This window comes from Solanum dulcamara, chromosome 4 (assembly GCF_947179165.1).
Source record: "Solanum dulcamara chromosome 4, daSolDulc1.2, whole genome shotgun sequence".
Lineage (NCBI taxonomy): Eukaryota > Viridiplantae > Streptophyta > Magnoliopsida > Solanales > Solanaceae > Solanum > Solanum dulcamara.
Genome location: NC_077240.1, coordinates 75,380,815 through 75,524,993, shown reverse-complemented (window position 1 = coordinate 75,524,993; position 144,179 = coordinate 75,380,815). Strand labels below are relative to the sequence as shown.

The following is a 144,179-nucleotide window of genomic DNA, read 5'->3' as shown; positions in this document are numbered from 1 at the left end:
TCACAGAAAAATACATAAATCATCATGTCCTCTCATGGGACCATCCATACACACATACTTGGTCCTCTCAGGAGAATCAATCTAGTCATATTTGTGTTGGAATGTGACACCCAATCCAAGACTGTGTCGGAACATGACACCCTATTCAAATACATATCGAAATGTGACACCCAATTCAAATATACCTTGTTGGAATGTGACACCCGATCCAAATATACCACATTCATAATTACATTCATCACTCACAGCATTTATACCACCAAGAACAGATTCATTGCAAAAATTGGCCGGCAATTTCTCATTTATATAGGAACTAACATGTTACCCTTATCCTTACACATTTAGGCATATTATAAGTAACTCAATTACACATTTAAGATAATTCCGGAAACAATCAACGTCCCCACTACCAAACCTTACAGGTCTAACCTCAAAGTCTACTGGTTTTACTTTTCGTACGAGATTCTATGATCGATATAAATTAACAAGTTGCACACAAACATCACAATCAATAACTTCTCATTTCACTGCAGCACATTTCTACCCAGGTCACATTCTATTTTGATCCTATCATAACTGGATCTCTGCCCGTAACCCATGAACCGCAGCTTAGTATATGAATTCTCATTAATTTTCCTTCTATATTACACAGTAGGTAGAGGTTTACTACTCAGAAAAGAGAAGCCTAGCCTATCTGGGCGCCAAGCATTAGCGAAAAGATGACACTGTCGAAATCATTGGTTCCAGATGTTCCATGGGCAAGACCAGATTGAATTCCACGGGTTGAAGCCTTCCAAAAATTGAGATTCCCTCCTCTCCTCTTCTTCATTCACGACCAGCCTTTTTGGAGGGTTTTGTAGAAACCCTCGCCTCTAACCTCCACTTGGGAGAAGTGAAGCAAATAAGAAAATTCACGACTTAAATTTTGTCCCACGATTTTCTGCTCTGGCAGCCTCATTCCCTATCTGGCAGCGCCGCCCCGGCGGAACCCTCCCGCTCTGGAGGGGTGGTGGGACCCAGTCAAGTCCAATTCTTGTGATTTATTTTTAATCGAAATTAACGACGGTTCGGATCGTTACATTATTGCTTGGCAAAGGAAGCAGGTATATATAAATCCATGGCCAGTACATTCCATTGCATTGCATTGCATCGCATCCCATCTTCATTACATTTCATATTGATTGGGTCGTGAAGTGTTGAGATGGTTGTGATATTGATTTGAGTTGACACAATTAAGCATATTGTGATATCGTCAGTTGTGTAACTGATTCTGTATAATAAAATTTATGCCTACCAAGATGCATCATATCACTTAATAATTATTTCAACCTCAGCATGCTTTAACAAACATAAAAGTCAGATCCTTACAATCTTTTACAGTATAGCTCGATATATTATTGATATCGTCGATGATATCATTTGTATCGATTCACAATATATGCTACATGACTTACTAAGATCTCATCATTTCATATTTTCAGATACCTAAACCTCTCATAGGGTATCATGAAATATTATGGCGTAGGCTCTTTAACGCTCCGTTACCTTTTCAACAATTATTGCATTTAGAACTGATTAATTTTCCATGGTTCATGTATACCTTAGATTCTATCCTTTAGAAACATTTTAAAAAGTTGTGGGAATAATAAATAGACATGCACGATTATTCAATATATTCGTAACAAAAAACTTATATTATCACATAGATTGATAAAGAGATGGCACACTTTAATATCATTCAATATATGAGAATAATGATTAATTTAGCCGCAGAAGCAGCATCCTACGTCTAGAAAAGGGAATATTGGCCCTTTTACCTCTTTTGTATCGGATTTATTTGAATTCAACGGTGGTGTATAATTTTATATATAAATATCTTCGTTCAGATTATAATAGATAGTCGATATGAATTCATAATTTTAAAAATATAATAAATTTAATATTAAGAATCTTAAATGTTAAATTAATAAAATTAATCCGATCAAAAAATGACATGGGGTTATCAGGAATATTTGAAAAGTTTTACTTTCATGAAAATATACTAGTATACGTACCCACGCAATATTAAACTAATATTTTTGACCATTTCATATTGAAATATCTCTTTTGAGTATGTTAAAATCATATAACCTTGAAGAAAGTTCAACTATTATCGTATTTCTCAATAAAATACAGAAAAAAATGTCTACACCCCACCCCTCAATTTTTTTTATTCTACTCTCCCCACATCTCCACCCCCATGACCCCTCCACCACCCCATGACTCTAATACCTTGACCTCTAATTCAATTTATACGAAAAAAATATTCATGCAATCATAAAAAGAAAAGACTTTTATTCTTCATATTTTTAAATTAAATTATTTAAAATCTAAAGATATTAGATCATTATCTCCCCCCCCCCTTCCTCCTCCTCCCTACCTCTAATCAAGATAAATATTTAAAAATAATGAAATAATAATTGTTATTTTTTAAATAATTATTATTATAATTATTATATTACTACTACTCATATCAATTAAAGTATTTAGATACTATTTTCTATTATATTTTTCTCTTTTAATATATCTAATGGACTTATCTATACTAACAGAAAAATAAATTTTATTTATTAAATAAATATGAGATAAATAATTTCCAAACACACATAACATCAGAAAGATAAAACAATTGAGCACAATAATATTTTAGTTGAAAAAATAAAATATTAATACCCACATTATAAACTACTCTCCTTTATTATCATTTATTATTATTATATATAAATATATGTTTCTCTTTTATTTAATATTTAAATTAAATGATTGAATAAATATAAATTTACAAAAGATAATAATAATTTAGAAATTATTTAAATTAAGGCAAAAGGAAAAGAATGAAAAGGAGTCTACACAAATGTCCTTAGATTATGATATATTGTTCTAAGTATTTTAGAGTGTGATATATTGTTCGAACATATTAAATTATATTACCTTACAAAAGTTCAACTATCCTATTGTTTCTCAATGAAATGTATTCTCCTTCCTCCTCTCCACCCCATAACCAATTTTATATGAATAGAGACAAAAATCATGTGATTATCAAATAACTTTTACGTTTTATATTTTTTTTATTATATTATTCACTATTTAAAATTATTAAATTGTTATTATTGATTTTATTAGCTTATCGTTTGGCTTAATATACCTATCAAATGCTCTTTTTATCAATGTAAAACAAATATATCATACCAGTAGACTCTATTTCAATTTAAATTTCATTTAAATTTGAATTCAAATATTATATCAATTTACTTAAAAGAAGTTTATTACTCTTCCTTATCATTTATTTTTTAAATACAATGATATTTTTTTTATAAGTTATCTATTTGAATGAAAAAAAATATTCGGAATCAATAAGATATTTGATTTTTACCCCTACGTTCTTTCTTTTTTCTCATTTATCTTCATTTTTTTTTCTTTCTTTCTTTTTTTTGTTTGTTTGTTTTTTTATTATTATTATTCAGTTCAAAATTTCTATTATAATATTTATTAAATTTGTCCTAAAATTACAAACGACTTTTTTTTTGTATGCGCATCAGTTTCACATTCTTACTATCTTGTTGCCCTTATAATTATTATTACCTTTTCGGATGAATAGATACATATCTCATCACCAAGCATAACTTATTTTCACTAGAACTATATATCTTGCATCTGCATGTCACAAAGTTTATTATAAAAACCATGTCTGACAATAAAACTTACAATGAATTTGATATTTAAAAGGTTGAGGCAGTACAAAATTTATCACCTGCTTTATTATTGTAAATGATTACACAAAAAAACTAATTATAATAAACTCATAAAAGTTCATGTTCCCTATCTTTAAAACTGTCTCATTAGATAGAAAAATATTATACATGCATGTAAAACTAATTTCAAAAGAAGTATATAATCGGTAACCTTTCATTATACATGAAAATTCATATACATACAAGTAAAAAATTAATTTTAATTGTACTATGGTTTCACCAAAAAATAAGAATCAAAACGTCTTAATGCTGTTTGCTGCCACTGATTTCTCCTTCCGTAAGATTCCCTATTCTCTCAACAAGGACACCTGACACATTTATTACTTCTCAATTTAAATTTGTATGATTTTTTTTTTTAATAATACATCAATGAATATTCAAATTTAATTTTAGCTAGCAAGTAAATACTCAATTTTGATAAAGTATATTTAGATATTTCAATTCATCGTTATTATGTTGATTGAATACTCGAAGTTACAAAATGATTAACTAGACATCTTAATGTGAAGTCCATGAATTTTAATATTTTAATTTTGATGACTTACTTATGAACCAGGTTCTCGCCGCAGGCAATTAAGTTCAACCTCTTGATATTATTACGGGTTAGGTTATATTAAGTATACCTAATAATTCATTAAAAAGAATCTAAATGCAAGAGGAATCCTAGTCTACAAAAAGACCTTTGCTAATTATGGGAAGTAGTTTATTTTGATAGGTTAATTTTTCACCTTTAATCAAATCTCGATTTTGGACTTGGACGCAATCAGAATTATAATATCATGTTCGGTCGAATTTTGGGGAGGTAAAAAATAATATCTTTTTCAAAAAGGACTTATTTTGAAAAGAAAAAAAAACACTAAATTGTTAGAAAAAAATAATTGCTTCTAGGAGTAGCAAAAAACTAATATCATAAGATTAAAAAAAATATTTTTTTCTCAAAACACACATTTTGTAAAGCATTTTAGAAAAAAATACACTTAAAAATAATTTTTAATTTTTTTGTCAAACTGTATTGTTACTTGTAAAAAGTTTGGTCAAAATTGAAGTTGAATTCAGAAATCTTTAGAAATTTGACAAATATCAAAAAGTTGTTTTCATTTTTTTCACTTTATATTAGTCACAAAAATTGAAAAATAATTTTAATTTGTATTTATGGTCAAACACAACTAATTTTCAAATTTCATTTTTTACTTTGAAAATGAAAATTATTTTTTTAATTTTCACAATGAAATATAATCAAATGGCTATTAATTTATTGGTCAAACACAAATTATTTTTGACTAAAAACATTTTTCTGAAAAATACTTTTTAAAATAAACAAATTTCAAAAACTTGACCAAACAAACTAAATTGGTCCAATAAATTTTAAATTTCAAATGGCTACCGAATTAACAAAACAAAAGTGATGTCAAATCATGCATTCTAATTAAACAGTTACAAAACTTTGTTTCATGCTTCATTAGAGCAGGCAAAGTATAATTAAAGTATAATAGCTAGCAAATGTGGCCAAGAATTTATATAAAAAAATGTCTTGTCATTGCTAAATTCAACAAGAGGTAACATAAAACTTGTACTTTTTTTTGCTTCCATTATAAGATTAATTCTCCATTTCTCATTTCTACTCGACACAATTAAAAACCTCAAAATTCAAAAAGCTGAATTCCCATTTGTCTAAAATATTGTTTTTATATTCAAAAAGTGTATTCCTCATTCTAATAAGTTAATGGAAGGGCATCAAAAGTTTTATGCCTGCATATAAGGTTATAAATAATTCAGTATAAGATATGAAAGAACTTAGATTCCAAAAATTCCGAATTATTAATGTCAAAGCAGTAAGTTTAATAAAAATCAGAAAAATATGATATTTATTTTTATTAAAATTAAGAGATATGAATCATAAACATGACACACACCAAGGCAAGCTAGTTGGATGGTGAGAAAAATCATGGAGGCTAAGTAGCTAACTGACCAATTGCAACAAACAAGGGGTAAAAGGGGTAGCATGATAAGGCAAACATACCTGCACATACTAGGGGAGCAACCAAGAATGCAGTGGAAATGTCTTTTGTTCAGGAATGCAGCTAGACCTAAAGCTTATTTTATCATGTGGCTCATGCTTCACAAGAGATTAACGACTATAGATAGATTAACTAAATGGAAAATGGAGGTGTCAAAGAAGTGTGTGATGTGACAAATGATAGATGAAATCATAGAGCATCTGTTTGTGCAATGTCAATTCTCCATCTGTCTATGGAACAGATTACTTGCATGGAGCCATAACCATGATCTTGGTCCTACTAATTGGGATCAATTTTTATAATGGTGTATTCAGCATGGGAAAGGGAAAGCTATAGCAACTCAAATCTTCAAAATTATTCTGGCAGAATATGTGTATGTGATATGGATTGAGAGAAACAATAGAGTTTTTCAGATGAAAACTAGCTCTGTAGAGTATATAGAAAAAGAGATAGCCTACATTAGAGTTGTACAGGGCAAACCGATAAACCACATCAAACCGACAAATCGAACCAAATCGGAAAAAAAAACCGACTAGTGGTTTGGTTTGACTTGGTTTGGTGTTTGGAAAAAAAACCCGACCATTATAGGATTGGTTTGGTTTTAACTAAAAAATGTCAAATCGAACCCAAACCGACCTCATTATAGATATACTACTTTTAAATTATGTTATACATAAAAAAAATTATTCAAATGTAATTTACAAATATTTTTTAAAAAAATTTCATAATTTTTGTTTTCTTTCTTACATTTAGATTTGGACTTGAGAAGCTCATCTAAATAATATACAAAAAAAATCCATCTTATAAAGTTAAATTATAAAGTTAAAACTTCAAACAGTATTCTGTCTCCATCTTATATGTTGACATTTTGTACTAGAACTCTTTTTAAGAAGCACTGCTTTGTGCTTTTTATTAGATATTATGAAAAATCCGAGAAACCCGAAAAAACCCAAAAAATCTCGAAAAATCTGAGAAAAATTGATATCGAAAAACTCGAGTTTTATTGGTTTGGTTTGGTTTATAGATTTAATAACCCGACACAAATGGTTTGGTTTGATTTGTAAAAAATTCGAATCAATCTGGTTCATGTACACCCCTAGCCTACATCACTATAGTTAGAACTAAGTCCACCTTAAGAAATGTATTGAATAGCTTCACTTTTTGAGCAATAGGATATTAGAGCTCTTGTATGCTAAGTCTCAAGTCTAAGAACAAAAGCATGCTGTGATAGCTGTTTGGTTGTACTGTTTGCTCTTGATAATTAAATACTACAATTAGTTATAAAAAAAATAATCATAAATATGACTTGAATAAGCATATTCATTTTTATTGTAGCATGATCACCATAATGAATTCACCACCATAAAACTCTTGAGATCTCAATCCATTAAATGTGTACTTTTCTATTACTACTATTTTATCCGTTTCTTTTTACTTATCCATTTTAGCAAATTGAGAGAATTTAATCAGATTTTGACCATTACTTTCATATTCGTAAATAGGACTGTACAGGGCAAATCGATAAACCGCACCAAACCGACAAATCGAAAAAAAAATCCGACTAGTGGTTTGGTTTAATTTGGTTTGGTGTTTGGAAAAAAAAACTGACCATTATAGGGTTGGTTTGGTTTTAACTAAAAAAAGTCAAACCGAACTCAAACCGACCCGATTATAGATATATTACTTTTAAATTATGTTATACATAAAAATATTTATTAAAATGTAATTTATAAATATTTTCTTAAATTTTTCATAATTTTTGTTTTCTTTCTTACATTTAGATTTGGACTTGAGAAGTCCATCTAAATAATATACAAAAAAGCCCAGAAGGAAATGAACACCGGAAGCCCAAAACATGTTATGTAATGAGAAAACCCTATTCGGCTACAAATGGTTTGGTTTGGTTTGTAAAAAATCCGAACCAACCCGAAAACCCCGAGAAACATTGATATCGAAAAACCCAATTTTATTTGATTTGGTTTGGTTTATAGATTTAATAACCCGACACAAATGATTTGGTTTGGTTTATAAAAAATTCAAACCAACCCGGTTCATGTACACCCCTATCCGTAATAAGCCCGGTTTCAAGTTGCTCAAGAATAATGGCGTTGAGTTTCTCAATGTATCCTTTAATTTAGGATTAGTCAGTTCCATTTCTCGATGACTGGCAAGGAATATAACTCAGCGGTAGAGTGTCACCTTGACATAGTGAAAGTCATCAGTTCGAGCCTGATTATCCCTAAGCACAATGTGAATTTTTCTAATTGGATTTGTTCTCCTGACATCTCTTTCATATATTATCCTTAGTATAAAATAACTACATAAAATAGTACTAGCTATAGTAATTAATAAAATTTAAATTTCAAAACCTCCTGTCCTCTACCACTGCCAACAATCACCTCAAAAGCTCACACTATAATGAGACATTTAGCGACAATTAAGTTAGTATTATTATAGCCAAATTCACTAAAATTTTTAGTGACATTTATTAAAATATTGATTCATATTTATTATTTATTATATTATTCTCGCTAAATACTTTGAAAGGCTACTGCCTCGATTGTTAACGTCACTAGTTTTTTTAGTATGCTTCATCAAACAAAGTAACTTTTATAACATCATAAATAATCTTAATAATTTCTTGCTTAAATTTAAACACAACATGTCAATAATCAAATGCTATATGTTTAGATTAACTCTCTACCGTCTCTAGTGATTTGTCTTTCCGTCATGAATGGAAACTTCTTTCTTATTTAGGAACGTTCGTGTTTTTCCATATGTAGACAACCTTTTAATTTGTGAGACTTTAAATTGTTCCCACACGAATCTTTAAAGTTACTATCCTCCGCCCTTCTCTCATGGTGGATTTAGAATTGTAATTTATTGACTTTAGTTTTTAATGTTCTTATTAATGAATTCATTAAAAACTTTCGATTGAGTATCTGAATTCTCAAATACATGTTAAAGTGTTCTTATTAGATACTTTAGATTAAAATTTTGAAAAAGCTAGGAGGACCCAAAGCCCCTTCCTGAATAGGTAGGCACATAGTATCAAAAAATCTCCAGTGCGTATTCTCAAGTGTGCATTGTGCAGATATATAAATTAATCACTTAAAATGTGTCACTTCCTCTAACTATGTGCATTAGCCTAATAAACCATAAAATCTTAGGTTTGTTCCAATTGAGTCTCATGTGTATAATTTAAAGGAGGTGACATATTTTAGTTAGTTAACCAACTAATAGATACTCTCAAAAGTTTTTTTTTCAAAATTTAAATTAAAAATATCTAATAAGAATAATTTAGCATGTGTTTAGATACTCAATTGTCACAGACGTAATTCAACCATCTAAATGACATTCATTGACAAATCTAAAGGATTATCAATTTATTAAGCCATTTATATTCCACATTAAAAAATGCTGAATTTAGATGAAACAGTCTCCTTGTAGCCACCCCCACTTAGGTATCCTATAAATAAAGTTCTCCGTGCAAGTAACATTCTCCAAACCAGCTAACATATTATCTCTCTATTGCATAGCTTAAACTAAAAAGCACACAGTAATTAGTTAGTCACCAAAAAAAAGAAGGATCAATATGTCTTGTAGGGATATTGAACCACTTGTTGTTGCAAGAGTGATAGGAGAAGTAGTAGATAGTTTCAACCCAAGTGTGAAAATGAATGTGATATATTGCTACAATAATGGAAGCAAGCAAGTGTTTAATAGTCATGAGTTCATGCCTCCTGTCATTGCTGCTAAGCCTCGCGTGGACATTGGTGGAGAAGACATGAGATCTGCTTATACGCTCGTATGTTTCAATTTGTTTGTCATACTTATTTTTTTCATCAGTTTCAAAACGAAAAAGTCTTTTTTCTTATTTTGACAATTACTTAATTTTAACTTTCCATGTGATATGTTTAAGGTAAAACCACAAGATTAAAAGACATTTTGGTACATTCTATACCTAATTATCTACGTATCTATTACTCAATTTCAATTAACGTGGCACTTTTCACTTTTCAAAATTCAAATTAAACTACTCCCTTTATTCCAATTTAAGTGTCTTAATTTAACTAGGCACGGAGTTTAAGAAATAAGATGAATTTTTTGAATCTTGTAATGTTTTTAAAGATGTGCTATGTAGTTCTTTAAATATATATTGTGGTCTTAATTAAACTTGCCATGTAGAATGTTTGAATTAAAAAAACAAACTAAATATAGAAAGAAACACTCTTTTTGGAATAGATTAAAACGAAAAATAAGACAATTAAATGGGACAATGGGAGTATATAAATTTTGATTAGTAATTTAAAACATATTTTCCATTATCCATTTATTTTTTCATTCTCTAAATTGTAAATTTCTAACTATGTTTGTTGCCTCTATTTTTTTGGAAAAGATTATGACCGACCCAGATGTTCCAGGTCCTAGTGATCCTTACTTGAGGGAACATCTCCACTGGTAATAATTATACTAATTGAAAGGCATAACAAGATAAAATTATCTTGTTGTACTTACATGGGGTTTAAATTTGGTTTTGGTTTTCCAGGATTGTGACTGATATTCCTGGTTCTACTGATGCCTCTTTTGGTAAGCAAATTAAAATTGACTCTTTCGTTATCATTTTATTTACTTAATTTTGTCTTCAACAAATGATCTGATATGTATTAATCATACAGGAAAAGAGATAATGAGCTACGAGAGTCCAAAGCCAATAATCGGGATTCATCGATACGTATTCTTATTGTATAATCAAAATAGAGGAAGGCAAACAGTGAAACCACCAGCAACAAGGGATCATTTCAACACTCGAAAGTTTGCGGCAGAAAATGGATTGGGTTCCCCTGTTGCTGCTGTTTACTTCAATGCCCAAAGAGAAACTGCTGCCAGAAGAAGATGAATAAAAGTAAAATTATGCAAAATAAATAAGGTCTGCATTATGAAAAGCAACACATACGCAGAATTTTTCATAAGCAATGTCATAATTTTGACTCTCCTTTGGTCCTACTTATAATGTAGAGGGTCGCCTAGTTTGTTGTATTAATTTGAAAATAATACGTGTATGATTTTCAATTCCCGTATGCCGTATTAATAGTTTTTGAATTACTACCTCAATTCACGAATTATTTTACATAAAATTTAACGAGGAACTCGTACAATTATGGGGAGTTTTTACTCGTGAATTCAAGCAAGTCTCTTTCAATAACTGAGTTTAATTTATATACATCATATAACTTAAACTTCTTTATAGTGACAGCGTGTCTAGACTTTCCAGTATTATTGAGGCGCTAAATTAACAAAATTAATTAGTCAGTCAGAAATCCATCGTACTTAATATTTGACCTTGAGATTAAGAGAAAATTAACCGAGTCACATAATTTGTTTATTGATAATCATATATATATGATACTACAAACTCTTTTGCTGAAGAGACAACATAAATTTATTGTTACGATATTATTTCATTTGCACATGTAGCAGATGTAAACTGGCTGGCACTGACCTCAAACTCAATTTGCTGCAACAAAAATAAAAGTGAGTGAGTGAATCGTTGTATGATCTCATTGGATTCATCTGTGTTAATAAAATTAGTGGTCTAAAGCCAAAATTTAATAAGAGGCCTTAATAAATTAGTTACTGACCGGCACAAGAGAGGGGAGGGAGGTTGCACTGAGATGGAATTTGAGCTGCAATGCGCATAGTGTTGCACATACAGTCATGATTAACTGACTGTAGTGCCATGCAACACTCTGTGCTTGCAGTGGGTGAGCCTGGCACTAAAAATGGTGCACACACGTTCAGGTTCGTAAGTGATGCGGTGCATGTCTGCTGGGGCTGACATTCGATCACCCGGGTTTGCAGCACAATCACCAACAAGCACAACAATAATAGTGAAACAATTGATGATGACTTCACAGCTGCCATCGTCGATGTCGAATACATATGTTCTTATATAACTTTCAAATGATTGTTAAAAGAAAATGAAAGTAGATGACTTGCTTTTAGTTGTGCCAAAAGGAAGAAGTATTTATAGTTGCTGAGCAATAAAACTAAGCAGAAAAGGTATTTGTAGGATGAGGCTCTTTGTGTGAATGACCTAATTGAAGATATTGACAGACAGCTTTCTTGCATTTTTTTCCCCACACTTTGTAATTGAACCATTATACCATTTGTTTCAACTTACTTCGCACTATTATCTAACGGGGAGTTAAATATATTTTTTTCTTCTTTAACGGGATTTCATTTTGTGTTTCACGTAAGTTTCTGAGATATATTAATATTTTTTTTGTTTTTCATCTGGTATTTGGTGTCTGTATTTGAGTTCCGACTAAATTAGGATCGCATACGGTAAAACTCATTCTGAGGGTGGCGCTCCGAACAAATTGTTTTCTATATTTAAGGCTCGAATCTGAAACCTCTAAATAAAAGTGGAGTAGTACCATTACGTCACCACAATCCATATTGGTTTGAGACATATTGCTTGATACATAAGACTTATTGCTAAACAAAGAAATTAATTATATTTTACATTCAATCATGAGTGGGCAATTTGAGTTATCAAAGTTATGTCCTTTTCCGCTGCTAACAATGAGTACGTCCTAGAATTTGAGGCATATGTCAAGGGCATTAAATTTGATTTTGGTTACTTTAGAAGTTTTTTACTATAGGTCATAGTTTTTTGTTATTGGTGTAAAAATATTTTTACTTGCTATCATGTTGTATTTTTCCCTAAAGTATATTAATAAAGAAAACAATTCTTATAGAAAATGACACTATCATAAATAAGTTTTTTATATGATTATGTCTGAAATTGATAAGATAGAGATTATATAGTAACATATTCGTCATACGGCTTTACTCATCTTTTTATTCTTTTCCTTCTTAGAAATATATAAACAATAATCTGTGTAAATATTAGTTGAAGATGTGTAAGGGTAGTAAATGTGAAAGTGGATGATGAAGTAAATGATGATTTCAGTTTATTGTTTATCTAGTTTTGACTTGATACGGGTTTTAAAAAGTAAAAAGATGTTTGAATTTTGTGGTCATAAATTAAAGATATGTAGAATGTACCAAAATTTTTTTTGATCTTGTGGTCTAAAATATGTTATGTGAAAAGTTATAATTAAAAAGTTGTTAAAAATAAAAGAAAATGAAAGAGATATTTTTTAAAAAAAAACATACTAAAAATAGTAAGATCAAAAAATTGAAATGGAGGGAGTATAAAATAAATAACATAAATAATGGCTCATTGAACATCCCATACAACCCATGTTTTCTCAATATCTTCTATGAGCTACTTTGGTCTGAATCTACATTCAAAATTATTTGATATTTTTATGGTTGACGAATATTGTACAAGTGACAATTTATATACCAAAAATGAATAAAGAAATATAAAAATCAGGTCCTTAGTGGATCTCCAAAAGAAATTGGTAAAGTGATAACACTATAGAGAAATTGCCGAGAGAAGCTATTTCTTCCAACATTATTGAAGATTGGTTGGTCACCGCAATAAAAAGCTATTTCAAATAACATACAAAAGGAAACTTTGAAAATTTGTAATTAACCTTAATTCAATTCTACAAGGAACTAGAATTCAAGACATGAAAAATAATCATAATTGAAGACAAAGAATTAGCTTGGAATTAGGATCGGAAAAGTTTGGCCGAGTCCAAACAAAATTAAACAATGATTGGATTCTTGAAAAGTTTGAATAAAAATATTTTATTATTCATAAAAGACCTCTGAACACTCAGCCTAATGATATAAAGTGAAATGTCCAGTTTTCAGCCAAATTTTGTAATATTCCAAATTGAAGTTATTATAATGACATGCACAATCTTTCCTTTTCTTAGAATTTGATTAATCAACGTAGAATTTTTTTTTTCTTTTTCTTTTTCCTTCCTCTTAACTCTTTTTTATCTTTTAAATGCTTTTTTAATTTCATCTTCTCCTGATCTTCTTTTGTTTTTTCTATTTTTTTTTAATTTCTACATATCTAGCAAAGTGAGTTGCTTGCTTGAAAGAAAAAAAATGGAAAAAAGCAGACAAAAGAAAAGTAAATAAAATGATGATTCAATAGGCACTTTCAAGCTAAACATGAAGTCTATTAGTTCATGTTTACCAAAAAATAAAATTAAATCCATTAGTCATATATATCAAGACAAATAGAATTTGTTTAGAAACTTTTCAAAAAGCTTTGACAAACTACTATACAAAATTTAGTCAAGAGTAAAATGCCAACTTCAAAATTCCTTCAATTTTGCACTTTACTCCAAAAACAAAAAACAAAAAACAAAAAAAAGATAGAAAAAAAAAAGAAGATGAACAAGACCCTTAGTTTAGGAAAATTTAAACAAGAAAACAAAATTGTTAATTTCATAAAATTAGATCCTTTACAGATTAGACCCACTTTATTCGCCAAGCGAATGATCTTCGCTTCGCGGGAACAACAAAAACACTGAATATATTATTGTCGTTGTCGTTACAAAATTAGATCCTTGGGCTTGTGGTGGTGTCTGCTGGAGCAGTCCAATATGACTTCACTGCAAATAGAAGTTTTTCTCTTTCCATTGGGCCATCTTCATGATCCACAATTAGACTCTCCCAATTTAGCCCATCTACGATCCTCTTTACTTCAACCAATATATCTACGTCTTCACGTATTATTATACTTCCTTCTGGCCTTAATATTCTATCCATTTCTAGTAATATGTCTTCCATGTCACATCTACATGTTAAAATTGACAAGTATATGAAAAAAAAGGTCACTCACATATAGTAAAATCAAGATTTTTAACAATGAGATTCAATATATTAGAAAAAATTACGTGAAAATATGCATGTTGCGTAGTCTAATAAAAAATAATATACAACATTATACTCGGTTTGGCCCATATTTGTGTATAGGGGTGTACATGGACCGGGTTGGTTCGGATTTTTTACAAACCAAACCAAACCATTTGTGTCGGGTTATTAAATCTATAAACCAAACCAAACCAATAAAATTCGGGTATTTCGATATCAATTTTTCTCGGGTTTTTTGGATTTTTTTTGGATTTTTCATAGTATCTAATAAAAAGCACAGAGTAGTACTTCTTAAAAAGAGTTCTAGTACAAAATATCAACATATAAGATGGACGCAGAACACTGTTTGAAGTTTTAACTTTATAATATAACTTTATAAGATGGGTTTTTTTTTGTATATTATTTAGATGAGCTTCTCAAATCCAAATCTAAATGTAAGAAAGAAAACAAAAATTATGAAAAAAAATTAAAAAATATTTATAAATTACATTTCAATAAATATTTTTATGTATAACATAATTTAAAAGTAGTATATAATCGGGTCGGTTTGGGTTCGGTTTGACTCTTTTTAGTTAAAACTAAACCAACCCTATAATGGTCGGGTTTTTTTTCCAAACACCAAACCAAATCAAACCAAACCACTAGTCGGGTTTTTTTTCTGGTTTGGTTTGGTTTGTCGGTTTGGTGCGGTTTATCGGTTTGCCCTGTACAGCCCTATTTGTGTATAAGAACATTTTATATACGAATATACATTTTTATACAGAGTTGTCACATTATGTGTATAATGCTTTCCCCTAGATATAATATTGTATAATATTGTATATTGGGCTAAGTGGTGTAATATTTTATGTTGACTTGTATATTTTTTGAGAATTTCCCAAAAAATATGTGAAGGGAAATAAAAGTAAAAGAACAAAGCCGTCATGGGAAGTAAGATACTCCCTATATTCTCATTTTTGTGAAGGGGTTCAAAGTACGATGGTCAAAAGACTTAATTTTTATTATGAACTTTTGTCTAAACTTTTCAAATATCTTTTAAGAAAATTTTATAGGTTTTTAAATATTTGAAAAGTACTATAGGTCAACATAGATTCAAAATATTTAAGAAAATTTGAAAAAATTATAGTCAAAGAAAAAATCTATTTGACTCTCAAAATAGTACATATTCACATAAATAGGAACGGAGAGAGTAAAATGATGCTAGAATTTACCTTTCTTTGTACATAGTAAATATTGAATCAGCATGAAGAAGATCGTATGTTCTTGGGTAAGTTGACATAGCTTCACACCTGCAACAAAATTCATGGTGATTGTCATGACCATGGAATATTTTCATCTAAAAATTTACAATTGTCATATCACTAAATAGGTACCAAAATCATATTTTTGAAAATAATGACTACAGAAGCTAACTTGTCAAAGTTGAGTGATTATTGATGGTCAATTACCCAAAAAAGTTGAGTGACCACCCAAGCTTCTAACTCTCTCTTATTACGTGACTATCTTATTTAAAAGTTTAAATGATAGTAAAGCTAGTCACTTGGAACATAGGGTATTCAATCCCCCAGCTTCTAGACCTTGAAAAGGGAAACAACAAGACCTAACAAGGTTAATGTGTGACCTAGAAAACGGAAAAAACAAGCCCTAGGGTCACATTGAATGAGAAGTTCTAAGATGAATACCAGGTTCACCACGAAATCATAAAGGTTTGACGACCCATGAGAGATTGCAAGGAGGGGCGGGAGGGAGAGGAGTTATTAAAGAACCTAGGAAATTTACCAGCTTTGATATGTTCCAACCAATCCTCTTTCATAAATGACACCAAGTGTATTGACCTCTGCTTCAGCAGGAACAATATTCATTACCCAAACAGGATCATCAACCCAACTAGCAGCAAAACCACCAAGGTAAGCATTCATGTCCAAGAGATTTCTATATCTCCCTGGTTGGTTAAGTTTGTTGTCAATGCTCTTGTAATAAGACACTCTTTTCTGCCACAGCTGTGAATCTTTTTCGAATGATCCAGCCGTGACCCCTTTGACAGTTCCACTGATGATCCTTGGTGGTATCGCGTTTAATCTTTTAGGCCATTTTTCCAATTGTCCACCAGCCACATCTTCGTCACTTGATACTTCAGGTAAGGGAGTTATACACGTTTCAAGCTCCGTGTACCTAAAAATAACGAATACAACACAAAACAAGATCAATAATGTTCACAAGATGTAAGGGTACTTTTATTATCCGCCAAAAGTCTTTTTTTTCTTAAACATCATATGTTCCAGTCAAACATCGTCATGTAAAATGAAACGGAGGGACTAGTAGATAAGATATTAAAAATATGAGTAGTTGGAAAAGCACAAACCAGGCTCTATCATAATCTTGGGCAGGACATATTAACTTCTTCTTTTGTTCTTTGCACTGGAAATGATTGTATGGCTTTTGCCATATTGCAATGTCATCTTTTTCGACGAACTTTTTCCAGCAGAGTTTCTTAGCTACCTCTTCAATTCTGGTTTGCTCACCATTAAGGTCATCCCTGGTTCTTTCCCAGCCTTTGAAATATTTCCTCCAGCGAATTGGTGGACCGGAGAGTATCCAATATCCCCCGGGCCTCAAGACTCTATCAACTTCCATTAAGTACGCACCATCTGATCCACCACACACACCAATGCAATGTAAAACAAAATTTGGATTTAAGAGAACACGTTTTAATTTACTTAATTATGCGTACCATATAGGTCCCAGGGAATAAGGCAACGAGAGCAATGGGCCATGTCGAAAGCTCTAGATGGATAGGGAAGCCTCTTGGACGCGAGTACTCCAATCAATGCAGGAACGCCTCGCTCAAGAGCAAATTGAACTTGTGCTTCGTGTGTATCCCTTGGTGCAAATGACATTGCTAGGATATCTCGCGATAGAAGATAAGCTCCCCAACTTGCCACCTGCATAGATTATTATCGCGATTTCTTTAGAACAAACTTCTAAAATGTGATCCTACAATTAAGAAAAATGGTAAATTTACCCCACAGCCCGTGTCAATGGCAGTCCTAATGGAACCATCTTTGAGATTGATCAACTTGTCAATGTCATCAACGTAGGCATCGGCACCATTTGGGAACATAGTCCCTCCACCGGGGAACCTAAACTTATCTCCTTCTTTTCGTATCCAATTCTGAACGGCCTTCTCCACGGCCAATTCCTTGTGAGGTACATTGGCGTACCACGCCAAATCCCTACTCTTAGGCCATTTAAATGGCTTCTTATAACCAGAAGGCGCGGGTACACGACATTTCAATAACTGACTCCTGTCAGGACAATGCCTCTCCCTATAAATCAATTTATCCCTCTTGAATTTCAACGATCGTTGAGGGTCTTCACAAGGCGTATACTCGCTATATTTAATGTCACATGGCGGGTAAACTTTGACACCATCATCAGGAATCGCGTCATCTTCACCTTGGGTGGCGGTTAAGTCTAGTTGACCGGTTGTTGAAGACGAAGAATTTTTAGAAACTGCAGAGGTAGCTGAAGTGATTTTCAAGGGAATGCAGGGGATGGAAGCAGCAACATTTGATACAGGGGAGGTGGAAATGGATCCTCTGCCTATTAAATACGCGATAGAACAGAGGACTGTAAACGTGATAGCCAATGTATAAAGATTGATTCGTATAGAATGAGGTGAAGATGCATAGTTTGCTCCATTCTTCTTGTACGTTGGACTATAGTACGGAGGCGTCTTAGGACCTGCCATTGCAAAAAATATATACTATTTCCTACTTACTCAATCGATGATTCGAAATTGCATTGTAGGGATTTACTAATGATACAAATTTGCAATGTACAATAGAGTATCCGTAAGAGTTGCAGAGGATATAACAAATACACCAAGAGAAAATTGAGTGTTTGTTGTGGAGTTCTAAAAAATAGGAAAAAATTTAGTTAAGAAATTGGATTATGTATAACTGATTTGTCAGTTGCCATTCCTTTTGGTATAGTTTGGACTAGGAAATAATCTTAGCCAAGGAAATTGGAATGGAGGAAGATATTTCCCATCATAATTTGTTACAAATATTGGTTTGGGTTAACAGTGGTGACATGTTTGACTAGGCACGGAATTTTAAAAAAAGCATAATACATAAATGCATCATTTTAACTTGATTTTAGCTAATATTTATACTCATCAATTTTGGGTATGACATTTTAACTTGTTTAAAGTTGAACAAGGATACACACGTGCCCTACGTGACATAATACATGTAGGACGCATGTGTTTACTTGTTCAATTTTGTACAAGTTTAAGTGTCTACTTGTGTACATCAAAAGTTGGAGGGAATAAACGACAACTGAGACCAAGTTAAAGAACACTATTATGTATTATATATGAGAAGATTTGAGTTAATATCTCAAAAGATCGCTCAACTTTGAGAATTTATATAACAAAGTCATTGAATTTTATTTTGTATCAATAAAATTACTCAACTTAGGTATTTTGTATTAATTAAATCACTCAACTCAAAACTTTGACAAAAAAATATTTTTTTTTCAAAATCGAAAGGGATGATCATCTTATATTTACTATGTTATTTTTCTTTTATTTTTTTTCTTAATTTGATTGTTCCTATGTTTCAAAGGTAGTGGATTTTCAGTATTCCCTTCGTACTTTTTGCTTTGACTGGAATAAGGAATTACGAAGAAGTAGTCAAAGAACAATTATTTAGTAGAGAAAAATAAGGCAGGGAGAGAGAAGGAGAATGAGAATTGGAAGGAATGAATTTAGGAGCTCGTAGACAGCAAAAATACTAGGGCTTTTTTCTTGATTTTCTATCCGGTGTTCAATATCCGCATTGAAACTTGACTAATTTAAATTCCGCAGTGTAAGGCCCCATTCGGAGAGAATCACTCCATATCATGAATTTTTTTATATTCAGAGCTTGAACCGAGACCCTAATTAAGAGAGAATCGGATGCATCCACTACACCACATCATTTAATGATAAAAACACGAGGGCTATAGCAAAATAGGTCGGAGGAAGATGAAGAAGTGTTGGGTTTTTAATTGGAGTCGGGGTTTTGGTTAAGAAAAACTTACCTAAATATATCATATATAAAAAAATATTTATATATCATTTATAGTTATATAATTTTAATAAATTTATATTGCATGTATAATTAACTTTTAATACATAATGCAGATTTTTTACCAAAACAAGTCTAATACATTTAAGACACTTATAATACATTTATATTGCATGCAAAATTACTTTTATACATACTTAATACATGTATATTACATGCATAATTCATTTTTAATACATAATGTAATTTTTTAACTAAAACAAGTATAATACATTATAATACATATATAATTCACTTTTAATACATAGTACAGTTTCTATAAATGGTAAATATTTTCTAAATATAGTATATCTAGATAATACATAAAAAATATGTTTAAAAACATTAAATAATTTATAAAAGGACTCAAAAAGATAATTATCCCTTTAGAAAAGGGCATAAAATACTCTTAAACTATTGAATTTGGTACCAAAATATCATTCGTTAACCTTTCGGCTCTTAAATGCCTTTTGCGTCAACTTATTGGCCCTGAAATTCCCTTATTTTTTATAGCCACATTTAACAATAGAATTAAATTTCTCATTTATTACGTGGCACGATTTTATTGGTGTATTTTACAATTAACCTAAATTAATTAAATATCAACCAAACCCGGATCCACCTAATAACCCTATACCCGCCCCGCCTAAAAATTCCATTAAACTAAAGGGAAAAAAAACTTGATTCTCATAAATTTGGGTGTTCTTCAAGCTTTTTCAAATTCTCTAATGGTGATTTTAATTTTTCTTTATATATATCCCAAAATTAATAAGTAAATTTAAAAGTAAGTAAAATAAATGATTTTCAAAACGATTTTAATAATAGGTAGGTAATCTACAAACTTCAGTTCTCCAATTTTGAAAACGAAATGCGAAATTCTTCGGCTTCATAAATGGAGTTTCAATAATTTCCTTCTACTTTTTTTTTCTCATCTTATTCACTAAATTTATTTTAGTAAGTGTATGATTTTAAGCTTGAATCTGATTGGTACTGTATGTGAACGTAGTTGAATATTATTAAAGAAGAAAACTTGGTTTAAAGTATGTTGAACACCATTGAAGGTTGGATGAACCTCTAATGGAGATATCATATTTTTGATAAATATGTTCTCGGCGTCATTGTGAAGTTGTATTTTAATTTTGGAGGATTTCGAAGATGGATTACGGTGACTTGGATGGATTTTATAGTTGGGTTCTATGAAGAAGATAAACAATAATTTGAAGAACAAATAAATTTAGAATAAATAATAAAATGATGGGTGGGGCGGGTATCGGGTTATTAAATGGATCTGGGTTTGAATTGGAATTTAATTAGTTTAGGTTAATTATAAAATACATCAATGAAATCGTGCCATGTAATAAATGAGATTTTTAATTATATTTTTATTCTGGCCGTCAAAAAATAAGGGTATCTCAGGGTCAATAGGTTGACGTCAAAGGCATTTTAGAGCTGAAAGGTTAACAAATGGTATTTTTGTACCAAATTCAATAGTTTAAGGATATTTTAGGTCTTTTTCCTTTATCCCTTTGGTTAAGGAATTTTTACATAAATGAACTTTTTTAGATTAATAATTATCCTTATTTAGGATACTTTTTTTTATTGCGGTCTATAGTATATTTATCTTAATTAATATCTAAAATCACCCCATTACCCCCCTCTCTCTCTCTCTATATATATATATATATCTATCTATCTATCTATCTATCTCTCCCTCTCCCACTCCCCCTTTTCCCCCCGCCTCCCTTCCCCCCTTTTGCGTGCTTCTTCTTCTCTTTTTTCTATCTATTTTTTCTCTTTCTCTTTCTCCCTTTTTTTTAAATAATAATTAATTATCCTAATTTAAATAGTACCGAAATATTTGAAATTCACATATAATACTTATAATATATTTGTCTTTAAAATATTTTAATTATATATTCACCACATTTATTGAAAGATACCTATAATATGTATCATAAATTGATTTCAAAATGTATTATAATTATTCTTTATTTTTTCTCTTATTAATGGTGCTAAAATATATTATTGTATTATAAATATTTTAGTTATATATTAACCACGTGTATTGAAACATGTTTATAATATATTGAATTCAAAATCTATTATAATTATTTTTTACTTTTTTCTCTTATTAAGGGAATATATTATTGTATTAAAAGTATTTTAGGTATATATTTACCACGTTCATTGAAACATGCCTATAATATATTGAATTCAAAATCTATTATATTTATTTTTTATTTTTTTCTCCTATTAACAGAATATATATTGTATTAAAAATATTTTAGTCATATATTCACTGCGTGCATTGAAACATCTCTATAATATGTATAATATATTGAATTCAAAATGCATTAAAATTAGAATTCATTATTATATATTGTTATGAATTCAATTGTTGTTATTTCAACAAATATAATACATTTCTAACAGCGTAAATTAATTTGAATAGTACTAGAATGTTTGAAACATCTCTATAATATGTATAATATATTGAATTCAAAATGCATTATAATTAGAATTCATTATTATATATTGTTATGAATTCAATTGTTGTTATTTCAACAAATATAATATATTTCTAACAGCGTAAATTAATTTGAATAGTACTAGAATGTTTGAAATTCACACATAATACTTATAATATATTTGTATTAAAAATATTTTAGTTATATATTCACTATATGCATTAAAACATGCCTATAATATATTGAATTCAAAATGTATTACACTTATTGTTTATATTTATTTCTTTTATTATGTTAGAAATGCATTATATTTGTATTTTTATAAAAAAATTATTTAATTTAAAAAATAGTAAAAGCATCATTTCTATAATATTCAATTTAAAATTAAGTTTTAAATTAGAATAACAAATTATTATTTTTAAAAAAGAGAAGGAGAAAGAGAATAAAAGGATAGAAAAAAAAGGAGGAAAAAAAGAGAAGAAGGAGAGAGAGAGAGAGAGGAAAGAGAGGGGAAGAAGTAGAGAGAAAGAAAATGACTGAAAAAAGGAAAGAGAGAAATAAAAGAAAAAAGTATATTTATTATCTTTTGTTATTTTAGGTAGCAAATATAATGTTATTTTTGGTATCTGTATATCTTATACTATAATTCGTAATTAATGTAATATAATATATTATTTATGTAAATAAATTTGGGTCTAGTTGTTTGCGGATCAATAAAAATAATGTCAATTAATTAATGATAAATTTAGTTGAGTGATTTTATTGATACAAATATCTAAATTGAGTGATTTTACTAATATAAAACAAAGTTCAATTATTTTATTAGATAAATTTTTAAAGTTGAATGACCTTTTGAGATATTAACTGAAAAGATTTCATAATTATTTGAAAATTCCTATCCGTTTATTTATTTCTAGATTTTGATTTGATACGAATGTTAAGAAAGTAAAGAATCTTTTTGAATTTTGAGGTATTAAACTAAAAGTATATAAAATATCAAACTGCTCTTTAATCCCATAGGCTTAACATGTCATGTGAATTATTTTTTCTTTTGACAAATTTATCAATGGACAGAGTGCCTAGAGGCATTTTATTAAAAATAAAAATTCTCAGTAAATAAATACAAACAAAGGAGACTAGATCTAAAAAAATAATTTAAACATAGACAACCAAAATAAAACCCAAGAAATATTCAGAAACACTACGATTGGAATCTGGTTGGGGGGGGAGTTCACCATGTGGATGACAGTAGTCTATAGTAATACTAATACTAGTAGCCTACCAACATGGGTTGGAGTGCAGGCATGTGAGACTATTCCACCCTTAATTAGAGGTCTTGAGTTTGAACTCTGAGTATGAAGACAATTCTGTTGGGAGCGTCACCTTCAAATGGGTCATTTAGTGTGCGATCTGAATTTAGTCGAGACTCCAATATGAACTCTGTACATTAGGTGGAAAACAAAAAAAATACTAATAGCCTCATCTTATGTATCCCAGTTAACTGGCTATGAGTTTAAAAATTGAGAGAAAATTTTTAATTTTTGTGATTTAAATAAAAGATAAATATAATATATTGAAAATATTTTAAGTTTTTTTTATGATACATAAACATGTGTAACGACCTAGCTAGTCGTTATCTAAAAATATCTGCGGTAAAGATATACGAATCTCATTCATCATAAGGTTAGATCAATAACTTGATATGTGAGTGCATTAATTGTGAATTAAGGTCGTGCTCTGCTCCTATCTAAAAGTTGAGATGAAAGTGTCTTTCCAATTTAGTTTTGAACTTGAGTTCAAACTAAGGTTTACTTCAAACGGCCATATCTCTCACCATATAATGAATTTGGTGGCTCATGACCTATCAAATTAAAGGTTTATGAGTTTTCTTTCTAACGCCACTAAATTTGCCTCAATTGGAGTTCGAAGTAAAACGTTATGCCCTTTTTTACTAAGCATTGTCTGTGCTGAAGCCGCTGTGGCAAAAATTAGGGCGTTGTGGAGGGACCGCCAGAGAGGGATTTAAAGTCGAAAAAAAACTCAAAATGGTTTATTTCATTCTCACTTTGTTCTTAAAAGACCAGAAGAGACCTAGGGAGATTTTCTACTAGTTTCCACTCTAATTTGTGCTAAAGGTAAGTAAATTACTTTCTAAACTTGTAATTCGATTCCTAGAACCCGCAATTATTGGTGGGTGATCATTGAGGGGGGGTTTGGCTTGAAACTAATACTAGGAAAATCCTAGTTTGGGTAGGAAAATTATGGGACTGGCTTGAAATTTGGGATTTGCATATAATTAATCTGGAAGTATAAGGCCATTTGTAATTGATTTTGTATTATGCTATTATTGTAAACCAAGAACAAGCTAAAATTTCACTAAAAGGAGCCAAGGTTCGCGATCAAACTTCTGCAGCAGTTGCTTGGTGCCTAGGTAGGCTAGGTTTCTCAATTGAGTAGTTATAAATTTATTCTCATTGCATAATGTATCATAGATTGATGGGAGATTTCATGTTTAGGCCTTCGACCACAGAGTCTGAATAGTTGAATGTGTTGTTATTGTTATTTATGGTGGGAATATACTATGTGGGTTATGATTATACTGTGACTAGTGATGATAGTCTAGTTCTTGATTGTTAACCTTAATACTTCTTGTGGATATGGTTGATGGTCCTTGTAAAGTTAATGTATAAGGAAATTACTGGGTTAGAGTGAGATCCTAAGACTTGTGATAATCAAGGGGGATCTAGTATGGGACTATTAATCCATATAAATATAGGGGATATATATGTGTGTGTGTGTGTGTGTTCATAGTGACAGTTACATGTGAAATGTTCGAGTAATGCACATTCATGCAATAAAGTGAAATAAAACTAATGAAATGATTATTTGTGAACAATTATATGCAATGAGCCTAATTACTTGATTGTGCAAGTATGTAAACTATTCGTTGTGGACTGTGATTATGATATTGGATCGAGCGTTCTGACACATATATTGAATTGGGTGTCACCTTCCGACACATATATTGAATCGGGTGTCACGTTTCGACACTTACTAAATATTGAATCGGGTATCACACCAACATACTAATAGTTTGGGTATGGATTCCATGAGAAAACCATTGTGTGGCTATCATCTGTAAATTGATCTTGACTATATGTGTGATGATAGAGAAACTAACTTGATTATAATTGAGCATGTCCATTCTTTTTAATAATTGTTATGAATGGACCAAAGGTCCAAGTGTTACCGTATTAACAGTTGTAATTGAGATTTATACGGTGGAACTATATATTGCTCAAGCAGAGAGCAGTTGATGTGTGGTTTAATAAGATTAGTGACTTAGAGTCAGATACTGATAGTGTCATGTTGGTATATGTGGAAAAAAAGGATTGGGGGAGAAGTCAGAGTTACTATCTCCTGGCCAGGCCGCTCTGGCGGGAGGAATCCCGCTGTGGCGAGGCCGTCAAAGAGATAGGTCCCGCCACAGCGGGCTAATACGGTTATAAGGTAAGTCTTAGTTCACTTAATGTTTACCTCTTCCAAGTGAGATGTGAATCCTTCTAGGGCCAGGTATTAGTGTGAAAGCTAAAGATAATAGACTTGCTAGTTAGAGTTAGTAGTGGCCCGTAGTTTAAAAACTTCTCTATGTGATAGAATGGTTAGGCCTTAATTTATATTAGAGTTGGTAGCGGACCAACTAGAAGGGATGAGAGTTAGGCTTGAACGAATTTAATTAGGTTATTGAAAATAGTAAGAGTTGCACATAAAGGTTTGGCGGTGTATTTCTTAAGAGCATGTTTTCTTCTCGTTGACTTCTTTATATTATGCGGTGGATATCGGATTGACCGATGATGCCTACTAGTACATGTTGTTTGCACTGATACTACTTTTGCTATGTCATTTGGCATAGTATGGTTGCAGGGTCAGTGATGTTTCTTAGGTGAAGACGAAGATGATTCTCCAACAGCTTTTACTCTTCCTTCCTTATGGTGGGAGTTGTGTCATTACTTTATTTATACTCTGTATCTTTAGAAGCTCTTGTACCTGTTTAGACTAGTATCCTTGGGGGTGTTAGTATGTTTCTAGTAATAAAACTTAGAGTTTTAAAATTTTCAATTATGGTGTATTCCTGATTTTTAGGCTGGTATTTGGTAATTGTTAAACTTTCGCATGTTATTTTTGTAAGGGTTCTCCTATCTAGGTGTTAGAGTAGGTACCTGCACGGTCCGGTGGGTTGGCATGTCATGTCAATATAATAATAACAAATCTAGTGTAATTTTATAACTTGAAGGATGATGTGTATGCAGATTTTATTCATATCTTGTGAATAGTGGTGAAATTAGAAATTTTATTAAGGATGTTCAAGATTTAATATACATGTATGAAAAAGAATTTTTTACTAATATATTTTGTACAATTTTCTATATACATGATATAATTTTTCAACGAAAAGTATCCAATTGGCCACCCTGGGCTATGTGTGGCTACGCCACTGCGTGTGAAGATAGAGAGGTTGTCAGAGCAAGTAAGGCATATTAGAGCAGGTTTGGAAGGAAATATTGTAATGAAGAAGTCACAAAAAATAAAAAATGAATCGTATCGATAACAAATAATATGTTAGTTGAAGTAAAAAAAACAAAATGATAAAATGAAAGAATAAAATAATAGGAAAGTAATAATTATAATATCGATAAACAAACTAAATAACATTTAATTACCTACTAATCTTCGACTTTCAAATTCCCTTATCTAAGGTCATGTTATTCTTGTAAGAAAATGTTATTAGGGATAAAAAAAAATATTGAAACAAAACCGTACTAAATATATAAAATTTGCAAATAGTTTTTTTTTTAAAAAAAGAGAAGTATAACACAATTTGAAATGCAGGATATACTAAAACAATAATATATTCAGTGAAATCCACAAATGGAGTTTGGGACAGAAAATACAAAATTGTAAATTTGGGAACAATAAGAAAATAAGACCGCTAGCTTATGGGTTTCCAAATGAGAAGTAGAAAAAGACAAAGGGAAAAAGACTGCAAAAAAATGAAATTCACAGAGGATATAACAATATGGATTTTATAAGTGAAGTCAGAAAAAGATGATTTACGTGATTTTTTTTTATCTTATAAAGTAAATAGGTTATTTTTGAAAGATCTTCGACTTAAAAAAATATATTGGAGTCAGTGGCGAATTTATAACCAAAAATATGAGACACGTAAATTCGTGATCAATTCCCACTAAATATATTTTTTTATTATTTTTTTTAATATTCTGAAAATTCTAAATTCACTTCTGATTGAAATGATAAGTTGCCTTTTTAAAATGGCCTCCCTTCTAATCTCATTTTAATAGAAAGATATATTTGATAACACTTTGTCAAGGAAGCTTAGCAAATGGTTGGAATACGATCTCATAGGCAATTGTATGAAAATATTTAGGGATAATTTCAAATACCTCTCTTTACATTTCATTTTATAACACTTATCTCTTACGTGGTTTACGATATTATGTCTATTTTCTTTATTTTGATTTTTCTATAACCATTCTTTAAATCTATTAAAAATATATTAAATTAATTATGATTTGATAAGTTTACCCTTTTTTATATTAATTTCTTCATATGAAAATATATTATAAAAAATAATTTATTTAATAAATATTTTAAAAATACATCAATATAAACAAATATTATTCTCATCCTTAAGAATCGAAAGTCCTCTTCTATCCAAACTACCACGTTCCTATTCAATTTCACTTCATTTTTCTGGGTGAAAATGGTGGGTTACCGTGAATGAAATCACAAGTGAATTAGTTCACTTTACTTTCCAAAGACCTTTAATTTTTTGTTTGGTAATTAAAAGAACACGTGCATCTATGTATAATATATTAAAGTACTAATTTATTTGTGTTGATTAAGTACTAATTATTTGTGTTGATTATTTTTAAAGTATTTATCAAATAAGTTAATCTTTTAATAATATACATAATATGAAGAAATTAATATAAATTAGGAAAAACTTGTCAAATCGTAATTAATTTATATTTATTTTATATAAATTTGAAGAATGGTTACAAAAGAATCGAAACAAGGAAGGTAAGTGTAATATTGTAAATCACAAGAGAGGTGAGTGTTATAGAGCAAAACCTGAAAAGAGTTCTCTAAAATTATCTCAAATATTTAATTTGGTACCGTGCGTATGATAATTATTCTGACTTTGTGTATTTCTCCTATTTATTAGCAAAACCAATTGAAGCAATGTTTGGAAAGGAAATTTAATAGAGAAAAACATATCCCTACCTATTTATCTAGTTAGAGGACTTGAGAAAAAACACTACTTAGCTTTAACTTTATTATGATTCCTTCAAAATTTATCTTGATTGAAATAGTTTGAGATTAAAGCATACACTTATTGTTGATCTGAACAGCCTTAAAACTATAAGAACTAAGCAATGAATCAATTTTCTCGAAGTTAGTCAAATACTACACGCTACGTAATACACGTATCATCCCCACTTATATAACTATACTAGGTATGTTATTGTTGTACATAATACGTAGCAATAATGTAATGGTGAAGAGCATTAATCTGGAAGCTAGACAAGAATGAAAAATGGCTGTGAAATGTTGTATTTCAGCATGTAGTTTACAAAAGTATAAAAACATGTATGCATTTAAGAAACTCCATTTGTGGCTCCAAAGTATTGTGTTACAACAATTCTATAGTTTATAAAAGTACAGAAACTTGTATAATTTCAGAAAACTCAACCACAAGTTCAGGTGAAAAGGCCCAAAGCCATCACAAACTTATTGCTCTCATGATTCGGATCCCAGAAAACTGAGCAAACATGTCAACAATGACAACTGCGAAAGAACAATAATGGAAGTCGGATAATCTTAGTTTGTAATTTCACAAATTTTCCAGCAAAAGATTATGGCAACGACTGAACGGAAGATGTTCATCCCATATGTAAAATCCCACCTATATACAACTTACAAGCAAAAGTGACATGAAAAACAAAACAATGAGTTGTCATAACAACCTTCTTAGAAATAATGTACTTTTTTCAGGCTGATCCTTGTTCAATTGGCTAAGAGGACTATTTAGAATCGTCTGTGCTTCCTTCTGCAATGTCAATGCCCTCAACAGCAGATGTCAATGACGATGATGTATTACACCTACCATCCCTTTTCTCAAGATCCTCAATCTCATCGTCGGACGCTCCTTCAAGAGAGGAGCCCTCTCTACGCAGTTCTTTGATTTTCCTATATTCGTCATAGTGTGCACGCCTGTGCTCCCTAAAGTTCTTGATCCTTTCTGAACCAGAATCTATTGATGTTGTAGAAAAACAAATTAAAGACCAGGGCATAGTTGGTCATACATACTATATAAATCATACGGCATACGAATTCACTGGATGCAACCCCAACCTAACCCAACCCCTCTTTAGATCCAAATAAACAAAAGGGCAAACTGGTGCACTAAGTTCCCGCTATGCATGGGGTACGGATCACAAGGGTCTACTATAGGCAGCCTTACCCTGTACTTTTGCAAGAGGTTGTTTCCACGGCTTGAACCCACGACCTCCTGATCACATGGCAACAACTTTGGCAGTTACGCCAAGTGCAGCCAATTGATAACCAAAAGCAACCAGGCAAGAAAAGCAGGTGATTTATAGCATAACCTTTCACCACTAAAGACAACTGCCAATGAGAAAGCACACAAAAAGCAAAATACTTTGACAAGTTTTTCTATATGACATACTATTGTTGCAGAGTAGTATCTTTTGAATAACAAGAATTAGAAATCTGAAGCACAATATTGAGACATATAACACAGATAAAGTTAAACCTTCATCATCTTGGTCCATGATATCAGCCTCATCATCAGAAGATGTCCAGCCAGACCGATGGGATTTATTTTCACTGGAAGAAGCCACATCATCCAATGCATTGGCCTCCTCAAAACTATCCCACGGAGATGGAGATCCTATCATATCATTGTAGTCAGCAAAAAATTGGAAAAGCAATATGAGCAAATTATAGTTTTCGTCCTTGTATACTAACATGATGTCAGAGTTAACCTTATCCTTTACACATTATAATATAATCCTATTCAACTCTGTCACCATCCATTTGCAAACCCAATATCAAATCCAACTGACATCAAAATACTAAGTTTCAAATGACCAATACAGAAAATGAGAGAAAAATTGAGAAAATAGCGAAAAACTTACAATAATTTATTTGTACGTGAAATACATTAGCATAGTTAACCCTTATGAGATCCTTTAAAAAGAAAATTTGCATTAGTAGAGAGGGGAAAATGCCAAATTCAGTTAATGACATGAAGAGAAAAGGAAGGCATTTTGTGGATTAGGCTTATGAGGACCACGTCTAGAGGGATGATTATGAAGCTTATGAAAAGGCACACATCTCAACACTTGCATAGTGGTTACGACCACTTATCCATATATATATATATATATATATATATATATATTATGTATGCATAGTATAAGGGCCAGGTTACTAAATTTCCTTCAATAAAGTCTCATCAACGCAATTTGACAATTCAAATGTAAAAAAATTACGTCAAGCACAGCTTGTTTTTCAACCATTCAAATTCCGTTTTTGAAACTTTGAAGATCTCAATTTACATAATATAGTTCTTGGACTGTTGTAACCAAATAATCTGATATAGCATACAACGTTTGCTGCCACATACTATAAACAAAATCCCAGAGATTCGTGAGTCGTTAAGCTCCAACATCCCACAATTTTGAAAAATCTAGAAGGTTAAGTATCAGATGAGAAGCTTCCAAGGCAATAGAAATATTGAGGAGAAGAACATAAATCAACTTTAGCATTTTGGAGTCAAAGAAATACTTATAAACACCATCTAATCAAACTATCAACAAAAATCAAATCCAACCTCAAGTCAAATTATAATTCATCAATATGACTAAGACTCATTCAAAAGGGATCAGACACCGAACAAAGAAGCTATTAGGTTGTCTATAGTATGACTTCCAACCATCCCTCAGTAGAAGCTCACCATTGAGGGCAAGAAAGAAGACCAGCTAGTGCCCTGAACCAGGATAGTAAGTACATTAATACATTTTTAAATTTAAGAAAAACGTATAGTCATGTAAAAAAATTGGAATTCGCAACACATCACCATCAAATTTTCTCGGTTAGTGCATAAAAAGAGAACTTCTATTCTTTTATTCATCTTTTTTTTATAATTGTTGTGTCCGGACAGACTTTCTCGCACCTCGACTAACTCCACGGATACCTACCACCTCCCACTATCAGCAGGTATCACGTGACTTTGTCTACCAAGGCTAGAAAGATGGGAAGAAATCACCTTTTGAACCTGCGACATTGTGGTTCTCAAACCACTTCGTTGACCACTAGACAACACCCTTCGGTGCAAGAGAACTAATGTTAGGAGTCTATGACGATAAGGCATGAGGAAACAAATAAAAATTGCATGAACATACCATCATCATCGTCGTTCATACGGTGAAATGGTGTCTTTGGTTCAGTTATTTTCTGCCTTACTGGCTTATTTGCCTCAATTTCTTCCAGATTTGCCTCATCCCATTTTACATGTGCCCCCCTGCACATCATGAAATATGTTGGAAGCAATTTCATAAAAAAAATATCAATAACAATACTAAACTAATTGCATAAGCCAATCCCAAATAGGTTCAGCTTCTTCCAAAAAATGTAGGTCAAACAACTTGACCCCATTTTCCTTGACTACTTTCTACAAGGACTCATATTTTTAATAGGGAGAATATAATCAGTTCTTCGATTTAGAGACAGAAAAGGTCACTCCTTTATGTATCCAAAATATAAAAGGTTGGAATTGGTGAAATTTGACACATTCCATAGGCTTTTTGAGTATGGGTAAATTTTGGTTTCTTCTGTTACACAGGTGGATAGGGGCAGGGGAAAGGGAACAATGAGAATTGAACTCACAATTATTATGTTGGGCAATCTTACCGGAACTACTAAGTTGTAAATCTTGGTGGTAGGCAAATAAATTTGAATTCAAATGTAGGCCTTAACAATACCTTTAGCAAAGAAATTGTGAATCGCCCGGCCAACAACATTTTCAGATGAAACTTCATAAGAAAGTATAATCAACCTCCTAGTAAAAAGATTGCAGCTTTTGGGTGCTGAACAGAATATTAAGTCAATAATTGGCTACTTATATTTATTTTTTTGATAACTGTGGTGCCGGTGCCACCCTGTGCGCACCCCAACTAATTCCAATGGATACCTGACACCTCCCGCCAACAACAAGTATCATGTAACTTTGTCCACCAAGTTTAGGACAAATGGGAAGTAATCACCTAGTGTATTGGTCGTCTCCCTAAGATTTGAACATGATACCTCATGGTTCTTTATTGACTACTACGTCACACAGTTAGGTGCAAAACAACATATTCCTACAGAATTTCCTTTCTTTATCATTGTCTATCAAACAAACAATAGCAACAGAAAGTGACTTTAAGTAAAGAGCAAGATCTGGCTAAAAATACAATTCATAGAGAATGAAGGCAATACATTTTCTCCAATATGATCAAATTTTGTTTAGTTGATGCAGTCTAAAGCGATTATCCTGAAAAAAAAACATGCAAATTCACTCATCAGATAACATTAGCAAAAAAAGAAAAACTGAAAGTTCTCTTGGTACATTTTTCTTCCTACCAAAAGTACCTAAATCAATTGAAAACTCTCAATATGACTATTTTTTCTTAATTGAGGGAGGACATAGGACCTTTCACCAACAAGGTGAAAGTTCCAATAACCAACCAACTGAGCTATTAGATAGTTTTACCCAAAAGATAGATTTATACACCAGAAATTTCCAGCTATTAGATCTAGTGCAATTCAAAACACATTAATATCAGCTAAAACAACTATTGAACTATTCTTATTTCTCTACTTACTGGGGAGAAAAGAAGAATGCATGATAAGCCAGAAAATTACAAAAAAAAAAAAAAATCAAGATATGAACCTCCAATCGGTAATTTTTTGCAGATGACAATGAGTTGGAAAGAGAGTTGGAGAGGAGCAAGTTAGGAGAAAGTAGAGTGGTCTTGTCCAATGCACTCCACCGACATATTGAAAGGGCCAAAACTTTAGACTAGAATATTTTGGGCTTTTACCAAATCTATAGACCAATGGGTGAATTGTTTTCTCTATCCGAAGGTGGCTGATGTTGAATTTTTGACCTTTCTTATTTTCGGCAAAATTTTAACTTTGTTAATACTTATGGTAGATTCATTTTTATCAAAATATCTCTAGGTTGAATCTCCTTAATTATATAGTCAAAGCACTTTACATTTAATGTGGATCTTCTTAATGTGTCGGATTTTAATAGGGAGCAGATGCTCAATTTTTGAAAAAGCAACTACAATGTCAATGAGTTTGCCTTTTGACATTGAAGGCTTACCATAGTACAAGAAGAGGTCAAAGTTCAACATCACCCATTTTCAAAATCATGCAACGTAATTTTTTTTAGACCACATGGTAAAGGATGATTTGCACAAAAAAGATATTATTTTACTGTTGTTTTGTATATTATCTCCAGATTTGACATGTTATGCAAAAATAACCTCTTTTCTTTTTCAAATAATAGTGTTTGAGCTATTTTATGCATATTTTAACTATTTGTTTTTTTAGTATGTGTTAGTTCTTTTTTAGCCTGGAAATAAGTAATTTAATTCATCAAAATCTTGGCAACTAAAATGAAATTACCTTATTTTTATTGAAATTTGAACATTAATCTCTGACGATCTTTGTCAAGATTTGTGAAAATAAAACATATTTTGTTGTTGTTATCGATACAAGGTAATTTACAACATCCTATTTTTCTATTCATTAAAGTAGTACGAGAGATGTTCACGTCATATATACTATATAGTATAGGGAAATAAATAAATTCATGTAAACCATGTCTTATTCTTCGTCCTCAAGAAAGATAAACCCTACAAAGTAACAACTACTATTACTTTAATATTTTTGTATGTATATATAATAAAATAAAAATAACAATCTTCTCTGTCTTGTTCATGTACACCATGTCTTATTTTTCTAAAGCACAATCTTCTATTATTTTAATTACAAAAAGTCATGTTTGGTGGAGTCGTATATTTCGTATAAATTTTGGTATGAAAAAGACTATCAAATTAAGAATTGATCAGACGTTTAAGCCTCTACTAAAAAGACTACCAAATTAAGAACATCACATAAGATTAATGTGTCTAATTATTTAATTTTATATAAGTTTAAATATCTATTTGTATACATTCAAATTTAGAAGATATACATGTTAGTTGAAACCAAGTTAAATGACATATTTATATATTATGTCAAATTTAAAACATAAAAAAAAAACTTGACTTATAAAAGGATAACAAAAAGTTGAAACAAAATTATAAAAGTTCATAACTGATACTATTAAAGTTGTTTGCTTCAATGCTTGTCAACATTCAATTTCAAAATTGCCAGAACAAGAAATATCAAAAAAATAAATAGAGGTAAGTGTCAAAAACACACCTGAACTATACTCATTTTTTGAGTTTCATACCTAAACTATCATTTATTAGTTTAAAAAAAATATTTCTCTCTTTTATTTCACTCTCATCATGATGTGTGTATTACACTCCACATGGACAAAACATTCCATTTTAACAAAAATTAAATAAATTATTAGAATTAGTTAAAATTAAGATTAAAGTATTACTATCTCCTACCCAAAAAAAATTATAAAATAAAATATAAAATATTTTTCTTACCTCACTCCACCACTTTCTCTCACCATACCCCTCCCCCAACCCAATTTTTTAGTTTTGTTTTTATAAAATTTCTTTTAAAAAAAGATTCAAAAAAAATTCTAACTTAATCTCCCCTCCCTTCAAATAATAATTTAGATACTTTTATTTCAAAAAACAATCTATCCCGCCCTACCTAACTGTCATGACCCGACTCTCCTCAGGTCATGATGACACATATTATAACCCACCAGTAGGTAAGTCAACTCGTAAGCCCGGAACGTCAAGTAATGGGTTTGAGGGCGAAAACTAAACAAGAGTGACGAATTATATAAGTAAGTAGAATGAATTAGCGGAAGTAAATCAAAACATGATATAAACAACTAAAGATCCCTCCCAGAACCTAAAAGTCACAAGTACAGAGCTGCTACAATATAAAAGAAGAGTACAAGTCCCGAAAGTGGACCGGAAGTATATACAACAACTGGCTAGTCTCAAAAGGCAAAAGACGGGTCATCCATACTGAAGGAGACTGAAATGATCCAAAAACGCCAAGTGCTCACCCTAGTCTCCGAAGCTGACTGTAATAGGCTCGATTTATCCACGGCGGTAGTGGTGCTCGGTCCTGCATCACGAAAGTAGATGTAGAGGGTAGTATGAGTACCAAGACAACAGGTACCCAGTAGGCATCATAGGCCAGCTGAGCAAAAGGTAGAAACAATATGAAAAAGAGGAATAAGCCTAAATAGAAATCAACATAAGCATCAAAAGGGAAAAGAGTACTATCTATGAGAACTACAGCTAACTATACCCAACTGGGCCCCCATAAGCCCAGCCAGGACACTCGTGCACAATTAAATAAAAATCCAAACGAACCCCCATAAGTTCGCCAAGTACACAGAATAGCTACAAGTACCAAGGCTGGGAACCTAAACTTTGTAATGTCAGGAACTAAAGAACTGTATCATTTCCAAAGCCCAAAATCTCCAAAAGTCAACGAACAAGGGGTGCCATAGGGGTCGAGGCCAGGACTCGGACCTAAATGCTCGCCCAAATGTTTAAAGTGGCCAAGGTTGGGACTGAGTATCCGAATGCTTTCCATAATATATCGGTATAGTCGAGGCCGGGACTAGGTACCCGGATGCTCATTAAAAAACATCGATATGATCGAGGCCAGGACTGGGTACCCGGATGCTCGTCATACTAGCAAGCCGGCATAGATCGGGGCTGGGTACCCGGATGCTCTCCGATAATTCAGAATGGAGGTCGGAACTGGGTACCCAGATGCTCACAGATAATTTACCCCATGATGCCAAATATTCTCCTTCTGAACTAGAATACAACAGTACCAAAAATCATTTCCCCAATGAGTCAACTGATATACCGCCAAAACTTGAACCGGAGCCAAAGTCAACGATCACGAAATTTATTGTTGCCAACGCATCATGAAAGTCACGATTATATCGAGTTATGGATGAGGGTATTTTTAAGAGCGACGCCTAGCTAAAGCCAAACTACAAGGCACTAGCCCGCTACACCATTCTACAAGGATCTAAGTCCATGGAGCGACGTCGGGGCATCTAAGGCAAGTTTACATCCTATACTAAGGTCAACATACTCCACAGTATCAACAACATGCTCATTCAAACCTCCTTATAATACTAACAAATAACGACAAGCTACACATGTTTCTAAATACCCAAAAAATCCGATAACAAGCCTAAAACATAAATTCTAACACCTGAGATATACAATTAAACTAACCAACCAAAATTCCAACATGCTTTCACACATTCCAGCTCAATATAAAAAAAAGTAAACCGTAACCTACTTACATGCGAGATTCAAATCACTGTGCTGGGGTTTTTCCCTTTCGAACGGCTTTGGAACGCTGCCACGCTGTCAAAAATAGAACCACGATGTCAATACGGTCGTTTAGACACTAATTTCATAATTTTTGATAACGGAACAATTTTGAGGTCTAAAATGGGAATTATTGGACCCAGATATGAAATTATGGATTTGACCCCTAAAATAGGTTTCAAATGTCACCCCAAGCTCACAATTCAGATTTATAATAAAATTTGAGTTGGAAAAATAAGGCAAGACGATCAAACAATCAATTCTCACATTTTCAAACTAAGAAAACAAACAAGGCAACCTCTTTACACGTCTATTTCTCAAAAAACAAATCTTCCAATCAAAACAAATTACACCATGATGTTACTTGCAAAAAATCCAATAATTTAGCCTCAAGAATCATTCAAAACGGAGTTATATTGACCAAGATACACTCTTTCAAAATTTAACAAAATTTCATTCCAAAAAAGACTATATCAGTAAATAAACATGCAGTTTTACGTCAAACGAAACTTCCTCTCATATTTCTGAGCTCACCATGAGATTCCTCACGAAATTCTCTTGAATTTAGATACTTGAATCACCAAAATCGAATTTATATAGGCCAAGAAATAACTTCTCAAAGTTCTTCAAAAAATCATTCCGAAAATGAACACTGCTGCAAATAAAATTAAGATTTTTACCTGAATCGAATGCTCCAAATCAGTTTTCAAGCTCTCCAATGCGTTCTTCACAAAAAAATCTCACAAGTTGAATCACCCAATTTGGAGCTCTATAGCCCAAGATAAAGGATTTTAAAGTTGAGACAAAAACTCAAAAAAAGGGTTGTTGTTTCTATGTTGCAACAGATTTTGGATTTTTCCAAAATCTCCGATGGAGTACTCGGGATTCGTTCGGATTCCGATAAAAATAAACCAGATATGCTACAACAACAACAACAATCCAGTGAAATCCCACATCGTGGGATCTGGGAGGGTAAAGTGTATGCAGACCTGACTCCTACCAATGTAGGACGACTGTTTCCGAAAGACCCTCGGCTCAATAGAAGCATAGAAAAAGGTCAGACAAGAATATTAAAAGTAGATAAGTAGATAACGAAATAATCAAAGCACAAAAATAGTAGGTATTATTAGATAATAACATAAATACCATAAATCAGAGTACAAGAAATTATAGTGCATTAATACGCCTAAGGATAAGGGGGAATAATGCCACTATGTACTAGCCTTCTACCCTAATGTGTGTCCTCCACACCCTCCTATCTAAGGTCATATCCTCGGTAAGTCGTAAATGCGCCATGTCCTGTCTGATCACCTCTCCCCAATATTTCTTCGGCCTACCCCTACCTCTTCTGAAACCATCCATGGCCAACCTCTCACATCTCCGCACTGGTGCATCTGGGACTCTCCTCTTCACATGCCCAAACCATCTCAGCCGCGTCTCTCGCATCTTGTCTTCCACTGAGGCCACTCCTACCTTGTCTCGAATAGCCTCATTTCTAATCTTGTCCCTCCTAGTATGCTCACATATCCATCTCAACATTCTCATCTCGGCAACTTTCATTTTTTACACGTGGGAGACCTTAACTGGCCAACACTCCGCCCCATATAACATAGCTGGTCTAACCACCACTTTGTAGAACTTGCCCTTAAGTTGTGATGGCACCTTCTTGTCACACAATACACCAGAGGCGAGCCTCTATTTCCTCCATCCTGCCCCAATACGATGTGTGACATCCTCATCGATCTCCCCGCTGCCTTGCATTATAGAACCAAGGTACTTAAAACTACTTTTCTTTTGGATGGCTTGGTCCCCGAGCCTAACTTCCGCGCCAACCTCCTGAGGTGTCTCACTGAACTGGCACTCTAGGTACTCTGTCTTGGTCCTACTCAGCTTAAACCCTTTAGACTCCAAGGTGCATCTCCAATCTTCCAGCTTAGCGTTAACTCCGCTATGAGTCTCATCGATGAGGACTATGTCGTCCGCAAAAAGCATACACCATGGCACCTCACCTTGAATTTGTCGCGTCAATACATCCATCACCAAGGCAAATAGAAACGGACTAAGAGTTGATCATTGATGCAACCCCATCACAACTGGAAAGTGTTCTAAGTCCCCTCCTACTGTCCTTACCCTAGTTTTGGCACCCTCGTACATGTCCTTGATCACCCTTATGTACGCTATCGGTACACCTTTAGCCTCCAAGCATCTCCATAGTATCTCTCGTGGGACTTTATCGTAAGCCTTTTCTAAGTTGATGAATACCATATGCAAGTCTCTCTTCCTCTCTCTATACTGCTCCATTAGTCTCCTCATAAGATAGATGACTTCCATAGTTGAGCGTCCCGGCATAAATCCGAACTGGTTCTCTGAAATAGACACGCCTCTCCTCACCCTCATCTCCACCACTCTTTCCCACACTTTCATAGTATGGCTTAGAAGCTTGATACCTCTATAGTTGTCTCAACTCTGGCTATCCACCTTGTTTTTGTATAGAGGGATCATGATGCTCGACCTCCATTCTATGGGTATCGTTGTAGTCATAAAGATGACATTAAATAACTTAGTCAGCCATTCCAAACCTACCGAGCCCATACTTTTCCAAAATTCTCCAGGGATCTTGTCTGGTCCGGTCGCTCTTCTCCAGCACATCCTACGAACAACACCTTTAACCTCATTGACCGTAATACTCCTACAACCCCTAATATCGTGACTCCTTCCTGTATATTCCAAATCTCCCAACACAATTTCTCTGTCCCCTCTGTCATTCAAAAGTTTATGGAAGTACGACTTCCATCTTTGTTTGATAAGGGTCTCCTCTACCAATACTTTTCCGTGCTCGTCTTTAATGCACTTCACTTGATCCACATCGCGTGCCCTTCTCTCCCAGGCCCTGGCTAGCCTGAATAATTTCCTGTCCCCAGCTTTCTCTTCTAGTTCAGCATAAAGGCCTTTAAAAGCCGACTTCGCCTCCTTCCTCGCTATCTTATACAGTTCCCTATTCATCCACTTCTCCACCTCATCCTTGCTCTCCATCAACTTAGCATACACCACCTTCTTTGCTTCCACTTTCCCTTGCACTTCTCCATTCCACCACCAGTCCCTTCGATGCCGTCTACGACTACCTGTCGAGACTCCTAACACTTCCCTTGCTACAGTCCTAATATAACTAGTTGTCCTATTCCACATACCGTTCACATCCCCACTACTATCCCAGGCCCCCATATCCTTCAATTTCTCTCCCATCTCTAGGGCACTAACCATTGTCAAACTCCCCCATCTGATCTTAGGTCGTTCTTCCCCGACCCTCCTCATCCTCGTCATCTTAATCCCTAAATCCATCACTAAGAGCTTATGTCGGGTTATAAGGTTGTCGATCGGGATGACCTTACAGTCTTTGCACAAACCTTTATCATTTTTCCTAAGGAGTAAAAAATCTATATGAGTTTTAGCCACTGAGCTACGGAAGGTTACCAAGTGGTCCTCCTTCTTTGGGAAACTCGAGTTGGCTATCACTAACCCAAAAGCTCTTGCGTAATCCAAAAGTGAGATTCCTTCTCCATTTCTATCCCCGAAGACAAAGCCCCCATGCACATCATCATACCCTCCTGAAATAGACCCGATGTGCCCATTGAAATCCCCTCTCACGAAAAGCTTCTCAGTAGGTGGTATGCCTACCACTAACTCATCCAAATCCTCCCAAAAACGCCTCTTATCCTCCCCGCGTAAGCCCGTTTGCGGCGCATAAGCACTAATAACGTTCAACGTGATCCCTTCAACGACCATTTTAATCAACATCATCCTATCATTGACTCTCCTAACCTCCACACCTGATCCCTTAAATCACTGTCTATTAAAATGCCTACCCCATTCCTATACTTCAATTTACCAGAAAACCAAAGCTTATACCCGTCTACCTCCTTAGCTTTAGAGCCTACCCATTGTCTCCTGGATAGACTTTTCTTCCTTCCTTCTCCACTGCTACCCACCCTGAGTCGACTATTGATCTGTCGCCCGAGCCCGTTTTCCTTTCGTAGAGCAGGGCACTCTTCGAATGTGGGTAGACTCCCTAGCAGTCAATAAGGTGACCTTTCGGAACTACTATTCCATTCTGCTTGTCGCCCACTCTTTTGATCCGCTAGCAAGGCTCTTTACTAAAGAAAATAGGATCTCCGATCAGAGTACTGGGAAGTCAGGATTGCAGAGAGGGATGAATCAAAGACGACTTCTCTCACGAGGTATGGTATGGAGCTTCTGACTTCCTTGTCATGCCCTTTGGCGCCAGCAACCTTTTGTAGGCTAATGAATCAGGTAGTCAGAGACTAGAAGGAGAATTTACTTATGGAAAGGGGGCAGGGCTAGAGGACGGTGTGGCTCAAGACGCAATGAATGGCTAAGGAAAGTCACAAGCTTAGGTGGAAAGTGCACTTCCCTATTGAATTGTGTTTGCGGGGCTTCTTGCCTCGCCATCTGTCTTGTCCGTCTGAATGATGGAACTCCCAATGGAATGGTTTGAAAACCTCTGCCTAAGGTCGAGTTACTATCTCTTCTTTAGCTTTAACTTGAACGCACGTGACTCACTCGACCGAAAGAGAGAAAAGACATTAGGAGCACTCATTCCTTGTACTCGGGGAACTGATTCATAAGGAAGGGGATCTACACCAGAAAAGGAGTTTACGGTCGGTTCCTATATAGACACTTTCACTCACATTGCTTTAGGAAGTACTTTTCTTACTAAAGAAGAAGACTTACTGAAAGAGGGAGCAAATCTAACTAGAAAAACTCACATTGGGCTTAGGGATAATCAGGCTCGAACTGATGACTTCCACCACGTCAAGGTGACACTCTACCGCTGAGTTATATCCCTTCCCCGCCCCATCAAGAGATAGAACTGACTAATCCTAAGTCAAAGGGTCAAGAAACTCAACGCCACTATTCTTGAACAACTTGGAGCCAGGCCTTCTTTTCGCACTATTACGAATATGAAAATAATGGTCAAAATCTGATTCAATTATCAACTGCCCCTATCGGAAATAGGATTGACTACCAATTCCAAAGGAACTAGAGTTACATCTCTTTTCCATTCAAGAGTTCTTATGCGTTTCCACGCCCCTTTGAGACCCCAAAAAAATGGAGAAATTCCTTTTCTTAGGAACACATACAAGATTCGTCACTACAAAAAGTATAATGGTAACCCTACCATTAACTACTTCATTTATGAATTTCATAGTAATAGAAATACATGTCCTAACGAGACAGAATTTGGAACTTGCTATCCTCTTGCCTAGCAGGCAAAGATTTACCTCCGTGGAAAGGATGATTCATTCAGATCGACATGAGAGACCAACTACAATGCCAGAATCCATGTTGTATAAACCAGATATGCTATTTCACTAAAATCGATGTTCCAGACTCAATGACGCATTCAGAATTTCCATATGAGATCATTTTAATAGAAAGTGGATCCCACATCCAAGTATTATTTTAAGTCACATTCCACAACGGGCCTCGAGATTAGATCGGAAGACTCGGAAAGCGAACAAAGGGTCATTTTAGACCAAAAGCGATATTCCAAAACTAACCATGCTGTCAGAATTTTTATCCGAGCGCATTTTCCAAGAATATTGACCAAAGTCAACAATAGGCTAACTTTCAAAGTCAAAAGTGTCAAATGGCCCCAAACTCGTATCGATTGCCTCGATAGTCATACCAAAAATACTAATAGCCTAATTTGCCCATTATGGAGCTGATGGAACCATCAGAATTCAAATTTGAGGTTTCCTTGATCCGAAACTCGAAAAGTCGCAACTAAACCAACTTAGGCCTTCAAAATACCAAAATGGGCTCGGAACCTCTAAAAATTCAGCTAATACTTCTTCTAGACCAAAAAACATCCCTCGAATCTAATGGAGTCATCAAAATTCTATTCCGAGCATCGAAACTCCAAAATTTGACCAAAGTCAAACCTTGGCTTAAAATCTCTCAAATCTTCGTTACAATTCCAAAACTGATTCCGTAAAGTCTCCTAAGCCAATTTTGATATTTTGGAGCTGCTAAAATCGACAGAATTCCGTTCCGAGACTTGTAGCTCTGATTGACCCCAATACCACTTTTTAATACTTAAAGATTATGAAAAACTCAAAATTTTCAAAGACTTAACTTTTCATAAGATTTCTAAAAATCAACATCCAGTACCAATCAGAAACGACTAGGGGCAATTATAGGAAAGGGGTAAAATAGTCATTTTACAAAAATTCCAAAAATGACCTTCTGGGTCATTACACTAACCCTCCGCTTTTAATTTTTTTCTCGTTTATTGTTATATATATATATATATCATATGATTTTAGAAAAGTAATTTTTACTTCTCGCAAGACTTTTCTTAAAATAAAATTTTTATTTCGGTTATATTCGATACGCAAGTAGGAAAAAATATTTCCTTAAAAATATATGTACATATCTAATAAAAATGAGAAAAAAATAAAAATAATATATATATATATATATAAATTAAGAGTGGAGGATTAGATAGGGTGGGTATAATTTTATTTTTTAAAAATATAAAAACAATAGCATTCTTTAGGTGGGAGTAGAGTAGGGGGTGAAATCTGAATTTTTTAAAAATATTTATAAAAGAATTTTTTTTAAAAATAAAAATAAAAGGACGGATATTGTGCTGGGGTTGGAGGGGAGGTGGTGGAGTGTGTAAACAAAATATTTTAATTTTTTTAAAAAAATAATAATTTCTTTTTAAAAAAAAAGTAAGTTCTTTTATAAAAAAAATAATTTCTTTCTTTGGGATGGAAATATTATAATCTTTAACTTCTAAATAATATTAATAATTTATCTATTTTTTGTCAAGGTGGAATATTTTATCCATGTGGCAAGTTTTTTTCAAAAAATAGAGAGAATAGAGAGAGTGTGTTACACACACCACTAATGTGTGTTTCTCAAACTAATAAGTGATAGTTTAGGTACGAAACTCACATTTCCAATAGTTTAGGTATGAAATTCAAGAAGATAATTTAAGTGTGTTTTTGACACTTATTTCAATAAAATAGTAGAATTTAATATTACACTGAAAAAGAAGTAGTATAAAAATAACAAAGGACATAAAAGCTAAAAAATAAATAAATTAGTGTTATAAAATAAATTAACTTAGCAAAATAAGAAGGAAAGGAAAATAAGAGAAAGAAGGAGGAGTAGAGGAGTGAAAACTTATATGCCTCATCTATCATTTAAGATGTGCTCTTTTATAGACAAAATAAAATACAAGTTGTGGACAACTTGTCTGCTACAACTTGTCTAGTGGGTCCAGTAAATGGACATCCACTATACCATCTTTCATAACACTCCCCCTTGGATGTCCACGTGTAAGGTGTCTCATTAAATTTTTTTTACAAGAAACAATATACATAATTATTCTGAACATCCATAGATGTTGTGCCTCGTTAAAACCTTACTAAAAAAAAATCCAATGGGAAAAAGCCTAGTAAAGGAAAAAGAGTACACACACCTGATACGCCTTGAGTGTTGCCTCATTAAAAATCTTTACCAGGAAAAACCCAGGGGGACAAAACCTTGATTAAGGAAAAAAGAGTACAACGCGTATTTAACTCCTCCCAATGAAAACTTCATTATTTTTTTCTACCAATTGGGGCTCTCCCTTCACCACCCCCATGGGGATGATCATATTTTGGAGATGACGCATTCCAATCTTATATCTTATCTTCTCAAAAGTTGATGTTGTAACACTTTTGTGAATAAATCTGAAAGATTATCACTTAAACGAATTTGTTATACATCAATATCACCATTCTTCTGGAGATCATGTGTGAAGAATAATTTTGGTGAAATATATTTCGTTCTGTCTCCTTTTATTAAGCCACCTTTCAATTGAGCTATTGTCACGACCCAATCCTAGGGCCTAGACGTGACATGGCGAATGAGAAACCCGAAAGTACCTCAAACAAGCCTCTTAGCATTCTTTTAGCCTTTCATAGGTAATGACGATAAATGAAGATGCGAAAATCATAATAGTAAATCTTCAACTTACATATGTCCAACAATACCTCTAACTATTAGATTTAACAGGGCTAAGACAAGTCCCTAGATCACCCTTAATCATAATAGAAGAAATACCATAGTAAAATATCTCAACATATCATAAGCTAGAAATATAAAGGAGTATTATTCCCGGAACATGGGAACTCACCAAAAATAGTCTTCAAACGAAATCTCAACTAGCCACGTGGAGGAGAATGAGGAGGAGCATCGATCCCTACATGGTGATATCATGTAGGCAAAAGGGTATGCGTTAGTACTTTGAATGTACTAAGTATGTAAGGATGCATGAACATTGAGGAAACATTATAACATTTATGTAATATGGAACATAATGTAATACATGTATAATAAATCATATGGATATCCTTTAAAATATTCATTTTGTGGGAAAATAACCATAACCGACATTTAAGACCATGCGAGCTATTACATGGAATTCAACATAACCCCCTACGTTGGCCGGGGAGACTACTTGCCGGGTAGAACTCCGTCAACTTTATTCATTTCTTTAACTTTAACTTTAAGGGCTATTTATGGATCCATTAGCCTAAGCCTACAAGGGCTCCTATGTTGGCACATAGTTAATGAGACAAGGGGTTGCTACTAGGATTCCCTTACCGAATCCCACCTCAATGTCTCATTCGGTGCTAAGTCAATCCCACGGAATAGTTTAATACTTCAAAATATTCATAACATATAACTTGAGAATTCAAATATCATATTCGGTAGAATAGCTCATTAAAACATTTGATAATTCAAATATGCAAGAATTGTCCTTATTGCATAAAGAATCCGTCATTCATATCATTTCATCATTCTTTCATTTCATAAGACTCCCTTTTTGATCATAGATATTGCTTTCATAAATATTTATTTGGAGTCAAAGCTTTCAAGTCAAACTTTATTAAAAACATAGTAAAACTAGGTGGGTTCAAATCACTTCAACTTACAAATATGTATGTAAATAAATATACATAAATACTTTGAAATCCATTAATTAAAAATCATGCTTTAAACAACCCACCATGAATTTCAAGAACCTTTAAATAGATAATTAGAGGGTTTACTTGTAAATCATCAATTCATACATATGAAATTATGTTGCATCAAAATAGAGCAATAATCATTAGTTTAACCATGATTCATACTATTAAGTAAAATAAGAATTAACAGAAGAAAATATTACTTGAAATCAAGATATTTAATTGAAAGAGTTTTTGGACTACATGGTGGAAGAACCCATGGATAAATACACACATAACTTAGAGTAAAGCTTAAAGAAAATAAATATAATTTAACATATAATCAAAATAATTTAGGCATGAGAGTGGAAGGAATACTCTCATTGAAGCCTTACATACCTGGAATCTGAAGCTTTAGTCGATACCGAAAGACTTAATGAACACTCTTGAGTCCTAACTTTTCTCCCCGTCGGAACGTTTTGTGTACTACCCGGAGTATATGAATCACCAGAATAGTATTTTTTCACTACTAAGAACTAAAACTATATTTGAGAATGTGTAAAGAAGTATATAGAGAGAAGACTTGTTTGAGAAAGCTTGATGAATAAAATGAGGAAATAAGGTGGGTATTTATAGGTGGGAAAGAGAGACCTAACAATAAATAAAATAATTATAAAGAAAAAATCTGAAAATTTAATGGAATATATTGATGTCATAGATGATGTTAAATGGAGGACAATTTATGTCATGAGTGATGTCAAATGTATCTAGATCTTTCCATGGTAGGTGAAATGAGTTATCTTTGACAGAATACTCCTTTTCGGAGCTGCGTTTGAACAGGATAAATTCCTTATTAGGATTTGGTGTCTTCATAAGAATTGTACATATAGAAGTATAGTTTTATGTCGTTCAAGAATTAACCAATTTGGATAATCCTACAGTAAGATATGATTCTTCTTCTATAAACACTCCTTTCCGTCACAACATTCTGTCTTACAACAATTAATTTATTTGACCTACTTAACCTCCGAAAATTAAAATATGATCTCACAAGAGTTGTAGATAATGATCTTGTGGTTACTCAGAAAGTTGAATCACCCAATTTGGACAAACCTATAAAAAGGTATGCCCAAAATACAGAGGTTGTATCATTTTTAGGCGAGAATTGAAACATCGTATACAATGTTTTTAAGGGATGTTACAGCTATGCATGCGACATTGTCTTCGAATATAACTCTGGATACTTTGACATTATTTTTCAGGCCGCATTTTTCTTTAATGAACTATATCATCGATCTCAACCACATACATTCTTTACTTGTTTCATGAATTGTTATTATTTTAGTATGATTTAAAAAAGTAGCAACTATAGACTGCTTTATAGATCGCCATGATATAATAGTTCCTCCGTGTGTAAATAGATAGACTGTATGAGATAGAGCTTTATGTGGGTCTGATAAATAATTTGCATCTGCATAACCAATAAGGTCTGCACAACCTTTGTTAGTATAAAACAAACTCATATCAATGATAACTTTTAGGTATCGCAAGATATGTTTGATACCGTTCAAATGCCTTTGCGTTGGGGATGAACTATACATTATCAGCAAATTAACAGAAAATGTTATATCAGGTCTAGTTGCGTTAGCAAGATATATAAGTGCACCAATTGCACTGAGATATGGTACTTCAGGACCAAGAAATTCTTCATCTTCTTCTGGAGGTCGAAATGGATCTTTTTCCACTTCAAGTGATCGAACAACCATTGGAGTACTTAATGGATGTTCTTTGTGTTATACCCCATTTTAACTCGAGGTCAAATGGTGTACAACGTATTGATGATTCCTAAATTTATTTTAATTTTAAGGAGTCGCCACCTAATTATTTTAAAGGTAAATTAGGATACCTAAATAATTAACTTATTTAATGCTAACAATGATCTCCGATTAGTGGTCTACGATTAAAATGTTATACCCCATTTTAACTCGAGGTCAAATGGTGTACAACATATTAATGATTCCTAAATTATTTAATTTTAAGGAGTCGCCACCTAATTATTTTAAAGGTAAATTAGGATACCTAAATAATTGACAAATTTAATGCTAAAAAATGATCTTCGATTAATGGTCTACTTAGCTTATGAGATTCTAGATAAGTGTTCTAGTTATCCTAAAGGGAAGGGGTTAGGCATCCTTCAAGATTCGTTAAAAAATGATTACCGGTCAACTTAGGTTAAATGATTAAAATTACAAAAAGGTTGCTCAAAAGTTTTGAAAACAAAGCTTAATAATTACATGCGAAAAAATTTGAACTTGAAATTATTAGGCGAATATTGTTTTGCACATGAAATAAGTGAGTGTTTAAATGCGATATATATTTAATAAAGGTTCACAAATCTAAATATCTACATAATGTTAGCTATTGCATTAGTGAGAACATATTCACATTATAAATGCAAATTTAACATGTAATGATAATAATAATAATAATAATAATAATAGTAATAATAATACTAATGATAGTAATAATAACAACAACAATCATAATAACAATAATGCAACAATAACAATAGCAATAACAATAATAATAGCCATAATAATAATAACAATGATAATAATAATAATAAAGTATAATAATAATAATAACGGTAGTAAAAAAAAATATAATAATAATAATACGATAAATAATAATAATAATAATACGATAAATAATAATAATATGATAAATAATAATAATAATAATGACCGTAAATAACAACAATAATAATAAATACGATAATGATGATAATAATAATAACGATAATAATAATAATAATAATAATAATAATTATAAAATAATATCATAATAATAATAACAACAATAATAATAATAGCCATAAAAGTAACAATGGTAAGAATAATAATAATAAAATATAATAATAACAATACTAATAGAAATAAAATATACTAATAATATTAATAATAAAAATAGTAAAATAAAAATATATATGCTACTACTACTACTAATAATAATAATAATAATAATGATGATAATAATAATAACGAAAATAATAATAATAATAATAATAATACTAACAGTAAAAAATAAAAAATACAATTATAACTACTAATAATATTAATAACGAAAATAACAATACTAATAATAACACAATAATAATAATAATAGTAATATTAATAATAATAGCAGTAAACAAAATGTACTAATAATAATGATAATAATAATTACGAAAATATTAATAATAGTAATAATAATAATAATAATGCTAACAGTAATTAAAATACTACTACTACTACTAATAATAATAAAAACGGTAATAATAAAAATATATACTACTACTAATAATAATAAATAATAATAACGAAAATAATAATAATAACAATAATAATAATAATAATAATAATAATAATATTAATAATATTAATAATAATAATAATAACAGAAAAATAAACATACTACTACTTCTATTAATAATATTGATAGCGAAAATAATAATAATAATAGTAATAACAGAAAATAAAATATACTACTAATAATAATAGCAATAATAATTAAAATAATAATAATAACGATAATAATAATAATAATAATAATAATAATAATAACAATAGTAAAAATAATAATAAGGATATCGGCTCCATGTGAGGAAATGAAGATTACATTGAAACTCCATTTTTGCTCCCGAAGTGTTCATGCAAACAAAAAGAGAGTGATAAAATTAGGGGGCTAGCATTTTTAGGATAATATTTAAGAATAATGACAACAAAAAAAAACGAAGGAACATGAAGTAAATATTACCTGTTGCAGGGCAGTGAACGGGGATGATTTGGTCATGAATCTACCCTCGTTTTTAAAGTAAATTCAAGTGCAAGTTCAGAAAGAAGATTCGAGAATTTTTGTAAGATATATTTGAATACGAGTGTAGGAGTTTTTGTCTATGCCAAAAATCTATCCCAATTTCTCCGCCCTGCTTCTCTCCGTTTTCTCTCCTCTCTAGTCCGTGTCCAGCCCCCCTTTCCTTCGGTCCAATCCCTCTATTTATAGGGAGATGAAAATTAAATAAAAATAAAAATAAAAACGGATGATTAAAATAATGCGGAGTGGACGAAAATATAAAATAATGAGGAATGGGCAAAAAAATAATAATTAATACGAAATGGGCGGAATATTTAAATAATGCGGAATGGGCGGATTATTAAAATAATACGGAACGACGGAAAAATAATAATTAATACGAAATGGGCGGAATATAGGTTTCTTTTATTATGATGACCCATTTTAATTTAAAGTTCACAAATCTAAATATCTATATAATGTTAGCTATTGCATTAGTGAGAACATATTCATATTATAAAAGCAAATTTAACATGTAATGATAATAATAATAATAATAATAATAGTAATAAAAATAATACTAATGATAGTAATAATAACAACAACAATCATAATAACAATAATGCAACAATAACAATAACAATAACAATAACAATAACAATAACAATAACAATACTAATAATAACAATGATAATAATAATAATAAAGTATAATAATAATAATAACGGTAGTAAAAAAAATATATAATAATAATACGATAAATAATAATAATAATAATATGATAAATAATAAATATAATATGATAAATAATAATAATAATAATAATAACAGTAAATAACAACAACAATAATAATAATGAATACAACAATGATAATAATAATAATAATAACGATAATAATAATAATAATAATATGATAAATAATAATAATAATGACAGTAAATAACAACAACAATAATAATAAATACGATAATGATGATAATAATAATAACGATAATAATAATAATAATAATAATAATAATGATTATAAAAATAATACCATAATAATAATAACAATAATAATAATAATAGCCATAAAAATAACAATGATAATAATAATAATAATAAAATATAATAATAACAATACTAATAGAAATAAAATATACTAATAATATTAATAATAAAAATAGTAAAATAAAAATATATATGCTACTACTACTACTAATAATAATAATAATAATAATGATGATAATAATAATAACGAAAATAATAATAATAATAATAATAATACTAACAGTAAAAAATAAAAAATACAATTATAACTACTAATAATATTAATAACGAAAATAACAATACTAATAATAACACAATAATAATAATAATAATAGTAATATTAATAATAATAGCAGTAAACAAAATGTACTAATAATAATGATAATAATAATTACAAAAATATTAATAATAGTAATAATAATAATAATAATAATGCTAACAGTAAATAAAATACTACTACTACTACTACTAATAATAAAAACGGTAATAATAAAAATATATACTACTACTAATAATAATAATAATAATAATAACAAAAATAATAATAACTATAACAATAATAATAACAATAATAATAATAATAATAATAATAACAGAAAAATAAACATACTACTGCTTCTATTAATAATATTAATAATGAAAATAATAATATTAATATGAATAACGAAAATAATAATAATAATAATAATAATATTAATAATAATAATAGTAATACTAACAGAAAAATAAACATACTACTACTTCTATTAATAATATTGATAGCGAAAATAATAATAATAATAGTAATTACAGAAAATAAAATATACTACTACTAATAATAGCAATAATAATTAAAATAATAATAATAACAACAATAATAATAATAATAATAACAATAGTAAAAATAATAATAAGGATATCGGCTCCATGTGAGGAAATGAAGATTACATTGAAACTCCATTTTTGCTCCCGAAGAGTTCATGCAAACAAAAAGAGAGTGACGAAATTAGGAGGCTAGCATTTTTAGGATAATATTTAAGAATAATGACAACAAAAAAAACGAAGGAACATGAAGTAAATATTACCTGTTGCAGGGCAGTGAACGGGGATGATTTGGTCATGAATCTACCCTCATTTTTTAAGTAAATTCAAGTGCAAGTTCAGAAAGGAGATTCGAGAATTTTTGTAAGATATATTTGAATACGAGTGTAGGAGTTTTTGTCTATGCCAAAAATCTATCCCAATTTCTCCGCCCTGCTTCTCTCCGTTTTCTCTCCTCTCTAGTCTATGTAAGCCCCTCTTTGTTCTGTGTAAGTCCTCTATTTATAGGGAGATGGAGATTGAATAAAAATAATAAAAAAAAAGGATGATTAAAATAATGCGGAGTGGAAAAATTAATAAAATAATGCGGAATGAGCGAAAATATAAAATAATGCAAAGCGGCGAAAAATATAAAATAATACGGAATGGGCGGAATAAAATAATACGGAATGGGGCGGATTATTAAAATAATACGGGATGAATATTATAAAAATCCGAAATGAATATATATACATATATTTTTTCGGAAAGAATATATATGGGGAAGGGGGTGCACGCTAGCATATTTTTTATTACATATATATATATATATATATTCGAAAGAATATATATGGGGACGCGTGGTATAAATTAATATTATTTATTTTTATTTCATTAATTATTTATTTTAAAAATAAAATCGGATGTGAATATATATATTTTGAAAAAGAGATATAATATTAATATGGGTATATGTGCAGGGGACAAGCGTGAAATAAAAAATGGTATAGAGATATGGGAAGGGGAAAAAGCATGTGTATATATATATTTTATTTATATTTTTTATTTTAAAAAAATCGGATGAATTATTATTATATATATATTTTTATTTTTATTTTTAAAAAAAAAATTCGGATGAAAGAATACATATTTTTTTATACATATTTTTTATTTTTTAAATAGGAATTCGGGTGAATATATATATATATATATATATATATATATATATATATATTTAAAATGGACAAAGAATGATGGGTTAATTAATATAATATTATTATATGGTATGGGGAGGGCACGCGTGGTATTAATATATTATATATGTATTTATTTATTATTATTTTAAAAAGAGGAGACAAAAAAGGTGTGCAGAATATTATTATACATATATATATATATATATATATATATATATATATATATATATATATATATATATATATATATATTTATTTATTATTTATCGGAAGAATAAAACTAATTATTTATTTATTAATTAGTATTATTATTTTTTTTCTTTTGAAAAAGAGGGGACAAAAAGAGTGCGGCGGGTTTATTTATTTATTTTTAATTATTTCTGTCGGATGAAATAAAATATTTATTTTTTATTTATTTTATTAATTTTTATATTTAAAAGGGGGATAAAAGGTATCAGAATATTATATTATTATATATTATTAATTTTCGGATGAAATACAATAACTTATTTATTATTTTTATTTTTATTTTTTTAAAATATAAAAGAGGGGACAAAACATGGTAGATAGTATATATACATATATATGGGGAAATGGGGGATAGTATTTATATATTATTCTGAAAATAAGGGGGAGGGGACATGCTTTTTGGAAAAACAAAAAGGGGGGACAAGCATGGGATTATAAAAGTGGTGAGAGTATTATATGGTATAAAGTTAGTAGTAGGGCTGTACAAGACAAACCGATAAATCGCACCAAACCGACAAACCGAACCAAACCGGAAAAAAAAACCCGACTAGTGGTTTGGTTTGACTTGGTTTGGTGTTTGAAAAAAAACCCCGACCATTATAGGGTTGGTTTGGTTTTAACTAAAAAAAGTCAAACCGAACCTAAACCGACCCGATTATAGATATACTACTTTTAAATTATGTTATACATAAAAATATTTATTAAAATATAATTTATAAATATTTTTTAAAATTTTTTCATAATTTTTGTTTTCTTTCTTACATTTAGATTTGGACTTGAGTTGCCCATCTAAATAATATACAAAAAAACTTATCTTATAAAGTTATATTATAAAGTTAAAACTTCAAACAGTGTTGTGCCTCCATCTTATATGTTGATATTTTGTACTAGAACTCTTTTTAAGAAGCACTGCTCTGTGCTTTTTATTAGATACTATGAGAAACCTAAAAAATCCGAAAAAACCCAAAAAACCCGAGAAACCCGAAAAACCCCGAAAAACCCGAGAAAAATTGATATAAAAAAACCCGACTTTTATTGGTTTGGTTTGGTTTATAGATTTAATAACCCGACACAAATGGTTTGGTTTGGTTTGTAAAAAATCCGAACCAACCCGGTCCATGTACACCCCTAGTTAGTAGTATACGTAGGAAATATAATAATATAAAGGTGGTTAGATGTATTTATAATGGTTATAAAAAATGACTAAAAGAATTAATTCTAACAAAAGTAAAATAATTAATCTAATCATAAACTACTTAATTTCGAAAATAAAATCTATTAATTTACGAAATAAAAAAAATCCCCTTTTTTAGATCAATTTTGATTATTGTTTTTTAAAAAGGTAATAATTATACAAACTATATACATTACCTTAAAAAATTAAGATAACAAATTTATTAAAGAATGCTAGAATTAAAATAAGATTAATAAACTTCTTAATTTCGAAAAAGTAAAATAATTAACTTAAGTTTAAATAAATTAACTTGAAATATGAGTCTATTAATTAAGTCAAACTAATTAATAAAAATATCTATTTTTCAAAAAAAAATCTTTTTGAGATAATTTTCGAATAAATGACAATATATATTATATTCAAAAATTATTTAATATATATATATATATATATATACTTGAAATTATTTTTAAAATAATGATAATATATATGCATATTTCGTTTTTTTTATTATTATTATTATTATAATTTTTTTTATTATTTTTTTTAAATTACGTTATGGATGGTCAAAATTGGGTGTCAACACTTTGTCTATGTAAAATCATTTTAAAATTTTTTTAGTGTAGGAAGATTAGTGTACAAAGACTCCATCTGCTAAATGTTCAATTTGCAGACCCAAACAAAGTTTTGTCTTTCCAAGATCTTTCATCTCAAATTCTTTTTTTAGATATTCAATCGCCTTTTGAACCTTTTTAGGGGTTCCAATGAGATTTATGTCGTCAACATAAACGCCGAGTATAACAAATTTTGATTTCGTTTTCTTAATAAAAACACATAGATAAATGACATAATTTATATAGCTTTTATTTGTTAAATACTCACTAAGGTGATTATACCAAATACGCACTGATTGTTTCTGACCATATAAAGATCTTTGCAATTTCATTGAGTATATCTCTCGAGACTTATTACATGCTTCAGGCAATTTTAATCCTTCTGGATTTTCATGTAAATTTCATTATCAAGTGAATCATAAAGGTAAGTTGTAACTACATCCATTAGATGTATTTCAAGATTTTTATGTACAACTAGACTGAAGAGATATCGAAATATTATTACATTCATAATAGGTGAATATGTTTCTTCATAGTTGACCCCGGGTCTCCATTTATATTCAACTGGTTTTACACTTTCGGGGGTTTGGACTACAGGTCCAAAAACCTCACGTCTAGCAAGTGATTCTAATTCTGATTGAATTGTCTTTTTCCATTCTGACCAATCACATCTACATTCTTCAACGGATTTAGGCTCAAGACTTTCACTATCTTGCATGAGGTTAAGTGCAATATTATATGCAAAAATATTATCCACTTTAATTTTTGATCGATCTAAATTTATCTCATCACCGATAGAATTTATTGAAAGTTCTTCATTCACTTTAGCCTCGGATTTACTGATCTCTTCAGGAATATCAGGATCACTCAAATCTTGACCTTCTTGAGGAAGTTCTTGTGTAGTATCATCTTTATTATTCCACACGCTTCTCTTTCTAGAATTTTTATTCTTTAAACCCAATGGTCTACCACACTTCAGGCGTGTTTGGAATTTAGAAGCTGATACTAGTATATGGTCCTCTTGGGACCTTAATTTGTATAGGCACATTCATTGCAGGGATATGTAATTTAGTTATCCATTTCAAATCAGTAAATACATCTGGCATTTGATTTTCTATTTTCTGTAAGTGGATGATCTGCTGTACCTACTGCTCACATGTGCGGTTACGTGGATTAAAATGAGATAGTGATAAAACTTTCCACGCAAATCTCTTGCAAGTTCATTTTTCTCTCCCCCTAATGACGGAAAAGTTATTTCATCAAACTGACAATCTGCAAATCGAGCAGTGAATAAGTCGCCAGTCAACGGTTCAAGGTATCGAATTATGAAAGGTGAGTCAAATCCAACATAGATGCCCAACCATCTTTGAGGAGCCATTTTTGTATGTTGTGGTGGTGCTACAGGCACATATACTACACAACCAAAAATTCGTAGATGGGTTATATTTGTCTTATGACCAAATACTAATTATGACGGAGAGTATTTATTATAATATGTCGGTCTGAGACGTACAAGTGTTGCTACATATAAAATAGCATGACCCCAAATAGTAATTGACAATTTTATTTTCATTAGTAAAGGTCTTGCTATCAACTGTAGGCACTTAATAAATGACTCTGCAAGGCCATTTTGAGTATGAATATGAGCAAAAGAATGTTCAATTTTTATCCCAATTGATAAGCAATAATCATCAAAAACTTGGAATGTAAATTCTTCAGCATTATCAAGGCAAATGGCCTTAATTGGATAATCTGGGAATTACGCTCTTAATTTTATTATTTGTTCTAAGTACTTCGCAAATGCTAAATTGCGAGATGATAAGAGGCACATATGAGACCATCTAAACGATGCATATTTTAAGACCATAAAATATCTAAATAATCCACTAGGTAGATGAATAGGTCCACATATATCTCCACGTATACGCTCTAAAAAGCTAAAAGATTCGATGCCAACCTTCAGGGTCGATGGTCTGACAATTAATTTGTCTTGATAATAAGAAGCACATGAAAATTCATCATTCATAAGAATCTTCTGGTTCTTTAACGGATGTCCAGTTAAAATTTTTAAGAATTTGTCTCATCATTATTGATCCATCATGATCTATTCGATCATGTCATAGTACAAATATATTTAGATCAGTAAACTGCTGGTTTACAATCAAATGTGCTTCAATTGCACTAATTTTTGCATAATATAAGCCAGACGACAAAGTTGGTAATTTTTCCAAAATATATTTCTGGCCTGAGACACTCTTGGTTATACCAAGATATTCAGTATTCATTTCATTTAGTATCTCAACATGATATCCATTTCTGCGGATATCTTTAAAACTTAACAAGTTTATTGGGGATTTAGAAGAGAATAGTGCATCTTCTATAATAATTTTTGTTCCCTTATGTAGAAATATAGTAGCTCTTCCAAAGCTTTTTATCATTTTTGAATTACCAAAAATTGTAGTAACATTTGCTTTTCTTCTAAGCAAGTTGGAAAAATATTTTTCGTCTTTAAAATTGCATGAGTTATTCCATTGTCAATTATACAAATATTTTCGTGATTGATTATTGATCCAAACAAAATTTAAGGCATATCCATATTTTTCTTCAAAAAAAAATAAAGTAAATATTATAATTAAAATATGGTCCATTATATAAATTTTATTTATTTACATGGATACGAAAAATACAAACATATCATTTAGTACAGATAAATAAAAAAAATTATTTAAATATTGTTAGGATTATCAATATTCATATTATTTTTGGAAAATTAAAGAAATCAGCTACATCCAGATGCATAGGCTCAATATTATCTTCAGAGATAAAGTTTGTCTCTGGATTATTTTTTATCATCTTCAAGGATGTCTGATATAGCTAAACCAAACGTTTTGATGACCGGCATGTCTGTGACCAGTGCCCCATACCTCCACATTTATGACATACAACAACAACAACTCAGTGAAATCCCACAACGTGGGGTCTGGGGAGGGTAGAGTGTACGCAGACCTTACTCTTACCAAGGTAAGACGACTATTTCTGAGAGACCCTCGGCTCAAAAAAGGCATAAAAAGGGTCAGATAAAGTTAAGAAATTCAAAGCGCTATAAGAAAATAAATAACGACAGCGTCACATATAAAATAGAGTAATCAAAAGTACAGAAAGTAATAAATAGTAACAGAAATAGCAGAAATGAGAGCACAAGGAATTGTAATGTGCTAATGCGCCTACAAATAGGGAAGAATAACGAGACTATGTACTATCCTTCTACCCTAATATGGGTCCTCCACACCCTCCTATCTAAGGTCATGTCCTCGGTAAGCTGTAACTGAGCCATGTCCTATCTAATCACCTCTGCCCAATACTTCTTCGGCCTACCCCTACCTCTTCTGTAACCATCCATGGCCAACCTCCCACACCTCCTCACTGGGTCATCTATGTCTCTCCTCTTCACATGCCCAAACCATCTCAGTCGCATTTCTCGCATCTTGTCTTCCACAGAGGCCACTCCTACCTTGTCCCGAATAGCCTCATTTCTAATCCTGTCGCTCCTGGTGTGACCACACATCTATCTCAACATTCTCATCTCGGCAACTTTCATCTTTTGAATGTGAGAGATCTTAACTGGTGAACACTCTGCCCCATACAAAATAGCCGGTCTAACCACCACTTTGTAGAACTTGCCCTTAAGTTGTGGTGGCACCTTCTTGTCGCATAGCACTCCAAAAGCGAGCCTCCATTTCATCCACCCTACCCCAATATGATTTGTGACATCATCGTCAATCTCTCCACTGCCTTGCATGATAGACCCAAGATACTTGAAGCTACTTTTCTTTTGAATGGCTTGGGCACCAAGCTTAACTTCCATGCCAACCTCCTGAGGTGTCTCACTGAACTTGCACTCTAAGTACTCTGTCTTGGTCCTACTCAGCTTAAACCCTTTAGACTCCAAGGTATGTCTCCAATCCTCCAAATTAGCATTAACTCCACTACGAGTCTCATCAATCAGGACTATGTCATCCGCAAAAAGCATACACCATGGTATCTCACCTTGAATTTGTTGCGTCAATGCATCCATCACCAAGGCAAATAAAAATAGACTAAGAGTTGATCCTTGATGCAACCTCATGCCAACTAGAAAATGCTTTGAGTCCCCTCTTACTGTCCTTACCCTAGTTTTGTCTCCCTCATACATGTCCTTGATCACCCTAATGTATGCCACAGGTACATCTTTAGCCTCCAAATATTTCCATAGTATCTCTCTTAGAACTTTATCGTAGGCCTTTTCTAAGTCAATGAATACCATATGCAAGTCCCTCTTCCTCTCCCTGTATTACTCCACCAGTCTCCTCATAAGATGAATGGCTTCTGTAGTTGAGCGTCCCGCATAAATCCGAAATGGTTCTCTGAAATAGACACGCCTTTCCTCACCCTCATCTCCACCACTCTTTCCCACACTTTCATAGTGTGGCTTAGTAACTTGATACCTCTATAGTTGTTGCAACTCTGGATATCCCCCTTATTTTTGTATAGAGGGATCATTACGCTCGACCTCCATTCTTCGGGCATCATTTCCATCTTAAAGATGACATTAAATAACCTAGTCAGCCACTCCAAACCTACCGAGCTCGAGCTCTTCCAAAATTCCACAGGAACCTCGTCAGGTCCGGTCGCTCTTATTCAGCGCATCCTACGAACAACACCCTTAACCTCTTCGACCTTAATACTCTTGCAATATTCAAAATTGCGACGCCTCTCTATATGTTCTAAATCTCCCAACACAAAGTCTCTATCCCTTACGTCATTCAAGAGTTTATGGAAGTATGACTGCCACCTCTGTTTAATGAGAGTCTCCTCTACCAATACTTTTCCATGATCGTCCTTAATACACTTTACTTGATCTACATCGCGTTCCCTTCTCTCCTGCGCCCTGGCTAGCTTGAATAATTTCCTATCTCTACCTTTTTCTTCTAGTTCAGCATAAAGGTGTTTAAAAGCTGCCATTTTTGCCATTGAAACAACCGACTTTGCCTTCTTCTTCGCTATCTTATAAAGTTCCTTATTCGTCCACTTCTCCACCTCATCCGTGCTTTCTATCAACTTCGCGTATGCCATTTTCTTTGTTTCCACCTTCCCTTGCACTTCTCTATTCCACCACCAGTCCCCTTGATATCGATTACCACTACCTATCGAGACTCCCAACACTTCCCTTGCTACAACCCTAATACAACTAGTCGTCCTATCCCACATATTGTTCGCATCCCCACTACTATCCCAGGCCCCCATATTCTTTAATTTCTCTCCTATGTCCAAAGCACTAGCCGTGGTCAAACTCCCCCATCTGATCCTAGGTCGATCATTCCCGACACTCTTCTTCCTCGTCATCTTGATCCCTAAATCCATTACCAAGAGCTTATGTCGGGTTGTAAGGTTGTCTATCGGAATGACCTTGCAGTCTTTCCACAGACCTTTATCATCCTTCCTAAGGAGTAAAAAGTCTATTTGAGTCTTAGCCACCGAACTATTGAAGGTTACAAGTGGTCCTCCTTTTTTGGGATATTCGAATTAGCTATCACCAACCCAAAAGCTCTTGCGAACTCCAAAAGTGAAACTCCTCCTCCATTTCAGTCCCCGAAGCCAAAGCCTTCATGCACATCGTCATACCCTCCCGAAATAGACTCGATGTGCCCATTGAAATCCCCTCCCATGAAAAGCTTCTCAGTAGGCGGTATGCTTCCCACTAACTCGTCCAAATCCTCCCAAAAATGCCTTTTTTCCTCCTCTGCTAAGCCCTCTTGCAGCGCCTAAGTACTAATAATGTTCAAAGTAGTCCCTTCAATGACCACCTTAATCGACATCATCCTATTAGTGATTCTCCTAACCTCCACCACCTGATCCCTTAAATCACTGTCTACTAAAATGCCTACCCTATTCCTATACTTCGATCTACCAGAGAACCAAAGCTTATACCCATCTACCTCCTTAGCTTTAGTACCTACCCATTTGTTCTCTTGGACACAAGCTATATTAATCTTCCTTTTCTTAAGAATCTTAACTAGCTCTATTGACTTTCCCGTTAATGTCCCAATGTTCCAAGAACCTACTCTTAGTCTAGACTCTCTTTTAACCCACTTACCCCTCCTTACCCTCGTCTCCGACCCTGAATGAGAACATAACCCTAATATACCATTACTATCCAAAGCCACGAAAATGCGTATGAACTACTAAAGTATTTAATGGTCTAAAATCAGCAAAATGTAACGACAAGTTTATGAACAAAAAATATTTAGAAACTGGAGGTACCAACTCCAGTTGAAAAGAACCTGGTTCACATCGGAAATACTGTTCACGCGCTGAAAATACTGTTCACCTCGAAACACTGTTCACATGCTGAAAACACTGTTCATGCGCTAGAAATACTGTTCATGCATCGGAAACACTGTTCACTAGCCAGAAATACTGTTCACCACTAGAAACTACCGAAATACCTGTGCAAAAACTGCCCGGAAATCTATTGGTGGGGGATTTCCGATCGCAATCAAAGAGGAAAAAAAGAAAAGAAAAAAAAATAGAAAGAAGAAGGAAAGAAGATATGAAGAGAGAGAATAGAGGGGAGAGAGATCTGGCTGGAAATAGTCTTCGTCGGTGGCCGCTTGGAGAGGTGGTGGCCTGGGTGTAGGTGGGATGGAGGTGGAGGGGAGGGGTCGGGAGGGTCGGGGTGGGGGGGAGTCACTTACCGTTGTGGAAGATAAGAGGAGAGAGGAATCTGTAAAATGTTACAAGTGGAATTACCGAAGAATCCTAGAAGCCTCGAATAAAAGTAAAATGCACCTACATCAGGAAAGGCTCCTAAAGCTGCCTTAGGCAGTGCACTCTTCTTTTTATACTTTCTAAATTTTTCTTTGGTAAAGCTTCTGGCTTTTCACTCTTCTTTTTATACTGATGATCATTTCTCCGTGCCAGCCGAGGATCATGATTATAATTTCTTCTTCGACCATAACTATGACCACGACCACTAATGGGAACATGACCTCTTTCTCGTTGGTTATAATTTGCCTGATTCACTTTAGGGGATGGCAAAGAACCAACGGGCCGACTATAATAATTTTTTATTAATAGTTCATTGTGACGTTCAACAATCAAAAGGTGAGAAAGTAATTTAGAATATTTCTTAAAATTCTTTTCGCGATATTGCTGATGCAAGATCATATTCGCGGGTAGAAATGTGGAGTATGCTTTTCAAGTTTATCTTGCTCAGTGATTTCTTTTCTGCATAAATTTAACTGAGCTATAATTCTAAACAAGACAGAGTTATATTCAGTTATATTTTTAAAATCCATTAATCTCAAATTTAGCCAATCATGACGTGCTTGTGGATGGATGACCAACTTCAGGTGGTCATATCTTTCTTTTAGATTCTTCCATAATTTAAGGGGGTCTTTTAATGTAAGGTACTATAATTTTAATCCCTTGTCAAGATGGTGACGGAGAAATATCATGACTTTGGCACGGTCTTGACTAGATGTCATATTGTCATCTTTGATGGTGTCTGCCAGACCCATTGATTGTAGATGTATTTCGACATCTAGTACCCATGATGAGTAGCCTTTTCCAGAAATATCAAGAGCAACAAATTCAAGTTTTGAGATATTAGACAGTCTAAGAAACTAAAATTCTTACCCTTTTTTGTTATCTTCCTAAAAATAGGTCAAAGTGATGGAGGCTCGTGTTGATAACGTGTTATAAAATAAACTAACTTAGCAAAATAAAAAGAAAATGAGAATAAGAGAAATAAGGAGGAGTAGAGGAGTGAAAACGTATGTGCCTCATCTTTCATTTAAGATGTGCTCTCTTATAGACAAAATAAAATACAAGCTGTGGACAACTTGTCTACTACAACTTGTCTAGTGTGTCCAATAAATGGACACCCACTATACCACCTTTCATAACAATTAGAACGTTTTTGTGTTAAATATGTTTTTGTTTGTGTAATCTCTAGAAGAAGACTACATTGCAATAATTTAAGTAACAATTACTATACCAATTAAATTTGATTACAATCTCAACACTTATGGATCATGAATTCTTGAAAATTCAAGTTTAGGAAGGATAAAAGGTATGATAAGGAATAATGGAGGTATTGAGTTATTATTTGTCTCACATTATTAGCAATTATGTTGAACTAAGTGCTCTAATGGAAGGATTGAATATTACTTAGGTATTAGACTCATACCTTTAGAAGTCTCCACAAATATCATAGGGAATAATGAAATCAATAAAAGACGCAATGTTTAGTATAAGTTTATTGTTGATGAATATAAGTTGTTGATCAAAAGCATTTTTCGCCCAAGCATAACAAAGCAGTAAACCTTTAAGCAAACAAGAAAGCGAAAGAGAAATATTTTAAAAAGTCAAAGATTTTGATATTTCCTTCTAGATTTGTCAATAAAGCTATTTAGACAAACATTTTAGAAACTATATTTAGAGCCCGTTTGGATTGGCTTTAAGTTGGTCAAAACCAACTTAAAGCCCTTTTTAGCTTTTGAACGTGTTTGCCTAATGCTGACTTTAAGCCATAAAGTTCTTAAAGTCAGTCAAAAATGAAAAGTCAGGATTCCTAACTTTTTTTTTCCAAAGTGCTTAAAGTCATTTGCTTTGACCATGGAAATTACTTTTATATCTTTTGTATTTTAAATTAAAATACAAAAGATATAAAAGTAATTTCCATGGTCAAAACAAATGACTTTAAGCACTTTGAAAAAAAAACTGAGGAGAGGTGATCAGACAGGACATGGCGCATTCACATGGTTTGGGCATGTGAAGAGGAGAGTCTCAGATGCACCAATGCGGAGATGTGAGAGGTTGGCCATGGATGGTTTCAGAAGAGGTAGGGGTAGGCCGAAGAAATACTGGGGAGAGGTGATCAGACAGGACATGGCGCATTTACGACTTACCGAGGACATGACCTTAGATAGGAGGGTGTGGAGGTCACACATTAGGGTAGAAGGCTAGCACATAGTGGCATTTCTCCCCCTGAGCCGTAGGCGTATTAATGCACTATGATTCCTTGTACTTTGATTTATGGTATTTATGTTACTATCTAATAATACCTACTGCTTTTTGTGCTTTGATTATTTCGTTATCTATTTATCTACTTTTAATACTCTTGTCTGACTTTTTTTTATGCTGCTAATGAGCCGAGGGTCTTTCGGAAACAGCCGTCCTACATTGGTAGGAGTCAGGTCTGCGTACACTTTACCCTCCCCAGACCCTACGATGTGGGATTGCACTGGGTGGTTGTTGTTGTTGTTGTTGTTGTTGTTGTATTTTAACTAAATTCCCAAACTACCTTTTTTTTATTCTTTTAACCCTAAAATTCACATCATAAGCACTTTTATCCAAACACTCAACTACTTATTTATAAAAATAACTTTCAGCACTTCAAAGTTCTAAAGAACTTCATACATAAAAGTTACTTTTTTAAGCCAATCCAAACGGGTTCTTAATGGACTTATTCTAGCATGTTATATTAATTAATTATACCTCGTCGGTTATCAATAAAAAATTTAAGGGAACTCATTCCCCCTAATATATGTAAAGAGAGAAAGCGCAGATCCGTGAAAGCTCTACTTCATTGAAGGACAATGATGAATAATTTTAGAAGCTTCACAGAGGTCAATGAAGAGTTTGATGACAAGATTAATGAGCGTCAATCTCAAATTCAAATTGTGTCTTGTTGGAGTTGAAAGGCCCAAGTTCGAGGGAGATGATATTAGGGTAGAAATATACCTTATGCCCATTCTATTTCCAAATTATAGCCATTTGATTCTTCTTAATATTTTTTTTCTTCCAAAGAACTCTTCTTTCTTGAAGCTTGCACAAAACATATCCCTTTTGAGCTTCACTGCCTTCTTCCTTCCCTTTTTTTTTTTCCTTTCTTATGTTTTCGTGTTCTTTGATAGTTTGGAGCACTGGCGCGCCCCTTCCCATGAAACACAACTATTATTGTCTAAAAAAAACTTCATGAATGTACTTTGCATATGCTGTGAAATTATCTGATCCGGCCAACTAAAACCTCCTCTAACATCATTTTAATGTGTCAACACTAACACAAATATAAATTAGTTGAGTTCAAACAGAGAATGATTAAAATAAAATTGAAGTTTGTAAATTAACTTGAAGCATCTACTTGTAAAAAATCACAAAATATGATTATGCCATTAATAGGACACTTAAAAATCACTATTTTATACATTTATCATGATAAAATATAAGATAAGGCATAAGAACCTTCTAAACTATGATGAAAATGTAAGTTACACACTTAAATTATGCGAAACTTTTATCTTATTACTCCCTCAATTTATTTTTTCTATATTACTCCCATCTAGCTCTAAAGGTATGTGAGAGTCTTATTATCCTTCTGAACTTCATTTCTCCGTCTTATTTAAATATTTTAATTATTTTGATCCAATGTTTGCTGCTATTTAAGTGCAATTTTTGTCTAGTTTTAATGCAATTTTCATCTAATTTTGGCTGCTATTTTTTTTGTAATTTTGATCTTGTTTTGATTCAATAGCTTGAATAAGAACAAGTTACAAGATTTATACACCAAATAAATAAAGTGTGTACAAAATATCCACTTTATGGGAATGACAATTTCATAAATAAAGAAACCTGTGAAAAACGCTAAGAATAACTTTAAATATTAAAACAAATGATGACCTTGACACTAGTCTTTGGCCCCAAATGATTTTTGGGAAAAAGTTGACAAAAAATTGGAAATTAGTGTTTGTTAATATAATTTTTTATTACTTGACAAACATATTTAGTAAACATCTCAAGTTCTCAAGTTTTAAAAAAATTAGAATTTGAAAAGTTTTAAAAATTTAAAAACTACCCCAAACTTTATATTTTATAAAAACACATATTATTTATTAATTTCAACTAATATTTATTTACCAACTTACTCCATTAATGTGGCCAACTAATACCATTAAATAATATCTCTATCTATTGTAAATAATCGGATTATTCATTTTTGAATAATTTTCCTTTTTCATCACATGGTATGTAAATTAGTAATTTCATTTTCGATAGTATTTTAGAAAGGAAGAAATCAAGAAGAAACATAAGTATGATCTGAATTATATTTTTTAAATTTTTGTAGAAAAATATTACGTTGTTGACGTTGGTTTTCGAAACACAAAAGGATTTCTAGCTCCATATAAAGGAGTGCGACATCATTTGCAAGACTACATGAGAAGTGAAGAGAGCCTAAGAATGATAAAGAGCTATTTGACTATAGACATTCCTCTTTGCATAATGTAATTGAAAGAACATTTGATGCGTGAAAACGTAGATTCAGAATACTACGACAAGGCATGAACAACTATGACTTAAACATACAAGTGAAAATAGTAGTTGCTTATGCCGTATTACATAAATTTTTGCATGAAAATCAAAGTAGTAATGGAATATTCACTGAATATGAAAATGATGATATGACCGTTGATGAAAATGATGAATAATCGACTCAGAGTAACAATATTGCTTCGTCTTCTCGGTCATTTGATCTAGAAATGAAAGCTTGTCGGGAAGAAATTGTTCATAGAATGTTGGAAGATTTTATAAAAGAATAGTTTTTTATTACTTCCCCCGGAAAAGAATAGTTTGAGTCACAAGATTGAGAAAAAAATAATTTATTTTTAATTCGATTAATGTATTGCTCTTATCAGTATTGTTATTTTTTTGTTGTTGATTGTTATCAATTATGTTATAAAATTTTCTTTAACAAAACATATTCATTATAAAATAATAACACTAACTTATGAGTATTTTTAATAATTTTTAAAATTTATAGATACAAAATAATATTTTTAAAACTTCATCAAAACTTTACCTAAGAATAACTTGTCAAGAATATTTAAGAAATTAGGGCGAAACACTTACTAAAAATAAGTGCAAAAAGGCACTTAACTGAACAATAACATTTCTACTATTATAGAGAGTGAGTAAAACAGTTGTATCAACATGTCTGTTCTGTCTTTAAAATATAAGTTGAGGATATTTTACATTATGTATTGCTAGGTGTAGTTACGTGTCTAAAATCTGCTTCCACAATTTTTGTTGGCTTTAGTTTATGCCGCCAGCACATAGCTCATTCTGTAATTGACTTGTCGTGTCTTTCACCTTTTCTCCCTATGATTTTGTTTAGTTCCTCCTAATATCCACTACTTGCTTGTATTCCAATCTGTTCCTTCTTTTTTTGTGTTGGTTCCTTTGTATTTTAATCGTTGAAGACTAACTTAGAAGTGTGTCACTGGTATACTTGATATGATGAAGTAGTATACTTAGGCTTCTGTTTTTCAGCTAATAAAATCTTAACATTAATTTGAACTGGTAATCGTAAAAAAGATATGTAATTGTACATGTGAACTTGTGTCTTCTATGAAGTAGCATTTTCCTAGGTTTCTAGGACGTTAACAATATAACTATTCTTCAATGGACAGTTTTGTTACTCCTTCTGTATTAAGGTTAGCAAACCAGAAACAATAAAGATGAAAATAAAAATAGTATCTGAGTCCACAAAATTTACTGTGTGTACTTAAGGAATTTAATCCCCTCACTGTAACCGAGGTTATGGATTATTTCCTTTCAAGATAAAATGAATAAACTATTAAAGAAGTAGCGGTACCTCAAACTTCAATAATTTCAACGAACTCAAAAGCCAGCAACAAAATTATACAAAGACTCAACTTTGTTTGAAAGAAAATTTATATGCACAAGAAGGAGAAATTTTATTTTTAAAAATGAGAGGAAAATCCTCTATTTATAGAGAACAAAGGGTAGTGTGAACATGTGCATATTGTGGCTTATCGGAACAGACACAACCTTTCAGAAAAAGTCGCATTCTTTTAAAAAAGTCACAACTTTTTGGAAAAGTTACAACCTTTCGGAAATTCACAACTTTTAATTTCTCATTCACACCTTTAAAACCCAACAATCTCCCACATGAATGGGGAAATGACTATTGTTAAAATATATACATAAAAAAACTGTGTGATTTGTAAGTAAGAATTAATTGCATCTGGATAAGTAGGTTTTCCTTTGAACTTTCTGTAGAGAACATATATCGGATATACTCGGTCAATCGATAGATTTGATATCTTTGAACCGTCGAGCTTTGGTGTATACCTAGACAACATAAGTCACATAATCAACCCTTTAACTGCTTTTGGTTCTCGTTGTTTTGTTTGTTTCAGCCATGAACACTTCTTGGTTCATAAGTGCGTAGAGAACTGGCCTTATAGGATTCTCCTTGAAGTGACTTACACTTCACACTTACATAGGTGATATCTAAATATGTTATCCTATAGAAACACCATTTGATATGCCCTGTATCAAATTTAGATATCATTCAAAGGTCCTAATGTCTTATCCTTGTTACTGAACATCGTTGCATCATGAGAATGGATCATAAAAAATATTTTGACAATGTTAAACCATTATCAATGACTTTGTTTGATCTCCTTAAACCTAAATCTTGGGATCTCTAGTCTTCTAGGTAGAGTTACCGCCATGTTGATTTGTCCTCGGCCATAGTCTCATTCCCTTTGATGATCGCTCAACTCCCTCTCTAATTAGGCCTTTTGTAAGTGGATCCGACACATTATCCTTTGACTTTACATAGTCAATTATGATAATTCCACTAAAGAGTAGTTGCCTAACGGTATTATGTCTTCGTCGTATGTGACGAGACTTACCGTTATACATAACGCTTCCATCTCTTCCTATTGCAGCTTGACTATCACAATGTATGCATATAAGAGCCATTAGTTTGGGCCAAAATGAAATATCTTCTATGAAATTCCGAAGCCATTCTGCTTCTTCACCAGTCTTTTCTAAGGCTATAAACTCAGACTCCATTGTAGAGCAAGCTATACATGTTTGTTTAGATGATTTCCAAGATATCACTCCTCCACCAATGGTCAAAACGTATTCAATTGTGGACTTAATTTCAGTTGACCCAATAATCCAATTTGCATCACTATATCCTTCAACAACTGTTGGATACTTATTGTAATGTGAAGCAAAGTTTTGAGTATGCTCTAAATACCCCAAAACTCATTTTATTGCCATCCAATGATTTTGGTTGGGATTACTTATGTATCGAATCAATTTACTTATAGCACAAGCTATGTCTGGCTGTGTACATTTCATGATGTACATCAAACTTCCCAACACTCTTGCATAATCCAATTGAGCTTGACTTTCACCTTTATTCTTAGCAAGATCAAGGTTCACATCAATTGATGTTTTTGCACTTTTGAAGTTTAAGTACTTGTATTTTTTAAGTACCTTTTGGATATAATGAGTTTGAGACAATGCTAAATATTGAGAAGTTTTGTGAATTTTAATTCCCAATATCAAATCGGCAACTCCTACATCTTTCATATCAAATTTACTAAAAAACATATGCTTAGTAGCATTTATGTTTGCAATGTCGTTACTCATTATTAGCATATCATCCACATATAAGCAAACAATAACAACTTTTTTGGAGTGTGTTTAATGTAAACACATTTATCACACTCATTAATCTTAAATTCATTTGTCAACATGGTTTGGTCAAACTTCACGTGCCATTGTTTGGATGCTTGTTTTAGTTCATAAAGTGACTTAACAAGTTTGCAAACTTTATTTTATTTACCACAAACCACTAAGCCCTCGGGTTGTTCTATGTAAATTTCTTCCTCCATTTCTCTGTTTAAAAAAACTGTTTTTACATTCATTTGATGGATTTCAAGGCCATGTACTGCAACTAATGCAATTAACATCCGAATGGATGTAATCCTAGTTACAAGTAAGTATGTATCAAAATAATCAAGGCCTTCTTTCTATCTAAATTCTTTGACAACAAGTCATGCCTTATATTTGTCAATAGTTTCATCAGCTTTCATTTTTCTTTTGAAAATTCATTTTGAACCCAAAGGTTTATTTCCTGGAGGAAGATCAACCAATTACCAAGTATGGTTGCTCAATATTGAACCAATCTCACTATTGACAGCCTCTTTCCAAAAAGATGAGTCCGCAGCGGACATAGCTTCTTTGAATGTTTGAGGCTTATGTTCAAGAAGAAATGTTACAAAAATCAAATCCAAATGAAATAGATGTCCTTTGACGTTTACTGCGCCTTGGATTCTCTTTATTAGGTACATTCTCCTTTGGTTCTTCTCGAGGTCGTTTAGACCCTTCACTAGATACTTCAAATCTAGTTTTATACGGATAGATATGTTCAAAAAATCAGCATTATCTGATTCTATTACCGTATAAACCAAAAATCGATATGATTTACTATTTGTAGCATATCTACTGAAAACACAGCTCACAATCTTAGGTCCTATTGTGAGCCTCTTAGGTTTAGGAACTTGGACTTTGGCTAAACACCCCCACACTTTGAAATATTTCAAGTTTGATTTTTTTTCTTTTTATTTCTCATATGAAATAGACTTTGTTTTGTTGTGGGAAAGTCTATTGAGTATTCAATTTGCTGTAAGGATGGCTTCCTCCCACAAGTTTTGAAGTAAACCTGAACTTATAATTAAGGCATTATCATTTCCTTTAAAGTTTGATTTTTTTTCTTTTCTGCAATTCCATTTGATTAAGGTGAGTAAGGGGTCGTAGTTTGATGGATAATTCTATTTTTCAAACATATTTCTGCAAAATGAGATTAATACTCTCCACCTCTATTACTTCTTATCATTTTTATCTTTTTACCTAACTAATTTTTAACTTCAGTTTTGTATTACCTAAATATTTCTATTGCTTCATCATTACCACTTAGCAAATAGACATAACAATAGTGCAATTGTCAATAAAAGTTATGAAATATTTTTTTCCACCACGAGATGGTGTTGACTTCATATCACAAATTTCAGTGTGAATCAATTTTAAGGGATCGTTCCTTTCAATAGATTTACAAGGATGCTTAGTATACTTAGATTCAACACAAATTTGATATTTTGATTTATTGCACTCAAAATTAGGTAAAACTTCTAAGTTGATTAGTTCTCACAAGGTTTTGTAATTGACATTTCCCAAACGTCAATGCCATAAACAATTTGACTCAAGCAAGTAAGAATGACCAGAAATATTTAATTTGATAGTTTCATACTAGTCATATCATATCATATACTAGTAAAAGAGAAACTCAATGACCAAAATATATACTCCAAGAATTTTGTGGGTTTAACATAACACAAGAATGTCATTCAATTTCATATCATGTGCTTTCACATTTAAATTAGACACAAAGGATAATTTTGTCTTTATCACAAGCAAAGAACCCCATATTTTAAATATGATCTCAATTTTTTTTTCAAGTATTTGAAAATAATTTTCCACATATTTGTTTTCTCATGTTTTCAAATGTATACTATCAAAATACATATTGACAGCATAAACCTCTTTTAAGATAATATTCTACAAAAAAAAATTATAGTGCTTTCATTTACTCTGACAATCTTTGCATATTGTCAAAGTTTAATTCATAGGAGCATCTACTGCAGGCACAAAATTATTAATTTTATGTCACTAGTATTTTTTTTCTTCTGTCACAATTAGATAGATCACTTAGTGTTGAAAATACTAACACTAAATATTGCATCTTGGTACGACTTGTTTCTACTTAATAATGAAGTTTTTATATTCTTCAAATCGTCAACTGAATGAACTTTGAATGCTGATAAAGTTTTTATGACTTCAAATCAATTTCAAATTCAGACAGAGCACAAAACCAAGAGGTTTTAATCTCCAAAAACTAAAAATACAACACTGTTTCTAGTTAACGATGAAGTATTTACATTCTTCAAATAGTTTACCCTTTATATTCTTGATGACGTTTTTATACTTTTCAAGTCAGAATATTCATTCAAACACAGTGTTTGATAAATTGGTGAAGTTTTTATATTCTTCAAACTAAATGCACAGTCTGGTTTATCCGGTGAAGTTTTTATATTCTTCAAACTAAAGGAGTAGAAAATCAAAAGATATTAGTTTCCAAATATCAGACACAATCGAATTCCACACATAGTAGAAAACTACACAAGTTTTAGTCTCCAAAACAGAATTAGAAAATCATAAGGATATGATTTTCTTTTCAAAAAACTTTCCTTCATTACCAAGTTTGTTGGACTGACTTTAAATTTATGAATGGTAAATTCTCTAGAGGTCCCACTTAGTCAGACCAAATAATGTTTTCTTTTATGAAACAAATTTAATATTCGATAAAGTTTTTTATATTCTTCAAATCGAATATTAAACCTTTCTTTTCTTCTTCTTTTCTAGAAAAAAAATGTGTTGCTATCTACGTTCTTGGATTAAGATCCTTGAAAGATGCATTCAATATTGGATTTAATACGCACAAAAGTATTTCTCTACCCAATTTTATCACAACAGATAGTAAACCTTTGAAAATAGTTTGTGAAAACTATTAAGACAATAATATATTATTTAACTTAATCATCTTTAATTTGACCAAGGTTATGGTAAGAAAAAAAATACTACTTTATAGTATCAAGTCTAAGATTCCTTAATAATGTACTTACTTAGACATAGCAGAATTATATAGATACCATGACAATGACTTCTAAGATCTGTCATGCCCCAATCCAAAAATTTCAGATACAAGAAAAAATATTAAATTTCTTAAGCTTGTTACTCCTCCTGTATTAAGGTTAGCAAACTAGAAACAATAAAGATAAAAATAAAAAATAGTATTCGAGTCCACAAAATTCACTGTGTGTACTTAAGGAATTTAATCCCCTCACTGTAACCGAAGTTATGAATTATTTCCTTCAAAGATAAAACGAATAAGCTATTAAAGAGGTAGCGGTACCTCAAACTTCAATAATTTCAGCGAACTCAAAAGTCAGCAACAAAATTACACAGAGTCAACTTTGTTTGAAAGAAAATATATATGCAGAAGAAAGAGAAATTTTATTTTTAAAAATGAGAGGAAAATCCTCTATTTATAGACAACAAAGGGTAGTGTGAACATGTGCTTATTGCGGCTTATCGAAACAAACATAACCCTTCTCAAAAGACACAACCTTTCAGAAAAGTCACAACTCTTTTTAAAAAGTCACAACTTTTCGAAAAGTCACAACCTTTCATTTCTCATTCACACCTTTAAAACTCAACAAGTTTAAGTGCATTTTATATTATTTACCAACTATAATTGGGATGTTTTTAAGCTTCAAGAGAAACTTCATAGCAGCTAATTAGTAGTGGAAGTTAAAATTTGAAAAGATATCTTCTTCTGCATATCATTAGTTTCAAGTAAGTCATGAGCATAAATATCATGTTAAGATAAAATGTCCATTAATTTTTTTATTTGCAATCTAAATTTTGTTTGCAGTAGTCCAAAACTACTAATGAAATGGTTAAATGTATAAAGCTGGATAATGAAAAGACATAGTCATCATCTAAAAATCTGTTAGATGGCATTTTGTGGTCCTCTATTTTTTGGTCATGGTTGTAACTGCCATAGGAGCAACAAAGAATGTCACTCCAACTTCCAACTATTTGAAGATATGACTTTGGCTGAGCATGATGAGGAAGGAACATAGAATCAATGCTGATCCCGACCTCTGGTGTGTTTGTGATACCTAATTCCTCTGTTCTTTGGTTAATGCATTTCCAAGTTTGTGATTTTACGTTGCAACTGAAGACTATTTGCATGTTGTTTTCCTGCATAATTTTTCTACATATATGTGTATTGCTGCTAAATACATTCTATGGTCAAGGAAACTAATTTTTCAATAATTTTTAAATGTTTTATTTACATGGTATGAAGCTAACCATCAACCAACCAACAACAAAGCCACTGTAGTCCTTATAAATGGGGTTGGGATCGGAAAAGGTAAAGTGTAAGAAAATTTTATTTCTATCTCAAGGACGAGCTAAGAGAGGCTATTTCCAACTACATGGTATGAAGCTGCAAATAAAGAACTAAGTTTCAAACTTCAAACTAACATTCCAGCGTCTCTTTTGTACTACTTGTCCTTATGACCTTATATATGCAATGTTTCTTGAGGTATGTTTACTATGCTTTATTTTGAATTAACATAATATATCTTTGCCCTTTTGTTCCTTTGTTGCAGTGGAGTAAAGAAATATAGTCTCGAGTGAAAGAAGAAAAGAAACTATTCTGAAAGTCAACTACATCTCAAGGAAGCGCACATGAATGCTTACCTAAACTTAATATTTGTGATTGTACAATTGAAATATTTTGTGTCTAATAGTAGTTTTTTTTCATTTACTCATCTCTTGATAAAATGTAAGATATACATACTCAAATGTCTTGCGTATGGAAAAAAATGGCATTAGAAGGTGTAAAGGTAGAGCCCGTGCTCTGCACGGGCAATTCCTATCTAGTTATTGTCTGGTCCACCCCATGCAATTGTAGTCAACAATGATTGCTATATTTTTCAATTGCTGCAATTGTAATCAACAATGGTTGCTACATTTTTCAATTGCTGCAAGCAATTGTCAAAAACAAACATCGTAGCAAATATTGAAGTTTTTGGTGTCTTGGAACAATTTTCTCCTATAAAAGGAGCACTAATGTCATTTGTTACATACCAATTCATAGAGAGATAGAAAAATATTAAGAAAGTTGTAAGGTTTCCATAGACTATATATAAGAAAATAGTCTGTAAAGAAAAATAGAGTGAGCGATATTTTAGTAAGGTGGGAAATCAAAAGAGTGTTATTCGTTTTGAGTGTGTTGTGGTCACTTTGAATATTATACTCATGACTATCCAGTGTAAAATTTCTTACTATAGTGATATCAGTTGCTCCTCTTAGCCCGTAGTTTTTCCCTTATTTAAAAGGGTTTTCACGTAAAATTCTTGGTGTCATTATTTTTTTATTTTATTTCTATTATTTTGACCATATATATTTTTGTATAGTCCTTGTTTTTCTAAAAAACTGGTATCAGAATAAGGTTTTATCTGAGTATGCTCTTTGGTTGCAGCATAGTCTGATCTTCCACATCAAAAAAGATTTACTTTGATTTGCAATAGTTATATATTTTTCTGGGAAAAACGATGTAAGCTAATACTAGTAGAATGGTTACTTTAAATGTTGTTAATTATACCATTTGAAAGGAAAAAATGGAAGATTTACTTTATGTCAAGAATTTTTATCAACCAGTTTTTACCACTGTAAAGCTTGTTAATAAAACAGATGAAGAGTGAAATTTATTGCACAAACAGATTTGTGAATTTATTAGGCAATGGGTTGATGATAATATGTTGAACCATATTTCTGGGAAGACACATGCTCGTACCCTATGAAAGCATCTTGAAAGCTTGTATGCTCGAAAGACTAGAAACAATAAAATATTCTTAATAAAGCAGATATTAAGTTTAAAATATCATGATGATTCTCCAATGACAAGATTACCTGAATAATTTTCAGGGAATCATAAACTAGTTATATGCTTGGGCATTAAATTTAACGAAAAAATTCAAGGATTGTTTTTTTATTTGGTTCTCTACCAGACTCTTAGAAAACATTTAGAACTTCATTGTCAAATTCTGCTCTGAATGGTGTGATCTCTCTGGATTCCGCCAAGAGTAGTGTCTTGAACGAAGAGATAAAAAGAAAATCTCAAGGTTCTTCTTCTTTATCGGATGTCCTGGTAACTGGTTCCGGGGGGAAGAAATAAAATTATGATTTTCAAAATAGAGAACATAGCATAAGCAAATTCAGAAGCAGACCTAAGGATATTGAGTGCTATCATTGTGGTATGAAAGGGCATACAAAGAAGTTTTGCCGCAAATTAAAGAGGGAGAACAAAGACAGAGAAAAAATAAAGAAGATGGCAATAAAAATTTCCTAGCCACCATCTCCACCGAAGATCTTATTACCATTCTTGATGTAGATATGATAAATATTTCTTGTGATGAGTCAAGCTGGGTTGTAGACACTGGTACCGCATCTCATGTGACATTAAGGAATAATTTTTTCTTATCCTATACTCCTGGTAACTTTGAAACCTTAAGTATGGATAATAAAACTGTATCTAGAGTGGTTGGTGTTGGTATAATTTGGTTGGAAACTAGTGTTGAAACTAAACTAGTTTTGAATAATGTAAAACATGCACCTAATATTCGTCTGCACCTAATTTTTATTGGTGATCTAGATAATGAAGGATATGTTAGTACCAATGGCAGTGGATAGTGGAAACTCATTAAGGTTTCCTTGGTTGTGGCTCATGGTAACAAACATCGTGGTCTATACTGGAGTACAATTTCTACTTGTGCCAATATGGTGAATGCAGTTGAGATCGATAACTTTTCAATGTTATGGCACAAGAGGCTTAGCCACATCAGTGAGAAAAGACTTAATATTTTCGCCAAGAAGAAATTGTTGTCAGATTTTCAAAGTGTTAAATTAAGAAAGTGTGAGCACTGCTTGGCTGGAAAATAAAATAGAGTTTTCTTTAAGTCTAACCCTATTTCAAGAAAGACAGAGTTGCTTGAGTTAGTGCACTCTGATTTATGCGGTCTAATGAAGACAAGGATTCTGGGCGGTGAACTCTATTTTGTCACTTTTATTGATGTCTGCTCAAGAAAGTTTTGGGTCTATGTCTTAAATACTAAAGACAAAGTGTTAGGTGTCTTTAAGCAATTTCAAGCTTCAGTTGAAAGAAAAACTGAAATGTATTCGTACTGATAATGGTGGTGAATATTGTGGACCATTTGACGAATACTGCAAGCATCAAGGTATTAGACACCAGAAGACTCCTCCTAAAACTCCTCAGCTTAATGGATTGGCTGAGAGGATGAATAGGACCTTAATGGAAAGAATTAGATGTTTTATTTCTGAAGAAAGTTGTCGAACTCCTTTTGGGGTGAGGCCTTATTGACCGCTGCATATGTTATTAACTTATCTCTTGTGGTTGCTTTGCAAAGTGATGTTCCAAATAGAGTTTGGTATGAAAAGAATGTTTTCTATGATCATTTGAAAGTATTTTATTGTAAAGCTTTTGTACATGTGTCGAAAGATGAGAGGTTAAAGTTATATGCCAAGAAAAGCAGTGCATATTTGTTGGATATGGCCTTGATGAATTTGGTTACAGGCTATATAATCCAATCGAAAAGAAGTTTGTAAGAAGACGCAATATCTTCTTCATGGAGAATCAAACCATTGAAGATATTGACAAAGTGGAAAAGGTAGAATCTTCAAGTTTTGATTGGCGTAGTCAATATTGATCAAGTTCCTCATACAAGTGTGCATGACGTTGGTGGGCTTGATGATCATGGTGATACTCAGAATCAAGTCCCAGATCAACATGTTGATGTTGATGATAACAATGATGATATTATTGATGATGCTCATGCTCATGAAGTTGTGGACAAATCAAATATTCCTCTTAGGAGGTCCACAAGATAGCATATTCCCTCCTCTCATTATTCACCTAATGAGTATGTGCTACTCACTGACAGGGTGAATCTGAGTGTTATGAGGAGGCCATGGAAGATGAGCATAAAAATCAATAGATTGAAGCCATGCAAGATGAGATGAAATCTTTGCATGAGAACCACACTTATGAGTTGGTGAAATTGCCTAAGGGTAGGAAAGCTTTGAAGAATAAGTGGGTGTTCAAAGTTAAAGCTGAAGAACACAACTTGAAGCCCAAGTATAAAACTAAATTGGTTGTTAAGGGATTTAGTCAAAGAAAGGATATTGACTTTAACGAAATATTTTTTTCTGTCATGAAAATGTCTTCCATTTGTACAGTCTTGGTTTGACTGCTAGTCTAAATTTAGAGATTGATAAGATGGATGTGAAGATGACTTTTCTTCACGGTAATCTACAAGAGGAGATTTATATGGAACAACCCGAGGGTTTCAAAGTAAATGGTAAAGAAAATTTTGTGTGCAAACTCAAAAAGAGTCTCTACGGATCAAATAGATCGGGAAGAAAGAGTCTGAGGTCGGGTTGGACGACATACATCTTGGTTGGTTCCACCTAAAGAAAGCTCTTAAACAGTGGTATAAGACGTTTGAATCTGTTATATGGAAGCAAGGCTACAAGAAGACTTCGTCAGATCACTGTCTGTTTGTACAAAAGTTTTCTGACAATGATTTTATCATTCTTTTGCTATATGCGGATGATATGTTGATTGTGGGTAGGAATACTTTCAAGATTGACGAGTTGAAAACAGAGTTGTGCAAGTCTTTTGCTATGAAAGGCTTGGGTCATGCCAAGCAAATTTTGGACATGGGAATTACTCATCTCAGAAATGAAAGGAAGATTTATCAGTCACAAGAGAAGTACATTAAACGTGTACTAGAGCACTTCAACATGAAGAATGCTAAGCCTGTTAGCACACCTCTTGTTGGTCATATGAAGTTGAGCAAGAAGATGTGTCCTACAGCTCAGAAGAAAAAAGAGAGCATGAGCAAAGTTTCATATTCCTCCGTCGTCGAAAGTTTAATGTATGCAATGGTATGCACTAGACATGATATTACTCACACAGTTGGTATTGTCAGTAGATTTCTCGATAATTCAGAAAAACAATATTGGAAAGCTGTAAAATGGATACTCAAGTATCTAAGAGGAAGCTCAGACAAATATTTGTGTTTTGGAGGATCAAATCTAATCTTGAAGGGCTATACAGATATTGATATGGCAGGTGACCTTGATAATAGAAATCCACTATTGGATTTGTTTACTTTTTCAAGGGGAGGTATATCATGGTAGTCGAATTTGCAGAAGTGTGTTGCACTGTCTACAACTGAAGCTGAGTATATTGCGGCTACTGAAGTTGGCAAAGAGATGATATGACTCAAACAATTTCTTCAAGAGCTTGGCTTGCATCAGAAAGAGCATATCATCTATTGTGCCAGTCAAAGTGCACTAAACTTGAGTAAGAACTCTATGCACCATGCAAGGACGAAATACATAGACATGAGATATCATTGGATTCGAGAAAAGATAGAAGACGAATCTGTGCAGGTTGAAAAGATTTCAATAATTGAGAATCCTACAGATATGCTGATCAAAGTGGTAATAAGGGACACGTTCGAATTGTACAAAAAACTTGTTGGCATGAGCTCTCTCTGAGAAGATGATGATACCCTTCTGGTGCATGGGACTAGAGGGAGAAATTTGTGGGGTCCACCCCATGTAATTGTAGTCAACAATGGTTGCTACATTTTTCAATTGCTGCAATTGTACTCAACGATGGTTGCTACATTTTTCAATTGCTGCAAGCAATTGTCAAAAACAAACATCGCAGCAAATGTTGAAGTTTTTGGTGTCTTGGAACAATTTTCTCCTATAAAAGGAGCACTAATCTCATTTGTTACATACCAATTCACATAGAGAGAGAAAAATATTTAGAGAGCTGTGAGGTTTTCATAGACTATATATAAGAAAATAGTTTGTGAAGAAAAATAGAGTTTGAGCAATATTTTAGTAAGGTGGGAAACCAAAAGATTGTTATTCCTTTTTAGTGTGTTGTGGTCACTTTGAATATTGTACTCGTGACTATCTAGTATAAAATTCCTTACTATAATGATACCAGTCAATCCTCTTGACCCGTAGTTTTTTTCTTATTTAAAATTGTTTCCACATAAAATTCTTGATGTCAATATGCTCTCTCTATCTCTCCCTGTATATATATATATATATATATATGTATTTATTTATTTATTTTACTTATGTATTTATTTACTTATTTATTTTTACTTATACCTTGGAATGTGTCTTTTGAGTCGAGGTTCTTTCGGATACAACCTCTCTATCTCTATGAGGTAGTGGTAAGGTCTGCGTACACCCTACTCTCCCAGACCCCACTTGTGGGATCCCACTGGGTATGTTGTTGTTGTTTGTTGTTATTATTTTCCCATTTTATTTCTACTATTTTAACCATATATATTTTTGTGTTAATCCGTATTTTTTCAACAGTTATTTTAATAAACACAACAAATTAAGTATAAAAAATAATGCAATCTTAATTATTAAGTTTATGAGATAATAGAATCCTTACATAATTTATTGCATAACTTTATAATATCAAGTAAATTTAAAAATAATAAAAATCTCAAATAATTTAGATTTTGTAAATGACAATTTAACCCTAGTTTAGTTTCTACATGTCTTTGTCACATAAAAATAAAAAAAGGACGCAAAAGTCCAGAAGCATCAATTAAAGCCAAATCAAGGCATGAATAGGGGAAAAAAAGAAAAAACCGAAGAAAGAAGAAACTAGTATCACCGCACCGGCGAGCCGTCGTCGGAGTTTCCTTCTCGCCGTTTGCCTCCAAAGAAGCGTCTGAATAGATAAAAATGGTCACGTCAGCCATGGTGAACACATACCCACTCTCTAGCTATACATTTGGCACAAAAGAACCTAAAATGGAGAAGGATTCATCCGTTGCCGATCGCCTTGCTCGTATGAAAGTCAAGTACGTTTAACATTTCTTTTATCTTTGAAATTTTTCTAGTCTTTGTACTTGAACTAAGAGATCCTTTAAAACCCTAGATTAAACCCTTTTGGGACTTGTCTTGGGTGGTATTTCCGTTTAAAAGACTTAATGTTCGGAATATTTGAGTTGAACTTGAAAAAAAAGAGTGTTGCAAGTGGAAGTTATTTTTGAACATGAATTTCACTTAGAAAAGATGGTTTTGTGAAAGTTGTAGATTTGTGAATGGACCAGTATTTCACTTAAAACACATCATCATCAACAACAACAGTGTGTAAACTCGGGATTTGAGGAGTGTAGAGGGAATGGAAACCTTACCCCTACCTCGTAAATATAGAGATATAGGTTGTTTTCGATAGACATTCGGCTCAATATTTTAGTATCACACTTAAGCATTTGCAAAAATACTTTTAGTATTCATGTCTAAACTGGTACTAAGGTTCTCTAATACTCAAGGTGTTCTACCTTTTTTTACTAACAAACATCTAAGATAAGGTATTGTTTGCAGCTACATGAAGGAGGGTGTAAGGACAAGTGTTGAAGGAATTCTCTTGGTATGTTTCTCCATCCTTCATCTCAATTTTTAATGCTGCTTCTAAATCGCCTTAGCTGTATATTCACTATTTTTTGATATTACTCTTTTTTTTCCCGAAGTCCCTAACTCCCCCTCCCCCTAAAAAAAGAAGAAGAAGAAGAAAAAACCTTGGGGTGGATGTACATGTCTGGTAATGTCCTACATGCTGACTTATGTTCTGTGTGCTGCAATTTGTTGCTAATTTGTTAGCTATCACTTATAAAGCAGACAAGTTTTGTTTACAATGCACCTAGATGTGAATCTCAACAGGCAATGTGAGAGAATGATTTTAGGAGAATCTCCTGAAGTTTCAACTGAATTCCCTGAAGCTCAAGTGGCTGTTTTTCATCTAATCTGCCCTTTTTTAAAAAAAAGTTATGGCTATTAATTCTTACAAACATTACTAGAAGAGATAACTTTAGTAAGGAGGATATTCGGGGCAAGGTGGAGTGACCTCTGTGGTGGACAAGATATGGGGAACGAGATTGAGATGGTTCGTACATGTAAAGAGGAGCATAGATGCCTCAGTGATGAGGTGTGAGAGCGACAGTGATAGATTTGAGCGGTAGAGATAGGCCGAAGAAGAATTATGGAGAGATGATTAGACATGACACGACACATCTTCAGCTCACCCAGGACAGAGTACTAGATAGGTCGATGATTAAGTTAGAGGCTTAGAAGGTTAGTAAGTAGTTGAATGATATTTCTCTTTTTTGTGGGTGAGCTTGGCGTTGGTTTAGAACACTATATTTGCTTCCCTTCCCCTTATCAGTCTCACTACTGTTGTGTTAGTATTATCTTATTCCTCTATTTTATAACTGTTATTCCTTTTTTCGTTGGTTGTCTCTACTATTTTTTGTTGTCACTTGTCAATACTTTACTCTTCTTTAGTTCAACATAGCTTTTCACTCTTGTATTTCTCAAACCTGTTTGTAAATGCTTTTTTCGAGTTGAGGGTCTTATAAAAAACTTCTTTACCTTACCCAAGGTAGGAGTGAGGTTTGCGTGCACCTCACCCTCCCCGGACCCAATTTATGGGATCACACTAGGTATGTTGTTGCTGTTCTTGTAATACATTACTGAGGTAATGTCAAAACTTGTACAACATGCCCGAAACCTGTTAGGGAAGAGTTAAGAAAGTATGTTGGAAAGAATAATGAGATCAGAGATGAGATGAATCATCACATGCTTATTTTGATGATCAATGCCACCTTTTTCAAAATTTAAGAAAGTGGGTGATGAATTTATTAGTAAATATAAGTATATTGATGGACTTTTAGAGTTTTCTATGGCTATTAGACAAAATGAAAAAGATGTCACGAGTTGAAAAGAAAAAGGAACAAACCGATACTCATTTTGTGGCTTCCCTTTCCTGTCTAATAGCCATTTGAATTCCAAAAGGTTCAATGGCATGCACACATCTTCATCTATCATTCCATTCTCTTGAAAGTATATCTAAATTATTTGCATTTTGATACCACTATCTCGTCTAGTCTTGACCTCATCTTCGCTCTTCTCAATGTTGATTGTGGACTAACCTTGGTGCGCATTTATCAGTTTTACTCCCACTTATCCTAAAGTCCTTAGGAATCGTTTGATTTAAAAACAAGTTGGGCAATGATTATAATACATGGTTTAATAATGTAAAGATTAGTGATGTAGGGATTGTCATGCAAAGCTTATTTTTTATCAGGCATTTGGTTCATTGCATTGAAAATGAGATATACAGTGTATAATTTAAATCATGTGTTTGGTTTTAAGTTAGATAAATCTTTGTTTCCAATTATACTCTTGGTCCTTGAAGATAGAGAAATGACCAAGGTACTAAAATAACATTGGAAAGAAGGAATTTTTTGTCAATTTGTTTATTATTCAAGTATAACTAATCAATGTAATGCTTATCCCACATATGAGATGGTATAAAATAAAACAATGATTCGTGTGTAAGTTGTTATACAATGATTAGTTTTACCAAGAAAGAAAATAGTAACCAAACAGAGGAATAAACATTGTATAGTTTTATACTATAACTACTTTATCCTATTCTGCAAATCAAACGACCCCTTACTCCCTAAAGTACTTCTCTCTAGTTCAAGCATTTTTGGTTGGCACCTCCCTTGGTTTCATGACTTTCATCAATTAGCACAACATAACCAGAAAATGGCATACGCTACGAGATTTCATCTAGTATTGTGTTGGTTAGCTCATCTATAATTAGGGTTAGCTGATTTTTCCCCTCTCTGATATTATGACTTGCCAAAGTTTGCAAAGTTGTTGGATTGTACTTGTATCTCTGCATGCTATCGTTTAGTTTAGAAGATATGTATGGAATTTCTAGGAAGGAGGAAGAAGCTCCATCTGATGTTAACTAACCAGGAGAAAGCATATGATAGCATATTTGCTTATGCTGAATTTCGAAGTCAAGGTTAATTTTTCAATGGGCCACAAGTTTGGCATGAAGATTTTGTTGCAGCTTTATGATGAGTGCTTGAGTCAGAAAATTAGACAAAACAAGAAGAGGAATCTGATTATTAAGAAGGGGCTTGAACTATCAATGTGTATGGTATTGACTTTTGGGCCTCTAAGTCCTAGAATATCTTCTTGGTGAATGTCATATTAACGTGGATGTTAAAATAGATGTGTGACTATTATTATGCTAGCAGCAGCTTATTCTTCAATTTTATTCCTTTTGTTGTTTTTTTACTTTAGTTATCTTTGCTTTTTTACTGTCATTACTTTTCGTTATTCAATATTTTCATCATATCTTTTTTAATCGTGCATTTTTTTCCAAACTTGTCCTGGAAAACGATTTTCTTGAGCCGAGGGTTTATCAGAAACAACCTCTCTACCCTCACAAAGGTAGGGGCAGGGTTTGCGTACACTCCACCCTCCCTAGACCCCACTTGTGGGACTACATTGGATATGATGTTGTTTTAAAGATAGATATGTGGTTATACAAAACTGGACTAGGTTAGAAATGTTCAGTCAAATAGAGGATGCAAGTGACACATATAGAGGATTAATGAAAGAATATCACCTGAAATAGTTTCAACATGTCCTAAAGTAGACTTGGGGCCTGTGCCTGTGGATGCAATACTATGATGATTGAAGTTATTAATGTAGAGAATAGAAATTGCTGCAAAAGACGATCTCCTGAAATCAAGGTTGATTAGTTAAAACATGAAGGAAGTAAAGGATCTATAAATCACTCATTTAGTTGGGATTAAGGTTAAGTTTTTATTACATTCACAGTTGGTTCAGTGTTATCTTGATATTCTTAGTCTAGTTATAGTTTTGCATGTCAGTGCAGTGATAAATTGAGTTTTAGAAGAACCTCCTTAGTAGAGAAGAGTGATACATTCGGATTTATAGAATGTAACCTAACTATTTCAGAATTGAGGATACTTGAGTGATTTAGAGAGTTATCCCATACTTCTTGCGTATTTTTGTACAGTTGGTAGAACTGGAGCTTAAATAGATAGAATAGCAGCAAATAGCATCTTTCTGGCCTTCGTGAACCATGTGAGTTGGTTTGAATAAGAAATATGTTGGACAGATGGCTTGAGTACACCTTTTCATTGGTCAAGCCTTTTCTTCACTTGGTAGTGAGTAGTGACTCACTTTTTGAGTAGTTATTTCCTTGTTGAGACTGTGGCTGATTGATGCTATTTCCTTCATAGAGATAGTTTTAGCAGGTCTCAAGATTTATTAATGGAAGGGGAGGAAACAGATTGAGGTACTATTAGCAGGTCTCAGGATTTTGTGATGGGAAAAGAATGAATACATACGCTCATCAAATCAAGAATTTAAGACGACTTATCGGCTGCTTTCTTTTCCTCCAAATATGAAAAAAAATTGCTCTTACTATTGAAAATTTGACGTTGTGCAGTTTTTACATTTCATATAGATTTTGTAGAGATACATGGCAAAGTGATACAGTATAGAAGATATGTGAAATTATTAGTTTTGGCACATAAATCAACCAGATTGGAGAAGTTTGTTTTATCAGATGACACTCATGATTATCAAATATTTAGGTATCACTAGTTGTATGTAAAATTCACAGGTACAAGAACATAATCATCCTCACATTCTTCTTCTGCAAATTGGGAACACATTTTGCAAACTTCCAGGTGGACGCCTAAAGCCAGGAGAAAATGGTATGTTCTTGTCTTTATTTGTGACACATTGATTCTTAAAAAAAAATTAAAAATTAAATTCTTATCATACTTTCTCTTTGTTTTTTTTGTTAAGTTGTGAGTTTCTTGCTAAGTTTCTATGTTTCTCTTCTCTCTCTCTTTGGTTATTTGCAGAAATCGAGGGTTTGAAAAGGAAACTCTCCAGCAAACTTGCAGCTAATTCTCCTACCCTTCAGCCAGATTGGCAGGTAATTTGGTGCCTGTTACACTGTTTAATATTCCCTCTGTTTCAATTTGTTTTGTCTTACTTTCCTTTTTAGTCTATCTAAAAAAGAATGTCTCTTTCCTACTTTGGAAACTCTTTAATTTCAACATCCCACATGACATGTTTAAGGCCACAAGATTACAAGACATTTTGGTACATTATACACATCTTTAGTTTAAGACCACAATATTTAAAAGTCTTTTTGACTTTCCTAATTTCCGTGCCAAGTCAAACTAAGACAAACAAATTGAAACATAGTTGTTTTTTTCCTTTGTATAGGAGATATAGGGGTATGGAGGTATTTGGCACACTTTATGTTGTATGGAAATAGTGATAAAAGAAAGGAGGATTGGACATCTTTTTATGGTATAAAGTGAAAGTTCGCCACATGGTTAATTTTGAAGTACAATTTGTATGGTTGAATGTATAGGTGTCAAATGGGCGGGTTAGGCTAAACTCGGCCGTGTTAAAATGGACCAAGTTAATAAATAACCCGAACAAAAGTTACTTGGGCTGAAATGGGATAAAAAGCGTGTCAAAACCCAACCTGCCCAATTATTACTTAGTTTTAATTGCTTTATTTGTTCTTTTATAAGTAATTACTCTCTCTCTCTCTCTCTCTCTCTCTCTCTCTCAATAAGTAAATACATCTTCATATGATGTGGCATTTGTCAATGCAGATAGGTGATTGCGTTGCCACCTGGTGGAGGCCGAACTTTGAAACCATAATGTATCCATACTGTCCACCACACATAACAAAACCTAAGGTACAGTAGTGCAAAGTTTTTCTGATCGACTGATCTATCCCGTTGTTTCATGAATGGCTGATCTATCCTTGTTTCATATTTACCTGATTTAGTTGGCTCTTTGAATGTCCTGCAGGAGTGTAAGAAGCTCTACCTTGTTCACTTATCTGAAAGAGAGTACTTTGCAGTCCCCAAAAATCTAAAACTTCTTGCTGTGCCATTGTTTGAACTTTATGACAATGTTCAGGTACAGAATGATTTATGGTTTCTCTGTTGCCTCCTTTTCTGTTCTTTCAAGTAAGTTTGCATATAAGAACTGTGATCAAAGGGTCCTTTCGGGATTGTGTCATCTAGTGTAATCTTTCAAGTGCCAGGGAGTACTATTTATATATGTAACCATCTTCCTAATTCTCTCTCATCATACTGATGCTCTCCTAACTCATGGCAGAGATATGGACCTGTAATATCTACAATTCCTCAACAGCTTTCCAGATTCCAGTTCAACATGATCCATCAATAGAATAGTAGATGGACATTTCAAGTGCTCCTCGGGGATAAAAATGGCATCAAGTTGATTTGGTTGGGTTCCCATAGTTTGAGGGTGACTGAGGCCTAATCCATGACTTGATTCACTTTTCTACAATAGGCGGATAGATGACACTCATCTGATTATGTGTTAAATTGGCTTCTTTTGCATGTCCACAAAGATGGGTACGATATGAACGCATGTTAACTTGCAACTTTGCAGTGTACAATATTGACATATTTTTGTGTACTTGCTTGTTGAATATTGACTTAGGGCTGTGCTAGGTTTCTTTCGTTCCGAGAGGCTCTCAGAAGTAGCAATTGTAAGTGATCTTTCTTCGGTGAATCACTGATGAAAGTGGTGCTGTTCTCGTCTTATTGTCTTGATAAGAGTTTGTGTTCATGAGGGCAAAAAGAAGAGAAGTAGATATTCTAGTTTCTTCTAGTCTCCCGTGCGAGACAATTTTGTTTCAGGCCTGTGATTTTCAAATGTTTCATTATGGAATGCCGAAATTTTGCAGCTTGTATAGCTTTGAATACCGAAAACAGCTACTTTCTAGACTTGGTTGAAGTGATCATTACTATGTAACAACGGCATGTGTGTACACCTACTTGTGAGGATAGATAAGCTGTTTCTGTGATCACTAAAAAGTGAAGCAAGACATTCATCTAGATAGTGCTATGTGAATAACTTTCTTCTAAACCAATCCAATTCCCTTTTTAGAGATCTAGGTTTCAATGGATAGGTTTAGGCATCCTTGAGGCTATACAAAATTAAGAAGAAACGAAAGAAAAACAATGCTCATAACTAGCGAGATTATGTAATTTTATAGCATATTTATACTTGTACATGTATCTTTGTATTTAGAAATCTTAATTGCCCATACATATATCACACATATAATATATATACAGTTAACTACAAATACAGACCCATACAATAATACTCTGATACTTCATTTGCACGATTTTAGTTAGGATGAGATATTATATGCACGCGAATATATATATTTTGAAACAAGTGTTGCTATGTTTTGAAATATAGCAAAGTTTGCTATATTTTATAATAATGAGTGTTGATAGTGCTATTTACGAAATTTTCTCAATAGTTGACTGATGAAAGCTTCCCAAAACTCGATGCAAATAATGGAAGCCCAGATACTTTAGGCCTTTAGGACCATGCCCTTTGACAAAAGTTGAAGACCACCAAAACTGCCATTCATTCTCTACCAATTTAGATGTTGTCAATTGGTATAAATTGTTCCACCCGATCTCATTTCGACCTCGATATGAATCGCCCAAACAAATGGTTTCAAAACAAACAAAAAGGTGTGTGCCGTACTAACGAAGGATTACCACGGAAAAAAGTAATCTTCCCGATTAAGATTTATGCACCATTGTTTTTTTTGGTAACTAACTTTATTATTTAATTACCAAGAGCAAATCATTACAAGTAAGCATCCATCACAGCATACTTTGTTCTCAAATGAATCACTCAATAAACTAGAGCTCTACCATACTTATTGCTCAAAATTTAAAACTATTCAAAACAGTCCTTAAGTTGAAATTTGATCTAACAATAGTAGTATAAGCTATCTCTTTTGCTATGTAATCTATATTGCTACTCTTCTTCACAAAGATTCAACTATTTCTCTCAATCCATAAACCATAGATGCATTCAGCCAATATAATCTTGAATATTTGTGTTGCTGATGACTTCCCTTTCCCATGATGTATGCTCCATCTCTGGTTATGACTCTATTCGAGTAGTCTGTTCCATAAACTTTGTCCAAATTGGCATTGTACAAACAAGTGCTCTATAGCCTCATTTGTAGTCTTACATAGTACACATACTTGAGGCACTCCTATTCCCCATTGAGCTAATCTATCAATAGTTGCTAATCTTTTGTGAAACATAAGCCACATAGTAAAATAGGCTTTAGATTGAGCTGCATTCTTGAACATAAGACATTTCCATTCCATTCTTGGTTGTTCTCCTATCATGTGGAAGTAACAAGGTCTGATCAAACTATCTTTTCTGTGTCCAAGCAGCTGCATTTGATCAACCACATTCTTGGTCTCCATAACTTTTCTAACCATCCAGCTAGCTTGTTTTGGTAATTGCCATATGTTTTGATCTTTTATGTAATAATTGTGTATCTATTTTATCCACAGCTTATCATCTTTGCTTGCAAGATCCCAACATATCTTTGTCACTGCTGCTTTGTTCCAAACTTGCATATTAATCAGTCCCATACCACCAGCAGATTTTGGACAACAATCTCTATCCCATGACACTAGAGCTTTCTTAGTTATTTGGCCCTCCCAGACCACAAATAACTCCTACATAGTCTTTCAATTAACTTGATTACCTTTGTAGGTATAATGAACAACTGTGCCCAATATGATTGAACTTCAAATAACACAGTCTGAACTAATTGAGTTCTTCCAGCATTAGACATCTTTCTTATTGTCCAGGAGTTGATTCTAGCCATTATCTTCTCTATAAGAGGGTACCTTTGAAGTGTTGATAGTTTCTTTGTAGACAGTGGGATCCCAAGATACTTAAAAAGTAGTTCCCCTACTGAGTATCCAAGTTGCTGCACAATTAGTTGCCTATCCTCTTGTGTCACCCCTCCAAAATAAATAGAGCTCTTGTTAAGATTTGCTTGAAGCCCTGAAGCTTGAGACAATTGTGAGAAACACTGGTGGAGGGCCTTAATAGAATTCAAATCACCCCTGGAAAAGATAAGAAGATCATCTGCAAAACGTAAATGTGTAATTCCTAACTTTGAGCATTTTGGATGGAATTTGAATGTCTTAACCTCCTTAAGTCCATTTAGAGACCTGCTGAGATACTCTATTGCTATGACAAATAAAAAAGAAGATATGGGATCTCCTTGTCTTAGTCCTTTAGCAGCTACAAAAGCTTAGGAATTAGCTCCATACACCACAATAGAATAACTTACTGTTCTGACATAGATCATTACCCACTGTGTGAACATAGCAGGAAATCCTAACTCCTTCATTACCTGTTCTGAATACCTCCATTCCACTGAGTCATATGCCTTTGCAAATCAATTTTCAACATACATCTAGGTGACATATTCTTCCTAGTATATGCCTTAACTAGCTCATGAGCAAGCATAATATTATCAGATATTTTCCTCCCTGGTATGAATCTAGCTTGACTTTTACTTATAACAGTAGGTATAACATCATGTAGTCTTTTAGCCAATATATTAGAAATAATCTTGTATAAGACTGTGCAACATACAACAGGTCTGAATTCTTTCATTGTGTTGGGGCTATTTACTTTTGGAACCAGTGACACTAGAGTATAGTTGACAGTTTTGTGAATCTTTCCAGTAGTAAAGAAACTCCGAACTGCCTGAATAATATCATGTTTGATGATCTGCCAAGTATACTTAAAGAAGTATGCATTATAATCATCAACACAATTGTTATAAAGTGGTAATTTGTTTTTTACATAAACAAGAATAAATAAAGTGTCAACAAATCAATTTTTGAACTATTTCTTCACTTTGATTGATGAATTATTAATTTTATGATATTTTTCTTTTTAGTAATTAATCATTTGTATTTAATCGTCGAGTAGAGAATTCAAGAACCACAAAACAAATACATCTCAGTTTGAGTTTCACTGAGGCTCTAACATTGCAACTGCATGCTATTTCTCTGGCTAGACTGTTTGAGTCTCTCTGCTTCTGCTCATATAGTCTTACATTTCTTTCTAGCTAGATAACATGAATATATTTTGTATACACCATTTTGAGAATCTGTTCTAAGGCAATTTTTACTTTGGACTTGTTCCATACATCCCACAATCCTGATTCATATTGATTCTCCATTTAGCTAACTTGTCTGCAGAACTCAAATGCCCATGTAGATACATCGATGAAATAAGTTTTTCCGTTTGACCTAGCCTTATTTGTGAACATCAAGTGTTTCCAAGGGACTTTGGGATGGTTTCCTACCAGTTGTATGTATATGAAATTAATTCTGCACTTGGTACTCCTCTGAATGAATTTGAATCAGGTAACCCATGTGTGTCAACCCAGATCCATACTAATAAATGACTAATATATAATTATTATATATTTATTTATTAATTAAAAGGAAGAGACACAACTAATTAAAAAATTGTGTCTCTTTAAGTTTATAAAAGGTTTCTCTTCAGAGAAACAACACATCTTTTCTCAAAAAAAAGAAACGCTTCTTTCTTCTTTCTTCTTCCCTCTCAATTCCTAAAAGGTTCTTGTGAAGATTCTAGTGAAGATTTCTTCTTTGAAAAGTGTTGAAAAAAATCTGTAACAATGTATGATTTTAGACTGTGGCTTTATATGATGTAGTTCGTCTTTGTATGTGATTATACTTTCTGACTAGTGAAACGAATTCAATGATCCTGCAAATTAAGTATTTGATTAGATTCTTCATTGGTATCAGAGCCTGCGTTGTTTGTTATCCTAGTCTTATTTTTGGAAAAATTCTGATTATGTGAATATTATATTCTGTGATATTTTTTTTATCGCCATGCGTTTTTTTTCTTACGAAAAGCTTTCGGCATGTTTAAGAGTTTTTTAAAATTTAAAGTTGTTTTATTTCTCCTTCGTAAGAAAAACAAATGATTTGGAGGAAACTTTATACACAGTTTTATCGTTGTGGATTTGACTTTTGTTAAATTGCATTGGATTTTATTCCTAAAAAAAATAAAATTGAATGAGATATCTTCTCTTTCCTTGTCCACTAAGTGGACATTCAAGTTTAAGATAAGTTGAAAATATAATGATCCTACAGTAAAAAGAAAATACAATGAAGTTTTTTTTTTTAAAAATATCTTCAAGTAGTGTTTTTAAAGTTAGGCAAATATTTTTTTTATTTTTGGCATCCCATTGTTCTAAAATTTGAGAGTAGATAGATACATTTTGATGGACAAGACACAATATTTTTTGATGTGTTTGTTTTGACTTGTTACTTTGATTAGTGCTTTGTGGTATGTAGTATCGTTCCAACAATAATAATACTCGTTGTATGTCTCTCCTTTGTGAAGTTTTGACGAAGAATGGTTGAACATGATTGTCCACATCTTATTGCTAAATAAGTTTGGAAATTATTTTAAATTATAAGTATCTAATTATCATAAATTTTGAGAGTAGATCGTAATCAAGTTTTCTTCTTAAATTATATATGAGACTTCTATTATACAAATTATTGTATAATTCTTTTGTTATGTGGTTAGTCCTAATCATTTCTGTATGTGTTATAAAAAACATGGTAATGATAAGGACACCCAGACAAGTTTCCACAAAGCAACAGAAGGATACGGTGAAAACTTTGATTGACAATTTGGTTAATCTTTCGTCAAAATTCAATGTTCAAGATGATGATCTTACAAGATTTGTGAAACATATAATAATAATTAACGAGTTAATTCAAGAAGTTGTGTGGGCTGGGGGTTTATTAACCGCAGAGAAGAAATACGTGGTTTTACGATCTGCACTGCCGGATGATTTTTAAAAGAAATAACTTGACAAATCTTGGCATAAGTTACATCTCAAAAAGTCGACATCTTACAAATCATTGGTCCAACATTTTATGGATAAATGCATTGACTTGATAGTTAAAAAGACTGCGTGTCATTCTCATTGGCTTCCTATAAGATATAAATTGACTATAGACTTGCATATAGATTTTATTTTATCTATTCCAGTTCACAAAGAAATATTACAGTGATAATCTGTATATTATTTGTATGTATGAATTGTATAAATTTACATTTATATTATTTATGCAATTACATTCTTAATTGAATTTTTCTATAATTGTTATATAATTATGCATATTTAGTCTTGAATTATGTGATTTAAGATAAATGGTTCTTAGATGATTGATTGCGTTAGATTTATGACATATTAGAATTTGGATGATAATTGGAAACTTAGTGAATTTTTGAATCTGAACCTAATGTGAAATGAATATTGACATAGTTAATTATTTTAAGAATAATTATGCATATGAATTTAGGCTATAATTTGTATATAGTTGTCTCACGTTACTTTATACTTGTTTAATCAGTATGTCAACTGTTGTAAAAAATATTATTACCAAGCTTAACAAAGGTGATAAGCTTAATAGTGATAACTGTGAAATATGGAACATGTAAACCAATTATGTCCTGAAAGAGCATGAAACTCTTGAAGTTCTAAATGTGTCTATGACACTTTCAGAAAATGGTAAGATGCTCCAACATGTGAAAGTCTCAAATAACCCTAAAATTAATCAATAAGGAGAGAAAAATATTTTTGCTCCAAAGACTTATAGGAATATGTCTAAGCTTAAGTACTACAATTGTAAAAACAAGGGACACTTTGCTCGTGATTGTCCTGAGCCTAAAAAGGTTCATGACATTATGAATAATTTACATAGTGATGTAAATGTTTCTTGTTCTACTTTTTTAACTGAGTCACTCCCTATGTGGATTGTAGACTCAGGAGCCACCGACATATAGCAACAAAAAGAGATGCTTTTGTAGATTACTGATGCATTCCACGAGGATCCAAATGGGTGTAGGTAGGAAATAACTCTAGAGAGAAAGTTAAAGGGATTGGTACCTGCAAACTTGAATTGCATGGTGGCCGAACTCTGCTCCTACATGATGTGTTATTTTCCCCATCAAGTCATAATCTAGTCTCTGTTCGAATGTTGATTAAGTTAGAATTTAATTTATTCTTTCATGAACATGGTATGGATATGTATTTGGACAATAAAAAAATATGGAACTAGTTATTTTTATGATCGATTCTTTGTATTGGACATTTGTCAAAGTCTCGATGATAATAATATCAGTTTTTCCTTATTTACATTTTATAATTGTGAGAATGATGTAAATACATGGCATGCTAGGCTTGACCATATTGATCAGCAAAGAATGAACCGCTTATCTAAGGAAGGTTTGCTTGACACAATAGATAAAGTAGAATAGTCTACTTGTGAATCTTGCCTAGCCAGAAAAACTGCAAGAAAACCATTTGGGAAAGGTACAAGAGTTGATACTCCATTGCAATTAATTCATTCTGACATCTGTGGTCCAATGAATGTAAGTGCAAGACATGGTGCTACACTTCATCACTTTTATTGATGATTTTACTCGATTTGGTTATGTATATCTAATTTCTCACAAATATGCACCTTTAAGTTGCTTCATTAAGTTTATGAACTTAGTTGAGAATCAATTACATAAAAAAATAAAAGCTCTAAGAACCGATCGAGGAAGAGATTATTTGTCTGATGAGTTCAAACAATTATGTGAAGAAAAGGAAATTTAAAGATAATTAACTACTCTTTATACTCCACAACAAAATGGTGTTGTGGAATGCCGAAATAAAGCCTTGTTAGAAATGGTTAGGTCGATGATGGTGCAAGCAAAATTGTCAATCACCTATTGGGGTGATGCTTTGCTCACTGCTGCATTGAAGCCTTGGGGTTGTGCTGCTTTTATTCATAATCCTTCTTCTCAATACAGAAAATTAGGTCCAAGGGGAAGAAAATGTATCTTTATAAGATACTCTAAACAATCTAAGGGTTATGTGTTCATAGGTGAACAAAATAGTGGCATTGTAACTAAAATTGAGTCACGTAATGTTACATTCATAGAGAATGATTTTTCTAAGCAGGGCGAGATAAGTCAAGACTTATCTCTTTATGAAACTATGGACCAGACCATTTTCGCTGCCAAAGTTCAAATGAATTTGAGTGGAAGTCATTTTAATGATAATGGATCAGTTCCTTTTCCATAAATACACCGTCTTAATCAAATTCAATTGATATTGCTGATTTGAGTGGGAGTAACTTATAATTGATAAATCAATTTGTCAATCTCAACCTCGATGAACAAGTCGTCCACAAATTCTCCGTCATCGATTTGAGATCTAAGGAGAAGCATTTATAGTTACTTCGGATGATGAAGAGCCAAGAAATATAAATGAGGCTCTTACATGCTCCGCTAAAGAAAAATGGTTAAAAGCAATGGATGAAGAGATGGAGTCAATGAAATCTAACCAAGTATGAAAATTGATTGATCTAACTATAGGTATTGGAAATAAATGGATTCTCAAAATCAAGCGTAAGGCAAATGATAGTATCGAAAGATTCAAAGCTCACCTAGTAGCTAAAGGGTACACACAACAAGAAGGAATTGATTATGAAAAAACTTTTTCACCTGTTGTACGCTTTACTTCAATAAGATTAATTTTGTCTATAATGGCCAAGTTGGATCTTGAATTGCATCAAATGAATGTGAAAATTGCAATTTCTCAATAGAGAACTAAAAGAAGAAATCTATATGGAACAACCTATAGGTTTCTTGAAAAAGGCAAAGAAAATAAAATATTTTGACTTCAAAGGTCGATTTATGGCCTTAAACAATCATCTAGACGATGGTACTTACATTGTCATAATGCGATCATATCGTATGGATTTGTTATGATTCATGAAAACCATTGTGTGTACTTCAAGAGATTCAAAGATAAGTTTGTGATCTTATCATTGTATGTAAACGACATATTAATAGCTGTAAGTGACATTGATTTTATAAAAGAAACAAAAGAGTGGTTATCATCTACTTTTGAGATGAAAGATATGGGTGAAGCAACATATATTCTTGGAGTTAAGATTTCAAGAGATCGTTCGAAGAGATTGTTATTTCTTTCACAAGAACCTTACATTAAGAAAGTTCTTGAATGCTTTAATATGCAAGACTGCAAACCCATAAATTCTCCACTTTCTAAAATTGAAGCTTTGAACCGAATGATGTGCCCTCAGACTCTACATGAGAAAGAACAAATGAGAAAAGTTCCTTATGCCAATGCAGTTGGAAGCCTTATGTATGCTATGATGTGTACTGAGCCGGATATTTGTTATGCCTTGGATTAGTTAGTAGATATCAATCTGATCCAGGACCACAACATTGGAAATTAAAGCAGTTAAAAGGATATTAAGGTATTTCAAAGGTACAGTCGATTATTTCTTATGTTATCAAGAAAATGATTTGCAACTCAAAGGTACATTGATGCTGATTGGGGAGGATATTTAGATGAAAGAAAATTCACCTTTGGATATGCATTCTTGCTTAACAATGGCGCCATATCATGGAGTAGAAAGAAGCAGTCATGCATAGCCTTGTCTACTATGAAAGCTGAATTCGTAGAACTTTCATCTGCTGTGCAAGAAGCTATTTGACTTAAGCATTTTCTGGTTCACTTGGGTATGTATAAAAATGTTGTTGAACCTGTCACAATCAGTTGTGATAGTCAGGCTGCAATAGCCTACACAAAAGATCCAAGGTACCGTGAAAAAATGAAACATATTGACATAAAGTATAATTTTGTAAGAGACATGATAACACAAAAATAAGTGAACATGAAATATATAGCTATGTATCAAATGATAGCAGATTTTTTAACAAAACCCATAACATGTGATGCTTATGAGAGACATGTGATGCTTATGTCTTTCAAGTTTATTTATATTTGTCTTTCCCAAACATGTTCATGTAAATTCACATTATTGAAGTTAATGTTGATTTACGCTTAATTTTTATTCGTATTGGTTCATATATATATATATATATATATATATATATATATATATATATATATATCATTTTTTTATGTAATGTACATAAAATTCTGAGGATAAAAAAGTATGTCAAACAGACAAAAAGGTTGGCCTATTCGCACAAGCAATCACCTTTATTGTCTAAGTGACAAGTAGAGATGAGACAATTATAAATTAGTTATTATTAGAAGTGATGATAATAGAGAGTTGAAAGTTTATAATAAGAATGCCGTTTGTTAGATTGTATTTAATCATATGTGATTAAAATGAGTTAGTCTGTTTTTGATGTCAGATGTGAGTTCTGAAGAATAAAATGATGAGTAGATTTGTGAACTCAAAGTTAGACATGAGTTGTCTCAACTATCATCTGCACAGTATTTATTAATGAAAGACATACACTTCATGAGAAAAGAGTTAGTACTGTGATACATATTTCATACCATGTATGCATATAGTGACCCATAAGGGCGATACAAGTTTAGTCTCTACTTACTATCGTGTGAAGCCCTGAAAATTATAAGTAATTTTCACATTGTACCCTAATGACTTTAATCAGTTTCTTGAGATTCAATTCGGTGTTTGCTTTCTTAGTATGTTGCCAAGAGATTATGTTTGATTCGGTCTGGCAGGACATTTCTAGAAAAGCATATCGCGTTGGATTAAGAGATTCATGAGATGAGGACGATCATTGGATATTATCACATCAATTATGTTCATTGACGTCCTTTATGTTTGTTTATGAGACAAGTACATAATGATGAACTCAAAATTATAAAAAAGAGATGATGAGAAGTATGAATATGATAAATGATCTAGGGTACTGCATACTATAATCTACTCTAAATTTCATTGATCGAGATGCTGTATATTCCAAATAGATGTATAGAAATGAAACTCTCGAAGTATGCACTGGTCACACGGTCTAGTCGTATCGTATGAAAGTTACAGAATAGGAATTAGAGTTTGATCCACTATGTGTGAGTGGGAAATGAAGGAAATTGGATCGGATCACCCATGTGGGTCAAACCGGATCCATACTAATAAATAACTAATATATAATTATTATATATTTATTTATTAATTAAAAGGAAGAGACACAACTAATTGAAAAGTTGTGTCCCTTTAAGTTTATAAAAGGTTTCTCTTCAGAGAAACAACACATCTTTTCTCAAAAAAAAAAGAAATGCTTCTTCCTTCTTTCTTCTTTCCTCTCCAATTCCTAAAAGGTTCCTGTGAAGATTCTAGTGAAGATTTCTTCTCCAAAAAGTGTTGGAACAAATCTGTAACAAGGTATGATTTAGACTGTGATTTTATATGGTGTAAATCATCGTTGTATGTGATTACTCTTTCTGACTAGTGAAACGAATTCAATAATCTTGCAAACTAAGTGTTTGATTAAATTCTTCAGTAACAAATCAATTCAGAAAGTATCCAATGTTAACAGTGATTTAGCAAAATATTCTCTTAGCTTTCTCTTCCTTTCTTCTTCTCTTCTTTCTTCTTTTCTTCTTCCTCTGATTTCAAGCTCTTGTTAATCTCCATTAATGGAGTTATCAGTAAAACAAATCTGGAGATGTAACATTCGATCAATATACCTTGACAAAGTATTATAGCCAGGACACTCACCAATGATATATGTTTTTTTTTGGTTTTTCACCCGTGTCCGGATCTCGTGGAGCTCCAACTAAGTCACGCATTGCAGGGCCTATTCGGAGGTGGCGCTCCAACAAGATTTTCTCCATATTTAGGGCTCAAACCCGAAATATTTGATTAAGGGTGAAATAATTTCACCACTGCACCACAATCCATGTTTGTACTAATGATATATGTTGTTACTTATTACGGCGCATTACAAATTTCAAAGAGAAAAGTGAAAAGAAAGAGATAAAATAAACAAAATAAAATGAAAAGACATGGTGGAAACCAAAAGGAAAAAGAGTTTGTATTTAATTGAAATATATATGTGTAAAATTAATGAATGATGGTTTAGTAAATATAAATTTATAATAATAATAATAATAATAATAATAATTTTATCTTAAAGATATTAATTTTCTACTTCTATTTCTATGGAAAAGCAATTTTATATTTTCCCAATAACAAAAAAATCTGCTTCATTTGAAATAATAGTTTCTGTTTACTTTTCCAAACATTAAAAAGTAAATTACAAAATTACTTATTTTTCAAAAAGAAATTTTACAAAATTAAAAAAAACGACATTTTCCATCGTACTAAAAACACGCCTAACGTTATTTAGAACCAGTCAAAATAAAGGACTTGATCATACTCGAGGGAAACAGAAAATATGTCTCCTTTCTGTATTGTTTTCTAGATTAATAAGTTTATAAAAATGTTAAGATATAATTAGGTTAAGATTTATTCAACGTGGATGATTGTTTTACTTGAAGGAAAGGTAGAAGAAAAGAGGGAATATAAAAAGTGATTTTCTTATGTTCGATGAGTAGAAAATGTTATATTAAAAATATTTTATATAATCTAATTAAATACTATAAGAGTGGAGTGGGGTAAACAGTGACCGATTGAATTAAAATTTTAATTAAATATATTCAAAAATGAAAAAGTTATACATATGAGATATTTAAGGGGATTCAATATACAATTTTCCAATAAAAAAAGTTTGAATGAATCCCCCTGCGCTCCCTAGCTCCGCCACTGGCTTGGGGTGGCATGTGGGGGTAATGGTGATAGGGGCCGGGTGGGTTGGGGCGTGTTGGACGATCAGTAGGAAACAATGCCCGTTTGGCTATAAAAATTCTCTTTTTTTTTTTTTTTTTTTTTGTTTTCCAAAAGATGAAATTCAAAACAATTTTTGATTGTAGTCATTTAAAATTTTTCGTTTAAAATAAATTTTAGATATTTTTGAATTATACATCAATTTATTATAAGTAAAAGAAAAGTTTTAAAGTTAAATTATTTCTCATTATAGAAAAATAATTTTTTTTGAGACGTTATCTTAAGAAAAATCACATAAATTAAAATAGAAGGTACATGTTTTTTGTCATCTAATTGACTCGTTTAATATGTATTTCATTTTCTCTATATTATTGTGTGAACTTGGTATAAAATTCTCAAAGCTAACGCCGCTCTTCATTCCCTGTATGATACCATCACGGATTGAATATTCTCAATACTCTATTAAGAGAAGGAACACTACTTGACTCCACGCCATCATCTAACTGCACTATTACTATCAATAGATAGCTTTTCAAACCGCATACACAGGACATTCCCGTCTAAATCCTCGATATCTTTCAAGACGTACCTTATACTTAATAGAATAGTTATTGATTTTGAAGAATTTTAATTAGCTAGAACCAGTAAAGACAAAAAGTGTATTCTGCAATCAACAGAATCCATTCTTGTGTCATTTAAGCAGAGGCCTAAACCTACTTGACATACACTACTAACGGTTTCTGGAGCCTTTTTAAGCTACAAATTTTAATATTCTCTTATTTTAATTTATTTGGTCTATTTTAACTTAATACATAATTTTAAAAAGTAAAAAAAAAAAGAGTCTACAACAACATACCCCATGTAGTCCCACAGTGTGGAGACTAAAGAGGATAAAGTATATGCAAATCTTACATTTATTTACCTCATAAGTGAGGTAGAGATGTTGTTTCTGATAGACGTTCGGTTCAAGACAAACAATTTAGAAAAAAATACGTAATGAAAGTACAAGAGACAATGAAAAATAACACAAACAACAGAACAGTACAAAAACAATAATCCTATAATGAAACTACACGAAACAGTAGATAGTAACATAAATAGAAGAACAAGAAACTAAAATTAAACATGTCGACATGTGAAAAGTTGAACTTAGAAAAAGAAAAAGTCTTTCTTTTTTAAATGGACTAAAGGAATAAGCCAAACAAATTGAAACGGGAAAGTAATTTTTCACCTTTTTATCCCTTTCGGTTGAGGAAATCCCTTTTTAACTTTTTTTTAGTTTGGTTTGTTTATAAAAATGAGTAATTAATTAATTTCAACTAATCCTCCCTTTAAATCCTCACCATTAAGTCTTCCTTCCTTGTCCCCTCTCCCTCACAAGGCCATATATACATATATTCTCTTCAATTCTCATTTGTTTGAAAATGGGATGCAAGCAAATGGACAAATCAAAGACAAAGCAAACGCATAAGAGGGGATTATGGTCTCCATATGAAGACCAAAAGCTCAAAGATTACATCTTCAAACATGGTCATCGCTGCTGGGCATCTGTGCCAATCAATGCTGGTTAGCTAATTACTATTTCTTGTCTGATATATTAAAAATAGATGTTCACTCTTACTTGTTCAATTTCTAAAAAATCAAGAAATCATTTATCACATAATAAAAAATAAATTAAGAATATATCAAGTCAAACATTGATAACTTTAAGAATGAACTGACGAAATACTTAATATTCATTGTTTACTCGATATTTGACCTCATCTTTATATTGTTCACGCTACAAATATTCATTACTCATGAGCATGCAGGGTGTTAAGTCCCGATAGTAAAAAGGGAAATTTGTTTTTGCTGATTATGGTACCAAAAGTTTTCTCTTTACCTCTTATTAAATGGTTGACTGTTTTTTCATTCTAAAAACTTTTATACTTCTATTACGCATCAAGATATACAAGATTTATTTTATATGACATCCTTATTACTAGTAAAATTAGCATCATTGGCTGCCCCTTTGACTATTTTTAATGCTTCATCTAACAAATAATTTCATTCAAGAGGTAGGACAACTATCCTAATATAATACATCACACACTTCCCTCATTTCATTTTAAATGACGGTGTTTGAGCTGGGAAGTTCAAGAAAGAAATTAAACAAAGACTTTAGAAATTTATTGTTTTGATTTTTAAACATATGTCATGATATTATTATGGTCGTAAAAGAATAAAATTAAGAGTGAAAAATAAAGTTAAATTTAATTCAAACATAAAAATTTTCAGAACATTTTTTTTATAAAAAAAGTGTTATAAAAATTAGAAAGGAGGAAGTATACCAACCTCTAACTTGACGCGTGAATGTTAATAAATAAATAAAGATATTGTACATATGATTACATATATATAGTTTTGAATGTATTTATTTTATTAAAATTATTGAAAAGGGAAAAATAAAATAAAAAACAGAAGAACTTTTGCTTATGACAAAGGTACATCTATAGGAACAAACAGGATTGCAACACGTCAACAAATAATAGAATTTCTGTTATGACATAGAAATTCAACTCAATATAAATATAGAAAAAAATATTTATCAATTAAGACCTTCTTTAAATTAAATTATATAGTTGACATGCAAGGTATGGTTCATGGAAACTCAATGACATTGAGCCTGTTTGGATTGGCTTTAAGTTGGTCAAAACCAACTTAAAACCCCTTTTCAGCTTTTGAACGTGTTTGTCTAATGCTAACTTTAAGCCAGAAAGTTCTTAAAGTCAGTCAAAAATGAAAAGTTAGGATTCCTAACTTTTTTTTTTCTAAGTGCTTAAAGTCATTTTCTTTGACCATGGAAATTACTTTTATATCCCTTATATTTTAACTAAATTCCCAAACTACCCTTTTTATTCTTTTAACCCTAAAATTCACATAATTTTCCTCATTTAAGCACTTTTATCTAAACACTCAACTGCTTATTTATAAAAATAACTTTCAGCACTTTAAAGTTCTAAAAGCACTTCATACATAAAAGTTACTTTTTTAAGCCCATCCAAACGGGGCTCAATTTATATTTTATGTTTGTACTAAAAAATTGAAAAAATATTTATGAATTAATTAATTGTGAACTCATTTTTTATTTTACATTAACTTAAAAAATCGAAATCTGCTTCTAATTTATGTTAGTCATTTTTTTATATTTTTAATTAGGGTTGCAAAGGACTGGAAAAAGTTGCAGATTGAGGTGGATTAATTATTTAAGGCCAGGCCTAAAGAGAGGGACATTTAGCACTGAAGAGGAAAAGACAATCCTGACCCTTCATGGCATGCTAGGCAACAAGTAAGAATCTTATATAGTTCAATAAATATGTCATAAAATCTTTACATGATTTATAAATTACTTCGAGCAATAAAATTAAGGACTAATGATTCTTGTAAGTTGACTTCCTATATATATATATATAGTCCACCTAATTAGTACTTGGCTACAATTGACAAAAACAGCAGAAGTTGACTTTTTCCAAATAGTGAGACTTGTAAATTTTTCATGACGAGTTAATTAATATAATTGGACAATGATTTATATATCCCATTACCTTCCATTTCTTTGAATTCATAAGACATCAGACTATGTCAAGATTCTTTCTTTTTGACAATTTTAGGGTAGCAAATGAGTGGCTTAGACTAAATTTGATCGGTCAAAATGATTTGAATTAATAAATAAATTATTATATTACTTTGTGAAAAGTTAATTGAGATGAAATAGATTGAGTCAAAATAGATTAAATAATTAATTATAACTTAACTCGCTCGATTCTTATTAAGTTTTAATTAATTTATTTTTTTCATACAATTTGTTTAATTATCAAACATAACTTATTTAAAAATATCTTCTTCTTTTTTTATGATAGTTATATAGAACATATTAAAACCAAAAAAATATTTATGTATTTAACAAATTTTCTCATTGGTCAATTATTTAAGTTACATACTTAGCGGAAATCAACCAATTTTTAGTTGAATAAATTTAGACGGATCAAAATGAGTTGAATTAATAAATGAACGGATCATTAACATGCTCAAATTTCAATCATCGGTACAAATCATATTTTCATTAGCTAATTTTGTTGATATATGTATAGGTGGTCTCAAATAGCACAACATTTATTCGGAAGAACTGATAATGAGATAAAGAACCATTTGACACTCTTATCTGAAGAAGAGAGTGCCCAAAATGGCTGAAAGTGAAGAAGGGCATGCTAGAATATATACAAGTGAAAATGGAGAATCTTCACCTTTTTCCATGAAATCGGCTTCCCAAAATTCAAGTAATATAGATTTATTTGAACACATAGAAGGTTCATTATTAGCAGATACAAATCAATTTGTATATGCTAATAATGAATTTGCGAAAGAAAATTTACCCAAAGTATTATTTTCGGAGTGGCTCTCGTTAGATCAATTTAATCGTCAGGATATCAAGCTGAACACAAGCAATCAAGATCTTTCAAAGAATAATTTTGGATGCAACGATTCAATGTTCCAATTAGATGCTTTCACGCAATTGTGGTCCAGTACTAGCGATGAATGAAGTTATTACTTACGGGGATGACATAAATCGCGGTTTTAAAAATATATTTCAACCATCTACTAATGGTTTTGAGGAATTTATAGATGGAGAATTTAACGTAAACGTCGATATGATGTACATATAAGTTCTTTTTTCTCATTGCTTTTTGCCAAAAAATGTTAGTAGAAATTTGAAACTAATAATGCAGGACAACTAAAATCAGTAATGTTATCATGTCCTGTTTTGCTCATAGAATTGAAGGAAGCTTGCAGTCAAAACAGATCTAGCTAGTATATCGGTCATCATTTGACCTTTACAATATATTAAAGAAGATGTCTTTTATGTCCGAATTCACAATTTGAAATTGTTTATATTTGTATTATAGTGAATGTCTATTATGTAGATTCCTTGAGAGAAAAGTTAGGAACCATACTTAGAGATCAAGTCAGTTTTTCCTTATAAATAAAAAGATTTCCTTCATTGTAATTGACTCGAAAATATCCCTCAAGAGGAATAAGAAGTTTCTCTCTTCTCCCTACTTTACTCTTCTTATTATTTTATATAGTTTCATAATAGAAAAAAAAATAACAATATAAAATAAAATTCAGAGCCTACAAAAAATTATGTTTTTTTAAAGAATTTAATCCCCCTTACAATTGCTCAAAGATAAGGGTTAATTCCTTCCAAAATTGAATGAAACATTATTCTGCTATACTAATAATCGAAATTGCACAACTTTAACAAACTGAACAAACGGAATACATCACACGGCACTTACTTTTTATCTTGAAAAAATGATGCAGAGAAAGAGGAGAAGAAATAGAAAATTTTTGCCTGCTTTTAGGAAGAAGAATGTTGTATTTTATTTTTTCAATATTTGAAAATGAGGCGAAACCTCTGAAAATTTAAGCCAGTAATAGGTGCAAAGGTATCTGTTTGGAAGGGAAGTGATGGTGACTGTTAGAAAAATCCGTGAATTTATTTAAATATTTTTTCACGAATTAATTAAATTAAAGCCTCATTTATCATTCAAATGCCCTAGTCTTTAATTATTGCCCTTAGCAATCAAACTTATGCTCGGTGGGCCATACGTTTTTTTATGAAAGTAGCGCATTACTTGTGAGATATTATGATGCAAAAATATAAACTTATGCCCCTAAAAAAACAATTGGTCTTGATGGGCAAAATTTAATGACAAGCACAAAACAGGGGCAAAAGTGCAAATGACCCCTCATTTCTTTGCACTTAATCAAGATCTTAATATTAATCATTCAAATCTCAATCATTAAGTTCGTTTATTTTTCAGGTCTGAATTTTATTTATTCATATCTTAATAATTAAGTGCTTATTTTTTTAAAAAAATATTTCAACCACTTAATGAGATTAAATAGATACGCTTTATTAAGATTTAATTGTAATACAATCTTTATATCGTCACTAAGATTTCTATCAAAAATTTCTACAACAATTCACCAATTTCATCCATTAATTCTACTACATCACCCACCAATATCAACTTCCGCCGATGTCGTCCATCATTATCAACTATCAGAGGCGAACCCAGGATTTGAAGACGACGGGTGCACCACCAATGGCTAATGCACGTTAATTAAAACATGTCACCGAATATCGATTTGTATGATAATTTTATTAAACATAAATATATAAAACTAATGTACTAACGTATATATATATGAATTTAATGACTTTGCTAGATAAAATTGACTTTGTGGAGTTGTGGATTTGAACTTCACTTTGCACCATGAGGTTGTAAGTTCGAAACTAGCCACCCCCTTATAATTTGAACCCCATCCCTTCATGTCAAAGGTGTACAACATTCAAAGCAGTGCAACAATTTAGTTATAATTCGAACCCCATCCCATCATATATAATCAACTGTTATTATCACTGACACTCTTTACAATCATCGTCATCCGATGTGATCAACTATTGCTATCACTGACGTCATTTTCAATTATCACCATCAATCATCATTACCACAATAACTTTCAACAATCACCATCATTAGTCACTATTATATATCGTCAACCATCATTGTCACTATTACTATCACTATTATCGCCACGACTATTAATTCTCACCCACCAACTATCTCCATCAATCATTACTGCCAGCATCAACACCACAAGCTACAACCTACAATACCATCATTAGCCAACACATTTCCAATTGGCACACACAATTACTATCATCAACCAACGTATAATATTTTAAATATATATTTTTTCAATATAATATTAGATCTATTTAGTATTTTATTAAATTGTATATTCATTAGTTTCTAAATAAAGGCAAATTTTAAATATGGTGAGCCTTTTAAAAACTCATAAAACAATTGTGGACCTTTATTTAGTCACAGAAAATTCTCTAATTCACAGAAATCCTCTCTTTAATTCTATAAAAGCTGCTAAGGTCTCTAGTCCTACGAGTTCAAGGATCTCTCTAGCTCTATCCTATATTTTATTTTTATCTTTTTTTTATCCAATCTTAAAGAGATCCTCAATTCTTCTCTCTTTGCAAGACATCATGGTATTAATATCCCTCTGTCAACATGCAAGATATCATATTTTCAATTTAAAATTTATGAGTTCTGAACTTGTTGTTGAACCCATAGTGGTTAGAATTTTTAGGTTAAGCAATTAAATATATTTATACATATTTAATAATTTATCTAATACAAATACAAAATCTAATTAAACAAAAATTACTCATTTCGTCTGAACCTGAACCTGTAACTAATACTCTCCCTCCCTCCACCCCTCGACTTTTGCGGATGTTTGACAGTGTTAATTGGTTGATAATTCACTCTTCTTGTTCCACCTTTTTCTTCTTCTTCTTCTTCTTCAATTTAGGCCATCTTCATGTTCTAAAAAATATTTGTTGGGATGCAGACAAATGCAAGATAGTCAAAACGTGTTTTGAACGCGTAGTCAAAAAAGGAACAAAACGCGTTTTGAACGCGTAGTAAAAAAAGGAACAAAACGCGTTTTGAACGCGTAGTCAAAAAAGGAACAAAACGCGTTTTGAACGCATAGTCAAAAAGGGAGGTTCAATATGCGGATTTTACGCGTTTCTAGTTTCCTATAAATAGAAGACCTCTTGTCCTCATTTATCCCATCCCAGAAAGAGAGAGTAAGAATACAAAGAGAGTTATACACCAAGATAAATATTGTAGTCTTGAGTGTCCTCTTTAATAGTTGTTTCTTTTACAAGAGAGAAGTGTTAATTGTTGTTTTCTCCTTGTATTTGAGAGCTGTGTAATCCATACAAAAATAGTAAAATCCTTCTACCCCGTGGTTTTTCCCTTCTATCATTTAGAGGGGTTTCCACGTAAAATTCTTGTGTCCAATTTATTTTCATTATTTTCATCATATTCAAACTTTAGTTGTGGTGCTTCCTCCCCCCAACAGTGGTATCAGAGCCCTCGGTTATTCTGTTTGTTTTATGCGAAGGTACTATTTGTGAATAGTAAATTTGGTGAAAAATACTATTCACGTGAATAGTAAATTTTGGTGACGGTATAGTTTGTCACGATTATTCGCAAAAATATTCAGAAACGATCTAGAAGGGTGTGAAGCAAATAACAATGTCGAGTACAATAAAGTTTGATGTTGAAAAATTCAATGAGACTAATTTCTCATTGTGGAAAATGAAAATAAAAGCGATATTGAGAAAAGACAATTGCTTAGCTGCAATTGAAGGCAGGCCCACAGACTTTGTTGATGACAGCAAGTGGAACGACATAGACAGCAATGCAGTTGCTGATCTACACTTGGCACTAGCTGATCAAGTGTTGTCTAGTGTGGCGGAAAAGCGGACGGCGAAGGAAATATAGGATACTCTTACAGGGTTGTATGAGGCCAAGTCTTTACATAATAAAATCTTCTTAAAAAGAAGATTGTATACTCTTCGAATGGCAGAATCCATGTCAGTTACTGAACACATCAATACTTTGAATACTCTGTTTTCGCAACTTACAACAATGGGTTGCCAAATAGAGGGTACTGAACGTGCGGAGCTTCTACTTCAAAGTCTGCCTGACTCGTATGATCAACTCATCATCAACCTGACGAACAATATAGACAGTCTAGTTTTCGATGAAATTGCAGCCGCTGTCTTGGAAGAAGAAAATAGGCGCAAAATAAGGAAGACAGACAAGCAAGTTCGCAGCAAGCTGAAGCTTTGATGATGGTAAGAGGAAGACCAACGGAACGTGGCCCCAGTGGGAGTCACAATCATGGCAGATCTCAATCAAGAAGTAAGAAGAATATCAAGTGCTACAACTGTGGCAAGAAAGGGCACTTCAAGAAAGATTGTCGGTTCAAGAAGAAGAGTGAACACCCTTAGCCATCAAATGCTCAAGGGAATGTTGCATGTACCTCGGATGATGGCGATATTTTATGTAGTAAGGCAATATCAAATAATGAAGGCAGAAAACGTTTTGCTGATGTCTGGATCATGGACACAGGAGCAACATGGCACATGACTTCCAGGAGAGAATGGTTCCATCAATATAATCCTATCTCAGGAGGATCTGTGTTCATGGGAAACGATCATGCTTTGGATGTTATTGGTATTGGGTCCATCAAAATAAGATGTATGATGGCACGGTTCGCACCATCCAGGAGGTACGACATGTAAAAGACTTGAAGAAGAATCTATTGTCTTTAGGACAACTAGATGATAATGGATGTTCGTATAAGACTCATGGTGGAGTCATGAGAATATCCAAAGGAGCGCTTGTAGTGATGAAAGCAGAAAAACTTGCTGCAAATCTATATGTGCTTAAAGGTGAAACACACCAAGAAGGAGAAGCATCAACCGCGTCAGCAAGTTCATTTGAAGAATCAACGATGATATGGCATCGTAAACTTGACCATATGTCGGAACGAGGTTTGAAGATTCTTGCTGAGCAAAAACTTCTTCCAGGGCTCAAAAAAGTTTCACTACCCTTTTGTGAGCATTGTGTTACCAGTAAGCAAAATAGACTGAAGTTTAGCAGTTCCTCTGCTAAAAGCAAGAAAATACTAGATCTGGTTCACTCTGATGTCTGGTAAGCACTGGTGGAGTCTCTAGGAGGAGCGAACTATTTCGTGTCATTTATCGACAATTACTCCAGGAGAAGTTGGGTGTATCCAATCAAGAGGAAGGCAGATGTTTTTTCAGTTTTCAAAGAATTCAAAGCGCGGGTGGAACTTGAATCTGAGAAAAAGATCAAGTGTTTGAGGACAGATAATGAAGGAGAATACACTGGTGATGAATTAATTGGTTGATAATTCACTCTTCTTGTTCCACCTTTTTCTTCTTCTTCTTCTTCAATTTAGGCCATCCTCATGTTCTAAAAAATATTTGTTGGGATGCAGACAAATGCAAGATAGTCAAAACGTGTTTTGAACGCGTAGTCAAAAAAGGAACAAAACGCGTTTTGAACGCGTAGTAAAAAAAGGAACAAAACGCGTTTTGAACGCGTAGTCAAAAAAGGAACAAAACGCGTTTTGAACGCGTAGTCAAAAAAGGAACAAAACGCGTTTTGAACGCGTAGTCAAAAAGGGAGGTTCAATACGCGGATTTTACGCGTTTCTAGTTTCCTATAAATAGAAGACCTATTGCCCTCATTTATCCCATCCCAGAAAGAGAGAGTAAGAATACAAAGAGAGTTATACACCAAGATAAATATTGTAGTCTTGAGTGTCCTCTTTAGTAGTTGTTCCTTTTACAAGAGAGAAGTGTTAATTGTTGTTTTCTCCTTATATTTGAGAGCTGTGTAATCCATACAAAAATAGTGAAATCCTTCTACCCCGTGGTTTTTCCCTTCTATCATTTAGAGGGGTTTCCACGTAAAATTTTGTGTCCAATTTATTTTCATTATTTTCATCATATTCAAACTTTAGTTGTGGTGCTTCCTCCCACCAACAACAAATACTGCGTCTAGAATGACTGGTAGATGAGTGCAAGTTCAAGTTCTTGGAATTAAAAGCAAAGAGGAACTACAGGTTCATACTATTCAAGATTGATGGCCAAGAAGTTGCTGTGGAGAAGCTTGGAAGCCCTGAAGAAAACTCTGAGGACCACACTTACTCTTTGACTGTCCATGAGTGCTGTTACGCCATCTTTGATTTCGATTTCTGAAAAAAGCAAGATTTTCTTCATCGCTTGGTATTGTAATGTTTTATTATACTTCAAGCAAGCTTCTATGTTGCATGAACTCTTCAAAAAAGTTGTTGCGCCTTTATTGAATCCTCCAATATTATACTACTTTTAGAGGATCCGATATGTGTTTGGTGACATTTTTGAAGAGTCAGAACAATACAAGAATTGACAACCTTATTTGCTTCTTAAGTCTTGTCTGTTACTAGATCTTGATATGATAAGATCTAGAGCCCGTTTGGATGGCTTTAAGTTGGTCAAACCTAGGGCTGGGCATAAAATATCGAAAACCGAATTACCGAATCGAACCGACTATTTCGATATTTCGGTATTCGATAATTTGGTATTTCGGTTCGGTATTCGGTACCGAAATTGATATTTCAGTTTCGGGATTTTGGTTTCAGTATTCGGGATTTCCTGAATACCGAACTTTTTTTTTTTTTTAACAAAAAAACTGGAAAAAAAATTACCAAAAAATAAGAGTATAGTAAGAGGAAACTATCTCATTTTTTCATTTTCCTTACCATTTTCATTTCAACTTTCCCACGTTTACCGTATATTATATCATTATATGCACACTTACACGTACATTATGGATAACTGCTAAAATTTAATTCATGTACATGTAAAAATTCTAAATTCTAATTTCAAATTTATGCAATTGATTAAGAATTCTAATTTCACTTTGCATGATTCCCACGTTAGTTATCTACATAAATTGTTTGGTAGTTACATTGAAAACGAAAGATTCCAACTCTTTCATATCTTTGCAGGAACTAATTAATAATTAGTGCAGTGATGTAGAGTTTTTGGATAATTCAAAGAAAAATATATGTATAAAAATTATGTATGATATATTAGAGATTTTTTTTTCACTCTTTTTCATTATTTTTATTACATGATAATATTTTTTTTATTCTATATCGATTCATAAATTATTTTCTCTTTGTTTACGATGTATCATTTCTCCTCCGTAGAATGTGGCTTACGAGCAATTTCGATTTCGATATTCGGCAAGTTAAAATGCATATATTACTTAATTATGGTGTAGTAATAAAAATGTAAGTTAAGATATGTATTCTTTAGGTTAATGTAAATATTAAATGCGGATAAATTTTTATTGTATATTAACTATTAAAAAAATATGGTATTACCGAATACCGTACCGAACCGAAGTTTTATTTACCGATTATCGAATTACCGAACCGAAGTTTGAAAGTTCGGTATTTGGTATATACTTTGAATTACCGATTACCGAATTATCGAACCCGAACTTTGAAAATACCGAACCGAATACCGAACGTCCACCCCTAGTCAAACCAACTTATAAACCCTTTTTAGCTTTTGAACGTGTTTGCCTAATGCTAACTTTAAGCCATAAAGTTCTTAAAGTCAGTTAAAAATGAAAAATTAGAATTTCTAACTTTTTTTTTTCAAGTGCTTAAAGCCATTTTGTTTGACCATGAAAATTACTTTTATATCCCTTATATTTTAACTAAATTCCCAAACTATCCTTTTTATTCTTTTAACCCTAAAATTCAAACACTTATTTTCAACATAAGCACTTTTATCCAAACACTCAACTGCTTATTTATAAAAATAACTTTCAGCACTTCAAAGTTCTAAAAACACTTCATACATAAAAGTTACTTTTTTAAGTCCATCCAAACGGTCTCCTAGTAACATACAAGACTTAAGAAGCAAATAAGGTTGTCAATTCATGTATTGAATCCTCCAATATTATACTATTTTTAGAGGATCCGACATGTGTTTGGTGACATGTTTGAAGAGTTAGAACAATACAGAAATTGACAACCTTAATTGCTTTTTAAGCCTTGTATGTTACTAGATCTTGATATGATGACATTGATGGGAAAAAGATTTAGCTAAATAGCATAAAAACAAATATGCAAGGTTCTTCTATGTTATATCCCTTGTCGGGCTAATCCACTCCAAAAATACTCTTAATATGATGTGATACTGTCTATTTCCAATTAACCAACACGATTTTTCTAAAAAGCATTACACCTTTAGGAGTATACCCTATACACCTTATACGTAGCTTTTCGATATTTTCAAATTATCAAACATAATATCAAAGATAATCTCTTGATACATTGCTGATTTCCATTAGGAATATTCATAGTTTCATCCTGCTAAATGGTTCACAAATAGGTTGAACTGTTCTGTGCTTCACACATATTGACTCTGTTTGTCCTGTTTCTAGCAATACATCACCTGCCTTAGCTTCAATTCTTTCTGATATATTTTGACATGGATTTTAAGTTCACCTGATACATCGAAAGTGAGGATAAAGATAGTGTACGCGAGCTCAAAGGATCGATTCGGATTCAAGAGAGAATTAGACGGGATTCAAGTCGAATGGCAAGCAACCAGGGGTGGACCCACATAGAGTCCTTTGGGTGCCCAAGCACCCATTAACTTTGTATCAGACTATATTTATCTATGTAGAAATTAAGAAGTATTTGTATAAAATTTAAGAAAAATTACGCGGTATGACAAACCTTTCTACTATATTACGCGGTAGGGGTATATTTAAAATAATTACAGCTCGCAGGTATATTTACTCGATATGGCAAATCTCGCTGTCAGATATACAATATATATGTATATCAATTACCATTATACAATTTTTCTGACAAATATACATATATAATTCGACAGATACATATATACAATTCGCCTCTCTCGATCTCGCTTGCTTCTCTCCTCCCTTTCTCGATCTCGCTTCCCTCTCTCCTCCTCCTCTCTCAATCTCTCTTGACAGATATACAAATACATATGTATATCAGTTACATATATATAATTTTTTGACAAATATATATATATACAATTAGACAGATATACATATACAATTCACCTCTCGCTAGCCTTTCTCCTCCATTTCTCAATCTCGCTCGCCTCTCTCCTCCATTTCTCGATCTCGATTGTCAGATATACAAATACATATGTATACCAGTATTTGTATATTTCTGTATACAAATAATTTGTGGGTATAGCGATTGTATAATTCGATACAACTTTTGTATAACTCGCTACAACATTTATATAATGGCAAAATTTATATTTTCTATTATAAATAATTAGGAAAATTATACTATATAGAGTAATTATATGCTTAAAAGATTTGTCACATCTGAAAATTTCCCTAATATTAACATAGAGCACCCAATAAAGGAATGGATGGATTTGGCCCAATGGGTCGTGGTGGGTGCTTAAGGCTGTTTTTGAGTTGCTGGGCTTGAGTCCGAATCTCACGCTTAAAATGTTTTCTTTTTAATTTTCAAAGCTCTTTTCTTTCCTTGCTTTTTAGTACTGCTGCCCTTTTGCTATTTTTCCTAAAAAAAGAGGGTATACAAATACACACTCTTCCTTTCTACTTTTTTCGAGATATAAATACTACTCCCTTCATTTTCAAATAATTGTCATGTTTCTCTTTGACAAAGTTAATTTATAATTTTTAAAGCTAAATTATATTAGAATAGTTTAATATTTTAAAATTAAAATTTAGATATTCAAAAACTATACTTAAAGTACTGTATTATAAGTAGCAAATTTCTTATATCAATATTATTATTAAAAAAATATATCTTAAAATGTTGTTCAAAATTGATATTATTTTGACCCTAAAAAAAAGAAAACTATGAAAAGCGAAAAAGAACAAAGTGATTGATTACTCCTATTGATTGTTTTTGCTATTGATTTCAAATATGATCTCCTTTTTTATGCTAAGTGTTAAATGTGTGCATTTATGTTTTGTGATTGGTAGCTTAGTGGCGGCAAAGCTATGTAGACCTAAGAGGTTCATTTGAATCCTCTTTGGTGAAAAATGTACTATTTATACATAGTTATAATTATATTTTATGCATATATATAGTAAATGTTGAACACTTATTGACTTTTTATGTATTTACCTTTTTATATTTTAAACTCGTTTCGTGAAAAATTCGACTCCGCCACTATTAAGCTAAGAGAGCACCCACAATATTAAAATTCTAAATTCGTCACTGCAAGCAACGGATCCTAGTGAAATGAGCTTTGACATTATAGAGTCGCGAACAAATATTTGAAGTCTCAATCACACACTTGATCAAATAAAACACAAGTTTACTAGGGCAAAAGCCTTGATAGATAAATGAAAGGTTCTTTTAGTAAGTTTTCACTTACACCTTGATAGATAAATGAAAGGTTCTAAATTGCAAATTAAAACCGTATCAAGTTATACGATATTAGAAAAATACTACCAAAACTGATGTTACTTGGACTTGCAATCTAATACATGATAAACTTACCTCTTAACCAGCTGCTACGATTCCTTAAGTTCATATACTAAGAACCACACATAATATGAAGTAATTCAACAAAAAATAATATAGAAGTTGAAGAGGTACACTTTCACATAACTCACCCCATTCAGTTCAAAACAAACATGAAGCTCCATTAACTATTTACACAACTGATTACACTTTGCTCAAATTAGAAGAACATCAACAACTCAACTTTTGATAAACATATAAAAAGCACTTATAACTACTAACCTAATTAATTAAGTACCATGTGTGGTACTAGTAGGGGTCTCTTCTGCTGCTGCTGCTGTTGGTGGTTTTGCATCTCCTTTGCGAAACCATGAACTAGCAGTACCTTTAAGCCTATCTATCATACTCTTTCCTGCACCTTCAACATGTGTTGGCATTGCCGCGGCTGCTGCCCTCTGTTCATCGGCAGAGCCTTTTTGTGTCGCCTTTTCTGTTGGCTTTGTCTGTTCAGTTTCCTGAGTTTTATCCTTCCGCCCGGAAAGTTTGCCTGAAATTAGAAAGAACAAAATTAGTCCATGAAAACATGACCAGTAACTCATTCTGCTGCTAGACACGGCCATGGAAATAATGAAAAAGAAAAAATCCCCTTTAAAATCAAACAATTTCATCAAACTGAATTTGATTGCATGTGTGATAGCATTTATTATACTAGAAATATCTATAAACTCAATTATTCATTATTACAACTGCTCAGGATAACTACTTCTATTTTAAGCTTCTAAGACCCATCCATTTAATGCCTCAACAAGCTGTCCAACTATATAAAATTAACACATTTTACTCAGCATTTCGTATAGAAGTTATTATCTCAGCAATAGTGTCCCTGCCCATGATGAACTAAAATTATTGGGGTCTCCAAATTTTATATAATCAACGTGTTTTTTGCCATTGGTAATGATTCTACTACGGTGCCACAAATTCGCAAGCTGATCCTAAGTAATCGTTGTTGTTCATTGGATTCCGGAGGAACTACTTCGTTAGGATTGGGGAATTGCTGCGATTCTTCCTGAATAGCCTGGATTCAGCAGGTGTGTCCATGAAAACGGGAGGGTATTACCCCCGGAATGGACCATGCCTGACCTTGTTCGGACAGAGCCCAATTTTTTAATTTTTGTCAAACTGAAGTTGAGCTTGGCAATAGCTATTGAAATATTATAATACAAAAATATAAATTTATACCTCGCAAAAAAGTTATTAACGACAAGAAACAAAAATAAAACAGAAATTAAAAATCAGCACATAGCACAAAGTAGGGACAAAAAGTGCAAATGACCCGTTCAATTATATGAAAGCTCTCATTTAAAAATGAGCAAACACCACAAATCTCATTAATAAATTTAAAACCTACTTATATGTCTTTACTTTAATTTTTAAAATTACCTTTCGTATCACATTTTCTCCAAATACACTCAAATACATACGAGTCAACTTATGTGTAGCTTATTCCAGATATGCTTGGATGACATAATTTGCATGTATCTGAAAAACACTAACTCTCTCGCTCATCTCTCTCCTCTTTCGCTCGCCTCTCCCCTTATATATTTTAAAATATATCTAATATCTCAAATACACGTATCTAGTGTGATTCACATTTATCTGAAATCAGAAGCGGATTCAAGATTTTGAATCTCTGGATGCTACGCTGCTTTGAACAGTAACCTATGACAAAAACTCCAGCGTAGAACAAGATAATACTTAATACTTATAAGCAAATTTGCATATAAAATTTAGACTTAGTTATTTACAAGAGGTCTAGGGTTCTAATCTACTTATTCACAATTCTTTTTACAATAAATTCTCTACCAATGTCTTACATCATAAAAAAAGTTTCAAGAAAATACAACCCCATAGCAAGAATCGAACTTACATTCCTACAATAGTAAATCTAAGCTTTAGCCACTGGCACTACAAGACTTATTATTTCTAAGGATGTCACGTTTAATATTTATACTTTTCTTGTAAATATATATACAAATATATGTGTATATATAGATTTTCAATCAATATCAGGGGGTGCCACACCTCCTCCGATCAACGTAGATCCGCCCGTCTGAAATACATCGACTCTATCTCTCAACTCTATCCCTATATATCTATATATCAGAATGTATTTGCTATCAAAAATATATATATATAGTATCTTTGATACTGACTTAAAATCTGAAACAAAATTATTAACGAGTGAGACAATATGTAATTATTTTCAAATTATAGAGTGGATGTATATTTTTTGATTAGATTGTTTGTGTAATTAGGTACTTTTTTCTTTAAAAATTAAAAATTAAAAATTAGACTAATATACAATCACCATAAGAATTTTTGATAAAAAATTTTAAAAGTCTTTTTTTATTTAGTATGTTGATAGTCCTATTCGGGTTTAGAAGATCAAATTTCATCAAAAATAAAAATAAGTATTTAGTTGACAAAATCACGAATAAAAGAATCCGATGACAATTCAAGCCGAGGTCTCTCGAATCATCCTACCAATAAAACATGCACAAATTTAACACAACTCATCCATTTTAATCCGTACAAATTTAACTTATCCATTTGATACATACCTGAAATCACCTCAGAAAGTGCCTTATCTTCATCTCTAGGCTTAAATTTCTCTGTTATGTAGCCCTTCATTGACACGCCTTTATCACTTGATTTACTCTTCTCTGCCTTTGTTTCTTCCTTTATGCTCATTTTCTCCAATGACTCTACAAGTGGACTACTTACCGCCTCCTCTCTGTCTGTAACACATACATTACTATTAATTACAAAATAATTTAATTAATTATATACATTGCCAATATAAAAAAAATATTAAAGTCATCCAAAATATTGTAATCTTAAATAAAAATAATGTAGAAATATTATTTCCTCCACTTCCAAAATAAGTGAATAATTATTGTTGGACCTTTTTCATCGTTCAAAATAAGCGAATTGTTCAAAGTTCAAAAGAGTTGTTTAATTTATTTTTTATTTTCACTTCTTCATTTTACATTTTCTAGGTGATAATTTCAAAAGAATTAATTGTTCATATTTATAATTTTTTAAAAATTATTTATATTTTCAAAAATAATTTATAAATAAGTAAAAAGCAAAAGTAAAAAGTGATCTTCAATCAATGTCCTATTTTTTTTTTTTAACGTGTGAACATTAGCCTCAGCAATTTACTTAATGGAGGGAGTATAAGTTATAAGATCATTGACAATTTTAGATATTTATAATAGACGTCATAAATAAATACACTCAAAGGCCTCAGCTCAGTTGAGCTGAGTAAACGTACAAATTTTGCGTATGCAAATTAATCTAAACACCTCGATCAACTCATCTCAAATATATATATTAATTGAACACAACAACTTATAAGATAATTATCTAACAAGTAACCTTCATTAATTGTTTGTCACATTTGACGTCGAATATCCATCGACGCACATAAAAAACAACACAATAAGGCACAGTAAAGTAAGTTATAACATTCAATTATAAATTGAGATCAAATTAAGATGTCTAAATATATACTCTCGAAAATAAAATGTTTACTTGCTAGTTATTGTCAAAAGGTCAAATTCTAGTGTCCAATGTATTATGCTTTTATTTATAATATATTAAAAAAATAATTAGATCAACTTTACCACGTAAGTTAAAAACTAAGGGAGTAACAAATTTTAGGAGTGTACAAAAATAGAATCGAAAAAAATATTATTAAGTTATTGAATTAATAAATTTTTAATAATATTATAAAATAAAATTATCAAATTATTGATTCGATCTTGGTTTTTATTGGTTAACGTGAAAATCAAATCATTAAGAACCAAAAATCAATAAAAAATATCTTATTAATTTAACGTATTTAAAAATCCATAAATCCAACTTATAATACATAAAATCAAATCAAATCAACCAAATGCACACCGCTACTTAATTTCTACCTAATTTGAGATTGTGTGAGAGAAAAACTCCACTTACTGGCGCCTGTTGGATCAGTAACTTTGGTCTGATAATTAGGGAAGGACTTGTCCTCTTTTGGTGCATTTGGATCATCATCTAACGCTGTTTTCAATCCAACTTTGTTCCCTTCCACTACTAATTCATCTTCATCTTTTTCACAAGGACGGTACTCTTGAGCCTCCATAAACCTAAAAACGTTAAAAAAAAGTTACTACTATTTGATTGGTTAGTAAATTATTTTATTATCATAAATAGATGAGACATCAGATTAAAGAGTATGGTTTATATTGAAGCCTTCTTTAGCATATGTATGAGAAGTGGCGCTGTGTAAGCTAAACACGTTATGACTTTAGGGGACACTATACTCTAGACGTGGCCTTCTATAAATATCGATAATTAGAAAATGGATTTCAGCCTTCTTTATCTTACATGACCTTTGGTTTTCGATATTAGGGTTCAATTAATTCAAATTTATGTTGATACATTCTAATATGAAAGAATGTTTTTTATTAAAGATTTTTTATATTTAGAATTTGAATTTGAAAATTCTGATTAAGGAAAAAACAATCCTATTTACTGCATCATATTCTTTGATAATATTATACTTTTTTCTGGTTGCTCAATCAAAAGTATTTAAATTCAATACATATGAAAAATAGGTAAAAATTATTTATTTTATCTTAATTGACATTTTTAATATCTATTGTACCATTACATCATTAATTATTATTATTTTTATTTTTTAAAAAAACATATAATATTTTTCATTTCTTAATTTTTATATCAAATATTCTATACGACAAAATAAATATTATTTTCTAGATTAAAGGAAAAGTGAAAAATACTTATTATGTATATACATTAATGACGTTTATAATGAAATAAATAAGTAGAATAAAAAATTAATATAATAAAAACTCTCAATGTTTCCTTTTCATTATATTTCAATGACTAGCTCGGTTAAATAAGATATCGAATGTCTATTGTGTCTCTTCTAATTTGAGGCGTAACAATCTTGATTTTGTATTTTATGATTCAATATTTTTTTTGTGTGCCTGAATTCAACTTTTGGGGGTCCAAAATAGAAGTATAGCAATATAAATATTTACGGATTCATTAACTTACGAATAATGTATATTGATAGATTCAAATGTGTATTCAGAATTTTGACAAAATAAGTGTACTATTATGAAAATATGGATTTAAGATATAAATTAAAATCATTTGATTTTTAGGTTCTTATCACCGAATTTGTTAAACTTTTAAAATTAGGTCTAAAATTATTTTTTATCTATTTAAATAGTAACTTTATATATTCGTAGAAAAGTAAGGTAAAATATAATGTAATATATGCAGTAAGTAATTGACAATAAATTTAAAAGATATATATATATATATAAACGGTCCTCAGATTTGTTTGACTTTTTCATTCAAATATTTATCTAAAACATTATTTGATATTAATTGAAAATATGTCTGTTAAATACCAACATATATTATATTACTATGTAGTAGAAGCGGCTATAAGCATAAATGTCATGGTCAATATGTGTGCTTTGTGAAATTTAAATTACATTAAAGGTTATTTTGGTCATTTAAATATTAAATTATTAATTAAATTTTTAATAATTTATATATTTAAAAATTAGATAAAATATATTATAAAGCACAATAATTAATAATTTAAATATTTTTAAAAATTATATTAAAAAAATTATGGTTAAATAAAAAGTTGACACGACTCTTCATATTTTATCCGTACTACATAAATTGAGACAAAAAGAGTAAAAATATTTTCAATAATTAAAAAGACATTTTCAATAATTTGTATAATTGTTTTTGCTTTTTAAAAATTATAAATCATAATAATTAACGACTTATAATAATGCAAAAAATAAAAAAAATTATGGTCAAAGAATTTTTTTTATTTTCTCTAGAAATTCTATTTGTGTCACATAAATTGGGATAAAGGAGAAGTAACATATATTGAACTCGTGACATATTAAAAAAATTACAATCGATGAAAAATTTAATTAACTTTTCAAAAAATTTATATGTGCGACATAAATTGAAATAAAGAGAGTAAAGACAATTTGAATAATTTATATGTTGATAAATTATATCAAAAATATTATAAATTGTAATAATTAAAAACTTAATTAGTTTTAAAAATTACGATTCAAGAAAATATTTAATTAGCATTTAAAATTCTATTTATATTACATAAATTCAAATAAAAGAGATAATATATATTGGATCTGTGCTGACTCCAATACCTAGTTACATATAGACAATTCCTCACAAAAATATGGCCTGTGAGTGTCTCAAACGTAATAATATGGCAAAGAAGTCCATTCAAATACATTTTTTTTCGACTTTCACTACAACAAAAATAATTTTTAGCGGCAATAAATATGCACATTTATAAAGAGTGCTAAAACTTTTACCGACATTAGTTAATTGTCATTAGATCCAATGTCGCTATAGGATTTAGCGACATTTACAAAGAGTGTTAATTGCCGTTAATTAATTGTCGCTAAAGATCATTTTTGGTGTAGTGTTTCATTGTATACATCAAAAGTTAATTTAAATTGATAAAACTTATAAAAAATTTATCTGACGACAAGGCGCAAAAAATTAACTACTTTCTCCGTTCCTTTTTATTCGTAACAATTTTTTTTTGAGAGTTAAATAATATGAAATTTGACTAACATTTTAAGATGTATCCTTTTATCATATTGATATGAAGAAATATCAACTTATAGTACTTTTCTTTAATTTTTGAATATCTAATTTTTTATTTTAAAATATCAAATTAAGATAATGTAATTTAACTTTGAAAGTTGGTCAAATTGACTTTCGAAAAATGACAATCAGAAAACAACGGAGGGAGGAGGGAGTATATTTGTACTTCCCTTGAGAGAAAGCGTTAAACTCACAACGGCCAACAATTAAAGTTCTAACATATATTATAAAGTACCTTTCCGTTCTTCTCATTAGGCTAAAACGAAACACGATCATAATTTCTCTAGACCTTCGTGACCTAACACTTTGTATGGCATAACACACTAAAATAGTAACATGGCATATATTAAAAAAAAAAATTATATGGTAATTGTGATACCAAAGTCCTTATTTTATACAATATTTATACGCTCTAATTGAATTTAAAAAGGAGCCATTGCCGGAGATATCATGAAATTGGCGGGCTTGACTCCCATTTCCGGTGCTGGTGCCACAATTCCTGAGCTTCTGATCTCCGCCATTCCGCGGCGTGCATTTCCACCTTGTTCTTCGCACAACCTCGGAAGATATACACCTGCCAAAATCAAAGGAATATACATAATTACTATTACTACCTATCTATTAGTGACAATATTCTATTATTATTCGTTCAAAATAAATAATATATTTTTATATTTAAAAATAATTAATTTTATATTTCTCATTTTATCTTTAATATTTTGTTTTATTATTGCACAAATGTTATGATATATGTAAAGGAAAATTTTTTAGAGCATACAAATTAATGTTATGAGATGTTTAAAATAACTTTTAAGAGTCTTTATTCTTTTTAATTTCTTAATAAATTGAAGTGAAAGAAAGTATTACTGGACTTATTAGAGAGGGAAGAAAAAACAAGAACTTAGGATTTATTTAGTTTTGTTGTGCAATACATGTCTTGGTAAGTGTCACAATAATTTGATTTTTGTAAACGTCTGAGGTGTTGACACCCAATTTTGACCCTTCATAAACGAAATTAATTTTTATATAGTAATTTTTTCTTATAAATCTAACCATTTTTTTTTACTCCACTCTTAACCAAATTTCAAATCATTTTTTTTAAACTCAAAATTTGGGCCTAAATTCATCCTAATCCAATATTGTCATCCACTCTCTACAAGTCCAATAACAACAACAACCTACAATATTCTAACACCTATTCACCTAAAGCCCAATCCTTATAATAGTTTTGGCCCAACACCAACTTACTACAATACATATATTATACATATATTATACTTATACAATATTATACAATACATATATTATACTTATACAATACTAACCCCACCCCTTTTACTTTTTCCTTTTCCACCTCCCAATCCCACCTAAATCATCTTTTCTTAAAATCCCAAACATCATCATTCTCCTATCTTCATCTTTTTCCTTTTCCTTTTTTTCTTTTTCCTTTTTCACCCCACCAAAACCATCATTATTCAAAACTTCATTATTACTCTCACCAACCCCATTCTTTTTAAAAGACTTCTTCATCTTCTTCATAAAAAAAAAAAAAAGATGAACAAAAAAAAGAGGGAGACACCATTTTTTCACCAAGAACACACACACACAAAAAAAAAATCAAGAACACACACAAAAAAAAAGGAGAGAAAGGAAGAAGAACAAAAGGGAAAATTAATCTACAATCATCAAAAGGGAGAATTAGCTTCTGTTGGTATCTTTCATTCGTACTTTTGTGATGCTTGAAAATTCTCTTGCGGGCATTCAAGGTAAGAATATAACCAACCTCATGGCTTCATGTGCATTGTGTGGTGAGCTTTAGATTAAAATTCAATTGCATCGCACTGTTGATCTAGAACTTGGCCTGATATGTTTGTTGAGGCGAAATCCTGAGTTATGTTTGGTTTGAGAAAGGATTGTAGGCCTTTTTTGACCCGATTGTGCCTTTCAGAGCCTACCAAATAACATTAATCCCTAGTTTTCCCACCTTGAGCCTAAAACCTTTTCTTTGGACAACCACATCTTAGCCCTTTCCCTTCTGAGTGCTTACATGCACTATCCCTCTCTTGGCCCAACCTCCTTGAGCGCACCAAAGACGCGCAAATTATAGAAGAAGATCCAACTTCGAAATTGCCAAAGGCAAAAGACGTAAAGTCTCCAAAGTCAAGAAAGCAAAGACGACTTTCTCATAAAAAAAAAAGAACCTCCTACAAGGTCGATGTAAGACAAAAAGGAAACTACTCCAACAAAAAAGGAGAAACCTCAAAAAGGAACGAAAAGAGAAAAGCTCTAACAACTAAGGACTCAAAGAAGTCAAGACAAAAGAAAGAGGTGAAAAGAGGAAAAACTCTATCAAATAAAGACTCGAAGAAGTTGAGACAAAAGAAAGAGGATTAGACGTCAAAAGGCGTATCGATCATCAAAAGCACAAATTCAGTGTGATGCTCAAGGAGAGATTAAGTCACTTTTATCCCAAATTAATATCCCACTCGTTCCCTTAGCCTACATTACAAACCAATAAACAAGCCCTATATGATCTCATTCCAAATATTCTCACATTAGTGGAGACTTACATGCAGGCCAAGCATATGGTATCACAGTTGCATGCGTTGAACTTTCTTGAGAGTGTGAGTGCACTTTGTAAAATGTTCTCAAAATCAAACACTTCATATATGTGCGAAATAGAACTTTCTTTATTGTGAGGGCACTTGAAACATGATGATTGGTATAATTCTAAACCTTTGTTGGAAGCAGGATGAAAAAAATCTTGTCGACACTTAAGTATGTTTGAGGTACTACTTGAAGCTATAAGAATTACCTTGAAGTCAATCTCAGTTATGAGAAAGGAAATGAGAAAGGAAATGAGAAATATTTCTATGCATTCCTAACTGTTGATACCAATTGTAGTCAAAATTTGACTATCTCTTTACATTCACTAAAAAAAAAAAAAAAAAAAAAAAAAAAAAAAAAAAAAAAAAACTCTTGCATTTGTCCTTTGAAAGTGGGTAATCCCATTGATGTGAGATGCCTATTTTACTTCATTGGATCGTCCATATCAAACTGGTGGAATAGCTCGTGTTTTAAGCTGGAAATGTTGTAAGTAATACAGTTTTCCATGTCATTATGCTCATATTACACATGTGTCTACTGATTATCTTGTCTCAGATTTTGCAGCATTCAACATCCGATAAAATTGGAACTACATTTGACCTGATTCCTGCACCAACAGGATATGTAGACGCCACAATGGCTCGGTCATGTTCCTCGTAAGATTTTCATTTCTCCCTTTTAATGAAAACTGGGACAGAATTTTTGAGATCTTCTCAAAAATTCAGAAGAAGATACTATCTCCAGCAAGTCAAGATTGGAGATCATGTTAATATATGCAACTGGGACAGAATTTTTGAGATCTTCTCAAAAATTCTGTCAAGAATTGTCAAAAGTTCGAAGTCAACTTCAAATAATCTCCAACATTGCTAGAATGAAGCGAACTCAAATTCAAGTTGCGAGCCACCGAGGCCTCGTATAACTTCTATCAAAGACATGAGTTCCAACGAACACAAGTTGTTCAAAAAAAATAAATAAATAAAAAAATAATAATAATAATAATAAAAAAAAATAAATAAAAAAATTGTCAAATCATCCAAGAAGATGACAATGCATTTCATTTCCATTGCATTTTCATTTGCCAAGAGGGCCATTCATATTTTATTTTATTCATATTATATTATCGGAGGTGGTAATATCATTTGCCAAGAAGGCCATTCATATTTTATTTTATTCATATTATATTACCGAAGGTGGTAATATCATTGCCAAGAGGGCCATTGCATTTTCATCTGCCAAGAGGGCCATTGCATTCATCATTGCCAAGAGGGCCATTCATATTTTATTTTATTCATATTATATTACCGGAGGTGGTAATATCATTGCCAAGAGGGCCATTGCATTCATCATTACCAAGAGGGCCATTGCAATTTCATCTGCCAAGAGGGCCATTCATATTTTATTTTATTCATATTATATTACCGGAGGTGGTAATATCATTGCCAAGAGGGCCATTGCATTCATCATTGCCAAGAGGGCCATTGCATAATCATTGCCAAGAGGGCCATTGCATTCATATTATATTACCGGAGGTGGTAATATCATTGCCAAGAGGGCCATTGCATATTCATTTGCCAAGAGGGCCATTCATATTTTATTTTATTCATATTATATTATCGGAGGTGGTAATATCATTTGCCGAGAAGGCCATTCATTTTATTGCATTCATATTATATTGCCGGAGGTGGTAATATCATTGCCAAGAGGGCCATTGCATTCATCATTGCCAAGAGGGCCATTCATATTTTATTTTATTCATATTATATTATCGGAGGTTGTAATATCATTTGCCAAGAGGCCATTCATATTTTATTGCATTCATATTATATTGCCGGAGGTGGTAATATCATTGTCAAGAGGGCCATTGCATTCATCATTGCCAAGAGGGCCATTGCATTTTCATCTGCTAAGAGGGCCATTCATATTTTATTTTATTCATATTATATTACCGGAGGTGGTAATATCATTGCCAAGAGGGCCATTGCATTCATCATTGCCAAGAGGGCCATTGCATAATCATTGCCAAGAGGGCCATTGCATTCATATTATATTACCGAAGGTGGTAATATCATTGCCAAGAGGGCCATTGCATTTTCATCTGCCAAGAGGGCCATTCATATTTTATTCATATTATATTACCGGAGGTGGTAATATCATTGCCAAGAGGGTCATTGCATTCATCATTGCCAAGAGGGCCATTGCATATTCATTGCCAAAAGGGTCATTGCATTTTAATTTGCCAAGAGGGCCATTGCATTTTCATTTGCCAAAAGGGTCATTGCATATTCATTGCCAAGAAGGTCATTGCATATATCCAACCAATGGATTTTCATTCGTCCTACCAATGGACATGCAACATATCCTACCAATGGATCTTCATTTGTCCTACCGATGGACAGATAGTTATTTTTTCAAGTATCCTATCAATGGATCACAATCCTACCGATAGTGCAGCATTATCCTACCAACGAATCAATGAGGATTTTTCCAACATGCAAAGAGGATGAAAGAAAGTGCGAACGACATCAAAGAGGATGCAGCACAACGTGGAATCCTTTTAGCAGCGAACTGGGACACAGTCCAAAGAATAATGTCAAACTCATAGGACACGAGCTAAGAAAACGACTTCCACCACAATAAACTATATTTCTATCGGAAGGCGTGTGGTTATTTCGGGATCTAACCATAATCCAAAATTCGTATCAACCCTTTTTAAAAAAGATGAAATATGGTCGGTCAAAATTGATTTTGTCAATTTTCTTTGTCCAGGATCTCTTTCATCGACCCTACCCAAAGAAAGGGACAGCTGTTGACACCCAATTTTGACCCTTCATAAACGAAATTAATTTTTATATAGTAATTTTTTCTTATAAATCTAACCATTTTTTTTTACTCCACTCTTAACCAAATTTCAAATCATTTTTTTTAAACTCAAAATTTGGGCTTAAATTCATCCTAATCCAATATTGTCATCCACTCTCTACAAGTCCAATAACAACAACAACCTACAATATTCTAACACCTATTCACCTAAAGCCCAATCCTTATAATAGTTTTGGCCCAACACCAACTTACTACAATACATATATTATACATATATTATACTTATACAATATTATACAATACATATATTATACTTATACAATACTAACCCCACCCCTTTTACTTTTTCCTTTTCCACCTCCCAATCCCACCTAAATCATCTTTTCTTAAAATCCCAAACATCATCATTCTCCTATCTTCATCTTTTTCCTTTTCCTTTTTTTCTTTTTCCTTTTTCACCCCACCAAAACCATCATTATTCAAAACTTCATTATTACTCTCACCAACCCCATTCTTTTTAAAAGACTTCTTCATCTTCTTCATAAAAAAAAAAAAAAGATGAACAAAAAAAAGAGGGAGACACCATTTTTTCACCAAGAACACACACACAAAAAAAAAAAATCAAGAACACACACAAAAAAAAAGGAGAGAAAGGAAGAAGAACAAAAGGGAGAATTAATCTACAATCATCAATATTCATCAATATACAAGAAGAAAAAGAAAAAAAAAAAAAAGCAAGAACATAATACTACGAAAAAGAAAATCATAAAAAAAAAAAAAGTTTAGTCTTGTATTTTTCATTTTTTTTAGTTCTTTCTCTCATTTCTTGATAGGTTAAAGGAGTTCATCGCCCTCAAATTCGTCGTTTCAAGCGCTGCCCGAAAATAGGTTAAAGGAGTTCATCGCCCTCAAATTCGTCGTCTCAAGCGCTGCCCGAAAATAGGTAAGAATCTTTTCTCGATTTTATTTACTTAATTAATAATTATTTCATGTCTTCTATGTAGTTGATTTGTAATTATTTTTTTTAGTTAGCATGTGTTAGAATCAATTAGATTAATGATAAAAAATGAAACTTTTTTTTTGTCTTGCTTAAAGTGTAGAGACATCTTATAAAAAAAAAGAAAAATCTCAATTTCGTTCATGACTTTTTTTAGTAGTTTTGTTTGACCATATAGATTCTCATATTTTTAATTTTTTCTTTATCATGATTTAAATAATAAATATATACTTAAGTTATCATTGAGTTAGAATTTTCATTTTTTCATGGCTTAATTGATGTAAATCTTGCTTTAAAATTTGAGTTAGTTTACTATATAGGTTAATTTCATGTTCTTTAGTTATTTAAATATATATATTTTCTACATGTATGCATGTTGTTAGTCACTATATTGATGTAAATCTTGCTTTAAAATTTGAGTTAGTTTAATGTATAGGTTGATTTCATGTTCTTTAGTTATTTGAATATATTTCTCTATATATATATATATATATATATATTATTATTATTTTCTACATGTATGCATGTTGTTAGTCACTATATTGATGTAAATCTTGCTTTAAAATTTGAGTTAGTTTAATGTATAGGTTGATTTCATGTTCTTTAGTTATTTGAATATATATATTATTTTCTACATGTATGCATGTTGTTAGTCACTATGTTACTTTATATGCACTTCTAGTTGCATTCTCCAAATTGACATAGAAAGATAATCTTCAATTTATTGTCTTAAAATATTATGTTATATTTGTTTGTTCAATTTAAAATGAGTAGTAGCTTATATGATTTTATTTTGGTGCATGTGACACCATCCGAGTCCATCTTTGGACTAAATCCTCGCATATCATTGAGTTTTGAGTCAACTTCACCCTTGTTTGAATTTTGAAAGCTGATACGCAGATGTAAAGGAGGTTTACTATAGGTTCCGGAGGAAGAAAATAGACTGATATACAATCTATATACAGGAGATACAGAAAAAGGGTGACTGTATATATTGATATATATTTATATATAATCATGATATACAGAAACGAAATGGGCCAAAGGTCCAAAATACAGGTGGCCCAATATCTTAGTCCAGGTGTACAGAAACTAAGTATAGGGCCGGATTTTGTTTTGTTTATATTGTTATTCTATTTATTTGGGTTGTAATAATTTAATTTATTTATGGTTGTGTATACTTGCTTTAGATGTTAATTTTTAGTTTGGTTTGACTTAATCGAACTCCCCTTAAAAGAGAAACCATTTTTCTGTTAATTTGCTCTAAAAATGACTTTGTTCAAGTATTTTTCTTTTAGTTAGATATTTAAAAAAAATAGAATTTTCTTTCAAATTATCTTAAAGTTTTTTTTTTATATATAAGTTGATGTTCTTTCAAATCAATTGAGTTTAAAGTATCTTTCGGTAAAAGAAAAAATATTCTAAATAGCTCAAATAATTTTTCTTATGTAATCAAAGTCTTAATCATCTTTAATTTTGCTAAAATATATTAGATCTACCACTTCTCTTTAAATATATTTAAAATCCATTTACTCAGTCATTTAATAGAATATATTTTCTTAATAAATTATCTCAAATATCTCAAGTTGATTTACTATTCAAATAAATATATTTATCTTTACTACTTACAAGTAATTTTTTAAAGTTAGTCAAATACTTTTCAAATCGTCGGATAACCGCACGTTAGCGGCCATTTTGAGTGCTCACACCTTCTCAAAGTGGAAATAAGAACCTCGTACCCTTTTCTCTGAATTTTTAAGACTTAAATCTGTTAGGGTCTTTTAAATTAAGTTTTCTTAATTTCTTTAAAAAATTAAGTGGCGACTCCTTTTTTTTTCTAAAATTGATTTTTTCTCTAAAAAGTTGAAATTAATTTTAAACCGTCTTTTTTCGATATAAATGAAATGGCGACTCCGCTGGGGAATAATTAGGTTCTAACCATTAGATTTGATTGTTTATTTGACTAACTATTTGGGTTTGTAATAATTAGTAATTCTTGTTTTCCTTATTTGTGCAATTATGTGTTTAATTTATATATTAAATTGTTATTTGCATTTCATAGCATTTTTCCTATTTAATGTATAGTATATTAAAGAACGATTTTGCGGTACCGCAGTCGGGCTTTTTATACTTAACCCTTTTCGGAACGATCGACAATTTATTGATACGTCATGCGTCCAATAGTTGTCGTAAGTTCCAGCCTGAGTTGTCCGCTTGGGTTACCAGTCTTGTAAAAGCCACTCTTAGTCAACCTAGCGTAGAGCAAAGCCAAATCCCTAATTTAGTGCATTGGCCTAAGATGACCCAATACCCAAGGCGTATTGGGCCCATTAGAAAGACCACCTTGAGTTCAAAACGGCCCTCGGCCTAAATGGACAATCATACCTATATGTTTAAATTTGAAGGTTTTATACGCGGTTTGGCAAACCATTGTCCCTCGGGGTTGGGAGTTTTTTTTGTAGCTTAGTCTAGTCAAAGAAGGACCTTCAGTGAATGACACTTCATCCAAAAGGCGTTGACGTTCAGAGATGTCAAGAAATCAAGAAAGAAGGATTTTCCACGAAGGCTTAGTTGGGATTGTACCCCTGCGTGGGACTGATTATTTATATTCCTTTTTTCTATTTATGTATCCCCATTCAAATTATTCATAATATTTGTATAAATATAAGTTTTGGGGCAATGGAATGTTTCAAATGACGTAATACATCCTTCAAATCGTTAGGCCTACCTTTGGCACAAAAAGGTCACATATCTATTTAGGATGCGCAATAATTGTTTGTGTGTTATATGCTATAACTGTTTTGTGAATATGTTGCTTTATTTGGAGACATGCTAGTCTACTCTTTTAGATTTTTTTAGAGCCTTATAGGCATAAATATCGAGTCATTATCGATAGTGCGTCCAAATATTCAATGAGTCTTTAATTTCCTAACAAAATTCGAACTTTACACTCAAATCATAAACTTTGCTTTCTCATATCCACAAAAAAAAATAATCAAGTGGTCGAACTACGTAGGACCTGAATTCTCCTTTGTGAGATACGTAGGCAGTCTTTCAAGGCTCGGTCCCTGTTTTTGAAGTTTTCAGTTTTCCTCATTCTTTCAAAGAAATTGAGAACTTTTTCTGCATCTAAGAAAAACAAAGGTACAAAAGTTGAAACGCAAAAAAAAAAAATCTGTGATTCACAAGTCAACTTTTCTCACACATTTATCATAAAATTAATTTTTGTCCGTTTACTCTTTCTTCACCCATAGATTAGTTTGTCTTAAAACAAAGCAACATTTATGTGTTTAGAATTATGTGATATTTTGCATTAATTATTACAAGCACAGACTAATACTTTGGCTTTTGAGTTATTTTTCTTTTTCAGGGAAAGACTAATTTATGTCGGAAAACAAACTTGCTTACTTCTCAAAGATCGAGGGTTCAACAAAGTTGTTTCTTTCTTTGTAGGGGCTGTTATCAAAGGACATCATGCGATAAATGAAAGGATCTCAATTTGGAGGTCAATTCCCTCTCCCTAACTAAGAAGTTTTCTTTGTACACAGAAGAGACGACATTATTTCAAGAGAGGGGATCACGGGACAAAGAGTTCATGGGAAATAAGGATGACATTAAATTTCACAAGACACCAATACACAGCCTGAAAGATAAATCGGGGGAGTCTTTGACTATGAAATCTTACTCCTATATCTTGTTACTTATTTTTTTTTATATAGAATGGCCCCGCTTTCACACTTTTCTCATATCTTTGCAGGAAAACTGTCCCCGACAATAGTCGGGGATGGTTATAACAACGTATGATTCTTTGAATAGTTGGAAGAATTCAAATCATAAGAGACAATCCTCAAGAAAAACACAACAACAATAACCAGAGCTCAAGAAATTGGATTTATTGGAGAAGTATCAATTTGAGGAAGAAAGATATAGGGTGATAAACATCCAACGTCTATATTAGATGAAGAATTAAAGAGATACATATTCCAAGAGTCTCCTAAAAAAAATGATATAAAAATTCAAGATAAACAAGAAATAGATACTGAGTATGACAGCATAAAATACTGAAAGCAGAGAGCTAAATATTGGGACAAATTATTGGAAACAAGTGTTCAACAGGATGCAAATACTAATTGAGAAATTATAGGAAAGCATAGAAAACATTGAAAGACAATCCTCTCTAGTAGAAGAATTATCCCAGATTCTGAAAAGAGCAGATAATTTCGTACAATTTGTCCTCCAAAATGCACCTGTTATTATCCGTCACCAGGACAATGAGTTATGTTATCTACAATTGTTTGTCAAGTCTGCATGAAGAGGACATCATCAATAAATAAATGTAAAGATTTTACTAGTACTGATGTAAAGGAATCTCGAGACTTCAAATGAGAGGTTTTGGAAAGGGGAATATCGGCAAAGAAGGGATTATTTGGGTCAAAGAATTTTCTAATATATGTTGAACCTGTGTTCAGTAAGGCAGGAGAGACAATTGTTGTAAATTACATAGAAATGGAGATAACTGATCAGATAAGGAAAAGAGAAAAAAAAATGGCAAAATTGCAAGAAGAGATAGTTGTACATAAAGCCAAGGAGACTGAACTTAACAGAGAAAACTATGCGAGAGAAACAAATGCTTGCAACCATGTCTCATTAGATTAGATCCTTTTGTCAGGAGTGGTCAATATGATCGAGATTTTTTCTACCATAAAATTAGATAAGGAACTTCGTCAGCTTGTGAATGTAATATTGTCTTCAGGAGATTTGGTTCTTCAACTAATAAATGACATCATTGACCTTTCCAAAGTCGAATCAGGAGTAATGAAGTTGGAAGCCACAACATTCCGACCAAGAGAGGTTATAAAGCACGCTGCAGCATCTCCACAGAAAATATTAATATTGGAAGACCACACCAAGTTTGTCTAAAGCTCTGAATTATTTTATATATCATATCTGCAAGAACTACGCACACCTGATTCTCATCTCGATGAGATACGTAGGCAGCCCTTCTTGGGTTCGGTATTTCTTTTTTCAAAAAAAAAATGATTAAAAAAATAGAAAATAAATAAAATAAAAAATTGTGTACATATGTTAAGTGTCATATCTTCTTGATTGGAACGAATACAGTTAGGAGCATGCGAAATATTTGGTATGATGAAAATGATTGGCTTTGTGGTAAACCATAGCTTCTGTTGGTATCTTTCATTCGTACTTTTGTGATGCTTGAAAATTCTCTTGCGGGCATTCAAGGTAAGAATATAACCAACCTCATGGCTTCATGTGCATTGTGTGGTGAGCTTTAGATTAAAATTCAATTGCATCGCACTGTTGATCTAGAACTTGGCCTGATATGTTTGTTGAGGCGAAATCCTGAGTTATGTTTGGTTTGAGAAAGGATTGTAGGCCTTTTTTGACCCGATTGTGCCTTTCAGAGCCTACCAAATAACATTAATCCCTAGTTTTCCCACCTTGAGCCTAAAACCTTTTCTTTGGACAACCACATCTTAGCCCTTTCCCTTCTGAGTGCTTACATGCACTATCCCTCTCTTGGCCCAACCTCCTTGAGCGCACCAAAGACGCGCAAATTATAGAAGAAGATCCAACTTCGAAATTGCCAAAGGCAAAAGACGTAAAGTCTCCAAAGTCAAGAAAGCAAAGACGACTTTCTCATAAAAAAAAAAAGAACCTCCTACAAGGTCGATGTAAGACAAAAAGGAAACTACTCCAACAAAAAAGGAGAAACCTCAAAAAGGAACGAAAAGAGAAAAGCTCTAACAACTAAGGACTCAAAGAAGTCAAGACAAAAGAAAGAGGTGAAAAGAGGAAAAACTCTATCAAATAAAGACTCGAAGAAGTTGAGACAAAAGAAAGAGGATTAGACGTCAAAAGGCGTATCGATCATCAAAAGCACAAATTCAGTGTGATGCTCAAGGAGAGATTAAGTCACTTTTATCCCAAATTAATATCCCACCCGTTCCCTTAGCCTACATTACAAACCAATAAACAAGCCCTATATGATCTCATTCCAAATATTCTCACATTAGTGGAGACTTACATGCAGGCCAAGCATATGGTATCACAGTTGCATGCGTTGAACTTTCTTGAGAGTGTGAGTGCACTTTGTAAAATGTTCTCAAAATCAAACACTTCATATATGTGCGAAATAGAACTTTCTTTATTGTGAGGGCACTTGAAACATGATGATTGGTATAATTCTAAACCTTTGTTGGAAGCAGGATGAAAAAAATCTTGTCGACACTTAAGTATGTTTGAGGTACTACTTGAAGCTATAAGAATTACCTTGAAGTCAATCTCAGTTATGAGAAAGGAAATGAGAAAGGAAATGAGAAATATTTCTATGCATTCCTAACTGTTGATACCAATTGTAGTCAAAATTTGACTATCTCTTTACATTCACTAAAAAAAAAAAAAAAAAAAAAAAAAAAAAAAAAAAAAAAAAAAAAAAAAAACTCTTGCATTTGTCCTTTGAAAGTGGGTAATCCCATTGATGTGAGATGCCTATTTTACTTCATTGGATCGTCCATATCAAACTGGTGGAATAGCTCGTGTTTTAAGCTGGAAATGTTGTAAGTAATACAGTTTTCCATGTCATTATGCTCATATTACACATGTGTCTACTGATTATCTTGTCTCAGATTTTGCAGCATTCAACATCCGATAAAATTGGAACTACATTTGACCTGATTCCTGCACCAACAGGATATGTAGACGCCACAATGGCTCGGTCATGTTCCTCGTAAGATTTTCATTTCTCCCTTTTAATGAAAACTGGGACAGAATTTTTGAGATCTTCTCAAAAATTCAGAAGAAGATACTATCTCCAGCAAGTCAAGATTGGAGATCATGTTAATATATGCAACTGGGACAGAATTTTTGAGATCTTCTCAAAAATTCTGTCAAGAATTGTCAAAAGTTCGAAGTCAACTTCAAATAATCTCCAACATTGCTAGAATGAAGCGAACTCAAATTCAAGTTGCGAGCCACCGAGGCCTCGTATAACTTCTATCAAAGACATGAGTTCCAACGAACACAAGTTGTTCAAAAAAAATAAATAAATAAAAAAATAATAATAATAATAATAAAAAAAAATAAATAAAAAAATTGTCAAATCATCCAAGAAGATGACAATGCATTTCATTTCCATTGCATTTTCATTTGCCAAGAGGGCCATTCATATTTTATTTTATTCATATTATATTATCGGAGGTGGTAATATCATTTGCCAAGAAGGCCATTCATATTTTATTTTATTCATATTATATTACCGAAGGTGGTAATATCATTGCCAAGAGGGCCATTGCATTTTCATCTGCCAAGAGGGCCATTGCATTCATCATTGCCAAGAGGGCCATTCATATTTTATTTTATTCATATTATATTACCGGAGGTGGTAATATCATTGCCAAGAGGGCCATTGCATTCATCATTGCCAAGAGGGCCATTGCAATTTCATCTGCCAAGAGGGCCATTCATATTTTATTTTATTCATATTATATTACCGGAGGTGGTAATATCATTGCCAAGAGGGCCATTGCATTCATCATTGCCAAGAGGGCCATTGCATAATCATTGCCAAGAGGGCCATTGCATTCATATTATATTACCGGAGGTGGTAATATCATTGCCAAGAGGGCCATTGCATATTCATTTGCCAAGAGGGCCATTCATATTTTATTTTATTCATATTATATTATCGGAGGTGGTAATATCATTTGCCGAGAAGGCCATTCATTTTATTGCATTCATATTATATTGCCGGAGGTGGTAATATCATTGCCAAGAGGGCCATTGCATTCATCATTGCCAAGAGGGCCATTCATATTTTATTTTATTCATATTATATTATCGGAGGTTGTAATATCATTTGCCAAGAGGCCATTCATATTTTATTGCATTCATATTATATTGCCGGAGGTGGTAATATCATTGCCAAGAGGGCCATTGCATTCATCATTGCCAAGAGGGCCATTGCATTTTCATCTGCTAAGAGGGCCATTCATATTTTATTTTATTCATATTATATTACCGGAGGTGGTAATATCATTGCCAAGAGGGCCATTGCATTCATCATTGCCAAGAGGGCCATTGCATAATCATTGCCAAGAGGGCCATTGCATTCATATTATATTACCGAAGGTGGTAATATCATTGCCAAGAGGGCCATTGCATTTTCATCTGCCAAGAGGGCCATTCATATTTTATTCATATTATATTACCGGAGGTGGTAATATCATTGCCAAGAGGGTCATTGCATTCATCATTGCCAAGAGGGCCATTGCATATTCATTGCCAAAAGGGTCATTGCATTTTAATTTGCCAAGAGGGCCATTGCATTTTCATTTGCCAAAAGGGTCATTGCATATTCATTGCCAAGAAGGTCATTGCATATATCCAACCAATGGATTTTCATTCGTCCTACCAATGGACATGCAACATATCCTACCAATGGATCTTCATTTGTCCTACCGATGGACAGATAGTTATTTTTTCAAGTATCCTATCAATGGATCACAATCCTACCGATAGTGCAGCATTATCCTACCAACGAATCAATGAGGATTTTTCCAACATGCAAAGAGGATGAAAGAAAGTGCGAACGACATCAAAGAGGATGCAGCACAACGTGGAATCCTTTTAGCAGCGAACTGGGACACAGTCCAAAGAATAATGTCAAACTCATAGGACACGAGCTAAGAAAACGACTTCCACCACAATAAACTATATTTCTATCGGAAGGCGTGTGGTTATTTCGGGATCTAACCATAATCCAAAATTCGTATCAACCCTTTTTAAAAAAGATGAAATATGGTCGGTCAAAATTGATTTTGTCAATTTTCTTTGTCCAGGATCTCTTTCATCGACCCTACCCAAAGAAAGGGACAGCTGTTGACACCCAATTTTGACCCTTCATAAACGAAATTAATTTTTATATAGTAATTTTTTCTTATAAATCTAACCATTTTTTTTTACTCCACTCTTAACCAAATTTCAAATCATTTTTTTTAAACTCAAAATTTGGGCTTAAATTCATCCTAATCCAATATTGTCATCCACTCTCTACAAGTCCAATAACAACAACAACCTACAATATTCTAACACCTATTCACCTAAAGCCCAATCCTTATAATAGTTTTGGCCCAACACCAACTTACTACAATACATATATTATACATATATTATACTTATACAATATTATACAATACATATATTATACTTATACAATACTAACCCCACCCCTTTTACTTTTTCCTTTTCCACCTCCCAATCCCACCTAAATCATCTTTTCTTAAAATCCCAAACATCATCATTCTCCTATCTTCATCTTTTTCCTTTTCCTTTTTTTCTTTTTCCTTTTTCACCCCACCAAAACCATCATTATTCAAAACTTCATTATTACTCTCACCAACCCCATTCTTTTTAAAAGACTTCTTCATCTTCTTCATAAAAAAAAAAAAAAGATGAACAAAAAAAAGAGGGAGACACCATTTTTTCACCAAGAACACACACACAAAAAAAAAAAATCAAGAACACACACAAAAAAAAAGGAGAGAAAGGAAGAAGAACAAAAGGGAGAATTAATCTACAATCATCAATATTCATCAATATACAAGAAGAAAAAGAAAAAAAAAAGAAAGCAAGAACATAATACTACGAAAAAGAAAATCATAAAAAAAAAAAAAGTTTAGTCTTGTATTTTTCATTTTTTTTTAGTTCTTTCTCTCATTTCTTGATAGGTTAAAGGAGTTCATCGCCCTCAAATTCGTCGTTTCAAGCGCTGCCCGAAAATAGGTTAAAGGAGTTCATCGCCCTCAAATTCGTCGTCTCAAGCGCTGCCCGAAAATAGGTAAGAATCTTTTCTCGATTTTATTTACTTAATTAATAATTATTTCATGTCTTCTATGTAGTTGATTTGTAATTATTTTTTTTAGTTAGCATGTGTTAGAATCAATTAGATTAATGATAAAAAATGAAACTTTTTTTTTGTCTTGCTTAAAGTGTAGAGACATCTTATAAAAAAAAAGAAAAATCTCAATTTCGTTCATGACTTTTTTTAGTAGTTTTGTTTGACCATATAGATTCTCATATTTTTAATTTTTTCTTTATCATGATTTAAATAATAAATATATACTTAAGTTATCATTGAGTTAGAATTTTCATTTTTTCATGGCTTAATTGATGTAAATCTTGCTTTAAAATTTGAGTTAGTTTACTATATAGGTTAATTTCATGTTCTTTAGTTATTTAAATATATATATTTTCTACATGTATGCATGTTGTTAGTCACTATATTGATGTAAATCTTGCTTTAAAATTTGAGTTAGTTTAATGTATAGGTTGATTTCATGTTCTTTAGTTATTTGAATATATTTCTCTATATATATATATATATATATATATTATTATTATTTTCTACATGTATGCATGTTGTTAGTCACTATATTGATGTAAATCTTGCTTTAAAATTTGAGTTAGTTTAATGTATAGGTTGATTTCATGTTCTTTAGTTATTTGAATATATATATTATTTTCTACATGTATGCATGTTGTTAGTCACTATGTTACTTTATATGCACTTCTAGTTGCATTCTCCAAATTGACATAGAAAGATAATCTTCAATTTATTGTCTTAAAATATTATGTTATATTTGTTTGTTCAATTTAAAATGAGTAGTAGCTTATATGATTTTATTTTGGTGCATGTGACACCATCCGAGTCCATCTTTGGACTAAATCCTCGCATATCATTGAGTTTTGAGTCAACTTCACCCTTGTTTGAATTTTGAAAGCTGATACGCAGATGTAAAGGAGGTTTACTATAGGTTCCGGAGGAAGAAAATAGACTGATATACAATCTATATACAGGAGATACAGAAAAAGGGTGACTGTATATATTGATATATATTTATATATAATCATGATATACAGAAACGAAATGGGCCAAAGGTCCAAAATACAGGTGGCCCAATATCTTAGTCCAGGTGTACAGAAACTAAGTATAGGGCCGGATTTTGTTTTGTTTATATTGTTATTCTATTTATTTGGGTTGTAATAATTTAATTTATTTATGGTTGTGTATACTTGCTTTAGATGTTAATTTTTAGTTTGGTTTGACTTAATCGAACTCCCCTTAAAAGAGAAACCATTTTTCTGTTAATTTGCTCTAAAAATGACTTTGTTCAAGTATTTTTCTTTTAGTTAGATATTTAAAAAAAATAGAATTTTCTTTCAAATTATCTTAAAGTTTTTTTTTTATATATAAGTTGATGTTCTTTCAAATCAATTGAGTTTAAAGTATCTTTCGGTAAAAGAAAAAATATTCTAAATAGCTCAAATAATTTTTCTTATGTAATCAAAGTCTTAATCATCTTTAATTTTGCTAAAATATATTAGATCTACCACTTCTCTTTAAATATATTTAAAATCCATTTACTCAGTCATTTAATAGAATATATTTTCTTAATAAATTATCTCAAATATCTCAAGTTGATTTACTATTCAAATAAATATATTTATCTTTACTACTTACAAGTAATTTTTTAAAGTTAGTCAAATACTTTTCAAATCGTCGGATAACCGCACGTTAGCGGCCATTTTGAGTGCTCACACCTTCTCAAAGTGGAAATAAGAACCTCGTACCCTTTTCTCTGAATTTTTAAGACTTAAATCTGTTAGGGTCTTTTAAATTAAGTTTTCTTAATTTCTTTAAAAAATTAAGTGGCGACTCCTTTTTTTTTCTAAAATTGATTTTTTCTCTAAAAAGTTGAAATTAATTTTAAACCGTCTTTTTTCGATATAACATGAGGTACGTTAAAAAATTGTTCCATCCGTCTCACTTCATGTGATACTCTTTTTTTTTCAGTAAGTTCAAAAAAAAACACCTTTCATAATTTATAATCATACAAATATTTATGATTTATTTTGGACCACAAATTTCAAAAGTCGTTCATTTTCTTTGTTAAACTCTATGTCTAGTCAAACACAGTCTAATACTAGCCTTGGTTTCACGGATTCCATTTTGATCTAAACCGAAAACCCATATTTTTATATACAAAATTACTTCCTTTTTTTAGCCCTTTTTTCATTGGGGGGGCGTCTTCTTACCTTCGGTCACATTCAAGACCTGATTAAACTGATTGTCACATAAATTCAGACGCAAGGAGTAAATGATTAAAAGAGGAAACATCAAACATGCATAATTAAGTACCTTCACCAGCAGCAAGGTTGAAGTAGAGATCAACAATATTTGGGCAATGTTTGTAGCATTCAGAGGAACACAACTTCTTTGTAAAGTGGCACTCCAAGAGAGAATCCGAAGAAATTCCGATGGTATTCCGGTCGACGCCGCACGACTGGATGCACTGATCGGTTTCGATTCGATTTTTGAGCTTATTATCAGCCTCAATTTCCGACGTCCGGCATGTATATACGTGTTCACCGCTCCGTCGGAGATGTTTCTCTAGGACGCAACGTTTTCCGGTACTTGATATTGCGAAAGCGCATGAATCTTTGTTTAAATTCTCGCATGTTATGCTCCCTACACACACAAAATTATAGTCGAGTTAAGACAGTGGTGGATTTAGAATTTAATTTCGATGAGTTCAAATTTCGACGTTATATAACACTGAATTTATTGGACTCTTTGAAATTATGGGTTCATAATATAATATCAATATACTGTTAAAATATTGGATTTGATTGAACCTTTAAAAAGCTACATTCGCTAGTTATTTAATAGGTGTTTCGTCAAGTTTTTTCAGAAATTAAAAGTGCTTATTTTAGAAGGTTACGTGTTTGATAAGCTAAGATTTTTTTTTTTTTGAGTAATAACAAAAACTGTTTTTCACAATTTTAAAAGAATACAACTTCTTAGAATTAACAATTTTTGAAAGCTTGATCAAGCATAAATTGTTCAAGTGATATTAGATAGAAGTATTTTTCGAATTGATTAGAGTACACTTTTCAAGATAAGTAAATTTTGGAAGCTTGATCAAACTGGAGACTAAAATGCTCTCTATAATATATCTGATTTGATAATATAACTAGTTATATAACAAGTTAAAATATACCGTATATATATATGAGCTAATAATAATCAATATTTGTATTGCAATAACTAGCAATTACTACTCCTTTATATATACTTACCCTGTATTGCAATAACTAGCAATTACTACTCCTTTATATATACTGACCTAGGGTAACTTGCACGCAAAAGGCAAGTGCAAAAGCAACAATAGCCAAAGTCTTCAAGCTGTTGAATGAAGCAACCATGATGAAAACTAGCTAGAAAAAATGGTGTGTGTGTGTGTGTGTGTTTTTCCTCAAAATGACTTGATGCAAAGATATACAAAATGGAGGAGCCTATTTATACAAGTGAGTTTCCATTCAACTGTAACTATGAAAATTACACACTCCCAACATGCAGGAATTTTGTGAATTCCATGCATGGTGGGACGCAAAAAGACTTTGAATTACTATTCATAATAAGACTTCTTCATCAATGGCGGACTTGGTGCCATTAATTGTCACATGGCACAACTATATATATATATATATATATAACTAGCGGTTGTAATTAATTTGGCCGAACGACTAAATCTGTTAAAACCCGTTTTTTTTTTTAAGAATGAAAATGATTGTAGAAATTGAAGTACTCAATCAGAGATTTTTACTAGGTTAGGGCCCATCTTGTTACTTCTTGGCTGCTTGTATTAGTCTGCACAAATATGAAAGATCAGATTAGAGTTTTGGCGATTAATTACTCCCTCCGTTTCATATTAATTGTCTACATTATTAAAAAAATTGTTCAAAATACTTATTAATTTATAAAATTAAGATAGAATTATATATTTACTATTTTTTTTAAAAAAATATTCTGAAAGGAATAGTTAATATTAAAGGTAAGACGGTAAAAAAAGCAATCTTGATAGGAAAAATGAAAAATTATTTTCGATATAATGTATTAGTAAAAAAAGACGGAGTGAGGTGAAAGTACTTAAAAGGGCCATGGAGGGAGTATATTGTGTTTCTTAATTCCATTTCCCATGGAAATAAACACAAACTTCCTTAGTGCCCCAACCGTAATTAACGCGGCATACTAAAGTCCATAGTCAATTAAGACTTTGTTGTCCATTTTTAGGTCGTAGGCGACGGATTTTGAATAGTTTAACGGCAAAACGATTTATATTCCAACTTATTAGATAGAAGGTCGTGGAGGACATAAATTAGAATTGAAGGTTAGTAGGTAACAGTGTGTTGTCTTGTTATGATGTTATCCATCCATACTTGTAGTTGTTATATAGTATTGCTCCTGTAATTTTCTGCTCATTGATTCTTATTATTATTTGTTATTTCTTATATTTTGATTGTCATATTATTTTGTTGTAGTTTGTTTTTGTTTTTATTTGCTATTTTTTGTACTTCTATTACTTTTTTTTCTGGATTGCTTTGAACTATATTTTCCTTGAGACGAGATTCTATGAAAAATATTCTCTCTACCTTTGAGGTAAAAATAATGTCTGCATACACTTTATCATTTTCAAAACTTGTTTTGTGAAATAATAATAATAATATATTTGATTCATAAAATAAATTAAAATTAAAAATTAGGGATCAAAAATCAAATATTAGCATGTTAGTGATTCCCCATATAATCCTCAGGCAGTTTAATTATTTTTTTTCCTCAGCAAAAGTATATGGTCACTCAAATTGAACTGCCAAAAATAATCCGACAGATATAAAAAGAACGTAACGGAAAAAAAAAAAGATATTGCGGTTAAAAATGACTAGGGCCCAACCGGGTTCGAACCGGTGACCTCTTGATCTGCAGTCAAATGCTCTACCACTGAGCTATGGACCCTGGTTGATCTAATTGTCAAAGATATTTTAATTTTACTCAAAAGACGAAGGAGTAAAATAATCCAAAATGTGTCAATAAATTTTTGATAAAGTAGTAAGTATTACTTCATACTTGGAGGCTAAGAATAAAATGAGAAGTAAAAATTAAAAAAAAAAAAAACATTCCTCCTCGCTTTTACCTTTAAAAAACAAAAATAAAATAAAATAACAATGTGATCACACTAAATCGATTGTTTCATAAAATATGAACTTTTTGTTGTTACATAATGATAAATTTAATGATTCGATATAATAAAATTTAAGTAATAATCAAAATAAATGTTATATTTAAACTAACAACACAATGCAATAGTTAACAACAATCCAAAAAAGGGGTTAAAGATCATAATTGATTATTCGCATTATTCCTTTTTTTCCACCCGAATTAATAGTATTCCAATTTATTTTCCGACATGATTCGAATCTCAATCTATTATTTGACGGTGAAATTGCTCTAGCCTTAATAGTACTTGTCGTTCTAGTAATTAAGTCAAAGGGGTCGGATGATAAGAAGCACTTCATTCATCACCCATCCCATCTACATTAAATCATATTTACGTGTTAATTTTTTATTTTTTTTACTAAACGGGTTAAATCAGATATTTGTGTTAAAAGTTCACTAAATGGATATAAATAATTAATTTCAAACCTAGTAAAAATCATCAAATAAGTTGTGATATAATTCCGAAATCAAACCTATTAAGCGGGTATACCTCTAGATAAGTGAGATAGATATTAATGGATTCAACAAAAATAGATAAGTGAGATAGATATTAATGGATTCAACTAAAATTAATATTTTCGACGCTTAAAGTGAGTATATAAAAAACATTATTTCTACATTTTTTTACCCCACTTCTCTTTATCTTTTTATACGAAGTGCCAAGAGAACGTAATACAGTAATACCTCTATCAATTTTATTTTTTTCTTCTTTAAATACATTCAATTTCTAATAAACATATTACTTTTTAAAAAATTCAATTCTTATTTTAATTAATAAATAAGTAGAAAATAACTTTTTTCTTCTTAAATCTCATTTGATTAATTATAAAATAGAAAAACTTCATATACCGTTTTGACTAATAAAGGACTATTTTGAGCTTTTTCTCCTAACAGGAAAACCTTTACCCCAAATATACAAAAAATAAATTTAATTAAGAAGCAGCTTATGTTATGATAATAAGTTAGTGAGAATGTATGTAGCACAACTATCTAAAAGAATTCTTAATCTTTGAGATGAGGAGGAAACACGGTATCAAAAACAACCATTGCAAAAATATGTCTAACTTCACGCAATTTTCCTAATGCTAAGGCCTCATAGTCGATTTTACGGCCTCGTTTTCGTCGAAAATCCTTCTCCTTTCCCCTTTTAACACACTCAAATATTGTAGAAACCTTTTGTGAAAGTGTCCATGAGATAAACACCTGCAGATTGAAACGGAAAGGTGAGAAGAAGCATCACATAACCAAACCATGTACAATCCCAAACAGCTGCATGAAGACATAAAATGGAGGCTACGGGGGTGGGGATGAAAATGAGGTGTGTTGGAGAGTGGGGAGGACAAAATGCCACTCATGGAACTTGTTTTCTCTATTTCCACTAGGGAAGTTATTTTCCTCATCTTTAAGAAACTTGTTTTCCTAAAGAATTCCAAAAACAATTGACCAACCATAGGAAAATTGACAAACATTTTCCACCATACTGATCATGTACAACATATCCAAGTTCCGGATGCATGAAGATGGAAGACGGACTGAGTTAGGTACGTAGTCGGTATAATATTATAGTATAGGCCGTGTAGACCTTGGTTATTTATTTAAAGTAACTCAACTAAACTATTAAAAAAGGTTTCGTGTAGAAACTTCTTACTCACCAGATCTGACTTAGGCGCTTGAGGATACTCTATCAGCGCTCGGGAAACAAAATGCTCATCGGTCATCTTTTGCAATGCAGCTTCCACATAAGTGGCAAGATCCATCATCTCATCCAACAATGCTTCGTCCGAATCAATATTTTGGTCTAAGAGCTCAGGAAACCTTGTATCATGTGGTTGTGAGATCTTTCTCACTATTCCCAACAAATCCGATAATGATCCACCACAGTGGACAGCAATGCTAAAGGCAGCAACAACCAAAGGATCTCTAGGTCTGTCCACCAATGCTTTATGGAATGCTAAGACCGCAATCCTATAAAAATTATTGTTTAAGTTGATGAGTCGGAAGAGAAATTATAATCTAT

The 144,179-nt window shown here is 32.0% G+C and overlaps 8 protein-coding genes, 1 long non-coding RNA gene, 1 other non-coding gene and 2 pseudogenes across 14 annotated transcripts in view; 4 read left to right on the top strand and 8 right to left on the bottom strand.

The window, feature by feature from the left end:
• The first annotated feature begins 9,329 nt into the window (after positions 1-9,329).
• LOC129885100 (CEN-like protein 1) lies at positions 9,330-11,075 on the top strand. The gene is made up of 4 exons (XM_055959310.1): positions 9,330-9,617; positions 10,209-10,270; positions 10,359-10,399; positions 10,489-11,075. The coding sequence occupies exons 1-4, from the start codon at positions 9,405-9,407 to the stop codon at positions 10,707-10,709; spliced, it is 537 nt and encodes a 178-aa protein (XP_055815285.1). The 5' UTR covers positions 9,330-9,404; the 3' UTR covers positions 10,710-11,075.
• A 95-nt stretch (positions 11,076-11,170) lies between these two features.
• On the bottom strand, positions 11,171-11,819 carry LOC129885101 (protein 108-like). Its single transcript, XM_055959311.1, has 2 exons — positions 11,452-11,819; positions 11,171-11,327 (listed from the first exon to the last, which is right to left on the bottom strand). The coding sequence occupies exons 1-2, from the start codon at positions 11,750-11,752 to the stop codon at positions 11,320-11,322; spliced, it is 309 nt and encodes a 102-aa protein (XP_055815286.1). The 5' UTR covers positions 11,753-11,819; the 3' UTR covers positions 11,171-11,319.
• Positions 11,820-14,226: 2,407 nt separating this feature from the next.
• Positions 14,227-18,372, bottom strand: LOC129885099 (probable methyltransferase PMT15). Its single transcript, XM_055959309.1, has 6 exons — positions 17,643-18,372; positions 17,352-17,562; positions 16,983-17,268; positions 16,400-16,792; positions 15,832-15,909; positions 14,227-14,543 (listed from the first exon to the last, which is right to left on the bottom strand). The coding sequence occupies exons 1-6, from the start codon at positions 18,369-18,371 to the stop codon at positions 14,306-14,308; spliced, it is 1,935 nt and encodes a 644-aa protein (XP_055815284.1). The 5' UTR covers position 18,372; the 3' UTR covers positions 14,227-14,305.
• Positions 18,373-28,983: 10,611 nt separating this feature from the next.
• On the bottom strand, positions 28,984-33,425 carry LOC129887611 (protein phosphatase inhibitor 2-like). Of its 4 annotated transcripts, none has more exons than XM_055962775.1 (6): positions 33,176-33,425; positions 32,790-32,844; positions 31,715-31,833; positions 30,061-30,198; positions 29,749-29,796; positions 28,984-29,538 (listed from the first exon to the last, which is right to left on the bottom strand). In XM_055962775.1, coding segments are annotated over exons 2-6 (537 nt in total). In that variant the 5' UTR covers positions 32,792-32,844; positions 33,176-33,425; the 3' UTR covers positions 28,984-29,308. The 4 variants fall into 4 exon arrangements, with proteins under 4 accessions (XP_055818750.1, XP_055818749.1, XP_055818752.1 ...); XM_055962774.1 differs by having other exon boundaries at positions 33,244-33,422; XM_055962777.1 differs by lacking the exon at positions 29,749-29,796 and having other exon boundaries at positions 33,244-33,399.
• A 46,550-nt stretch (positions 33,426-79,975) lies between these two features.
• LOC129887610 (pre-mRNA cleavage factor Im 25 kDa subunit 2-like) lies at positions 79,976-87,111 on the top strand. Its single transcript, XM_055962773.1, has 7 exons — positions 79,976-80,252; positions 80,779-80,824; positions 84,911-85,004; positions 85,158-85,231; positions 85,929-86,015; positions 86,131-86,241; positions 86,443-87,111. The coding sequence occupies exons 1-7, from the start codon at positions 80,134-80,136 to the stop codon at positions 86,512-86,514; spliced, it is 603 nt and encodes a 200-aa protein (XP_055818748.1). The 5' UTR covers positions 79,976-80,133; the 3' UTR covers positions 86,515-87,111.
• Positions 87,112-100,273: 13,162 nt separating this feature from the next.
• Positions 100,274-103,667, top strand: LOC129885097 (transcription factor LAF1-like; annotated as a pseudogene).
• Positions 103,668-109,368: 5,701 nt separating this feature from the next.
• LOC129884370 (actin-depolymerizing factor 7-like) lies at positions 109,369-113,666 on the top strand (annotated as a pseudogene).
• A 353-nt stretch (positions 113,667-114,019) lies between these two features.
• LOC129885096 (low-temperature-induced 65 kDa protein-like) lies at positions 114,020-118,093 on the bottom strand. Its single transcript, XM_055959308.1, has 3 exons — positions 117,876-118,093; positions 116,474-116,650; positions 114,020-114,399 (listed from the first exon to the last, which is right to left on the bottom strand). The coding sequence occupies exons 1-3, from the start codon at positions 118,039-118,041 to the stop codon at positions 114,143-114,145; spliced, it is 600 nt and encodes a 199-aa protein (XP_055815283.1). The 5' UTR covers positions 118,042-118,093; the 3' UTR covers positions 114,020-114,142.
• Positions 118,094-120,800: 2,707 nt separating this feature from the next.
• LOC129887608 (uncharacterized) lies at positions 120,801-140,374 on the bottom strand. The gene is made up of 3 exons (XM_055962772.1): positions 140,235-140,374; positions 139,247-139,576; positions 120,801-121,176 (listed from the first exon to the last, which is right to left on the bottom strand). Exons 1-3 carry the CDS (start codon positions 140,311-140,313, stop codon positions 121,025-121,027), a joined length of 561 nt encoding a protein of 186 aa, XP_055818747.1. The 5' UTR covers positions 140,314-140,374; the 3' UTR covers positions 120,801-121,024.
• On the bottom strand, positions 123,534-133,489 carry LOC129887609 (uncharacterized). The gene is made up of 2 exons (XR_008766442.1): positions 133,439-133,489; positions 123,534-123,578 (listed from the first exon to the last, which is right to left on the bottom strand). It is a non-coding gene; the product is annotated as an uncharacterized LOC129887609 (long non-coding RNA).
• A 1,455-nt stretch (positions 140,375-141,829) lies between the features above and the next one.
• On the bottom strand, positions 141,830-141,901 carry TRNAC-GCA (transfer RNA cysteine (anticodon GCA)). The gene has a single exon. It is a non-coding gene; the product is annotated as a tRNA-Cys (tRNA).
• A 1,175-nt stretch (positions 141,902-143,076) lies between these two features.
• Positions 143,077-144,179, bottom strand: part of LOC129887606 (uncharacterized) — a 5,549-nt gene continuing 4,446 nt past the window's right edge. For both annotated transcript variants that reach the window (XM_055962770.1, XM_055962771.1), the window contains 2 exons: positions 143,815-144,127; positions 143,077-143,365 (listed from right to left, as the gene is read on the bottom strand). In XM_055962770.1, the coding sequence (XP_055818745.1) occupies positions 143,165-143,365; positions 143,815-144,127 (514 nt within the window). In that variant the 3' untranslated portion in view covers positions 143,077-143,164. The remainder of the gene's footprint in view (positions 143,366-143,814; positions 144,128-144,179) is intronic.

Coding starts and splice junctions, on each gene's coding strand:
- LOC129885100 (XM_055959310.1), top strand. CDS start 9,405: ATGTCTTGTAGGGATATTGAACCACTTGTTGTTGCAAGAGTGATAGGA. Junction 9,618..10,208: donor TGAGATCTGCTTATACGCTC/GTATGTTTCAAT, acceptor TTTTTGGAAAAG/ATTATGACCGACCCAGATGT. Junction 10,271..10,358: donor TTGAGGGAACATCTCCACTG/GTAATAATTATA, acceptor TTGGTTTTCCAG/GATTGTGACTGATATTCCTG.
- LOC129885101 (XM_055959311.1), bottom strand. CDS start 11,752: ATGTATTCGACATCGACGATGGCAGCTGTGAAGTCATCATCAATTGTT.
- LOC129885099 (XM_055959309.1), bottom strand. CDS start 18,371: ATGGCAGGTCCTAAGACGCCTCCGTACTATAGTCCAACGTACAAGAAG. Junction 16,793..16,982: donor CAAGATTATGATAGAGCCTG/GTTTGTGCTTTT, acceptor CGTTATTTTTAG/GTACACGGAGCTTGAAACGT. Junction 14,544..15,831: donor TTTACTATGTACAAAGAAAG/GTAAATTCTAGC, acceptor TTTAACATGTAG/ATGTGACATGGAAGACATAT.
- LOC129887611 (XM_055962775.1), bottom strand. Junction 29,797..30,060: donor CATGGACCAAGATGATGAAG/GTTTAACTTTAT, acceptor CCATGTGATCAG/GAGGTCGTGGGTTCAAGCCG. Junction 29,539..29,748: donor ACCTCTTGCAAAAGTACAGG/GTAAGGCTGCCT, acceptor CAACATCAATAG/ATTCTGGTTCAGAAAGGATC.
- LOC129887610 (XM_055962773.1), top strand. CDS start 80,134: ATGGTCACGTCAGCCATGGTGAACACATACCCACTCTCTAGCTATACA. Junction 85,232..85,928: donor CCCTTCAGCCAGATTGGCAG/GTAATTTGGTGC, acceptor TTGTCAATGCAG/ATAGGTGATTGCGTTGCCAC. Junction 86,242..86,442: donor AACTTTATGACAATGTTCAG/GTACAGAATGAT, acceptor AACTCATGGCAG/AGATATGGACCTGTAATATC.
- LOC129885096 (XM_055959308.1), bottom strand. CDS start 118,041: ATGGAGGCTCAAGAGTACCGTCCTTGTGAAAAAGATGAAGATGAATTA. Junction 116,651..117,875: donor TACTGATCCAACAGGCGCCA/GTAAGTGGAGTT, acceptor TATGTGTTACAG/ACAGAGAGGAGGCGGTAAGT. Junction 114,400..116,473: donor ACTTTCTGAGGTGATTTCAG/GTATGTATCAAA, acceptor TTCTAATTTCAG/GCAAACTTTCCGGGCGGAAG.
- LOC129887608 (XM_055962772.1), bottom strand. CDS start 140,313: ATGGTTGCTTCATTCAACAGCTTGAAGACTTTGGCTATTGTTGCTTTT. Junction 139,577..140,234: donor TTGCGTGCAAGTTACCCTAG/GTCAGTATATAT, acceptor TTGTGTGTGTAG/GGAGCATAACATGCGAGAAT. Junction 121,177..139,246: donor CAACCTTGCTGCTGGTGAAG/GTACTTAATTAT, acceptor TGATTTTGGCAG/GTGTATATCTTCCGAGGTTG.